Source organism: Podarcis melisellensis (assembly GCF_964234715.1).
Source record: "Podarcis melisellensis genome assembly, chromosome: 15".
NCBI lineage: Eukaryota > Metazoa > Chordata > Lepidosauria > Squamata > Lacertidae > Podarcis > Podarcis melisellensis.
In genome coordinates this window covers 32,448,499-32,558,056 of record NC_138532.1, presented here as the reverse complement: position 1 = coordinate 32,558,056, position 109,558 = coordinate 32,448,499, and the positions used below count along the sequence as shown (strand labels likewise).

General features: G+C 45.9%; 2 protein-coding genes and 1 long non-coding RNA gene across 5 annotated transcripts; 1 reads left to right on the top strand and 2 right to left on the bottom strand.

The window, feature by feature from the left end:
• Positions 1–13,203: 13,203 nt before the first annotated feature.
• LOC309358329 lies at positions 13,204–14,075 on the bottom strand. Its single transcript, XR_014163456.1, has 2 exons — positions 13,858–14,075; positions 13,204–13,573 (listed from the first exon to the last, which is right to left on the bottom strand). It is a non-coding gene; the product is annotated as an uncharacterized lncRNA (long non-coding RNA).
• Positions 14,076–15,058: 983 nt separating this feature from the next.
• Positions 15,059–106,962, bottom strand: COL26A1 (collagen type XXVI alpha 1 chain). 3 transcript variants are annotated; one of them, XM_081890545.1, is made up of 14 exons: positions 106,412–106,962; positions 87,795–87,917; positions 84,283–84,386; positions 34,347–34,408; positions 31,762–31,918; positions 30,403–30,492; positions 28,505–28,657; positions 24,951–25,043; positions 22,970–23,031; positions 22,519–22,581; positions 21,031–21,075; positions 19,666–19,750; positions 18,580–18,720; positions 15,059–17,746 (listed from the first exon to the last, which is right to left on the bottom strand). In XM_081890545.1, the coding sequence occupies exons 1-13, from the start codon at positions 106,567–106,569 to the stop codon at positions 18,587–18,589; spliced, it is 1,329 nt and encodes a 442-aa protein (XP_081746671.1). In that variant the 5' UTR covers positions 106,570–106,962; the 3' UTR covers positions 15,059–17,746; positions 18,580–18,586. The 3 variants fall into 3 exon arrangements, with proteins under 3 accessions (XP_081746671.1, XP_081746669.1, XP_081746670.1); XM_081890543.1 differs by having other exon boundaries at positions 18,580–18,744; positions 106,412–106,960; XM_081890544.1 differs by having other exon boundaries at positions 18,580–18,744; positions 84,283–84,380; positions 106,412–106,958.
• PFN4 (profilin family member 4) lies at positions 78,824–79,443 on the top strand. Its single transcript, XM_081890760.1, has one exon. The coding sequence runs from the start codon at positions 78,888–78,890 to the stop codon at positions 79,272–79,274; it is 387 nt and encodes a 128-aa protein (XP_081746886.1). The 5' UTR covers positions 78,824–78,887; the 3' UTR covers positions 79,275–79,443.
• Positions 106,963–109,558: the final 2,596 nt, after the last annotated feature.

Sequence of the window (109,558 nt, the reverse complement as noted above, 5' to 3'; positions counted from 1 at the left end):
ACAGAAATCGTGCTCGGGCGGCATGGCGGCAGCAGGAGGCCCCATTAGCTGAAGTGGTGCTTCAGGTTAAGAACAGTTTCAGGTTAAGAACAGACCTCCGGAACGAATTAAGTACTTAACCCGAGGTACCACTGTACTTCCAGGTTTTCGCCATTCGGGAGCCGATTTGTTCATCAACTAAGCCGTTTGAGAACCAAGGTTCCACTGTACTTTCAAGTTTCTTTTCTGCCATCCCTTCTCCTTCCCTGCCATATCACTATCCTTGTCTGCCCCCACCCCCAATATTTTCTCCAGGTTGGTGCCTCTGCTCAGTATTGTTTTTGCACCTAATAGCTACAGGTGAGAGGGATGGAGGAAAGACCCCAGCCATTAGTGTCTCCAGCTTCCAGCCTCCAATGGAGAGCCCACCACTTTCCACTGTCCATCAGCTGTTGCGGCCATATAGTTCTTCCCAAAGTTTAGTCAGAATCTCCCCACTTGGTCGTTTGGGCCCAACACTCTGGAGCAGTAGAAAACAAACTTGCTCCATCTTCCACATGACAACGCTTTAAGACAATTGAAGGTAGCCATTTGCACCGCACCTCTGTTCAGAGCGGAGGGGAGGTAATTGGAGGGCATCACCAGCGACTAGTCACAATGGCTTTCTTCTGCCTCCAGTTTCAGAGGACTTTGAACAGCAGTTGCAGAGAATCACAAGTCCAGAGAGTTGCACTCAAATACTCCGGAGGGCTGTTTTTAACGATGAATACAAACTACATGGGACACGGGTGGCGCTGTGGGTAAAACCTCTGTGCCTAGGACTTGTCGATCGTATGGTCGGCGGTTCAAATCCCCGCGGCGGGGTGAGCTCCCGTCTTTCGGTCCCAGCTCCTGCCCACTTAGCAGTTCGAAAGCACCTCTAAGTGCAAGTAGATAAATAGGTACCGCTTTATAGCGAGAAGGTAAACGGTGTTTCCGTGTGCTGTGCTGGTGCTGGCTCGCCAGAGCAGCTTCGTCATGCTGGCCACGTGACCCGGAAGTGTCTCCGGACAGCGCTGGCTCCCGGTCTCTTAAGTGAGATGAGCGTACAACCCTAGAGTCGGACACGACTGGCCCGTATGGGCAGGGGGGTACCTTTACCTTTTTTACAAACTACATACCCCACAAGTGTCCCAGAAAACATGGGACATCCTGTTTTTTCTCATGAGAGAATGGCGGCCATTTTGGACACCATGATCTCACGGCATTTCACACTGCAATTTCCTTTCCCCAAAAGCTTATTTCAGGGCCTCGATCTTGTGTGGGGCACCAAAATAGATGTTTTGAGGTGCCGTCCCTGAAAAAAAATGCTTTTGTGAGGGAGAATTGCATGAGATAATAGTGTCCAGAATGGCTGTCATGATTTCGCTCAAGAAACATGGGGAAATGGCGTCCCAGATTATGTCCCGGATTTTGCCGCTGATGTCTTGGAGGGTTTGAAACTGTGCAAATTTTGATAGGACTATATTCTTCTATCCAAAGTTTTTCTGTAACTGCTATACTATGTGTGTGTGTGTGTGTGTGTGTGTGTGTGTGTGTCTTTATTTCCATCAGTTAAATGATGGAGCACACAGAGACCAAGGGTGTGTGTGTGTGCATTTGGGATAGATTTAAACCTGTGCATTATATTTATGTATTGTTCCTCACAGACACACCCCATTAGAAGTTAGATAAGAGAGAAAAAGAGAAGATTATCTGAGTACCTCGAGGGCTTATATTGGGGTGTACGGAAAAGAAGAAAGCTAAAGAAACTGTTCTTCTCCGGCTGAATAAAATGCCAGGTGTAACATTTCACTAATTACGGCACTGGTTTTTTACAGCAGGGATCTTAAAAGCTTTTTTTATTTATTTTTCCAGAAAGAGAAGAGGGGGGAAATCAAAGGGGAAAGATTGACAAAAACACAGAGGAGAAGGTATAAAACAAGATTTATATCTACATAATTTCCTGTAATTGCTGATAGAAGATGTTAATATTCCTTTTGATGCTCTGTACTTAACGCCTGGGGTCTTTGGCGTAACTGCCAGGAATGGCAAGGAGTCAATGGGGATTAAATCAGAGGTTCCTTGGCGCAGTAGTAAAAAAAAAAAAAAACTTTAGGAATTGGTTGGGGGAGGAGTAAGAGGTGTTTAACTCAAAGTCAGATTATGTCCTCATGCCCCACTTCCTCCCATCACCAGAAAAACTACAAAAGCATATTGAGTAAGACAAGAATCACATTCTGAATAAGAACGTAAGAACTGCTGGATCAGGCCTGCATCCTGTTCTTACAGTGACCAGTCTCTAGAAAACCTGAGCTTTTCCCCAAAGTTTCCACATTGCATCCCCACTTCTGTCTTCGCATATCCGACACGCTGCAACCTGGCCCAATCCAACAAGCAATTCTCATGTTCTCAAACTCCCTCAGGTGAATGGGCCCATGTTAGTTAGGCCCATCAATTTCCAGGGATCTACTATGAGCAAGACTAATATTGTGTGTCTTTTCTTTTTTATATATATAAAAAATTTTATTAGTTTTTTTTTAACATACCATTTTCAACAGTAATTAAACATATTTTCACATCTTATTCAATTTTTTTTGACTTCCATCAGTCCTGTCTGATAATTTTCCAATCTAATCTCTTAGCACACCTTTCTTATTTTCCCTGTTACATATAAAACTCATAACCAATATCTCAATTCTTAATCTACTTTGTAGCACTTCATATATTCCTCCTTACAAAACTTCTTGTAGTCCTACTAGCATAATTTGTTGGTTACAATTGCTTTTCAAATAGTTCATATACTTCTGCCAATCTTCTGTAAATCTCTGGTCCCGCAGGTTTCGAATCCTTCCTGTCATTTTGTCCAGTTCTGCATAGTCCATTATTTTCGTCTGCCATTCTTCTTTTGTCGGAATTTCTTCTAATATTGTGTGTGTTTTCAGCTTGAGCGTACTGTAGCACAGTTCTGGCACCTCTCAGGTGGGCGCCATTGTGGGCCAGCACTCGCCTTGCCTGCTTCCTGCCTCTACGTACTTCCGAGAAGCCCAAAACAAACATTTTGAGTCAAAATGGAAGCTGGCCAGCGTGTGGAAGTCTACACTTTTTTTAAAAAGATCTATGACTCCACCTAGCTCCTAGCCACGATTGTTCAAGCTCCGGAGTGGGGCCAATACTCATTTTCTTCAATCCATCTCCCATATAGTGATGGCGGCCTTTAAGCTTCCCAGCCAGGTCTCTACTGTTCTACGCATGAACATTTGTGCGAGGGCCCTTCCTAGCTCCCCTAGCCACCTGCCTGGATCTAAGAGAACGAGGAAGGCAGAGGTGTGTTTATTTGACCTATACCAGAACCAGGGGCAACCCCCAAACCAGATAGGGAGGCAGCTTGCTATAGTTTTCCCTCCGCAGGCGGTGAATGCAGCTGTTGTCCAACCGAAATCTGGGCTGCCCTGAGTCGCCTGGCAACTTACTGTAACAACTTCCTGGTGAGTTCCTGCGCCTATTTTTCTTGGAAAAGAAGCACTGGCTATGACTAATATGGGAGAGGAGGGTGGATTTTGATGATGATGTGAGAGTTAACATGATAAGAGGGGCAGCAGTGGAGTAAAATGCCACTGGCAGCACCCCAAATTGTTGCTAATGTTAGACCATAGCTGTCAACCGTCCCTTATTTGGCGGGAAAGTCCCTTATCCCAGCACTGTGTCCCGCTGCTGTCCCTTATTGATGATGTTCCTTAAATTTCCCGGATTTCAAAGGAAGCAGCTCCTCTCCCTCCCTCCCTGCCGGCCAGGGAGGAGGGAGGCTCCAGCTGTGTTGCTTGGCTGCGTTGCTCACCCAATAAGGAGTCTAAGAACGACTGGGGGGTGGAGCTTGCATGCCTTGTGCTGATCAAATCGTCTGCGTTGCCTGGGGACTCACCTTTGCTCAGCGCTTCCCAGCGGAGAGGTGACAGTGGTTTTCTTTGTCAGGTTGCTGCGCTGTGGAAACCACTGCTTTTGGCTGCTGGCTGGGCTTTCTGCCTTTGGCTCGGAGGGGCTTAGAAGTTGAACATACCTGTGCTCGAAAAATCCCTTATTTTGGCTGCTTATCCCTTATTTTTGAGGCTGCTAGTCCCTTATTTTCAAATCTGTAAGTTGACAGCTATGGTGTTAGACACTGCCCCAATCTCCAAGTGGAGACTTCAGGAGTTCCAGGCACTTACCCCGGGTTTAGTTCCCTTGGGATGAAGGTCAGTGGAGACTGTAGTATATGAAGGATATATGGCTTCATTTACACATATCTACAACCTGAGCATAGGATGGAGGGGCTCACAGCATCAAATTATTATTATTATTATTATTATTATTATTATTATTATTATTAATAATAATAATAATACCCCGCCCATCTTGGTGGGCTTCCCCAGCCACTCTGGGCGGCTTCCTACCAAATATTAAAATACAGTAATACATCAAACATTAAAAGCTTCCCTAAACTCCCCAACAGATCTTGCTTCTCCATTAGTCACAGTTTGGGATCCAGCACAAAGCAAGCAGGTCTCTGTGTCTCCGGCTCCCAGGCTGCTTCCAGCTCAGCTTGCTAACACACCACAGGCTATTGCTCTCCTTTCTAGCAGCTAGGTGTGAGGGTGGAGGAAAGGCCCGCCCATGAGCGCAGGGGGCACCCTCACTTTGTTGCAACCAGGCTCGTTCTTTTGGGGTGCTGGTGAGGACACTTAAGTGGCCAGCTCAGGTTGTTGCCTTGCAAAGCAAGTCCTCTGACCTGTTCAACAACCTCCTCCTCTCTTAGATTCTAGCCCTCACTGGGTACCAGACCCTAAGAGTTAGAAGCAACTCAGGACAGCATCTAGACTGACCCACAACGATATTATAGCAGCATGAAATCACAGCACGAAGCAAACAAGCCCTCCGGGGAGCAGTGCTGTCCTGATGACTAAGCTGTGAATGCCATCCGCACAAATTGACAGCCATACAATAAAACCCAACCACAATGAACACACTATATGGTTAGAATGATTAAGTATAAATTACGCACCGAAGCTTCCAAAATGAATCAGCAGAGAGAGAGAGAGAGAGAGAGAGACGAAGACCTGCATGTGGTTAGAGATGAGGAAGAAATTCAGCTCACTTTGCTTTCAATGGTGAACTCCTTCACTTTCAACAACAACAACAATTTATTATTTATACCCCGCCCATCTGTCTGGGTTTCCCCAGCCACTCTGGGCGGCTCCCAATCGAATATTAAAAACACAATACAGCATTAAACAATAGAATTGAAACAGAGCCCACCTTTGAAATCCAGACTTTCCTGAATTTTGCAGTGCAGTTCTACAGCTGAGTAATGCGCACACTAATGATGTAAGGTGAGCACAGCAATATTGGTGAAAACAACATGCTAAATGCCATTATATCAAGGGAAATTGCCTTGCAAAAATTGCTTTGCGTCTGGCAAAATTGCATCTAGACGTGTGTATTCACACCAAAATGATGAAGGAAGACTTAAAGAAAATAATAATAATACAATACAATTGCATGTTATCCAGTGGTTCGGTTCCAAGGGATCCACATATACTCAAAAATGTGTATATTCAAACCCTTGGAACTGCCTCCCACAAGCAACCTGGGACTTCTGGAACATGGAGAGAGCTTTGTTTCCCAAGTATGACAGAGAGCTTAAAAGCTCTTTTTTGGAAGGTTTACCCATTCCCCTCACAGAGCTACAATGGAGAGGTTCAACAACCAATCCCTCTTTCCCATAGAACTCTGGTAATTGTAGCTCTGCTTGGGAGATATAGGGGCATCTTAAGAACTTTCAGCACCCTTAAGAAATGTATTCCTGTTGTGTTTTATGATTTTCCTGAGACTGTAAGTGAGCCGGAACTGGTCTGTGACCATAAGAATAAAATTCAATTCAATTCAAACATCCCAGGATTCTATGGGGGAAGCAGTTAAAAATGTTTAAAGTGGCACAGCGCAGCTTAAAATGTATGGCGCAGATGTGGCCCAAATCTTTCCTGGCATTTCTCGGTGACCTGGTGTTTCTGTAGTGAATCTTTCACTGACTTGCAGTGACACACAAATATTTAAAGTGTGTCATTATATGCAAGACCTTTCCATTCTTTCTATTCCCGAGTCAAATATTCCACGCTAACACATTCGCACCCACAACACGAGGAGGGTGGCAAGGCAAAATAATGTTCAGGCTTTTAACTCCTTTCATAATTAAGGGCCATTTTAAATCCCCGGTGTTTTTAGTAATGGCTTATTTTAGGCGTGTTGTGCCAATGAATGGTTGTGGGGATGTATTATTCACCGAGCCCATGTCTAGTAAGAAATATTTTGACGGGTTAATGACTTCTGGTGGGGAGACATTTGCGCTTTTATTAACTTTGGATACGATACCCCAAGGATACAAAGCGGCCAATTTTGTAGTTAAAAGTGTTTGGGTTTCTTTTCTTAATGGCAATTTAATTGAAGTCACAATGCGTTAAATACAATTGTGTTCATCCAGGTGCAGAAAGGAAACAGGGGGGTCTAGTTAGATGAGCAGATAGCTGCAACCAGAGCCAGTGGCAGATTTGTGGCCTGTGGTCTACACCATAGATATCTCCAAATATATGGTAGAACTAAATGTATAAGAATGTGTCACTGATTAACGTGGGCTATAAGTTGTTGTTGTTGTTGTTGTTAGGTTTACTTCTGTATCAACATATTCCTTCTCTCCTTGGCCTTGGTGCTAGCAGTTGTGGACCCTGACTTCATTGGACTAAGCCAGGCATAGGCAAACTCGGCCCTCCAGATGTTTTTTTGGGACTACAACTCCCATCATCCCTGACCACTGGTCCTGCTAGCTAGGTATGATGCGAGATGTAGTCCCAAAACATCTGGAGGGCCGAGTTTGCCTATGCCTGTACAGTGGTACCTTGGGTTACATACACTTCAGGTTACATACGCTTCAGGTTACAGACTCCGCTAACACAGAAATAGTACCTCAGGTTAAGAACTTTGCTTCAGGATGAGAACAGAAATCGTGCTCCAGCGGCGCGGCGGCAGGGGGAGGCCCCATTAGCTAAAGTGGTGCTTCAGGTTAAGAACAGTTTCAGGTTAAGAATGGACCTCCGGAACAAATTAAGTACTTAACCCGAGGTACCACTGTACTAAGCATTGGTCGGGGCATATTCCTGCCCCCTTGTGACTCAACACTAGTCTCCTACCCCTGTGGAATCTGGTGGATAAGTCTGGATCCTTTTTCAGTGAATACTTATCTGGGACCCTTTCCTATGTCTTCTAGTTGGGCAGAAGAGAAGTGCAAAAAAAACCAGTCCAGGATAGTCCAACTTCTCATACCAAGTTGTCCGCAATAGTACTTTTTTCAGATTTCTTTTTCTTTTAAGATTCGAAGTTACATTTTAACACTCAACAGTTATCATCCTTACTCTACAATACTAACAACTTCCTGCTCACCCATCCTCAATGTTTTTATGATCACAATTACCGTACATACAATCGCATCTTCAAAGCTCATCATACCCATTTTCATCCTCTTTAACGGGTTTCTTGAGATGTGCTGCTATTTTTTCTTGAACTTCAAACCCCGCTGTGGACTTTGTGCATAGGAAATGATTTCTTAAATAAATTCGAAAAAGTTTCCAGTCCTCCTTGAAAGTTTCTAAATTTGTGTCTCTTATCAGCACCATCAGTTTTGCCATCTCTGCATATTCCGTTATCTTCACCACCCCATTCTTGCTTTGAGGATATTCTTCCTTCCTTCCGCTTCTGTGCATAACTATTCCTTGCCATTGTGGTTCCACACATAAATACAGTTAAAGCTTTCTTTGGAATTTCACTGTCCAGTATCCCCAGCAGGAAGACTTATGGCTTCTTGGGTGGAAAGGGCTGCAAGAGTACTTTGACACGCAACTTGCAGGCCAAAATTTGCTGCCCCCCCCCCCAGTCCCCAGCTCTCATGCTGCCTCCCAAAGTGGGCATTGGGCTTTGGGAAGGAGCTATGAGTCTCTGGCAGTGTCCCAGAGCCCTCCCATCTCCTTCCCAAAGCTGGGAAAGAGAAAACTAGGCTTTGGGGTGGAGGATGTAGCAGTGGCGTAGCGTGGGTTGTCAGCACCCAGGGCAAGGCAAGTAATTTGCACCCCCTAACCCGTGGATTTGCGCCCCCTAACCCATGGATTTGTGCCCCCTAGCCCGTGGATTTGCGCCCCCTAACCCTAACCCCCAGATGTGGTGCCCGGTGCGGCCGGCCCCCCCTGCACCCCCCACGCTACGCCACTGGGATGTAGGGCTCTCAGACCCTGTCAGAGCCCTCATGCCTCCTTCCCAAAGCCCAGCATCTCTCCTACCTGGCATTGGGAAGGCAGCAGGGGGGCAGGGCATCAAATGTTACCAAGGGCTGCCAAAATGGCCTTGAGGGCCATGTGTTGGACTACACTGCCCCAGACCCCCCAGAAACCTGTTGCTAAGACACCTCTTATACTGAGTAACCCATAGTCAAGATGATTTGGGAGGTGTCCATCAGGGCTGGGCAATATCTGGTTTTCAACTTTGTGATACATCATCAGCTAAACATCGCAATATACTGATATATCACAGTGTCTGAATTAAGGATGGAGCTATGTAGAGACATTGGCTGGCTTCACGGTTTTCCCCACATTGTGATTTTTGCCTAGCACACATACACACACACATCATGATTTGCAATATATTGCCAGGTCAAAAATTATGAAACCAATATCATGATATGGACTTGAAACTGGCTTTGGACGATATATATCACTCAGCCCCAACACAAACCATGATTCACAATATACTGCCGAATCAAAAACTACTACACTGATATAACAAAATGGACTTCAAACCGGTTTTGGTTGTTATATTGATATATCGACCAGCCCTAGTGTCTATATCAACACGCATCCCTGAATCGCTGCCTCTTCAAATTACTAACAGTGTTATACACAGGTTTGTGTTTCATGCTATTGCTTGAGTGATAATAATTGCTTGAGTAATATGTGAAAAACTTGAGAAAACATTTCCTTTCCTTTTACTGTACAGTCGTTTTTAATTGTCATTTTCAAGAACCACCATGAAAAGCATAGAAGAGTGTCGCTCTTTAGAAGATTAACTATAGAAACACCAGAAGCCACTCCTGATTTAGGTTCCCTGCTTAATACCAGAGTGTGAAATAATTGTTTCTTTCCTTCGTCCTTTAGGCAGTAGCTGCAGTTAAAGGAGCAAAGTCAATATAATTAGAAGGCGTTGCCGTTTGGATTGAGTTGGAGCCTGCCTGGGTGGGGAGAAAGCAGCCCTGTTAAATCCAGGCACATCCATTGTTCCCGGAGATTACATCTAATGCTTCCTGTTACCACCCATCTTGAAGAAATTAGCAGGTGGGCAAGTTCAGTATTGTAGGATGAGCGGCTGCGGTGCACTTTGCCTGCTTCCCAAAGTGTGCGACACATGCCGGAAAATGGTTGCTTGCAGGAATGTGTTGTAAAGGAAGACATACCTATTGTTTCAGCAATCAGTACAAATTTGGACAAAAAATATTGAATCACACTAAAGGCAATTTGTGGGTTCCTGCTTGAGGGCAGGAAGATGAATTTTGATAAGACTGTCACAATTTCTCCCAGGAGAGGGCAGTTCTCAAGCCAAGACCTTATAGGCGAGTAGTTTGCAATTGCCTGTTCTGAACAGGGTTGCATTCAATCTGAAGGAACAATTGATATCAAATATCCTTTATTAGGCATAGCAAACCACACATTATCAAACAGACACCGTATACAAATTGTGCAAAATACAAGCTCAGCATAACAAGGTTTGTCCCAATCAGATCTTTAACTCCGGAGAAAATCAATTTGCATAAATAATACAATACAACACTACCACATCACTGATCCACTAAATCTCTTTATAATGGCCCAGTCTTTCTACATGGACAGCACTCAAAAATTCAGCCACTATTAAAGTAATTTGATCATTCCTGTCCGAAAGCAGGCCCTGAACCGTTGGTATCATAGAAATCAGCCTATTGAGTTGTAAGGCCTCTAATAATTGTCTTCTGGCATAAATGCCAAAATCACAAGAAAAGAAAATATGCTCCAAAGTATCAGGTTCGTGTTTACTACATTTGCAGAGATGCTCTGATTCTGGGAGAGCTAAATAGCTTCCTCTCACTATCATTGAGGGAAACATATTAAATCTGGCTAACATAAACAGCCTGCACAATTCATGATTCCTGAAGGAACAATTAAGTAACCTGGAGGGGTTCCTGGGACTATTTTTGTCGTATGAAGCCCAAGTGACCCCCTCTGTGGCTCAGAGTGCCCAGTACCAACTTTGGTTGGTACAACAATTACACCCTTTCCTGGATAAGATTAGCTTAGCTAGTGTGGTTTTTTTCTTCAATTATTTGTATACCTTTCATAAAGCTGACATTGCATGGAAATCACAATGGAAAACTGTAGAGAACCACTCTCCGGAGAGGTAGACAGCTGGAATCTGAGAACTTGCTTTAGCTAAAAATAATAATAATGCAGCAGAGTAATCCAAAGGGTATTGAAAAGAGATACCATATTTTTCACCCTGTAGGACACACTTTTTCCCCTCCAAAAATGAAGGGGAAATGTGTGTGCGTCCTATGGGGCGAATGCAGGCTTGCGCTGAAGCCTGGAGAACGAGAGGGGTCGGTGCCTGTTCTGGGGGCTGGGGTCGGGGGAAGCTCGGGCTTCCCCCGCCCCAGCCCCGCGCCTGGGGAAAAAATAATTTCCCCCCTTTATTTCCCCCCAAAAAGACTAGGTGCGCCTTATGGGACGGTGCGTTCTATAGGGCGAAAAATACGGTAACTTCAATTTTGTGTGGTTCCCTTTGCTCTTTTAAAGGTAAAGGGACCCCTGACCATTAGGTCCAGTCATGGCTGACTCTGGGGTTGCAGCGCTCATCTGGCTTTATTGGCCGAGGGAGCCAGCGTACAGCTTCCAGGTCATGTGGCCAGCATGACTAAGCCGCTTCTGGCAAACCAGAGCAGCACACGGAAACACCGTTTACCTTCCCACCGGAGCGGTACCTATTTATCTACTTGCACTTTGACGTGCTTTCGTACTGCTAGGTTGGCAGGAGCTGGGACAGAGCAACGGGAGCTCACCCTGTCACAGGGATTTGAACCGCTGACCTTATCAGCAATTCCTAGGCTCTGTGGTTTAACCCACAGCGCCACCCGCGTCCCTTTTTGCTATCTTATATCAATGCTATCATCCCTCCCACCCCCAATCACTCAACCCCTTACGGAGAGGTTCCGTAAGAAGGCCAGTCTGGTACAATGGTTGGGGTGTCAGACTAGAACCTGAGAGACAAGGGTTCAAATCCCCACTTGGCCATGAAGCTCACTGGGAACAACTGTCATGGATTGGCTGGATGCAGAGGAGAGGTGGGAGGCGCCAGCTGGGGAACCCCAAAGGGAACCCCCAGGGGAAGAAAGCTCAGAACCAGGGGTATGGGATGATGATGAGTGGTCAGAAGGAGAAGATGGAGAAGACTGGGAGGAGGAGGTGTCTGAAGCTGAAGAGGCAACAGGGTTTAGTGAGCAGGAAGAGTCTGTGGCAGAGAGCAGTCCAGACTCAGAGGCAGCAATAGAGAAGGGCCAAGAGGCAGAGGAGAGGCAGGCTGCTGAGGAAGCCAGCTCCCCTCCCCTCTGGTCCCCCAGAACATGCAGAGAAGTGAAAAGAGCAGAGGAGAGATTGGTTGCATGCAGATGGCAGTCTCTGGTTGCTTGGGGGGAAAACCCTGAAGAGAACTTAGGCATCTCTGGGAAGGCAGAAACCTTCAGTCCCCACAACTACCTCTTTAGAGCAAGACCTACGGAGAAGAATTGTTGTGATCACTAGGCCTGTGCTGTTTTGGTTTCTTTGAATAAGGAGTTAACTTCAGCAAACACTGTTTGCTTATTGCTGATCTACACCTGACTCTGGCTCCTGACAGCGACCTTGGGCCATTCACTGTCTCTCAGCCTACCCTACCCCACAAGGTTGTTGTGCGGATTAAATGAGGAGGGGGGAGAGCAGCATACGCCATCTTGAGCTTTTGGGGGAAGAAAGATGGGATAGAAATGCAAGGCAATAAAATAAATAAGACGTTGTGAACTAAATGTCTTTCAAATATTTACTCTCAGCAATTTCAGAATACAAATGTTGTAATGTATTTGCACACTTTGCTTTGAGTAATTAACAACCGTTGTATTCCGGTTCTGTATTTGTTTTTCTCATACTTACCTAAAACAAAAAAATACATTTGCAAAAAGAGAAGGTACCAGCAGTGCATAACAGAGAAAGCTGTGGTTCTTGGTGCAAGAATTGTAACGGAACGCCAAACACAACCCATTTGGGTTTATGAAAAGCTGAGGGGCTGTGGAGTCTGCTGTAGTTCAAGTGGGCTTGTTAGTGCCATCTAGTGGTTCCCGGGTTTTGGTTTCTGACAGCACAAAGCTGAAAATTCCCAAAGTTCAGGGAGCTTCAACGGTATCTGCCGGTGTCTGTGCTTTTCTTTCCTTCGAAAAATGTCCATTGCCGTGAGAGCCAGGCATTCTAGACCAGGGGTCAGCAACCTTTTTCAGCAGGGGGCCAGTCCACCGTCCCTCAGACTATGTAGGGGGCCGGACTATATTTTGAAAAAAATAATAATGAACGAATTCCTATGCCCCACAAATAACCCAGAGATGCATTTTAAATAAAAGCACACATGTAAAAACACCAAACAAATGAAATACCATGAAAATCCCTGAAACGAGAAGTAATCGACTAGAGATATTATTTAAACTAAATAACAAACATCAAAATGCTTACGGAAAAAAATGAGAAAAACCTAGAATTGAACAAAGCCTTAATGGGATGCCGGCTACAAACCTCGTTTCACTGAACTATTCAGTTTCCTCAGAAGGAAATAGAGAAATCATAAACCTTAAATGACCATTCTACTCACATTAAAACACGCTGATTCATGGACCGTCCGCAGGCCGGACTGAGAAGGCGCTTGGGCCGCATCCGGCCCCCAGGCCTTAGTTTGCCTACCCCTGTTCTAGACTCCCAGGTGGAAAGAGACACGTTGCTATCTTGATGATCAGAGCAGTGAGGAGCATAAAAGGGCAGTTTGGGCCAACTCATACACACCCTTGCAAAAAAGTGAACTACATCATTAGAGTCAGAGGATCTCAAACCTCTTGACAACAATGCTGGATGTGACCATGACTCTGCTGCAGAAGGAACAGCGTTAAGAACCTCCCTGCTTTTCCTCCAAGCTTCTGGGATCACGACCAGTTCTCCACAAGCCCTGCGAAGCTTGCGGCTGCCATGATGTGCTTTGCTTTTCAAAACAATTACAGGCCGAGGAAAGCAAATGAGATCAGAGCGGTGTTGTCAGAAGGCATCGAGGCAGAGGACATCTCCAAGGGGACTGAGCTTGACAGAGACTTTTTCTTCCCTCCCTTATCATCGGCTGCTGAGACATTAGCGCTCTCCCTGTTCCCATTGCCCTGGCTGAGGGTGAATCAAGTGTTGTCAGTGTCAGACCTCTTTGTTGAAAAAGGGAATTAAAAGGGAGGGAAGAGGGCAAGATTGGAGGGGTTGCAGGAGAATGGGGGAACACTGGTTTGGAAAACCATTTTTGACTCCAAGATCTACCAAGCTAAGTTCTCTTGATTTGTGGAAATATCTTCTTCCCATCTACTGAATGTCACAAGTGTCAACCAGCTGTGCATGTCTTTTTTTCTTTTTTGGCAATGTTCTCCCCTATCCCACGATAGGTCCCGTAATACCCCCAGTTAGACCAGATTCAATATGAAACATGTGGGAAAACTCTACCTGGGAAGTGGGGTTAATATCATACAATGGCTCCATTGTCAATTATACTGATGTCCAATTCAGTGAACTCAGGTTTTCATGGCACTCACTAGACTGGGAGGGGGGAAACCTCCAGACTGCAGGCCCATCTTGTCCCCCAAGTTTGGCCCACAAGGCCATTTTCCCCAAGCCATGACCCTCTGTCAATCAGCTGACACCATTGTGATGTCAGCTGATGGGTGGGGCTGAATTCTAGGTCACTTGTCAAATCTGGCCCACAGGGCGAATCCTGCTAAGGGCTAGATGATCCTTGGGATCCTTCCCAATACTGTACTACAGTTCCATGCCTTCCAACATTTCTCCAGTAAAAATAGGGACACCCTATTCCATAATGGGACTTGAGAAGAAGAACAAACCTCTCCATTCTGAAGGAAATCAGCCCTGAGTGCTCACTGGAAGGACAGATCGTGAAGCTGAGGCTCCAATACTTTGGCCACCTCATGAGAAGAGAAGACTCTCTGGAAAAGACCCTGATGCTGGGAAAGATTGAGGGCATAAAGGAGAAGGGGACAACAGAGGATGAGATGGTTGGACAGTGTTCTTGAAGCTATGAACATGAGTTTGACCAAACTACAGGAGGCAGTGGAAGACAGGAGGGCCTGGCGTGCTCTGGTCCATGGGGTCACGAAGAGTCAGACACGACTAAACAACTAAACAACAACAACAACATTTCATAATAATAATAATAATTCTAGTATTTATACCCTGCCCATTTGATTGAGTTGCCCCAGCCATTCTGGGTGGCTAGCAACATACCCTGCATATAAAAACATAATAAAACATTAAACATTTTAAAACTTCCCTATATTCCCCTGTGTCCAACCAGTCCATGACAAGGGGGAACGATCTGGGTTCAACCTCCAGTATCCGCAAGCTGGGCTTGGAACGTTCCTTGACTGCAACCCTGGAGAGCAACTGCAGGTCAGTGTTGGCAATACTAAGCTTGATGAACAATGTCCGGGATCAGTATTTATTTACTATTTCATAAAATTCATATGCCTCTTGATCGTAACAAACCTCAAAGCAGTATAGTGCTTCCTGGTTTGACTCTGTGCTAAGAAACCCCCACATTGTGTAGTTATATTTTGTGGTGCAATTTTTGGCCAAAAAGCTGGGCCTAATAGAGAAATAAAGGACAGAAGGCTCCACTGTTCGCTTACAGTATGTTTTATTTCTCAGTGCATTAAATAAGAAAGTTTTGGTATCTATGGGTTCTTTAATAGTGTCTCCAATAGTACAAAACATTTCATACGCAGTAATGAAACCCATTGCAAATTGGGAGGGTGGGAGAAGATACAATTAACAGCTGGCAGGTCTGAACAGTAATGATGCACGATCTGTAGGCAAAAGCTTTCTTTTCCCTTTAGGGGAACTATTTCCCTTTAGGGGTCAGCAAATGGAAGCCTCCAGGCTGAACCAGGTTTCAAAACTGCCCTGCCCACATCAGGTTTCCACATCTCAGACCCAAAGCGAGGTCTGCAGGAAGCTGCAACACGAACTTTTAAAAGCAGGCTGCTTTGCGATGGAGAGACCCAAGCTGGCTTCAGTGTCTGCCTGAAATCTAGCTGCCTAACCAGAGATCGCTGCTCTATAGCCTGATAAACCAATAGAGCTCATGAAACAGGGCGAAAGCTCGATGAACCTTGGTAGCTGAACATCAGCGAGACCACACAACCAGTTGCGAAGGCAAGGAGTTTATAACAAGACGAGATATTTGCGAACATTTAAAACCACACAGAGATCCGGCCTAAACCATCTTGCATAGCTCAAAACAGCTCAGAACGAGCTTTGTGGAAATTAATAGCACCTTTCCCGTTCGTTTGATTCCACAGCAAACGGCGGGTTTTGTGGACATCCCTGTAAAGACTAAAGCAGAAGGGGCAGGTGACTGTCCGCTCCGTCAAAAAGGATATTGCAGAGAGGGAAATGTTTGCGAAAATGTTGAGCAAAATGACCAAGGGGCCGGAACAACTCCCCGATATGAGGAAAGCTCACTTTATTTATGACTTTTAGTTTAGGGGGAAAGGGGAGTACGAAGTGAGGTTATAGAGATGTTTTTTAAAAATATACATGGTATGGAGAGGTATTAGTGCAGTGAAGTGTTTAGTTTGTTGAACATGGGAGAGCTGGGTTCAAATTTCCACTCACCCATGTAGTTCACTGGCTGGGACCTAGGACCAGTCACTGCCTCTCAGCCCAAACTATCTTACAGTGGGTGGGGATTATATGAGAGGGAGAACCATGTACACCATCTTGAGCTCCTGGAGAACCAGCTAGGATCTGAATGCAACAAATGTAAGTCTTAGGACAGGCATAAACATAAAGAATGGTATTGACAGCCACAAGAGATGAGATGGCCGCCATCTTGGACGGCTTTGAAAGAGGATTAAACCCTTAAAATGGCTTTACTTATCTTCTTCTTGCAAGCAAGCCTATATACGTACTTGCAGAGGCAAAGAAGAGTGTAGGAATCCCCAGTTATTACTTCTCTCCTACAAAGTGGCATGAGATGGGGGAGGATTTCTGATTTATAGCAGAGATCAGGCTTTTTAACCCCTGCCCTGGGACTTATCTTACGGGTTGGAATGCGGCTTTGAGTTCTCAGCTCAAAGAAAGGACCCGAATGTTTAAAATAACCGCATTACTAACAGGGGTAGTCAGTCTTTTAACAGGGTGTGGGTAAACTCTGGCAGAACCAGTTCCTTATTGGCCTTGCATCCTGAGAGAATGCACTTAGGATCACAGAATTGTAGCCTTGGGAGAGTCCCACAGGGTCAGTCACTCCAACTGCCTGCAATCACTTTTATTGGTTGTGGACTAGTAAATACTGTTGGTTGATAAGCCTAGCTGAAACCGATGAACCAGAATTCCCCTGGTAGGCTCTTTTCACTAGTGCATGCGTTTGTAGGTGCACTTTCTCCCAATAGATGCATTCATTTATTTTTTGTAAACACTGGTGGATGGGAGAACTGCCCTGCAGAGTATGGATACATGTGAATTTTGTAGGATGGTTGTGTTTCGCTTCTCATGCTGTGCGACGTCGATAAATTCTGTTTGCAATTTCTTCCCCATCCTGAATGGAGAGAGAAAGAACTGTGCAAGAAGGAATAGAGCAATATGTTTGGTGTGCATGAATTCTCTGGGACTGTACCCTTGCTCATATGTGAAATGAGGGATCTGGGACTCCAATCACCACCACTGCTCTCCTGGAAAAGCTGAAATGTCTCCTTCCTTTGTTTCTTCATATACTTACATGGCTGTGTTTCATTTTTTCCCCTTTCGAGTTTGCAGGAAGCCTGTTGGGCTGCCTTTCAAACAAACTTCCTGCTAGATCTGTGATGTGTTCTGAAGTCTGTCAGGTCTGTCTTGTACTAGTTCCCCGATCAAACGTTTTGGTACCTAATGAAAAACCCACCTAAAAATTAAATTGGTACAATAGCCACATCCAGCATGAATTCACAGAATCACAGCTAAATATTTGGAATATTCCAGAATGCAGGCGGATTCCACTGCAGACACAAAAGGGTACCTCGGCAAGCAGGGGTCGATGCAAAGACTTCCATGAAGGTGGAAAATTTGGGCAGCTCTTGCATCAAGAGCACCCTCTAAGAAGTGTCTTTATCACACGTGGCCTTTGGGGTTTCTGGGCATGACGGTGGTCATCCGAGATGGACACTGACACAGGGGCAGAGATAGGGCAATGTAGTAACTGTGAAGTATACATTTTAAAGATCAAAGAGAGTTCAAGGAATGCCTTCCTATTCCGACGGGTTGATCCATCCTCCTGTCCTGCAGGGACCTCTGTGCCTAAATCTCTGGAAGATCTCCAGCCCTCGCTGTTGGACCTATCAATAAAAGGGCTCATTACAGTGGGACGCCTCCCAGATGCGGAAAAAAATACACATGTTGCAATTTTGTCTGACCTCCGCCCCTGCACAATTTTATTTCCAAAGAGGAAACTTTCCTCCTTGAGATTGTTTCGTTCAGCCTGGACACCGAAATCCACCTCTGAGGACCTTCTGGCAGTTCCCTCCCTGCGAGAAGTGAAGTGACAGGGAACCAGGCACAGGGCCTTCTTGGTGGTGGCGCCTGCCCTGTAGAACTACTTGACTGGAAGCCGCCCAGAGTGGTTGGGGCAACCCAGTCAGATAGGTGGATGTCATTTGAAGTAAAATGGTGATGGAAGCTGTACTGATCCAATCAGTGCAAAGAAAGCCTTTTATGCAAAGCAGACCCACAAAATCAAGTACCCTGGAGGAAAAGGGTTTGAATAAATGGAAACTTTAAACTAGCAGGGTCCACCCTGATCCAGCAGCAGATCTCCAGGGATCCAGGACAGAGTCCTTCTCAGCCCTCACTGGAGCTGCTGGGGTTTGAGCCTGGGATGTTCTGCATATAAAACAACGGGAGTTAAGGCATGACCAACTTGTCCCCTTGATTTCAATGTGGTCAAGGCATGGCCAGCCGAAGCTCAATGAGCACATGACACAACTCAGCTCCCTTATAGCCTGGCAATGGAAACGTCGCAGTCTTTCCCCGTGGCGCCACTGAGGATTGAACCTGCGGCCTTCTGCAAGGCAAATCAGGTGCTCAGCCCCTGAGCTACAAGCCCTTCCCCAGCACAGCCTCTGCATGCAATTTGTCATTGTGGTTAGACACAATGGATCAGGGCCCTTACTGGTGTCCTATTTCCTTCGGCTCCTTTTCCCTTTGCTCTCGCTGCCGTCCAAAAGCGAGGAAAGAATCTGGTTGGAGTGATGCCGCTTGGTTTTCACGTTTGCGCGGAGAGGGGCGCCCAGGATCACGTCTTGCCCCGAGCCTGGTTCAACGGAAGACAAAGAATCTGAAAACAAAGGAAAGCCAGGGACAGGGAGAGGCAGTCAGGCCTGGGGGCCAGATGTGGCCCTCAGGATCTCTCGATGCGGCCCTGGGGATTCTCCCCGGGGCCACCCCCCTCACTGGCCCCAATCTATCCCTTCCACAGGCGCTAATGCCTGGCTGGAATGCATCTCTGAACTGTGGCAATGCCTCGATGGAGAGAGATGTGATGTGGCAGGAACTGGGAGAAAGAAACCTCTTTTGCACAGTTGCAGAAGCTTACTGTACTGAAGGTAAGCATCATAGCCTTTGCATATCATCCACTTTAACTTCTAGCCCTGCCCACCCTCTGCATGCAGTTTTCGCCACCCCCCAGCAAGGGAAATATTATTATTATTATTATTTATCATTACTATTTATCAATTACATTTCTATACTACCCTTCACCCAATGATTCGAAATGTGTTTGTATTTATTTATTTATATCCCTTCTTTTTTCCTGGCCTGGGACTCAAGACAGCTTATGCAAGTTAAAACAAGGCAGAAAGCTAAAAACATATCAAATATCATGCTTAAAAACGTGATTAAGCTGTAACAGGATTAAAACAATAGAAAAACAAATCTATGAAAATACAGATAACAAAAACAGCACAGCACTATTGAAAGAAAGCCCTTTCCTTAAAAAAACAGTCTACTACCAAAGCATGTCGGAATAAAACAGTCTTCACTTGTCGGTGGAAGAATAAGGAGGGAGCCTGTCTGGCGTCTCTAGGGAGGGAGTTGCAGAGTCTGGGAGCGGCCACCGAGAAGTCTTGCTTACTGTGATCTGTGAGCTACTCAGGGAGCCTTTTCTGATGGAAGAGCTGCATAAATATTATTCAGTCAAAGGCGCCTCTCCTCTCTCCCCATAAGGCAAAGCTGAGCAGAACATTTCCCCATCACTCACCATGGATTCCAATCATATGCTCTAAAATTAACACCCTCTCTGCTAAAATCTTCAGGGCCTCCCGAAGCTGTTGGACACCTTCGCCCTACAAAGGAGAAGAGGTCTGGGTTGCTGGAGGCAAGGCATTGGTTCATGCATTCAAGGGACACCCCTTGCTTAGGGAAATTGCAACTACCCTGCTTAGGCTTCTTCCGTCCTTACTAAAACAGCCAACTTATATCTGGACTGTACCACTGCAGACGGGGGGGGGGGGTCACGTGGTAGAATATATATAGATGGTTGATAATCTATATATCCATGCACACTAGGGAGAAGGGAAGGCTGACTTCGGTACAGGTCTCTAGAATATGTCCTTAGGACTCACTCATTCCCGTCTGCACAACTCTCAGTTAACAATGGTTAATTAACAACTAGCAGCCTGAAACCTGGCATTGCATGGAAATTGCAGTTTTGAAAGGTTCTGACTGTCACCTTGACTCAAAATGGCACTCAAATGCATCCAAGCATAGGTGAAAAGCTGTTCACCTATGGTTCAAAATTTGGTCATGATATCTTAGGTAAAGGTAAAGGGACCCCTGACCATTAGGTCCAGTGGTGGCCGACTCTGGGGTTGCGGCGCTCATCTCACTTTATTGGCCGAGGGAGCCGGCGTACAGCTTCCCCGGTCGTGTAGCCAGCATGTCTAAGCCGCTTCTGGCGAAACAGAGCAGCGCACAGAAATGCCGTTTACCTTCCCGCCAGAGCGGTACCTATTTATCTACTTGCACTTTGACGTGCTTTCAAACTGCTAGGTTGGCAGGAGCAGGGACCAAGCAACGGGAGCTCACCCCGTCGCGGGGATTCGAACCGCCGACCTTCTGATCGGCAAGTCCTAGGCTCTGTGGTTTAACCCACAGCGCCACCCACGTCCCCATGATATCTTAAGAAGCATCCAAATGCATAGAGAACAAGCAACTTTCCAAAATATACAGCAGATTATTGGGTGGTTGTTGTTTTTTAACATTGCCATTTTCAGAGAATTAGTGTTGCCTGGCCATTCTAGATTCTTATGTTTTCGGCCATTAAAACGTATCTCTTCTGGGATCTATTTTAGCTGCAAGGCACCTCGCGGGGACTTTGCAGACACAATACATGAAGGACCACAAGGCAAATCCTACGATATTAAGGAGCCTTCGTCAATGTGGTGCCCTCTGGAGGTTGGCTCCCATTGGCGACAGCCAGCAACAGCGCAGTTGCACAGCCTGATGGGAGCTGTAGTCCACAACCTCTGGAGAGCATCAGGCTGGCGAAGGCAGATCTTAAATACCTACTAGCAAGGGAAAGGGGGAGAGTGTAGCAACAATAAAGAACTGGTTGTGCTCTTACATCTGCACCTTTGTCTCCTTCGTCACCTTTTTTACCGGGTTCCCCCTAAAAAAAAAAGAACACCAGGAAAGTATGAGGAAAAGAAGCAGAAGAATCCCAGTCGCTAACTAGGGGTGTTTCAAACAATCTGTTTACTGAACATTGAGCCTGATTTGTTTGCAAGGGAACTGATGGTGTTGGCTGTTTGGCTGAGTTTTTACTTTGATTTGTTGGTGGGGAGGCTAGCAAGTTATCCCGCGCTCCCAAACCAGCTTTCATTGCAACTGGATCCCACTGGGAAATAGTGATAGTTTACATGCGTTGCCACAAGAGCCAGTGTGGTGTAGTGGTTAAGAGCGGTAGTCTTGTAATCTGGGGAACTGGGTTCGAGTCTCCGCTCCTCCACATGCAGCTGCTGGGTGACCTTGGGCTAGTCACACTTCTGTGAAGTCTCTCAGCCCCACTCACCTCACAGAGTGTTTGTTGTGGGGGAGGAAGGGAAAGGAGAGTGTTAGCCGCTTTGAGACTCCTTAAAGGGAATGAAAGGCGGGATATCAAATCCAAACAAGGGAACCCCTTGACTTTCATAGAACTTCCTTTGGAGCAAATGGTTGTGGGTGGCAGATTTTGCACAGGGATAGCTGATACTAACTTGCTCCCCCAGGAGGCAGTGATGACCAGCAACTTGGATGGACTGGATAAATTCTGAGGTGGAGGGTGGGGGATAAGGCTATCTGTGGCTACTAGCCAGGATGGCTATGCTCTGCCTCCATGGTTAGAAGATATTAGAAATATGCTGGAGATATAGTGAGGTAGAGGGTCCGTTTTATCATATGTGGTAGACTTGTAAAGGGTAAAAGAGTATTAGGAAATGATATATAATGAATTGAAAAAAATGTTTAAAAGTATCTTTCCAAAAAAACCACAGAGTCTTTTTCGTTGGGGGTAATTCAGAGGGAAATTCCCAGGTGTCAAAAAAGACTATTTTTGTATGCTACTACTGCGGCCTGTGTTTCGCTAGCTCAGAAATGGAATACGAGTGAAGTCCCAACCAAAGAAGGAGGGCAACTTCAACTAATGGAACAAGCGCAGCTTGCAGATTTAACATATAGCATAAGAGAAGAAGAAGAAGATACGTTTAAAGAAGACTGGAAAATGTTTACTTGTTATATGGGTGAAAACTGTGTGCATTTAAAAATGCTGGTAGCATAAAGTGTAAATAAGTATTGATGGTGTAACAATGGATTACTGAATGGCTTAATTTGTTTAAAATATCTGCAATCAAAGAAGGACTAGATGGGCCACTGGTCTGATCCAGCAGGGATCTTCTTAGGTTCTTATCATCCCTGATCATTGGTCATGCTGGCTGGGGCTGATGGGAATGACAACTGGGGGGCCCAAAGTACCCCACCCCTGATTTCCTTGCAGTTGCCAAGCAAGGCCACCCAAATACATGAATGAAGGAGGCACCAGGTGATTTGCCATGCATGGACTTGAAGGTGAACTCACCCTTTCTCCTCGATCTCCTTTGGAGCCTTTTGATCCGGGCTGTCCAGGAGAACCAGGCATGCCCTGCAGGGAAGAAAGAGAAGGGGGCAGCTGACGAGTGTAGGAATGCTTTGCTTCTGTACAATATCTTGTACGGTGGAACAAGACCTTGATCTGGGAGCAGGTAGAACTTCAGAAAAAACCGCCCTCTCTTGAAAGGCATCTTCTGTTTATTAGGCAGACTTGCCCCACATCTGATATCACGTGGGAAATCAACGAGGGGCAGGTGGGCATGGTTCAGCCTGGTGGGCCAAAGGAGGGGAGAGAACCATGGGCTGGAGGTTCCCAACCCATAAGACAAGACCTTGGGCCTTTGGGAATGGGGGAAGGTGTGAGTAGGGTTGAGGTAGGAGAAATAAGGCGGTTAGAAGATTGCTACCGTTTTCATCTGTGAGAGAGCTGGTTTGCCTACCTGCAGCCCAGGTGCGCCAATAGGTCCCAGGGCCCCTTTGGGACCTGAAGATCCAGGTGGCCCTAGTTGGGGGGAGAAAATAGATCATCAGCTGAGAATATTAGGAGCTAGTCTGGATTATTAGCACAAGAAAGTATAGGATATGGCCTTACTTGAACAACTGGCATTCGGATTCAGAGTCCATAGAGGCCAAAGCAAAAAAGATAAATTCTATTTTGGTATGGCATGGCTCTCCTTTTGTTCTTAAAAGACATTGGGTTATAGCCAATGCTAGTCGTACCCAGAGCAGACCCGCTGAAATCGATGGGTACAACTATCCTAGGTCTATTAATCTCAGTGAATGAAATCTACTCTGAATGGAACATACAGTGGTATCTTGAGTTACAAACACCTCGGGTTACAAACACTTCAGGTTACAGACTCCGCTAACCCAGAAGTAATAATAATAATAATTTTTTATTGATACCCCGCCCTTCCTGGTTCAAAAAACCGGGCTCAGGGTGGCTAACAACAAATTTAAAACACTTAATTGATGCAACAAAAAACAGCATAACAGTATAAAATGTGAATAACAATAAATTCAGAATTCCAAAATCAATTTAGGGGGGAAATTCATCCAATAAACATTAGATGATCACCAGGGCTAGCTGGCTAAATTAGTCCTATCTGGGCCAGCGAGGAGACCAGGGGAGAATTAGCTGTGGGATCCCACAGCGGGTAATCTTCATAAAAAGGGGAGGTGGAGGAAAGGAAGGGGAATAAAAGATCAGTAGTACCTTGGGTTAAGAATTTTACCTCAGGATGAGAACAGAAATCACGCGGTGGCAGCAGGAGGCCCCATTAGCTAAAGTGGTACCTCAGGTTAAGAACGGTTTCAGGTTAAGAACAGACCTCCGGAATGAATTAAGTTCTTAACCCGAGGTACCACTGTAGCTGGATAGAACCCAAAGCGCTCTAAGTAGAGGAGAATAGCCAATGGCCTATCTATCCCAGCACCCTGTTCTCACAGTGACCAGCTGTGAAGTCAGAACATAGCCATCATGACTAGTAGCCATTGAAGAAAGCCGGCTTCCTGGATACTTCCTGGATAATACTTTACACATGGACAGCAACACCCAGCTAACCCTCTCGCATTCATCTCTGGAGATCTGCACAACCCACCAAATTTATTTTATTTTTGCTTTGGCCTTTCCCAGCTCCAGAATTGGAAGTTTGCAACTCTGGGCGAGAGATGTCTTTTTTTTCTAACAAGGAAGCGTTTTATTTTTTTTAAGAGTGTCTTCCTGGCATGGAGCTGAAGTGCTTGGCAGAATGAGAACACTCATTTGAACATATCTACTTGTTATGCGGCATTGTTAAGGAGATGTCTCCTAATGGCTTTATCCCACTTAGGGAGTGTGTGGGTGGGGGGATTATAATTTCTTCCAGACGCCGACTATTAATTACACTTGCAGTTCATCGGGGAGAGGGTGGGGGGGACGGATGAGGACTCCTTCGAAACTCAGCTTTTAATTGTTTCGGATGAGACCCCCACAAGCATCAGGCACCCACCAGGGCAATTGAATCAGCCTCCATAATTAATGCAGCCCTCATATATCAAAGTCAGGGATGAAATGAAATGAAGTCTAAATGGATGAATGTGGTAATAAGAACGGGGGGGGGGGACGACTGGGGGCCCTCTTGTGCTCTTGACGGGAGGTCATTTCTGAGTGCCTCTCATGCAAAACCACTTAAGACTTTTTCCTTCTTCTTTAAATCAACATTTTTTTAAAAAATGGAAATGCACGCTCAAGTCTAATAGCTGGGATTCTTTGTAGAATTGTAGAGCTGGATGGAATCCCATGGAGTAATCTAGTCCAAGTTCTTACAAAGCAGGAATCTCGGCTAAAGAATCCATGGCAGTGCCTGGTTCCGTGGTTCCGGCTGCTGTCCCTGTAGTTTCCCACTCCCTGAGCCCACCTCTTCAACCAGATCTATTTACCTGGAAGTCCAACGGGCCCAGGTGCGCCACGAGGCCCAGGCAAACCAGCCAGGATGGTGTCAATCACGGTGGATGCCAGCTGTGGCTCCCCATCTGCGTTAGGGAAAATCAAGGAGAGGAAACTGCTGAAATTGAGGAGCACAGGAATTTGGTGAATGTTTCCCATCGTTTGGTGACATCGTAGTGATTTGGAGCTCGTCCCCGCTTCCACTAGCCCCATGGAGGGGTTCCAGCAGTTTTCGCCATGTCTCGTTCCTTTCCTAGGAAAAACCTGGCCTTTGGCGATAAATCGGAACAAACAGCATTCTGCAGGAAAACCCTCGAATTGCCATTTGCTCCAACTGAGCGCTAAATAGAGGCTTCCCCCCTGGGGAAAGCAGCGGAACTAACCCTTTGTTAGCTGCCTTGAGCAAGTCAGTGAAAAATTATTACACTGGTACCTTGGTTCGCAAATGCCTTGGTACTCAAACAACTTGAAACTCAAACACAGCAAACCCGGAAGTAAGTGTTCCAGTTTAGGAACTTTTTTCAGAAGCCGAACGTGCTCCGTTTTGAGTGTTACACCTACATACTTCCGTTTTGAGTGTTACGCTGAGGTTTGTCTGGTTTTGCTATTTATTTTGCATTTTTGTGGTTCTTTTGTTTTTTGTTTTTGTGACTGTGTGGAACCCAGTTCAGCTACTGATTGATTGATTGTGTGACTGCAGTACATTGTTTATTGCTTTCATTTTATGAATCAATGGTCCCGTTAGATAATAAAAATCAATGTTAAATTGCTGTTTTAGGGGTTGTTTTTAAAAGTCTGGAACAGATTAATTCATTTTGCATTACTTTCTATCGGAAAGCATGCCTTGGTTTTGGAATACTTTGGTTTTGGAACGGACTTCCGGAACGGATTAAGTTTGAGAACCAAGGTACCACTGTACAGAAGGCTAATAATAATACTAGCTGGAAAGTAATATACAAAATCAGGTCTGTTAAAACAGAGATAGATTAAAAACAGTACAGCGCTATTTAAAAGTGGGACTTAATCTAACTGCTTCAGTAATCAGCATGCATGGATGATTCCCCACCCTTTTTCTGGAAGGTCCATCATTTGGAGCCATGTGAGGCTAAGAGATCATAGTTGCAGCTTGCTCCAGAATGGAGTCTGCTTTCTTTACAACGGATGGCTGAAAAAGTGATAGGCAATTTCTGACAGCAGGAAGCTCTGGTGCATTGAAAGCATACTAGATTGTCACAATCAGGCACACCCACACCCAAAAATACCCCAAATAGGTCTGTTCTTCCCATAATTGTTTTGGAAGTGTGTGTCCGTAAGCTGGGCTCTACTTCCCTCTGCTGTTGGCAGTTTGGAATCCCATGTCATCGGTTTTTGGGTGTGCTGCATTATGCAAAGGAATCTTTTATGCATTAGGTCTCCACAGCTTGAAGAACCGGCGTTTCCAGCCAGCCTCAAGGGAAGGGAACTTGCGCAAAAGCCAATAAACAAAACTAGTCAAGCTCCGATGTTTGCAAGTGCAAAGCCAGCTTTGATACAAGGCAGTATAGATCCCTGCAGGATCTGAACCAAGGACCATCTAGTCCAGTGTTTCCGGAATTCGGGTCTCCTGCTGTTTTGGACTACAACTCCCATTATCTAGCAAGACCAGTGGTCAGGGATGATGGGAATTGTAGTCCAAAAACAGCTGGAGACCCATGTTTGGGAAACTCTGATCTAGTCCAACATCCTCTTCCCCAAAGTGGCCAAACAGATACCGTATTTTTTGCTCTATAGGATGCACCCGACCGTAGGACGCACCTTGTTTTAGAGGGAGAGAACAAGGGGGAAAAAATTCTCCCCCTCTCTGCTCAGCGCCCCTTCAGCGAAGCGGCAAGAGAAACGGAGCCCCTTCCATTTCTCCTCCTACTTCGCTGAAGGGGCGCTGTGCAGCTCTCCCTCTCTGCTGAAGCCAGGAGAATCTTGCTCTCCCGGCTTCAGCAAAAGGAAGCCAAAGCCTTCGGAGCGCAGCGCGAGTTCCTGCTGCGCTCCGGAGGCTTCAGGCGGCTATCCCTGAAACCTGGAGAGCGAGAGAGGTCGGTGAGCACCGACCCCTCTCGCTCTCCAGGCTTCAGCGAAAGCAAAGCGTAGCCTCCGGAGCACGGCGGGAGCGCTCCCTCTGCGCTTTGGAGGCTTTGCGTTGCTATCGCTGAAGCCAAGGAGCCTGCATTCGCCCCATAGGACGCACACACATTTTCCCTTAATTTTTGGAGGGGGAAAAGTGTGTCCTATAGAGCGAAAAATACGGTACTTATTGTGAAGCGCATGAGCAGGACGTGAGGACAACAGCATTTCTCCACATTGCTAGTGTTCCAGCAAGTAAAATTCAAAGATATCTCATCTCAAAGATATCTCATCCATGGCTGGAGGCAGCAACGCTTCTGAATACCACAGGAAGGGAGAGGGCTCTTGTGTTCGAATCCTGCTTGAGTGTTTGCCATGGGGTCATCTGGTTGGCCACAGTGAGAACAGGACGCTGGACCGGTCATTGGCCATTGGCCTGATCTAGCAGGCTCTTAAGTTCTGATGAGAGCAAGCTATGTAGAGGCTGCTTGGTGCGTCACACTTGCTTTATATATTTATTCTAAAAATGCACATTCCCGAATTCTCAAAAGAAACCCAAGGCAGCTAGCAAGCCCAAACATCACACACTGTTGAACTATATTGCTATCCCCGTGCCAAGTCCCAATCATATTGTCACCAAACACCAAGCTAAGAATTAGTGCCTGAGCGTGCTTTCCCCCTCTCCACAACTCCCAGGGTTGTGCCTCTTAGATTTGTGAGCCTGAGAACAGGAGACCTCGCAGGGTCTTCTCACCGATCGTTGTAAACCACTCTGAGAACCTTTCGGGGATGATCAGTTCCAGCCAGCATGACCAGTGGCCAAGCACGTTGTCCTAAAACATCTGGATGCAGCCAGATTGACCGCTGCCCAAGGATGGAGAAATATGTCAGACTCTTCCCTTCACGTTTGGTTTAAGAAGGCCTTAAAGGTAAAGGTACCCTTGACCATTAGGTCCAGTTGCGGACGACTCTGGGGTTGCAGCGCTCATCTTGCTTTATTGGCCAAGGGAGCCGGCATACAGCTTCCGGGTCATGTGGCCAGCATGACTAAGCCGCTTCTGGCGAACCAGAGCAGCACATGGAAACGCCATTTACCTTCCTGCCTGAGTGGTACCTATTTATCTACTTGCACTTTGACGTGCTTTCGAACTGCTAGGTTGGCAGGAGCAGGGACCAAGCAACAGGAGCTCACCCCGTTGCGGGGATTCGAACCGCCAACCTTCTGATCGGCAAGCCCGAGGCTCTGTGGTTTAGACCACAGCGCCACCTGCGTCCCTAAGAAGGCCTTACATATCACAATTTCAGAAAAGTTTGCTAGTGTATTTCCTAGCAATACAAAAAATTGGCATGAGCAGATTTTTATTCTGAAAGCGTGGCCCAGAGAAAAAGGTTTGAGGGCCACTGAGTGAAGCAGATGATTGGCTCCTCTTCGAAATGGAAAGAGACCTACTTTCTTTCTCAGCGTTGGGCTGCAGCGAGTACAGAACTCCTTGCTGGAAGGTTAATGGGAAGCCAGGGGATGCTGGGGGTCCCGGGGGTCCCGGAGGGCCAGGAATGCCGGTTTCACCTGGATATCCCCTGGGTCCCGGAGGTCCAAGCAGCCCTGCGAACCAGAACAAAGAGAAGTCAGGGATTACCCAGGCATTTGGAGAATGCTAGCACTCCATGCACTTGAGATAGCAAGGTCCTGTTCCGGGTGCCAAGGCGTCACCCTGGAACACGAGGAGCACTGATTGAGAGCCTCTCCCCCAGCACTAAAGCCTGGCTGTACATGCGCTGCTGTTCCATCGCCAAGTCACAGCCGCGCCACAGCTGGAACATCAAGCACCATGTGTTTACATGCAAGTTCCAGATGTTCCAGGAGGCAGTCATGGCGGATCAAGGAGCAAGAGATCCTCAGTGTGTCAGCTTTGAGCCTCGGACAGGAGTCCGAGTTGAGCTGGAGACCAGGAACAGTGACTATGAAGCCAGAAGTCAAGACCAGCCAGCCACACCATAAATTTAAAGCGCATCCAACACACATTGAAAGCACATGGTTTCTACCAAAGAATCCAGGGAAGCTGTCATTTGTTAAGGGTTCTTGGGAATGGTTGCTGTTGTTGTTGATGATGATGATTTCTACCCCACCCATTTGACTGGCTTGCCCCAGCCACTCTTGGGTGTCTTCCAACAAATTATACAAAGACACAGCAGAGCACTGCACATTAAAAGCTTCCCTAAACAGGGCTGCCTTCAGGTGTCTTCTAAGAGTTGTGTGATTCTTTATCTCCTTGACATCTGATGGGAGGGCGTTCCACAGTGTGGGCACCACTACCAAAAAGGCCCTCTTCTTGGTTCCCTGCAACTTCACTTCTTGCTGTGAGGAAACTGCCAGACGGCCATCAGAGCAGGACCTCAGTGTCTGGGCTGAACGGTGGGGGTGGAGACACACCTTCAGGTATCCAGGGCCAAGGCTGGTTAGGGCTTTAAAAGTCAGCACCTGTCAGGGGCTGGGCAGAGGAGGAGGAAAGTTGGAGACCGCCTCCCGATCCTGACCCTTCCAGGGAGGAGGAAGAGGAAGACAGTATAGACTTATAACAGTGGTTTGAGGGAGGTCAAAGCTCAGGGGCAGATGAGGGGGAAAGTTGGGAAATAATGGGAGAGGAGGAGCAGGCAGAGCCAGACCAGCAGCTGGCTGACATGTTGTCATTTGATAGCATCCCAGGCCCACCATCTCCCAGAACCTGGCAAGCCTTAAAAGTAGGAGAGCAAAGAGCTTGGAGACAGAAGGCGTCACATGTAGAGGAGGTGATGATGATGACGAATGAGGAAGCAGGAGAGAAGGGGATGGAGATTCTATAGCCTCTCTCTGTAAAGTTTGAAATAAAAAAGGACTGCAAGAAACTTTTCCTTGTCTTTATACTTTCCTGGGCAACCAGCCGGGGGCCGCTGACAGCATCCTGACAGCACCAACACTTTGAATTGTGCTCGGAAATGTACTGGGAGCCAATGTAGATCTTTCAGGACTGGTGTTATATGGTCCCAACAGCCACTCCCAGACACCAGTGTGACAGTTGTGTTCTGGATTAGTTGTAGTTTCCGAGTCACCTTGAAGGGTAGCCCCACATAGAGCGCATTGCAGTAGTCCAAGCGGGAGATAACCAGAGCATGCACCACTCTGGTGAGACAGTGCACAGGCAGGTAGGGTCTCAGCTGGCGTACCAGATGGAGCTGGTAGACAGCCACCTAGAGGTCTGTGAGGGGGAAACTACATCCCTGCCTGGAGATGCTGGGGTTTGAACCTGGGATATTCTGCTTGCAAGGAAGACACTCTACTACAGAGCTGTGGCCCTTCCTCCCGAGACTCACCTGGTGGTCCAGACGGGCCCCTCTCACCAGTCTCTCCCTTTTCACCTTTCGGGCCTTGCGGTCCTGGTTTCCCAGCTGGCCCCGGTAATCCTGAAAACATTAAGGGCACAAACAAGTTTGGCAGAAAAGACAAGAAGCCGCACCCCTTTGCAGAGATGTACGTGTAAAGCTGAAAACAAATATGTAACATGGAAGAAAGCACCTTGAGCAAGAGCAGAGTGCAATTCACTCAGGTCAACCCAAGCGGTGGGCTTGGGTGGAGAGATGAGCCAGTAGGATTCAAAATGAAAACACACACAAACATACACTGGCAGACTCCGCAAGAAAATGCCTTACAGGCCCTGTGGAAAGAGATCAGATCCTGCAGGGCCCTGGTCTCATGAGACAGAGCGTTCCACCAGGCCAGAGCCAGTGTTGAGGAGGCCCTGGCTCTGGTTGAGGCTAATCTAACTTCCTTAGGGCCCGGGACCTCTAGGGTGTTGCTTCTTATGGACCTTAAGGTCCTCCGTGGGGCACAGGTCTGAAAATGTCATCAAACACCATCAAGAATGGGAAGGGGCTCTCTCCTGTCTCTGGAGAAGGAAGGTGATCTCCAATGCTAGCCATACCAGGGACTCAGCTATACAGCTGCAAATAGAACGTTTTAAGTGTGTTTTAAGTGCATTATACAAATGTAACACCAGATGGAGCTGATGAGTTAATGGCAAATTCCATATACAGTGGTACCTTGGTTTGCATACATTTTGGATTACAAATACATCAAACTCAGAAGTATGTGTCCCGGTTTGCAACCTTTTCTTGGATTACAACCCTTTTTTTTTTTTTGATTACGAACAATTTTTTGGTGGGGGGAGGCTCCATTGGCGAAAACACGCCTCGGGTTACAACCTGTTTTGGTTTACTATATATTTTACAACTTTTACTTTAAAAAAACAATTTTCACAGTGTTTTTTCTATCTGTTTAGATTCAGCCGAAGGCTGTTTGTTGCCTTTTTAACTTCCTGGTCCGCTACTACGGTAAACAATTTACTGGACTCAATGGCCCTCTGTTGATTTATCAGAGCTTTCCCTGTGGTCTAACTTGGGCGACAACCCTATGGGAAAAATGTTAACCAATTAAATTAATTTATTGGACTAAGAGCAGCTATTGCAAAACAGCCGGGTATAAATGCTGCAAGTGAATAAATGAAATAAAGCCCTGTAATTCAGAAGTGGGATGGAACGGACTTGGGCTGCAAGTAAATAAATAAAATTACAGATAATTGCATGCAAAAGCGACACAGATCAGGCTGCAGTCTGACCGGCTCCTCCTTCGCACAGCATGATGGGCAGGGAAAGGATTCTCTGCAGTTTGCTCACCGATGGGTCCTGTGGCTTTCCTCAAGATGGTCCCTGGATTGGCCAGGGGAATGGCATCTGGCACCAAGTCGTCGTACCACGTGGGGACTGTCGTCTTTGCCATCGGCAGGTCATTTTCCGACGGCGGAGCCTGCTCTGCAGCCTCGAGCAGAAGGATCTGGATTCAAGTCATAACAATCAACCGGAGCCCCAAACAGCTTGAGAGACCAGTTTAACCGTGAAGTCATCTTACATTGCAAATGCCCACTCCAACCAATTTGACCTGCAGAACTGGGACTGTTACAGGGGCCACATGATACTCGTTCAGCCAAACCCCTCAGCTCCTCACAGCAGCCCTATCACTACTTTATTCAAACCCCTGCTGTTGTTTAAAACCACCATTGAAAAACCTGCCTTCTCTTTTTTGCTCCCGACTTCAGAAGCGGCAACTTCTGAAAAAGAAGTTGCAGGGGCCCAACGCAATGTCCTGACATCATCATCATCATCATCATATACTTATACCCCACCCATTTGGCCTGGCTTCCCCAGCCACTCTGGGCGGCTCCCCACGGAATATGAAAAATACAATAAAACATCAAACATTAAAAACTTCCCTAAATAGGGCTGCCTTCAGATGTCTTCAGATGTGGTTTATTTCCTTGACATCTGATGGGACGGTATTCCACAGGGCGGGTGCCACCACCGAGAAGGCCCTCTGCCTGGTTCCCTGTAACCTCACAGTGGGGGAACCACCAGAAGGCCCTCGGAGCTGGACCTCAGTGTCCGGGTAGAACGATGTGGGTGAAGACGCTCCTTCACGACATCATGAGGAGCCAGGCGTGGACCCGAACACAGTGGCAGCATGGCCCCAGAGGCCAGCGGCCAAGTTACCATTGGCCAGTGGTGGCTGCAGCAGCAGAATCCACCAACCACCGAAGCCAATCCACACTTGGCTCTGTGTTTGCCCTCTTCCACCCTCTGAATAATGGGGATGGCGGCCCCCTCATTAAAAAAAATAAAATTGGAAGGCCCCAAAGTGCCTTTGCTTTAGGAGTTGTTGCCTATGCAACAAGGACTGTGATGAGCCAATCCTCCAATGAGGGCTGTGTGATGACAGACTTACATTTGTATGTATATAGGAAGAAAATAATTCCTTTTTTCCCATTGGAAAAGCGGGACCGCATTATAGGAAACCGCAGCCATGCAGAAATGATGTGGGTCATTCTATCAATCCCATGCGGAATCAATCATATCTATGATTTGTGCCGTGTTATTTTGTGACGTTCCGATCATCCTGGCCTGCTTCTTCCACAGGACTGGGGGACACCAGCTCAGGTCAAATACTGGAAGGTTTGAGACAGAGTGCCTGGAAGCTGGGATTTATATCAGACATTTAATTCGCACTCCGGAGGGTTTTTGTTAAAAATGTGGGCGGGTTTCACAATAACAGGCTAGGGAATGTGGTCATGCGAGGAATCTAGTCATTAAATGGGGCCTCAAAGAGTGTGTGTGGAGCAGGGCTGTCCTCATAGCCAGATGAACGACACTCCCCATCTGCATGCAAAGCCACGGAGAAGGATGGATCGGGTGCAGGGGAGCTCAGGACGCATCTTGTCCAAAAACAGAGGAGATGCATCACAGATGCTAATTTGAAGGTACGGGTGCAAATTTAGAAAAAAAAATACTAGAACTGCCTATCTCACTAAACACAGAATCTTCAAATATCTTAGCTCACTCTGCCCAACAAGGTGATTCTGGGGATCCTACAAGCAGGACCAGAGTCCAGTAGCCTTTGCCTCGTGTTCCCCAGAAACTGGGCCTCTGGGCAGACACTGTACAGCAGGGATGGGGATTGCCTGCAGCCCTCCAGATGATGATGGACTCCCCCAATGCCCATCAGCCTCACCTGACATAGTCACCGGGGAGCGAGGATGGAAGTTGTAGTCCAACAACATCTGGAAAGCTACCAGGTTTTAGGGGAAGCTGGTCTAAAAAAATAGGAAGCCCACCCCACAGTCTCCCATTGAACAAAATCTTGCTGGTTGTATGGAGCAAGCTTTGAATGTTTAGCCTGCAAAAGAGGAGACTAAGAGGAGGTGTGATAGCCAGCTTCAGATATCTACAGAGCTGTCACATGGAAGAGAGAGCAAGCTTGTTTTATCCTTTTCCAGAGGGGAGGACATGAACCGATGGCTTCAAGTGAGAAGAAAGGAGATTCCGACTAAACATTAGAAAGAACTTTCTGACAACAAGAGCTGTTTGATAATGGAATGGAGTCCCTTGGAAGGTGGTGGACTCTCCTTCACTGGAGATTTCTAAACAGGGGTTGGATGGCCATTCTTGGGCTGTGACTCCATCATTGCAGGGGGTTGGACTAGATGACCCCTGGGGTCCCTTCCAATTCTAAGATTCTATGATTCTAGGGCATAAGAGCCCTTAGCCTATCCAACTCTTCCTTGAGAAGCTTATTGTTTTAAACTGTTTCAAATATAGTGTAATGTTGTATTTTAATATTAATGTGTTTTAATTGTAGCCCACCCTGGGACCTTGGGGTGAAGGCTAGGTAACAGATAGTAAAAGGAATAAGAATAAGAATAATACTTTACCTTGGCTTCAAGGGTGTTCAGCCTCTCAGTCATATCTGTGAGTCTCGTGCAATTCATACATTCTAAAGGGGGGGACAGGGGAAACACAGTTAAAAACAAATCAACAACATTTGGAAATATTTGCCACTATTTTCATTTTCATGTATGTATTAACATTTATTAACAAAATAAAAAATCTCCTTCCAGTAGCACCTTAGAAACCAACTAAGTTTGTTATTGGTATGAGCTTTCGTGTGCATGCACACTTCTTCAGATACTTCAGTGTGCATGCACACGAAAGCTCATACCAAGAACTAACTTAGTTGGTCGCATAGCTTGGAAATGTGGAGCAGAATTCTCTTAGTGACATTTGTTGCTAGTAGCCATTCTTGTAAATTGCAGGACCGATTGAGAGCAGCCTGCCGCCCTCCAGGTTCAATAATGGGCATCCATTATGGGACTCTCTTATGAGGAAAGCTTGCTGTGATGGGGACCTTTTCATTCATAAAAAGGCCAGTAAGAGGTGACACGAGAGAAGTCTATGAAATGATGCATGGCATGGAGAAAGTAGCTGGATAAAGCTTGTCTCCCTCTTTCAAAACGCTAGAATTCGTGGACACATCCAATGAAACTGAATTTTGGGAGATTCAGGACATAATTGAAACTATTGAACTCACTCCTCAAGAGGCAGTGATGCTCACTAACTTGGATGGCTTTAAAAGAGGATAGGACAAACCAGAGTCCTTCCTGTTCAGGATAATTCAGACTGAAATTCCCAGGTGTCCAAAAAGGTGATTTATGTATGCCACTACTGTGGTCTGTGTTCTGTTAGCCCAAAAATGGAAAACGAGCAAGGTCCCAACCAAAGAAGAATGGCAGCTTAAGTTGACAAAATATGTGCAGCTTGCAGACTTAACATATAGAACAAGAGAACAAGAAGAACATATGTTTAGAGAAGATTAGAAAACGTTTATTGAAAATATGGGAAATAACTGTGTACTGCTGAAAACGCTGGCAGCATTAAGATAAATTTGACAGTGTAAATAAGTTTTGACAAATGTAATAACGGAATACTGAATGGTATGGCTTTTGTAAAACACACAGGGATTTATGATATGTAAAATGAACCATGGAAAGAGAAGAAGGGAAGTCATCGATGTAAAAATGAGTACTTTAAATTGTAAAACAGAACATTTAATAAAAAATTATATGAAGAAAAGAAGAGAGAGGATTGGGCAAATTCATGGAGAATTCGTGATTGCAGCTGTAGAAGAAAAGGCATCTATTTGTAAAAAAAAAGTTTAGCAAATTTAACATTTTCAGGAGGGGAGGGGGGCAAAATTGGGCCAAACCTGCTAGTGAAGCTGGTGGCACTTGCTAGCAAACAGGCCAGGGAAGCGGAAGAGAAAACCATTTCCTCCCAGAAGTCCCCTAGGAATGTAATAGGAATGTACTTCTGTATCTTCTTGGGATTCCCCCAGGTATGCAACAACTTCTCATCTTTCTCGTGACAGCCCCACTTTTGTTTCCAAGCTGACACCAATTTTGTTATTCAAGGGGTTTCTAGTTGGGCTCTGGATGCTTCTCAGCCATGTGAGCAGGGATGCTAGAGGGGTTTTATTTCTGTGAACCCCAGTGACAACTTCTCTGATCTGCAGCTCCTGGGCTCACACGTGGATCATAGAATCATGGAATTGCAGAGTCGGAAGGGACCCCAAGGGTCATCTAGTTCAACCCAATGAAATGCAGGAATATTTTGCGCAACACGGGGCTCAAATTCACGACCCTGAGATTAAGCGTCTCATGCTCTTATCGACTGATAATCCTTCTGTTTTCACACTTCTCCAAATTTAGCAGTGCAGTTCTCTATCTAAGAATCATACTGGATATAAGAGTGTGTTTTTAGGACATTTTTTATGCAATTAAATTTGCGTTCAAATATGAATTTTCATGCAAAGTTGTTTTAAAAAAATCATTTGCAGACAAAGGCAGAAACAGGATGGAACGGAATTATGCATGAACAGAAATAAATACCGACTGCACAAAGTTTCATCCATCCCACAGTAAGGGCCGCTGCTTGTGGACTCACACATTTTATGAAATTAGACGCTTGGACCAAGGCAATAGCAACGATGCTATATATCAAGCCACTAGATGGCAGCATTGGCAAAGCTATGGCCATAGTGTAGGCAATCCTTCTCCACCCTGTGCTGGCTTGAGGCTGATGGGAATTGTAGTGCAAAGGGGCGGGGGTGGGGGTAGGACAACAGGTTGGAGGAGAATCTATCAGAGAAGAAAAAGAGGACGGGGTTAAGGTGAGCCTCCTACGGCAGGTTCTTCAGCAGCAATATTTTAAACGGCAGCAACAAATCGTTCTCTCTCATTAATGCCCAAACTCATGGTCATTCAATGAAAAGGAATGGAGGAAGGTTCAGCAAACCTAGAACAAAGAATTCCTTCAGGGCAGGGCATGGTTAATCTACGGAACTCCCTCCCACAGGATTGTCACTGTTGCCAGAGCATGCTGGTCAGTAACCACACTCTTCGAAGTTGAACTCTTTACAGTCATACCTCGGGTTACAGCCGCTTCAAGTTGCGTTTTTTTGGGTTACGCACCTGCCAAAACCCAAAAGTACTGGAACGGGTTATTTCCAGGTTTTGGCGATCGCGCATGTACAGAAGCGCTAAATCGCGCTTTGTACATGCGCAGAAGCGCTGCTGCGGGTTGCGAACATGCATCCTGCACGGATCACATTCGCAACCCAAGCGTCCACTGTATTAGCAAAAACACGAACACCACAGATTTGGTAGTCAGGCCTAATGAGCGGAGCAGCTTATTTCCAGTGGTCTTACTTCACGAAAATCAGTTGCCAAGACTGAAAGTCCCTTGTTTCCAGGGCTTTTCACTAGCAATCAGTCATGTAACGCAGGACCAGGAAAACCCTCCCAAACCCCCGGACTACTTGAAAATTGTTTGGTGTCTTGGCAGACCACTTAATGATTTATCTGAACGCTGCAGCCATCGTAACACACTGTGCTAGGGCTGTATGATATCAAGCTGTGTTTTTACACCAAGTTTCTTTTTACTGTAGTGTTTTATCAAGGTGTGTTTCATGCCCATCAGGACTTCAGTGAGAGGAAAACGTGAATGAACTGTAAGCTGTGGCAAACCTCCACGCAGCACCTTCTATGACTGCAAACTGAAGAAATATGGGCCAATGGAGGGTTTCTAAGGCATTGGTTTCACTCTGGAAAGTCAGGTAATTCCATATGACCCCTCAAAAAACAAAAAAACAACAACAACCCCACACGTTTAAAAACAGTTCTTCCAAAATTCTCTTCATTGCAAATTTCAGAAAGATTCTGAGAGACTCCCTGCAAGTAGAAAACCAGATCTTCAGGGAGAGAACTTCTAATCCAGTCATTTGACTGGTTTTCTACTTGCAGGGATTTAAAAAAAGGAGGCATTCCAATGTGCCTTTGATTCTTATATCTTATATCTGTGTTGCCCAGATTTCAGGACAGAGAACTTACCAGAGAGTTCCCCTTTTGTGCTTTCTTTAACAGCCTTTGCAAAAACCCCAACAGCATCCCTCAAGGAGTTCATCTAGCAATGAGAGGATCTAGCACTAACAGTTTCTTTCTGCCTACCCATTCCTTTGTGACAGCTATCACTGTTGCCATTTCCACATGGGACCCCAGAGGCCTCATTTTGCAGGAGGCCCAGCCACACAAGCTTACCATTTCAAGATAAATACAGTGGTACCTTGGTTCTCAAACTTAATCTGTTCCAGAAATCAGTCCCAAAACCAAAGTGTTCCAAAACCAAGGTGCGCTTTCCCATAGAAAGTAATGCAAAATGGATTAATCTGTTCCAGACTTTTAAAAACAACCCCTAAAACAGCAATTTAACATGAATTTTACTTTCTAACGAGACCATTGATCCATAAAACCAAAGCAATAATCAATGCACTGTACTATAAAATAAATAAGACAGTATTGCAGATGATAAAAATCAAAATTTAAATTTTTTTTGCAGTCACACAATCAATCTATCAGTAGCTGAACTGGGTTCTACACAGTCACAAAAACAAATGAACTGAAAAAGCCTCAGAAACAAAAACACAATAGCAAAAACAAAAGCGCCAAACCTAATCCGTTCCGGAAGTCCGCTTGACTTCAGAAATGTTAGAAAATCAAGGCACAGCTTCCGATTGGTGCAGGCACCCCAGAAACAATAGCCGACTGCCTCATCAGACATTCAGCTTCTGAAAAGCATTCAAAAACCGGAACACTTACTCCTGGGTTTTCGGCGTTTGAGAACCAAGGCATTTGAGTACCAAGGCGTTTGAGATCCAAGGTACCACTGTATCTTCTTTGTGGAGGCAGGTCCATCCCAAGGAGCCCAGGCCGTGAACCTCCACTTTCCTTCAGCACTGCATGCCATCTGCTGCTGTGGGACTCCTCTGGAGTAAATGGCATGTATGCACACCACAGGGGGACTTCAGTTCCTTCCAAGCCTGCTTTATCCCCTTTCCCTGCTTTTTTTCCAAGGGTGGCAAAAGGCAGGCATCCAAAGTTCCCTCTCCCCAGATGTGCCTTGCTGCCATCACAAAAGCCCCTCTTGTTGTGCGCTTTTAGGTAGCTCATCTGCCGAGCAGATGTGCGGCTCCCAGAGCTCCCAAGGCTTTCCCTTACAACAAATCTGCAGATGTTAATCGAGGTACAAAGCTGCTTCCTAAGCAACCTTTTACCTCCTCTGGAAATCCCCGGAGGTTCCTGATTAGCCTTCGCAGGAGACCTGAAATCTATTTTCAAATCTGAGCTCAGATTCTTCTCTTTTTTCTTTCTTTTTTTTAGTGTGCGCACACCGAAGCAATTTCCAGCTGCATGCATTTACCAGCTTGGGAAAAGCAAGTGTTTCACAGTCCAGAGGGAACAGAATGCTACGGCTTTGGTAATACGGGTTGGCGCTGTTATGAGAATTTAAGGCAGGGGTCAGCAAACTTTTTCAGCAGGGGGCCGGTCCACTGTCCCTCAGACCTTATGGGGGGCCGGACTATATTTTGAAGAAGAAAAAATGAACGAATTTCTATGCCCCACAAATAACCCAGAGATGCATTTTAAATAAAAGGACACATTCTACTCATGTAAAAACACGCTGATTCCAGGACCGTCCGCAGGCCGGATTTAGAAGGCATATTGACATTTTTACTTTTCTCATGTGGCCCCTGTAAGCCCTGTAAGAAGGGAACATGGCCCCCGAGCTGAAAAAGAGCAGCAAAGAGTTCTTACTCTCCCCATTGGGGACTGTGCTGTAATGTAAGCAATGTGTATTCCTCAAGGAGGACATTTCTGCAAAGATTCCTGTAAAAAAAAACAAAAAACCCTCTCCGTCCAGCTTCCTATGGCTCAGAGAAAACTACGCTTGGCAAGGAATCTAGAAAGCTGGTTGGAAAGAAGGACTTATGTTTTATACGTTTCATAAATATTTCCTTTTTTAAAAAAAGAAAAAGAAAGAGCCTTGGATTATGAGAGAATCCTGTAGGGCGAGTGCCAAAGCAGAAATATGTTTTTACATGGAAACAGAGGTTCCACCTGCTTGGGACGAGGACTTTTTAAATCCTTGATTTATATGACTTTCTGGGCCAAATACAATATATTTAGATGCAGACAATTAATGCAGGTTGATCTAATTTAACCTGAAGGATTCATGCAGAGCTGCTTCCAGGGAGTATATCTCGGGGGCGGGGAAGGATAGCAATATTTATCCGTTTATTTTTCTATCTTTCCATGTTGCTCAGGGGTAACATATTGGGCGTTATCCCCATTTTAACCTCGCAAATGACCCCACTATTCCCTCCAAGGAATTCAAGGTGGGGTACATGGCTCTGTTCCCATATCCGCTCACAGCTGCCCTGTTAGGCAGGCAGTTTATTTCTTTATTTTGCGACTGCATTTCTAGCCATCTTCCTCCTGGCTAAGGAGCTCAAGGTGGGGTGCACAATTCTCCCTCTCCTCGTTTAATCCACACAACAACCCCCAGAACTTCCAAAGGTCCCTATTTTCTGGATTTACAGGAGCTATCCTGGTTTCTGATTTGATCCCAGAATGTTCCACTTTTCCTTAGTAAAGGTAAAGGGACCCCTGACCATTAGGTCCAGTCGTGACCGACTCTGGGGTTGCGGCGCTCATCTCACTTTATTGGCTGAGGGAGCCGGCGTACAGCTTCCGGGTCATGTGGCCAGCATGACTAAGCCTCTTCTGGCAAACCAGAGCAGCTCATGGAAACGCCGTTTACCTTCCCAACAGAGCGGTACCTACTTGCACTCTGACATGCTTTCAAACTGCTAGGTTGGAAAGAGCAGGGACTGAGCAACAGGAGCTCACCCCGTTGCGGGAATTCGAACCGCCGACCTTCTGATCGGCAAGTCCTAGGCTCTGTGGTTTAACCCACAGTGCTACCCGCATCCCCTCTTTCCCTTAGGACACCCCTATTTTCATCAGATAAATGTTGGAGGGTATCTTCCCCAAGCCAAGCTTTAGAATACATCTGAAGGCAGCCCCGTATAGGAAAGGTTTTTTTAAAAAATATTAAATGGTTTATTATGTTTTTATATATGTTGGAAGTTGCCAAGATTTGCCCTGGCAATCCAGTCATATTGGTGAGGTATTATTATTATTATTATTATTATTATTATTATTAAAAAGGACGTCCCTATTTTAAATGGATAAATGTTAGAGGGTATGCAACCCTGTGAGGTGGGTTAGGGTTGAGAGTTTGTAACTGGCTCAGTCCATAGCTGTCAACGTTTCCCTTTTTAAAAAGGAAATTCCCTTATTCTGAATAGGATTCCTTGCAGGAAAAGTGAAAAGTGGACAGCTATGGTCCACTCTCACCCAGTAAGTTTCGTGGCAGAACAAAGTCTTAGCCCAATGCTCCATCCGCTAAAACTCTCCACCACAGTCGTTAATAGAGGTTTCCACTCATTATAAGGACTGAATTGATGACACCACAGTCTGTGCCTTCTTGCTTGTTTCTTGCATTTACACCCCACCCCAAGGAGCTCAAGGTGACGAACATAGTTCTCCCCCTCTTCATATAACCCCCAGAACAGCCACCTTGTGAGTTTGGGCTGAGAGGCAGTGATGGGCCTCCAAGATCACCCAGTGAGCCTCATGGCTGAGTGCGAGATTTGAACCCTGGTCTCCCAGGTCCTAGTCCAAAACAGTAACCACTGTACCACACTGGCAGCCAGAGCACCTTCTGAGTATAGATCCTTCCATTCTGAACAATGATTTGTCGAGAGATTACCCAAACATCCTGTTCCAATTTCACAACAGCTTTGTTTACTAAATCTATGGGACAATCAGCTGAAAGGTTTCAGCTCTCGGGAACTCTTGACGGGGACGGCGGTGGTTGCCAGAACCTCAAAATTGCCCCAAAATGGAAAACCTTACAGAACTTCAAACTTTCACTTTTGTATTATTTTTTTTAATGTGGAGTTTAGCATTGGCTGGGGGGGGAGGGACAACAACTTGTAAATTATGTGTTGCCAAAAGATTGGAATACCCTGAAAAATTATACGCTTTTTTGGTAGGGTTTTGTTTTATATACAACAAATGCAGACCCACAGGACTCCCTCTGTACAGCACAACATGACATTTGGCATTCCTCGTGGTCTTAAGTTCTCTACCAACCTAATATTAAGTTTTTTTCTGGATATACTGCACTGCTTTTTTGTACCTCCCTTATTTTTATTGCATCAATTTGTTTGATTCGCTGCAATGAAATATATATATATATTTAAAAACCCAAACCCTTCCCCAGCATAGATGCAGGTTCCCAAACCCAATTCCACATTTGCAACCCCTTGCTCGAGTCTGGAGGCATTTGCAAAAAAACAACAACTCCAAAACAAGTGCAAATAAATAAAGTGAAAATTCAGTTCTATGTAGCCATATAGGTTGCATCTTCAGGTCTATGAGAGGTTGGCTCCATTGGGTTCCTGCTGGGGCCCCTGGTTTGGCCAAACCTTGCTGCCTGCTGGCCTTTCTGGAGCCTCTCCTATTCCTCCTTGTTGCGGCTGCCTGTTCAACCTGCCTTCTCTGCTAGAAGCCCCTAGCAATTGGCTCCTATGTTTGGAACAAACCTGAACTTTTTTTGTAAAAGGTGAAAGATTTATACGATCTGAAGAGAAACCAGACAGAACTTTTTTTATGTACGCTACAACAGCAGCAAGAATACTCATTGCAAAGTATTGGAAGACACAAGATCTACCCACTTTGGAAGAATGGCAGATGAAGGTGATGGAATATATGGGATTGGCAGAAATGACTGGCAGAATCCGAGACCAGGGAGAAGAGTCGGTGGAAGAAGATTGGAAGAAATGTAAGGACTACCTACAGAAATATTGTAAAATTAATGAATGTTAGAATGATGTTGGATAGAAATTAAGTGGTTTCCAGCTGTAATGCTTTAAGAGAATATGAAAAAAGGGTTATAAACAGGTAAAAATTTAATGGTAAGGATTTGCTGAACCAACAATTTGAAGTGGAATACAAAAAAGGGAGGTATGAGGAGGTCTGGGAAATAAGCTAAAGGAAAATTAGCAATGGAAAATCTGTGTGTTTTTAACTATTTTTATTTTGTATTTTTGTTATTTTTTGTTTTCATTTTTATTGTAATACTTTAAAAAACCTTAATAAATATTCTATTAAAAAAAAAACCTGAACTTTTTTTGCACCCCATGGATTATCCCGTCTATTGCTGGAAACAGAATACTAGACTAGAGATTCAGTTTGATCTGGCCAGGCGGTTCTTAATGGGCTCCTCTTGCTACTAAGCACACAGACGCATAGCTGTCAACTTTTCCCTTTTTTAAAGGGAAATTCCCTTATTCCGAATAGGATTCCTCGCAAGAAAAGGGAAAAGTTGGCAGCTACGCACAGAGGTGAGATGCAACGCTAGCACAAGTGGGTTTTCTAATTTAAAAAACAAAACAAAACCAGAATATCGCCTTCCTCCGCTTTAGTCATTGGGAGTTGCCTTATAATCTTCACTCAGACAACTTATCTCTCTTTTTGCTTCTGTGCTGCTGCCAGTTCGGATCCTGCTGTCAGCCTGCATCACTCCTAGCAGGCTAACAAGCCTGCAAGACGCAGCTAGATAAGCCTTAGCCAAATCCTTGAGAAAAGATGCACAAAGATAGGAATCAAATGCCAGCCGGATGCTGCCTAATCTAATCTCCCATTGCCAAACACCTCTTCTTATCTTCTTAAATTATTATTATTATTATCTTCTTAAGTAATGCGGCTAAATCTAAGAATCTCTGAGAAATAAAACGTTGTCCGCTCGCTTCTTTGTCCGAAAGACTGATGGGCTCGTTCCACAAACCGCTGTGCCCATGATGCTTTCCTAGCTAATGCAGATCCACAGCATCAGTTGTCTATCTGCTTCTGATAAAATATTAGCTGCTTGCTATCGCCCTCCAATCTTACAGGAAGCCATGTTCAAGAAGACGTATTGTCTGCTTTCGGGGTTTGTTGTTGTTTTATTGAAACCATATGAGCACAGAGTCTCAGGTCCTGGCCTGCAGCCAAAACACATCAGCAGAAAATTACGAGAGTGTAAAATGGTGAACTGGATTAAAGAAATAAAGGAGGAGGGTGTTACCTTTAAATAGGAGGCAGAAATCTGCCTTACGCCACCAGATCATTGCTGCTTCTAGCTCAGTGTTGTCTACACCAGGCATAGGCAAACTCGGCCCTCCAGATGTTTTTGGACTAGAACTCCCATGATCCCTAGCTAACAGGACCAGTGGTCAGGGATGATGGGAATTGTAGTCTCAAAACATTTGGGGGGCCGAGGTTGAGGAAGCCTGATGTAGACGGTCCTAGATTAAATCCCTGATGTTTCCACATAGGGCTGGGTGAAATTCTTTATCTGAAGCCCTGGAAAGCCACTGCCATTGAATGTAGGCAATGGTGAGTACAATAGTACTTCGGGTTAAGTACTTAATTCGTTCCGGAGGTCCATTCTTAACCTGAAACTGTTCTTAACCTGAAGCACCACTTTAGCTAATGTGGCCTCCTGTTACCACTGCACCGCCGGAGCACGATTTCTGTTCTCATCTTGAAGCAAAGTTCTTAAACTGAAGTACTATTTCTGGGTTAGTGGAGTCTGTAACCAGAAGCGTATGTAACCCGAAGCGTATGTAACCTGAAGCGTATGTAACCCCAGGTACCACTGTACTGTATCTGCAAAAGTAGAGCCCTTAGGTTTCACATTGTCCCCAGGGGAAAGTAGCCAAGATTGCTTTCTAAAAATAAAACGAAAGACTGTCTAGGGCTTCCACAGCACAACCCGCCGTTTGCTTTAAACTTTTACGGATGCCCGAGTCCCCCACTTCCCTTCCCAGGGCCTATAATCTTTTTTACGGGCAAGCTGGAGTTACTGAAGTGCTTTGCACTTAACTATGTCATCCCGGGAGGAGCTGGTGGCTCTCGGCTCAAAGTACACACAGCCACATTCTCTCAGGAGGTGCCTGCCCTTTGCAACAAGAAAGGAAAAGGAAAGGAGGGAAGTGCACTCAGGAGGATCGCGCCGCAGACTTGGGAGCGGAGGGGCTGCCTTGACGTTGAGTGACTAAGATAAATTACAACCTTTGTGTTATTGCTCAGCCTTCAAACAGGAAACTCCAAAGTCGGTGAACCCTAGGAAAGAACAACACACGCAAGATGTGCTCTGTAATTTGCTCTGGATGCTACCCGCTCCCAAGTCCCACTCCCCTCTCCCATTGTTTTTGGAAGGACAACTGCATTTCCGCCCACGTTCAATCCAGCACTCTAATCACAGAATCACAATGTAGGATGGGACCCCCAGTGCTCATCTAGTCCAACCCCCTGCGATGATGGACTCACAGCCAAAGAATCCCTGGCATACCTAGGTTATATGTGCTTCTCAAATCCAGCTTGGTGAAAAATGCTGGAGGTGATTCTTTGTGAGCCCTGGCATCAAAGGGAGGGGGCAGCGGTTGGGCACAGTGAGGAGGTTGAGATCACAGAAGGCAAGTTAATTCGGCCGAGATTTCAATGGTTAGAAAACAATGTGAAGGCAGCCCTGTTTAGGGAAGTTTTTAATGACTGATGTTTTAACGTATTTTTAATCTTTTGTTGGAAGCTGCCCAGAGCGGCTGGGGAAACCCAGCCAGATGGGTGGGGGTATAAATATTATTATTATTATTATTATTATTATTATTATTATTATTATTATTATCCAAAGCCTCCTCATTAGTTATGTGGATGATCCCAGCTAACCAGGAACGACAAGTGAGTGCTAGGTAGCCAATAAATGAAGGTAAATTTTGTCAACAGAGAAAGAGAGAGAAAGAGGAAGGAAGGAAGGAAGGAAGGAAGGAAGGAAGGAAGGAAGGAAGGAAGGGAGAGAGAGAAATGCAAATAGACTGGCAAATGCTTCTGGAAAGCAAACAATCGTTGAAAACCTTGGGGCGGATTTTAGACACGGCTGAAAATGTTCCCAGTGAGCAGCAGGTGATTTTGTCTCAGTCGTGATCAGAACAGTGTATCAAACGATAACTGAAGATTAATAGCATGAAACAAGAACCACCAGCCCAAGTGGAGTAACATATGTGAAGTTAATCTCCTTCCTCCCTCCCACTGCCCCTCTCCCACCCGCAATGGCGGCATCTGAAAGGGGCTGCCATCTTTCTCCCCTGCCAAAATTCCCCAGAATTCCCACTGGCTAACTCTGGGAGGATGGCAATCCCTTAAGCGGAGCTAAAACGGTTACACATTTTCCTTCCACTGAACTTCCACATCTCAGCTGTGGCAGCAGAGCCATCCCCAGGAACAGTTTTCAACAGGATACTGTTTTAACTCAACTTTGCAAGATGCCCAGAAATGGTTTTCCCTGCTGGTGTCCTTGCTTGTCAAGGGCAAAATAAACTTACTGCATTTGTTGTTTTGCTAGAACATAAAGAGGTGCATCTTCAGGATTCGCTGACAGCTGAAGATGCAAGATACACCTTTGCAAGGAGGGAGTTCCACAACTTAGGAGCTTTTAAGGATGCTGGGACAACCAAGAGCCACCCCCCGGGCATATCTTAGCACCCAAGAAGGCCTGTAGGAAAGGAGGCAGTCTTTCAGGTATTTGGGCCCAAATTGCTTCAGACTTTAAACATTAACGTGAGCAACTTGGAACAGGTCTGGAAACAAACTGGCAGCCTGTGGGTGCAAGATCTCTGCTCTATATGTCTATAATCCTTGTTTCTTCATGTGTCAGTCACTGGGAGGGCAAACAGCCTGTCATGACCCCAGAGTCTAGCAGCAACCAAGATTCAGAATGAGAGACAGCAGAATCCCTAGCTATAAATCCAGATCAAGTTCAGGTGCTGAATATACAACGAATTGAAGAAAATGTTCCATTTAACATTTGTTAAAAAACCTGAAGCATTTTTATTAGGGATTGTAGGGAAAGATCTGCCAAAAAAGCTGAAAAACATCTTCATGTATGCGACAACGGCCGCGAGAGTTTTAATAGCACAAGGATGGAACACTGAAGAAACCCCAAGTAAAGAATCGTGGCAAGAAAAATTGATGGATTATGCAGAACTGGCAAAACTGACATACAAGCTACGGGACAAGGATAACTGTGACTTTAAAGATGAATGGGAACCTTTTACAAAGTATTTGAAGACACAACAAAGCGAACTGGACTCCTTGGCTGGTTTTGAATAAACATTCACAAACTTTTTATTGATAATAATCAGCTAAATAGTTTGAGGATCTATACAACTGTGTAACCTGCAGAAAACAGCATTTTTAGAGAAATCAAAGACTGGAACTGAGGGAATTTGGGGGTGCGTGGGTTCTATGGGGGGAGGGAGGAAAAATGGGGGGGAAATAAGGATGATATGTTTCTGGGTAATATGTTTTGTTTTAATTTATTTAAAAAAAGAATAACAGGAGACATACACACACACACACACACACACAAAGTTCAGGGGCTGAATTTGGGAGGTCCCTGAGCTCAAGGCTGACAGGAGCCCATAGAGCAATCTCCTATACCGCCAGGCCTGTAGGGGCAGAGCTGGGATCACCTTTATCTGTTTGGTTGTTGACACTCTCAAATAACTTTGATAGGTCAGTGAGACAGAGCTCACCTTTGCTGAAGCCATGCTGACTCAGTGTCAGCAAGGCTTGTTCTTCCCTAACACACATCTTCCTGTAAGCCTGGGGAACCCAATGCCGCCCAAGGCACCCGGTGGTACAGGGGGCATACCAGGCTATGGGACAGAAGAGGAGTGCCTGTCTTCAGGCCACAGGGTTGGGCTTTTAGGACTCTAAAGTTATCCACAAGAGGGCAGAGCCTGGGAAAGGCAATCTGCAAGCAGAGACTTTTCAAAGGCTCAGTTGGCTCTCTGCCTTCATTAGAGCAAGTTGCTCACTTGGAGCTATCCATGGTCCTGACCACTACTAGCACCCTGGATCCCCATGGGAGACAGAATCAGATCTGAACACAACGCAGCCAGTGGCAACCCCAGACGCTAATCCTGCTCAGAGTAGGCCCACCAAAATCAATGAAGCTAACCTAGTCATGTCCATCACTTCCAATAGGTCTACGCTGAGCAGGACTAGAGTTGAATGTTACCCTTTGCTTTGAAACAGTCGCCCAAATGGTGCCCCAACAAACGTCTCAGGCATCTTTTTGTGTGCACACAATGTTGAGGTTTTATAACAATCAAGCACTATATGAATGTTGTGAAATAAAAAAATAAAATAAAATAAATTCTTGCTCCTACCTACCACCGACACCTGTCAGAAGGAAGTCACTTCACCCTGCCATAGCAGGCTCAGTATTCTTTAAGTGTTTAAGTCTACTGGGCATGGCTCATTTAAAATCTGTTTGCTTTTCCGGCCAAATATAGAGGAGTTAAAAATAGGGGGGAGCACAATCTGCTATATATTATTTGAACACCACTTCAGATATCATAGCCAAATTTTACATTATGGTTTTCATCTGTGATTCGATAGATGCCATCTTGATTCAGACTGATATTTTTCAAAACTGCATTGGCTTCAACTGAATTTCTCATGGTACTTCCTGAGATCAAGGAGAAGTCCCACCCCCCCCCACCCCAAGTTTGGAAACAATTGAATACCATTTTGGATCAAGATTGTGGATTGAACCTTTCACAACTGCACTGGTTTTAAACACTACTTTCAAAAACTGATTTTGTTTTGTTTTGTTTCTTAGAATACCCAAGCAAAGCCAGGCAGCAATGAAAAACTGAACAGCTGTTTAAAATCCAGGGCATCGTTGTGCACCTTCAAGTCGATGTTTGGCATCCCCAATGAATGGGTCAGCCAGTTAATGCATTGTGCTCCTCATTCCCCACTTCTGACACCATGTAACGTTTCTGGGTCCACTAACAGGTACCAAGAATGAGGAATAGTTTATTCAGAGCATTATTCAGAGGAGACTCCAAGGCCCTCTGCTATGACAGCCTCGGTCTTTTAAATGACAGACTCGGTCTTTACAGATGGTGCCCTCTGGGTTGGTTTTTATTTTAATGAAACATTTTCCATTTCAAAATCTGGGAAAACACACACACTCCAATTGTTTTCCCAACCCACCGGACCTCAAACACACAAAATCATACTCTAGCCAGCAACTGCAAGGAATAATATTTGCCTGGTGTATCGGATTTCCAGCTGACAAACATATAGCCATGGAAGAGGAAGTAAAGATTTAATTCCCTTTTTATGCTCCCCACCGTAGAACATTATTTTAAGCAGATGTTTATGACTTGGGCCATGAACTAGACCTTATGAACCATCTGGGTGTATCTGTTTTGTCTCAGTGAATGCCCCCTCTCCCCCTCCCGCACTCATGTTGTATCCCAACACATTTGAAGTATATGGTACGTATAACAATGGAACAATAACCATTCGACCTCTCATCATCCACTGTAAGGTGTCCCGTGTTTTAGGGATAGACAGATCAGGTCAGAGGCAGTGTGGTTTAGTGGTTAGAGTGTCAAACTACGACCTGGGAAACCAAGGTTCAAATCCCCAGTCAGCCACAAAACTCATTGGGTGACCTTAGGGGGCCTGTCACTGCCTCGCAGCCTAACCTACCTCAATGGGTTGTTGTAGGGATTAGGGAGAGAACCACTAACGTCACCTTGAGCTCCTTTGTAGGAAAAGGTGGTCTATAAATAGAAGGAATGAATGAATGAATATTTCCGATCTGTGTTTTTCCAATGTGCCATTCTGCCTCGTTTCCCCATAAATCTGGGATGATGCATTTTTATCACAAAGCACCCTCCCAAAACTCTAACCACTACACCCCGCTGCCTCTCTCAAACCCATATTTCCCCATCCCTCTCCTCCACTTCTATGAATCCTCTCTGCTGTACTTCCACTTCTTCCAATCCCATTTCCCAATTCCACCCCCTAACTAAAAATAGGTAAAGGTAAAGGGACTCCTGGCCATTAGGTCCAGTGGTGGCCGACTCTGGGGTTGCGGCGCTCATCTTGCTTTATTGGCCAAGGGAGCTGGCGTACAGCTTCCGGGTCATGTGGCCAGCATGACTAAGCCGCTTCTGGAGAACCAGAGCAGCGCACGGAAACGCCATTTACCTTCCCACTGGAGTGGTACCTATTTATCTACTTGCACTTTGATGTGCTTTCGAACTGCTAGGTTGGCAGGAGCAGGGACTGAGCAATGGGAGCTCACCCCATCGCAGGGATTCGAACTGCTGACCATCTGATCAGCAAGTCCTAGGCTCTGTGGTTTAACCCACAGCGCCACCTGCGTCCCTAAAATACCCCCCTATTATACCTGTGGATTCCTGTAGAATGCATTCAGTGCATTCTAAGAGTAGATGTACAATGGCCTCAAGCACACTTGAAAAATACATTTTCTTGTCCTTGAGTACAGATAAATTTCTTCACCTCTGGGAAGAGGAAGTGGGAGGCAGAGGTGGCCCTTTGCAGGATGCAGGCAAACAGAATTCTGCATGCAGGCTGTAAACAAGGCTGTGCATGCTCCCATCCTGATATTTTGCACCCCTGATAGCATGTTCAAGGCATAACCGTTCTACATATTTCAAGGAATCCAGCTAGACATCCATCTCTCATGACAGCAGATACAGTGGTACCTCGGGTTACATATGCTTCAGGTTATATACGTTTCAGGTTATAGACTCCGCTAACCCAGAAATGGTGCTTCAGGTTAAGAACTTTGCTTCAGGATGAGAACAGAAACCGTGCTCCGGCGGTGCATCAGGAGCTGGAGGCCCCATTAGCTAAAGTGGTGCTTCAGGTTAAGAACGGTTTCAGGTTAAGTACGGACCTCTGGAACGAATTAAGTACTTAACCCGAGGTACCACTGTACATGTTTCTCAAAGTCATGAGAAATGCGGCAAAACCCAAGAATCCATGGGTGTCAGCTGAGATGTTTTTGGACTTATGTCATGGTTGGCGGGTGAGCTGGGCGATGACCAAATGTTGAGGGCAGCAAAGCCGGGGGGGGGGCCGTTATGGCTAAGGTTACCTGCGGTTACTGTGGAAATCTCGACCAAGTTTCCATTGTGGATGCAGACAACCTTGTAGGACTGCGGATAGAGATAGGATAGCCTGTCCAGTTCAGTCTCTCTCAGAGAGAAGCAACCAAAATGATTGAGGGAATGGCACAACTTCCCTCTGAGGAAAAGTTGCAGTGTTTGTGGAGTTTATCAGCTTAGAGACAATGTGATAGAAATTGATAAAATTACCATATTTTTCGCTCCAAAAGATGCACCAGACCATAAGGCGCACTTAGTTTTGGGAGGAGGAAAACAAGAAAAAAATATTCTGAATCACAGAAGCCAGAACAGCAAGAGAGATCTGGCTTCTGGGATACCGTGTGGCTGTTCTGGCTTCTGGGATAACCGCACCAAGCCTCTTCAGGGCAGTGAAATGAAGGCTCCCCCTGCCCGAAGAGGCTGTGCACGGCTAAGGCAGAAGCCAGGACAGCGTGTCACTGAAGGAGCGCTGCGCAGTTCTCCCTCTCTGCGCAGCACCTCTCCTTCACAGGAGAGGTGCTGCACAGAGAGGGAGAAGGCGAAGCACCCCTTCAGTGAAGCTGGAGGAGGTGCTATGTACTGAAGTTCTCACCCTGGGCCAGCAGGGGGATATAGTAGATAGTTATGCAAATAAAGGATTGAAAGTGACGTTCAGTGATTGGATAGTTTGTATGCAAATGAAGGATCGAAAGTGACGTTCAGTGATTGGAAAATGGCAACAGTTACATTGTTCTGGAACTCTATATAAGCAGGCTGACTGAGCTCCTCAGTTCAGTTCTGTTCCAGCTTACAAATAAAGAGCTGCTTTGGAAGAATCACTGTGTCGTCTGATATGTTCGCCCACAACTTAACCCTTCTGTTCCTCCTCTGGCTTTGCATGACAGGCGCGTCGCTGAAGGGGCTGTGATGGGAACCAATATGATGCTAGTAGAACTTGTGTCCCTCCAATGAAGCTGAATGTTGGAAGGTTCGGGATAAAGGAGCTTCTTCACACAGTGCATAGTTAAAACTATGGGCACCGACGTGGAGGGGAGAGGGCTCCTTGCGCTTGAATCCTGCTGTTGGTTTCCCTCAGGCATCTGCTTGGCCATTGTGAGAACAGGATGCTGGGCAAGATCGGCCATTGGCCTGATCCAACAGGCTTTCCCTGTGTTATTATGCTCTTAAAAGATGTCGGGTTGTACCACCAGGTTCTGAAGCAGTGTCTTCTAAGGCTCCCTTCCAGATTTAGAGATGGGAGTTCATGCTCTTGGCTAATTGGGCATCTCTTGGCCCACCCAGGACTTTAATGAACTTGTTCCTTTGCTATCTGCCCAGGGCTGAAAAAAAGCAAAGGAGTCGATCGACCCCCAGCAGGCCATAAAAAATATGTAGTGAATTGATTTTGGCATGGTGGTTCCCATGGTGCGCTGGCTTGGAGCAGAACCTCTCCTACATGCAACACACCAAATCTCGACACACACGGAATGCCAACAAACATTTCCAAGTCTGACCGCCGAACAAGGAAACATAACATGGAAATTACAGAAGAGCAAATTCTAAACAGACCTCTGGGAGCTCGCTCCAGTTTCCATCCCAAAAGCAATACATGTGAGAAGCACTTAGTAGCATATTATCCCAATGCAAAGAGCTTGATTCAGCAAATTGTTGTAATGATGGCAATGGTTTCTGGGGGTCATCGGAGAGGGAATCAGATGCTATTTTGAAACCAATGGCTTCTTTTCTTAAAAAATAAATAAAATAGAGTTAAAAAATAAAAGGTTCTTTTCTCTATTTTTGGTCAGGTGCCTCTTCTCATTTGATTATTCAGTGCAATTGCATCTTAGAATCATAGAGTTGGAAGCATAGCTGTCAACTTTTCCATTTTTTAAGGGAAATTCCCTTATTCCGAATAGGATTCCTCGCAAGAAAAGGGGAAAGTTGACAGCTATGGTTGGAAGGGACCTCAAGGGTCATCTAGTCAAACACCCTGCAATGCAGGGATATTTGCACTTCTTCACGTGCAATTTTCCAATGTGTGTGCACATTAGGAGGAAGTGTATAGAAGAATGCATTTGTTCACGAAAATAATGTACATTAATGCACAACATGGAGGAAGCTTGCTTGAAAAATGTGTCTATCAGGCAACACTGCATGCAAAAAGAAGGTGTATATTCAGAGAAATGGAGACTAAAATGCTGGGGAATTTTCTCCGTGGACCTTAAAAAAACAAAACAAAACTGCAAACTGATACGGAAATCAGCTCGAGACTGGAAAAATGAGAAACCCAAATTGACAGATTTGTCTATCCCCAGGTGCAGATGTATCCTTGCACACAGCTGGGATGGCCATTCGAAAGTGACGTCCCTTCCCGAAGCAGCTGGGATTGGAAAGTTATGGCTTCTTCCTTCTGAACCAGACAGAGGTCAAAGATTCCTCTCAAACACGCTGAGTCAACGTCAAGCGTGAACCCGGGGTTGATATACTGTCCAGACATCTGGGGTGATCTGCCGTCCGCATTCTCTTGTCTTGAAAGCATTAAGGAAAGGGGGAAAACAACAAGACCATAACCCTCCTCCCTGGTCCGACTTGCACAAAGTCTGCATTCATTTCAGACACCTGGATCCAGGGCTCCGCATTCTGGAGACATGTCAAGAGCGCTCCAGAGGGGGGTGTGGGGTGGGAAGCAAGGGGATGGGAGGGAACCATCAGGAAGAGGCAGCTGGATATTCTCTAAGTGCATTCAGTCTTTTGCTCCAGGATTTTGTGAAGCAGGGCCTGCCCAAGATATTATGCCGCCTGAGGCGAAAGAGAAGACCCTTATTCCATGCTCTGAAGCTGACCGTACTAGTCACAATGCACATTTTTTGTTTTGTTTGCAAAGAGCTACATATGCTCCTCTGGGTGTGATTCTTCTCCCCCGAATGCAATTAGGCTGATGTTTGCTTGGACTGTTTCATAGGAGCCAACTCCCAGGGGCCGAGGAGTCTTCAGACCCCCCCCCCAATAAAATATTTGAGGGACCCCCCACAAAGATGACGGGTATTACCATTCAAATGGTGTGCATGCACCATGCCACGTGATCGGTTATGGAGGTCGGGGCTTACCTGGCTAACTTTGGGGGAGTCTGGCCCCCTCAAAATTTTATTGGGGGCCCAGAAAGGACCTCAGGCCCTAGGAGTTGCCTCCTATGCAGGCAACACAGCCATGGCTTGTTCTTTGCTACATAACACACAGTTCTCTCTCCTTAGCAATCTGGTTCATCTTGACTTCTCTGCATAGAACGCCATGCCAAACGGCAGAGAAACCACTTTTCATTTACCCAAAGCAGAGAGAATCAGATCCAGATGAGAGCATGAACACAGGCCAGCCAGGCTTCCATAAGTCCCACACTCCTTCCAGCATATCCCAATAAAAGAGCTTTGATTTAGGGAGGAGGAAAGGCCCTCCAAACTGCCGGATCCAGCATTCGTCTCCTTTCTGTAAAATATTGTTTGCTGAGGTCCGTCACAGCAGAGAGCTGAAAAGCCAACCCTCGTTAAATCAAGACTGCTAAACAATTCAGAGGCCGTGAGATGTAAACCTCAAAGTGGACAGAAGAAACAGACACTGGTGGAAGAGAGTTATTTGAAGCGTAGTGAGGAATGGTCGTGGTTCTAGGTCTAGTTGGTTGGCATTCATTAACCCATGGGAGGGATTCCCCAAGAATGGTGCAAAAATAAAGGACCTGAAGATTTATGGGAAGGAGCTACTGCTCAGTGGCAGAGTTCATGCTTAGAATCACAGAACTGTAGAGTTGGAAGGGACCCTGAGGGTCATCTAGTCCAACCACCTCCAATGCAGGCATCTCAACCAAAGCATCCATGGCAGATGGCCATCCAACCTCTGCTTAAAAACCTCCAAGGAAGGAGAGTCCACCACCTCCCAAGGGAGGCTGTTCCACTGTCAGGACTGCAATACCTGAAGGACAGCCTCTCCCCACATGAACTGACCTGAACCCTGCAATCATCATGTGAGGCCCTTCGTCATGTGACTCCTCCTTGAGAACAGGCCTTTTCTGCGTTGGCTCCCCGCTTGTGGAATGCTCTCTCCAGGGAGACTCGCCTGGCGCCTTCCCTGCACATCTTTAGGCACCAGGCAAAAACAGTCCTCTTCTCCCAGGCTTTTGGCTCATTAAATCACCAATGACCTTTCAAAACTGCAGCCAGGGGGTTGTTTTTGTTTGTTATTTTGGTGTGTATTTTTGTGCCTTTACATTGTAAACCTTCCTGTGATCTTTAGATGAAGGGCGCTCTCGAAATTTTAAAAATAATCACAATAAATAATAAAGCACGCAGGCAAGAGTTGAGGACAGGAGACCTCTCCCCTCCTGTGGTTTCCGGCGACTGTGGGGGCAGAGCAAAACCCCTGGCAAATGGGGGAGCGGGTGGAACAGCCACATCAGATAGTTTGAGAAACACTGAGTGCAGCCAATAATGAGCTAGGTGGACTAATGGTCTAACTCAGGCCATTTTCCTATGTCCCTGGGTTGAATTGCATTGCTCTGAGGGTGCTGGAAAAAGTTATACATTTGTGTTATTAAGAGCATGCCTGTTCTCTGGCTAGTGGCCAGAATGCCTTCTTCCACCTCTTTAAACAAAACAACAACAATGAAAGCTCTGAACCATTAGTGAAAGAGTAACCTCACACACACACACAACCTCGCCCCACACATCATTTTCTAATGTGGTTTTCAGCTTTTAGGTTTCCTTGTTATGCATAGCAGGATTTGGAATTTAGGGGTGGGGGGTGTTAAAAATATCCCCTGCCAAGAACATGTGCTTGCAATATGTTTGCAACGTTTCAACAGCAAAAATAAAAATACAAACAGGCCGAAAAAGGACATGAGATCCATGGGTGCCCTCAGCCAGCGTGCTTGACCCACCTCAAGCATGAAGCATGGAGGAAGCATTACGTCAAATGGTACCTGGGCCAAAAGTTCCATGTGCAACCACTTTGGTGAATGATGCCCATAAAAGAGCAAGAAATGTCACATGAAAATTTCTTGTCACCTTTCTCCTTTACTGCTCTCAAGAACCACTCCCCCACTCCATGACACAGCTACTGCATAAAATACTCAGCTTTCTTTCTTTTTATAGTCAGTTGATCAGTCGTACCTGTTTAAGTTGTCCAATTACATCTGCGTACGTTGGCAATTCAGCAATGCTATTTAACCCGGGGGGCAGGGGAGAATTCTTAACACATGCAGATGTCACTGCAGCTAAAACAGTGGTACCTTGGTTCTCGAACGTAATCCGTTCCGGAAGGCCGTTTGACTTCCAAAAATGTTCGAAAACCAAAGAACGGCTTCCGATTGGCTGCAGGAACTCAATCGAAAGCCATGGAAGCCGCGTTGGACATCGAGTTCCAAAGAACGTTCAAAAACCAGAACACTTACTTCCAGGTTTTCGGCATTCGGGAGCCAAAACGTACGAGTACCAAGGCGTTCGAGAACGAAGCTACGACTGTACTTCCAATGATGTGACCCTTTGTGGGAGTGAAGGGGGAACATCTCTTCTAAGACATGAATATAACTTCTAAGAAGGTGCAGATCATTTATGGTCTTGTAATTCTTTTTTTTTTAAGTATTTTTTATCGATTTTCAGATAAGTTAGCAAAGGATTTAAAAAGCAGAAAAGAAAGGGAAACCTCAGAAATTGAGAAAAAATATCAAAGATAATAGATAGAATGGACATCTGAAACACATCAAACTTTTTCATAGCTTGTGTTAAAGCTTATTAGCAGAGAAGTTAGCATTGATATCAGGGGAGATAGCAGGTGCCCCCGCCCCCCCCCAAAAGGTGAGAAAATGTTTCTGGAAGGGCAGGTCTTTGAGAAATTTTGGCTCGGTTATATATCTTCCTATACACATAAAAACACAAGTCTGTCATCACGCAGTCCACATTTGAACGTTTGTAGTGCTACATAACAATCCTGGATTTTAATGATGTCAGAAAGCAGCTCTTAACAACAGCAAAGATTTGAACGAAGCAGGGATGAGCTGTACAGATATGGGGGCTTGACAGAGCTGTGAGGATATGAGGGGCTTGACAGAGCTGCGAGGGGATGAGGGGGTGGGTGAGTTGTAAAGGGTTGGCAAGATAGGGGAAGGGTTGGGAGGGGGTGGGGTTGGCCAGCTGTGCAAGCAGGGGTGGCAGCCCCTCGTATATATAATCAGATTTATTGAAAATAATTCCTCATTAAAAACCTAACCAACGAATGAACTGAACACTGCAGCCCCAGTTCTGTGGGTGGATCTGAGTAGCTCAGCAACACATGTCAAAGCTCAGGACCTGTTCACCTCGAGAAGAACAGGTCCACTGTCTACCCACCCAAAGCTATGGAGTGTCAGGAGCATGGAACAAAACGCCCTTTCCTCACACCTCTCCCACATCAGCAGAGCCATGGAACAGATACAACTTTGCTGATGTTTTTATTATTCTGGTTTGGCGATAAATTCATGAGCTGCCAGAGAGGATCAGAAGGGGAAACACCCCATGAATCAGCCAGGGTGTAGCTAAAGGGGAAGTGGGCTCCCTTCCTTGGCCACCGAGTTGACGCAGGATCAGCATCTCGTTTCCAATGATCTCTGGCCAAGCTGACACTTCAGATTGCACAAGGCTGCCTTTGTCCTTGCAGGTGCAGGAAGCGAGGGTGAGAGGAACAGTTCCCAAGCAAAGGACATGAAGGCTGGTCGTTTGCAGGTGAGTTAGGATGGAGCCACATAGAATCGCCACGGTCACACCTGGAAGGTGATCTGCCCACTCTAGGTTCTGCAGTACAGGATGTGATCAATGGTGCGATGTTTCAGAGCAGCGGCCGATTGAAGGCCCATTAATATTTCTGCAGCAGGGTCTCAAAGGGCTTCCTGTCTCCAGAGTCCTGGAGTTGCCCCATGAGCATGAAAATGGAAGCATCACTGCCAACTCTATAGGGCTACAGTGTCTCCAGCCCCCACAATGTCTGTTGGGATGGGGCTGAACCACCCAATATTGAGGGGGCCGAGGAGACCAAACACGGAGCCAGATGGTCGGCCTCCTTCAACCAATGCTGTTCTCACGATGGAGTGAGCAGGACTGTCTGGAGCAGCCTTTCTCAACCTGTGGGTCCCCAGATGTTGCTTCCAGTGAGCACTCAGGGCTGATTTCCTTAAGAATGGATAGGTTTGATCTTCTTGCAGTCCATGGGACTCTCAAGAGTCTCCTCCAGCACCAGAATTCAAAAGCATCAATTCTTCGGCAATGAGCCTTCTTTATCGTCCAGCTCTCACTGGACAGATCCTGAAGCTGAGGCTCCAATACTTTGGCCACCTCATGAGAAGAGAAGACTCCCTGGAAAAGACCCTGGTGTTGGGAAAGATGGAGGGCACAAGGAGAAGGGGACGACAGAGGACGAGATGGTTGGCCAGTGTTCTCAAAGCTACCAGTTTGACCAAACTGCGGGAGGCAGTGGAAGACAGGAGTGCCTGGCGTGCTCTGGTCCATGAGGTCACAAAGAGTCGGAGACGACTAAACAACTAAACAACAACACAACTCCCATCACCCCTAGCTAGCAAGGCCAGAGCTCAGGGATGATGGGAGTTGTAGTCCAACAACATCTGGGGACCCACAGGTTGAGAGCCACTGGTCTGGAGGGTCCCGGGGGCATTTCACTGTTGGGGTCCCACAAGGTCATCTGGAGTAGCAGCAAAAGGACTTAACAGCCAAGCCGTTGCGCTGTCTCCCAATGGGTCGCCGTCTCTGCTGCGCTTCCCAGCCCAGCCTCCAGGGCAGGGTGAGTAGGGACTATGTGTCCCATCATGTCTTCACACCCTTCACCAAACTCACTTCCTCTGCAGGGCCAGCGAGCCAGGAGCTGAGCTCAACGCCATGCCATGCCATGCCATGCGGTGGGGAATGGCCTCCTCTCGCTATCAATCTCCCAATGCCACAGTCACGCACACGTTGTGCATCGTCAGAAGCGGGTGTCGCACATCAAGCATGTAACAGTGCGCAACAGCATGCACATGCACACACACACACACCAATGTAGCTACTGAGAAGGTCTTCTCATCCTTTGTGCTGATTGGCGCCAAGCAGAGTATAAGGATGTGAATCAGCCACTGATGATTGGCTTCCAGGGTCTCTCTGAAGAAGGCACACGGGAAGAACATCTGTTTCTTCCAAAGCTAAGCAATTAAATGTGCTTGTGGGAGGGGGGGTTATTGGTTTGCTTTGCTTTTTCTTTTATTACGTATTTTGTACTTTCATTTTGTATTTTTTTTTCTGTTATGAACTGCCCTGGGATCTTCAGCTGAAGGGCAGTGTAATAATAATAATAATAATAATAATAATAATAATAATAATAATGGCAATAAACAATTTGGGAGCACTGAAAACACAAGAAGCTTCTGTTTCAAGAGAATGGCATGCAACACGTGGAGATCTGCCTTCATTGTTGAAATGCATTCCGAATTATTATCATTGTCATTATTATTGTATAATTATTTCATTTATTTATTTTGTAACATTTATACACTACTCGGTTGCAAAACAAAACAAAACAACCCTCAAAGTGGTTTACAAAAAAGATAAAAGAGTAAAATTACCACTAAGAGAAATAATCTAAGCCTTTCAAAAAGCTGAATTAACAAAAGACTAAAAACAGATTAAAACTTGCGTCAGCTTTCTAAACATCTGGGTTTTAAACAAGTGCCGGAAAGACCGCAGTGAAGGCACCTGCCTACTATCCATCGGCAGGGAGTTCCAAAGGATATGTGCTGCCACACCAAAAAGTCACTTTCTTGCAAACACGGAATGGATATTAGGTGGCACCTGTAAGAGTGCAAATTATAAAATTGTTGTCTAATCAAGGAAGGTGGTATAATCTTAGGGGATGCAGGGTGGCTGTGATTATCATGAAGTCTTATGGACTTTAGCATGACACTACAGCATTCTTGACAAATGGCACACCTAGTCCTTCCTTAAACACCTCCAGCAAGGGTGAGGCAGCAGGCAGTCCGACTCACAAACAGATCAGAAATTTCTCCTAACTTTGGCTGGGAAAGAGGGAGAAAAAGATGGCAACCCTGTCTGAGCCTGGTTGTGTTGTTGTTGTTGTTTAGTCGTTTAGTCGTGTCCGACTCTTCATGACCCCATGGACCAGAGCACACCAGACACTTCAGTCTTCCACTGCCTCCCGCAGTTTGGTCAAACTCATGTTCGTAGCTTCCAGAACACTGTCCAACCATCTCGTCCTCTGTCGTCCCCTTCTCCTTGTGCCCTCCATCTTTCCCAACATCAGGGTCTTTTCCAGGGAGTCTTCTCATGAGGTGGTATTGGAGTCTCAGCTTCAGGATCTGTCCTTCCAGTGAACACTCAGGGCTGATTTTCTTCAGAATGGAGAGGTTTGATCTTCTTGCAGTCCATGGGACTCTCAAGAGCCTGGTTGTAGGATGAGTAAATTCCCTGTTTGTATCCAAGTGAAATATGTCCCTGCCCACCATTTTATTTGCCATTTGACGGAGGGCAAATTGCCCTGTCCTGCAAACTGAGGATCATCCTGACATATTTCCACAGCTGCTGCTGCGTTTCTGATATCACAGGGAGCCAAGAGAGTTGCTTTGGAAGCGAGGAAAGGGGTCGCAATTGCCTGTGTCCTGAGTCACGCAGCAGTTGCTATGGCACTGCAAGTATTTTTCTGTTTTCCTATGACTATTTAATCTACCGTTAGTAACGATGATTAAACCACACATTGAATTACTCCCAGGGAGGGCTTAAATTACCAAAGAGGCTTTCTGGAGAACTTAACGAAGCTTTACACTATAAAAAGGCTAGAGGAAGAAAGAGAGAGAGCGCAGAATTTGCATTTTAAGGAACAGGCCTGTTGCCCATTCTGAATGCAATTCTAGGCTTCAAATACCTGAAGGGCTGCAAAAATGGAAGAGGGAGCAAGCTTGCTTTCTGCTGCTCCAGCGGGGAGGACTCGAACCAATGGATTCAAACTATTAAAAAAGGAGATTCTGGCTAAACATCGGGAAGAACTTTCTGACAGGAAGAGCTGTTCAACAGCAGAACGGACTCCCTCAGAAGGTGGTGGACTCTCCTTCCATGGAGGTTTCCAAGCAAAGGTTGGATGGTGTAAGAAGGTCCAGGGCTGCTCAGACCACAACCGTCCCCTTGGCCTTGCGGATGTGGTCTAAAGGAAAGCAGAGCAATACGTTTGGCACCAGCTTGGTTGAATAAGTTGCCGGAAGGAGCCATACAAAGCGCCTTCCAACCGTCTTAGGGACTCTACTCCGGATTTGTACAGTGGGACCTCGGGTTACAGATGCTCAGGTTACCGAGGCTTCAGAATCCGCTAACCCAAAAATAGTACCTCAGGTTAAGAACTTTGCTTCAGGATGAGAACAGAAATCACACGGCAGCAGCAGGAGGCCCCATTAGCTAATGTGGTACCTCAGGTTAGGAACAGTTTTAGGTTAAGAATGGACCTCTGGAACGAATTAAGTTCTTAACCCGAGGTAACACTGCATAGGGTTTACTCCTTAGCCTTTTCTTCTCTTGAAGATATCCTGCAAGACAGCAGAGCTTTAGGACTGGAGTTTTCCTTCTCCTGTATTGTTGTGTTGTGTTGTGTTGTGTGGTGTTGTGTTGTGTTGTGTTGTGTTGTACTGTACTGTACTGTATTGTATTGTATTGTACTGGATTGGATTGGATTATTTATAAATTAATTCTATTAACTGTTAACTACTTCTTTGGCCTGTTTTTCTGCTGCTGTGTAATATGACAAAGACTATAATACTTGGAACCATCAAGACTATTAGTTTCTGCAGGTGGGGAGCAGTTGCCTATTTGCTGTTGTCTTTTAAATTTTCAAGGGTGGAATTAAGTTACTGTAAAGAAAACATGGAAGGGAAGAGGGTGGCGCTGTGGGTTAAACCACAGAGCCTGGAACTTGCCGATCAGAAGGTCAGCGGTTCGAATCCCCACGACGGGGTGAGCTCCCGTTGCTCGGTCCCAGCTCTTGCCAACCTAGCAGTTCGAAAGCACATCAAAGTGCAAGTAGATAAATAGGTACCGCTCTGGCGGGAAGGTAAACAGCATTTCCGTGCGCTGCTCTGGTTCGCCAGAAGCGGCTTAGTCATGCTGGCCACATGACCCAGAAACTGTACGCCGGCTCCCTCGGCCAATAAAGCGAGATGAGTGCTGCAACCCCAGAGTCGGTCACGACTGGACCTTTACCTTTACCTAAAGAAAGTGTACCTGTTGCTTTTACTGAAGAAGCGCGTTCCTCTATGTGAATAGGTTTCTTTTTTAGTACAGAAAATAAAAATAAATATAAATAGTTTGAAATTTAAAAAAGGCATGCAGTTCCATAGTTTGGGTGCTGCTGCACTAAAAGGTGGTTGTTGTAGCTGCACAAAAGCAGAATAGGCTTTATTGCTGTAACAGAAGCACAGAGGTCCTGTAGAAAGACATTGTTGTGCTCAATATCTAACAAGCCATCCATTTTAATCAAAAAGGAAGGATAGCAATTGCCAGCTACCTTTCACTTTCTGCCCCCGCCAACCTATTTTTACCACCGCGCAGTCAAATGGAAATAAAAGGTATTATTCGAATTTCACTCTCCGCTGCGTTTTGGCACCAGCACCAGCTGCCAATAGGTTACATACCAAAAAGCTAAACATTAATGTTTAAGCCAATTAACTCAACCCCATCACAAGGTGCCTGGGCATATAGACAGTCATAGGGTCCATGAGCACAGCTAATGATGTCTGATGGAAGAGCAAAGCCAGTGGGGAAGTTATAGCTTGCCGGATAGAGAATGTGCCCCACATGCAAAAAATAATAATAAATAAATAAATAAGGTCCTAGGCTCAATCCTTAGCAACTCCAGTTGGATTGCAGCCTGAGAGACCTTGGAGAGCAGCCACTGGTCAGAGGCAAAGGCGTGAGACCATCACCTTCCTTTTCCCAATACTATGGCCAGCCCTGTGGCTGCAGACTGTCTTGCCATAGTGGTGCATGCTCTGGTTATCTCCCGCTTGGATTACTGCAATACGCTCTACCTTTGAAGGTGACTCGGAAACTACAACTAATCCAGAACGCAGCAGCTAGACTGGTGACTTGGAGTGGCTGCTGAGACCATATAACACCGGTCCTGAAAGACCTACATTGGCTCCCAGTATGTTTTCCACCACAATTCAAAGTGCTGGTGCTAACTTTTAAAGCCCTAAAATGGCCTCGGCCCAGTATACCTGAAAAAGCATCTCCACCCCTATCGTTCTGCCTGGACACTGAGGTCCAGCTCCGAGGGCCTTCTGGTGGTTCCCTTACTGCAACAACTAATGTTACAGGGAACAAGGGCCTTCCTGTTAGTGGCACCCACCCTGTGGAATGCCCTCCAATCAGTTGCCAAGGAAATAAACCACTATCTGACTTTTAGAAGACATCTGAAGGCAGCCCTGTTTAGGGAAGTTTTTAATGTTTGATGGGCGGGGTCCAAATTATATTATTTATTATTATTATTATTATTATTATTATTAGGAAAGCACCACATTGGGGAAGTCTGGCAGTCTGGCAGGGGACTGGAGGAACTGCCCATTGACAACTCTGGGGAGGAATACGTTGTGTTGGGGTACTGGGGAAGGAGGGTGTTACAGCAGAGGAGCCAAATCTTGAGGTGGGTACACTGCGCCAGATCCTCCTTGTGTCACCCAGAGGTGCTGCATCCACTTTCCCACATATTTTTTTGTGCCAGCTTCACCTCAAATCTTGGTACTCCCTGCCACAGCCTGCCCCAGCCCATCCTCTCAAATTCACATCGAAAGAATCCTGGACAGGTGGCCTCCTAAAAACCTCCAACGCAAGAGTCTTCTGAGGCAGCCTGTTCCATCATCGAGCGGCTGCTAACTGCCTGAAAGTTCTCCCTAAGGTTCAGTCAAAATCTCCTTTATTGTCATTTGAATCAGCTCAGGTGGTTACAGCATGGTGCTGATAAGGCCAAGGCTTGATCCCTGTATGGGTGCATAGCTCCTGCATGGTAGATGATCCATGGGGTCCTGCCAGGGAACTGCCATTGGAGCCAGAGGGAGAGGGAGGGCTCCAGAGGGGTTCCGGAGAGCATCCCGGGAGGGAGAGAAGCAGCCCATCTTCTGGGGAAGGAATTCAGCGTAGCACCAATGGAGAAGGGGGGCAGATGGGGGAATCGGCGAGGTGGCTCCATGACTCCTCGCCGGAGACCAGTGGGGAGAGCACGGGTCCTCCGCTGCCCACACCCTCCCTGCGCAGAAGGCTTCCGCGCAGGGAGAGTAGGCAGCGACTAGGCGTCAAAGAGCTTCTTTGCTGGAAGAAGTTCAAGAAACGCCCACTGACGGATTCTGCCAGCGATTGAGACAGCCACGGGTGAGTGGCTGTCCGGACAGAAAGGGTTCACCCAGGTAACCCAGCCAGGTGTGGCGTCGATTTACACACGAGCAACCCCTAGAACCATTACAGGTCCCTTCTGACTCTATGATTCTATCAATCCATTGGTTCAGGTTCTGCAATCTGGAGCAGCTGAGAAGCTTCCTTGCTCCATCTTCCATGCGGCAGACCTTCAGATATTTGAAGCTGGTTCTCATTCCACCTCTCATTCTTCTCTTCTCTAGGTTGAACATACCCAGCTCCCTCAACTGTTCCTTAGAAAGCTTGGTTTCCACGCCCCTGATCATTATGGCTGTCCCTGAACATATTTTTATTTTATTGTCAGAAACGACCATCAAGCACCACCTGCCCAAGAAGTCAAGGTAAATAGAAACCACAATCAATTCCTCACGAAACAATAAACAAGAAATTAAACCACCCTGTGATCTAATTACGCTACTCAGCCTCCCATTTTATATACAGGCTCCCCTCCGCAAAAGGAAACATTTCCATTTCTACAGAAGAACTGGTGCCAGAGCCTTTAACCGAGGTTGTGCGTACACTGTTTATCTTTTGACATGACACCTTCAATTCAATTAAGCTCAGAGATTAACTCACTTCTAAACTATTAAGCCAAGTAACAAACTGGTGCCAGGGCAATGCGTCACACCAGTCTCCTAGTTCTGAGTCTTTAAATCCTTTTAATTGCCGAGCAAAGTTTTGCACACTCAATGGCAGATGATGGGAAACAAATTTGGCATGCGTGGCAAAGGTCTTCTGTCTGAGGTTCAAACTATACATTACACAGAACGGTGTGATTCATTCTTCTGTTTGCTTTCTAGCTACATTACACACACACACACACACACACCAGACACAGGCAGGCAGCATCTGAGTAAATGAGCAGACAGAGGCCAGCAGGGCTGGGTGAAGGGGCAGCTTTGCCATTCTAACCAACAATCCCCCCCCCCACTTGCCTTGCACATAGGAAGTTTGGATTGCATCCTAAAATTATTTCTGAGGGGCCATCAAAGCCCACTGCCAGCCAGTGTAAGCAGTACTGAACTGGGTGGGCCAACTGTATGACATTTTGTAAGGCAGTTTCCTATGTTCCTATGTCTTCTTATCTTAACATGAGGTTGCTAGGGTTTCCCCTCACCTTTTTAATGTTTTAAAAATGCTACCTCTTAAGGGGGGGAAAGATGGCTGCTCCTGATCTGAACGGGGGGGGGGTGTTTTTACATTGCACCCCTAATCCCCATAAAACGATGGAGAAAGCATGAGCACTGTGTGTGTGTGTATGTGCGCGCGTGCGTTTAGGAAAGTGGTTTGTCTGTCCATCTGTTCTCTATGCATTTGGATGACTCTTGGGATATCATCGCCTAATTTGGCATGACAGTGCCTGAGATGGAAGAAAAGGGTTTCTTCTATGTTTTCAGACCATCAGACGCCATTTGGAATCAAGATGGCGGACCAAAGAGTTCAGAACTGTACTGATTTTAATACTGCACTTGTTTCTTAGATTTCCCAAGCAACCCTTCTCTCTCTCTCGTATGCAGACACATATGTCTTCATAGTTAACTTAGCAACAAAAAGTCTCTGTGGCTTCTTTAGTTGGCAAATTCTCCAAAACGCTGGCCAGATGAACACGCACTGATTGAGCAGAAGCCTTTTATGTCAGGGATATAGCGCCGTTATCTGCCTCAACTAAAAAAAACCAACCCAACAACTAAAAAACCCAGTATATCCTTCTTTCAGACAGGGCCTGTTCGCCAGAGACATCTGAACACAAGGAAAAAATAAATATAACATTATGTCAAACCTAATAATTCACTAGTCTGGGTTTATCCAGCATAACTGAGTCAGCAGTTTATTTGATTAGGGCTATTCCCAGATGTCTAACATCATAGTAACCGTTAGCAACCAGTTCACGGACTCCATTGAGAGATCAAATGTAAAAAGCTTTTCGGGTTGTCGGCTGAAGTTGCGACTTTAAAGAGGAGGAACAGAGGGAATGGGTGGGGTTGAGGCTTTAAACTCTTATTAACAAATAAAAAGCCGCAAAATAGGGTGGAGGGGGTTGCTTAACATCCAACCCTGTTTTCCCATCAGTTCTTTTCTTCCTGCCTGCCCCTCAGTACTCCCCAATGGCTTGAACCCACACCCAGCAGGTGGAGAAGGAAGAGTAACAGCGTGAGGTAAATTAAGTTGCATTATGCAGCTCCCTTCAAGATGAAAAGGCAGGGGAAGCAAAAGGAATAAAGGTTGTACAAATCGGGAGGAAGAGGCGAGACGGCTATAAATCTGTCAGATGTTTCTAGAACAGAATCGATAAACTGTTGGGCCCCTTTACATGATACATTTATATTTTTTTCTTTAAAACGGGGAGAGGGAGGTAGACAGTGTAGTACCTTCCAGATGTTGTTGAACTATTTATTTATTAAATTCACATCCTACCTTGTTTCTCCAAGGAGTTCAAGATGGGTATACATCATGGGTAAGCAAACTAAGACCCGGGGGCCGGATCCAGCCCAATTGCCTTCAAATCTGGCCTGTGGATGGTCCGGGAATCAGCGTGTTTTTACATGAGTAGAATGTGTCCTTTTACCGGTATTTAAAATGCATCTCTGGGTTATTTGTGGGCCTGCCTGGTGTTTTTACATGAGTAGAATGTGTGCTTTTATTTAAAATGCATCTCTGGGTTATTTGTGGAGGATAGGAATTCGTTCATTCCCCCCCCCCCTTCAAAATATAGTCCGGCTCCCCACAAGTTCTGAGGGACAGTGGACCAGCCCCCTGCTGAAAAAGTTTGCTGACCCCTGGAATACATGGTTGTCCCTCTCCTCACTGACTTCCCATCACAACCCTGTGAGGTAGGTTAAACTGAGAAGCAGCAACTGGCTCAGGGTCACACAAAGTGAGCTTCATGGCTTGGTGGGGATGCGAACCCCGGTCTCCCAAGTTCTAGTCCAACACTCTAACCACTACACCACACTGGCTGTCTCCCTCCATGCGTGGCAGCCATCATGGGCAATGGTCAGGACCGATGACAGAATGGCAGGCAGGCAGGCAGGCAAGCGAGCAAGCAGCGCGGGTGGCAGGCAGCCCAGGCAAGATGTTTAACGATGGAGAGGAGGTGCTATAGAAAGCAGTTTGTCAAAGTGCTCTCCAAAGCTCCTCCCAACCTCCTTTAAAAGGGGAACAAGCTTGGAGACAACTGTGAAAGGATAGGCAAGGGCATGGGGCAGCTGTAAAGGGTGGGGAGGGTCTGGTCAGATGTAAAGAGAGGAGCAGTTAGCTAGGTGTGAAGGACAGGGAGCCACCAAAGAAGTTGTCAGGTAGGCAGGTTTGGTACATGGAGTGAATGTGGGGTGTAATCCACTGGGAGCAGTCAAATACAACATTCCTTGTTTTCCTAGAGGGGACATGCAAGGGAATGTTTGATTCCAGCCAGTCGAAACTTCCTGTTCCTCCTGGTCTGGAACATCCTTCCTTGCATGTGACTAGTAGGTGGGCATGACCTTTCCAGACCTGGTAAAAGGACAAGGCATGCTGCCACTCTTCTCTTCTCCATCTTCTTTTCGTCCTGCAGACTTCCTGGAATGAACTGCTGGTTGCCAGCCAAGCGGTCCCTGAGGTCATCTCCCTTATAGGGTAAACCTGTTAGTAACTTTAAGCCTAAAAGCCTGCCTTCAGGGATCACACTGCACTCTGCTTGATTGTGAGTAAACTTTCTTTTTATTACTTATGACTAAGACTGTGGTGTCTTTATTCTTTTAGGGGGGATTCAAGGGGTCTTACCAGGAAAATATTAGAACATATTTCAATCTGGACAAGCCAGGTTGAATTGCATATTGTATTAAGAAACTCACATGGGTTGGCAACTAATTTTCTGCTGTGTAAAGGGGAATGCACTCTGCTAAGTAAAGGAACTTTCTAGTGCAAGTTAGGAAGGATATGAATAAACAATATATCCTCTCCTGCCACCCTGAACATTCCCACAGTGAACAGGGGTGGCAGCCCTTAGTACAGTGGTACCTCGGGTTACATACGCTTCAGGTTACAGACTCCGCTAACCCAGAAATAGTACCTCAGGTTAAGAACTTTGCTTCAGGATGAGAACAGAAATCGTGCAGCGGCGGCGCAACGGCAGCAGGAGGCCCCATTAGCTGGGGTGGTGCTTCAGGTTAAGAACAGTTTCAGGTTAAGAACAGACCTCTGGAACGAATTAAGTACTTAACCTGAGGTACCACTGTACTGCTGTTTGTAAGACGTGACATGAAGGTTGGCAACATTGACCCTTCCCATGTGGGAATCCCTTACAGACGACCGCAGTGCCTGGAGACAGACAGTCAATCTGTGCATTCACAGCAGTGACCCGAGGAGAAATGACTGCTGGAAGAAGCACAACAGGACACCTTCATCTGCTCAGCTGCAGCAAAACATGTCTCTCCCAATTCGGTCTCTACAGTCACTGCAGGCGCTGCAACCATCCAACAGTTTGACCTCAACCCCAAAGGCATACTCCTCCATTGTCTCCCAAGGCGGACAGATGCCAATGGCATCTCTAGATGGCATACCTGTTCCTTCAGAGGAGTCCAACACAGTCCACATATGTTATAATTGCTCTTATTATAAGTGTTCAGGTGGATGTCCTCAATGGGCTAGACCCAGAGAAACTAGCAGGTATTTCCAGATTTATTTGACATCTCTTGAAATCGGGATACACCACTGAACTAGGTGTGGGCTGTCTAAGCTATTGGTGATATGTGTTGTTGACTCAGGGAACATCGTCTGACTCTCAGTTATGAAACGAAGTGTTGAAGCAACAGTGCTGGTTAAATGACAGGTACAAATTCATATTTCTCCTCTTATGCATCTAACTTTGGGATGCCTTATGTCCTCTGCCGCAACTGGGGATGGGCAGAATTGGATTTGGTTTGCATTTGAAGGGAACTCTAAAAACCTGCGGCTTCCAAAAACATAGGAAAACCGAATCACAGCCATCCTTTAAAGGTTATAGTCTGAATTCTGTGGTATGTTTTTCCAACCGAACAATGTTTGCAGAAATGCATATATTATGGGGAAAGCTTGCATATAAATGAATACATTAGAGAAAATAACATACACAACTGTGTTATGTTAGGAGATACTGCTTGAGGAAAGTATGTACATTCCTCAAAACTGCATACAAAAATGTGTTTATTAGGATAAATTCAATGCTGGAGAATTTCCATGAGGATTTTTTTAATGCAAAATGGTTGCAGAAATGTGGAGACCTGAACTTAAGACTGGAAAAAGGAGAAATGGAGAGGATTAAATTGACCAATCCTTCCATCCCCACTCTCCATCTGACTTCATTTCCCCAACTTTGGCAACCTCCCCCAACATAATGCCCAGTCCATTTGGGCATTATGGACTACAATGCCCATCAGCCACTGCTTGCATAGCCGTGGATGATGGGAGTTGTAGTCCAGAACATATGGGGGGTACAATGTTGTGGAAGGCTGTCCTAGAAGCAGAATCAATATGGGGTGAGGAGTGAAGTTGGAGGGAGTTGAATATACAGAATTCTTGTCTGTAACAGCAATGCAGTTGTTTTAGATTAACGTATAAATAGACATTAGTGTAATACATCTGTTGTTAATCCACGTCTTGGTGGAAGAAGGATGCCAACACTTCATTTATTAGACCCGTCGATCCTATAACATCCTTCCCTGTGTTCCTTTTGTCTTTTTCTCAGAGAGTATAATAGGTTCCAGGATGTCTTTTATTTCACTATATAGACCGTGTTTCCTCCTGTCGAACAAGAGCAAGACATAATGGATTCCAGGATGTAATTTATGCGGGTTTTTTGGAATCGGACACTATCCCATTAATTCTGAAACTTTCTGACAGTGAGCTGATTCTCTTGCGCTACCCTTACTTGTTAGCTGTTAAGCACCAGGGAGGTTGCGAGGGGAAAATTAGGAGAGGGAGAAGCAATCAAGTCTAAGATTGTAGTCCAAGGCATTTTGCCTGCCTGTCACCCATTTCAGTCTTCCTGGGAAAGGATGGTTAGGAAAACCACTTCCCCTCCTAAGCAGCAAAATCTTAAGAAGAGCTCTAATATGGCCCCATCTGCACTATAGATTTAAAGCACACCACGTTAAGCAATCGTGGCTTCTCCTAATCCTGGGAACTATGATTTGTAAAGGGTGTTGAGAGTTGTTGGGAGACCCCTATTTCCCTCACTGAGCCATGATGGCTATGCTCTGCCTCCACCGTCAGAGACAGTATATCTCTGAATGCCAGTTGCTAGGAACCATAAGTGTCAATCAGACAAAGAAAGTTAGAAAGCAAAATGTGGAGGCAAAATTCTAAAGCTTATTAGGCAGCTATGATGGGAAACAGGATGCTAGGGTGATGGACCTTTGCTCAGACTTAGGAACCATCTGCATTATACATTTAAAGCAGTGTCATGCCCCTTTAACCAGTCATGGCGTCCCTCAAAGAATCCTGAAACATGTAGGTGTTGAGAATTGGTAGGAAATCCATTCCCCTCACAAAGCTATAATTCTCAGAGTTCCCTGGGAAGAGAAATTGGTTGTTAAACCACTCTGGGAATTTTAGAATTTTAGTTTTTAGAAAGTAGACCTCATAGAGAGTGTATATAGATATATAAAACTCAAATTAAATCTCAGTGTGAGTGAGTCTACACATCTTTAGTACACATAAATGCAAATGTGTGTGCATGAACACAAGGTACACAGCTTGCCAATTTTGTGTGCGTTTACTGTATATATTGCAGCTGGTGAGACATATTTTGCACTGAAATAAAATGTTAGAGTGGGCAAGTCAACATATATTTAGTGTGAAAATGCAGGTACTTGAACCCTAAGGCGCCACAACTGCTGATCTATCATCTATCTATCTATCTATCTATCTATCTATCTATCTATCATCTATCTATCGATCTATTATCTATCTACCAACACTTCAGCTGGGGAGATATATATATATATATATATATATATATATATATATATATATATATATATAATCAGTTGATAAACTATTTCAGGGCAGCCATGCTTTTCTAAAATACTCTCATTTACATGTCCAAAGAGGTTGCCACAGAGATAAATGGGTGGGCCTTTTCCCACCTTACCTGGTTGGCTGGAGGATGGAGACCAACAGGCCAAGAAGGGGTGAGTATTGCTGGATGCTAGAAGCTGGAGACACAGAGACATGGCTTGCTCTGTGCTGAAACCAAGAGCTGTGGTTTGCGGCTTCCCTGGAAACCCAACGGGGAAGCAAGATCTGTTGGGGTGTTAAAGCTGTGAGCACCTCTATCTTATACTGATGTTGTATATATGAGTAAACAAAACCATGTATCATAACGACACCATAGTCTCCATTTTTTTTTATTTCAAGGAAACCAAACGCTGGGAAAGTGCAGGAGACTGGGGTGCCCTTCTGGCGTCTAAACTGATAGGCTACAGGGCAAAACTTGTAGCTTTCCCGCACTGGAGAAGTGCCTCAACTCTTTTCAATTCAGTTGCCTCATTCTATGCCTTCTCCCAACAACTTTTGGGGATGGGACATACACAGCAAATTGGCAGAATCCCCTGTGCAGAGCATTCCAAGGCAAATAGTCCATCTGTACTCACCAAGTGCCCTTCAGACTCTATGACAGAGTTAACGAATCAGGCTTTAGAACAGGGGTCAACAAACTTTTTCTGCAGGGGACCGGTCCATTGTCCCTCAGACCTTGTGGACCAACTCTCCTCTCCCTTCTCCACAGCACAGGACGAGCCCCAGTGGCTGCTTACCTGTGCCTTGAGAGCGGCTGGGACTGGTGGCAGCGGCGGGATGATGAGCGTCGTGAAAGGGCTGGCTCCAGAGAGGGGCTGCTTAAAATGGTGCTCAGCCAACTGTGGCTCAACAAAGCCCAGCCCCCTTCCTCCTCTAGGCAGGGCAGGGAGAAGCCAGGAGGAGGGAGGGAGGGAGGGAGGGAGGAGGCGCCGACGCGGTGTGTGTCAGGGAGGGAGAGGGGGGAAATGGCGCAGCCCAAACCATCAGAATCCCCACGCCAATCCACGCAGCGATTTTCGGACTGTCTGCGGGCTGGATCCAGAAGGCAATTGGGCTGGATCCGGCCCCCGGGCCTTAGTTTGCCGACCCATGCTTTAAAAACAACCAGCGCTTACTTTGCATCTGGAAACAGAAGCATTAGTCCCTAAAGCACAAAAGCTCTAAAAATAAAAATAAAAACACAGAGGGAAAAGGTATTAAATTCCTTCTTGGGGGCCACTGGTCCATCCTGCAATGCAATCTCCTTCCCACACTCCTTTCCTCAGAGTTCTCCTAGAAGGATACCAGCAGATAGCTAAAAATGTGATGTAGGAAACTGGAGGATGAACTGTGCTGGTAGAACTGACTAGGTCCCTTTTGCAGCAAGTGCATTTAAGATGGTAGTAATAATAATAATACTGTAATTGTAATAGTAATAATACCCAAATAAGAGTGCCAATAAAAGCTGGAGAGGCTGCAAGAGTGATGTTGTTGCTTGGGGATCTAAATTGTTTAGGGCAGTATTTCTCAAGGTGGGTGGTACCATCCCTGAAGCGGGGGGGGGGGGCAGCAGGAAGACACTGGATCTGAAAATGAAGATCAGACTTTGGAAAGCTGGTATCACTGGATCGAGTTCACAGATTTTGTTGAAATAATTAAACTAAATATATGTGCAATTGTTATCATTTTGGATTTTATTGTGTTGCTATCTTACTTAGTGGATTATGCAGTGGGTGATGTTTTTATAGGGTAGGGAGGGCACTGGGGGGTGAGTTTATGAAACCAAAGGGGCAGTGCCCCACCCCAAAGGGAAGTGCTGGTAGAGGACTGTTTTCTGAAGTAAAGCAACAGGGAACCAGGCAGAGGGCCTTCTCGGTGGTGGCACCCGCCCTGTGGAACACCCTCCCATCAGATGTCAAAGAGATAAATAACTATCTGACATTTAGAAGACACCTGAAGGCAGCCCTGTTTAGGGAAGTTTTTAATGTGTGACATTTTAATGTCTTTTTAATCTTTGTTGGAAGCCGCCCAGAGTGGCTGGGGAGACCCAGCCAGATGGGCAGGGTACAAATAAATTATTATTATTATTATTATTATTATTATTATTATTATTAGGCCACTTCCTTCCGGCTTATAGAAGATTCAGCCCACCTTCATATACACAGGTGTCTCATGCCCCCACCCCACCCCAAAACTCTGTACTAACAGGAAATGAGACAGGGTTATTTCGGCAGGGAGGAGGAAAAAAAACAGAGGAAGAACTCTCCAATTTCACAAAGTCAACCCTCATTGTCATACCAAGAGGCAGCTGAGAATTCTCCCAGTCCAAAGGCACGGTACGGCGTTCGAGAGACGACACACAAGAGAAACACAAAAATATCTCGTTAACTTTTTTTTTTTTACAATTCTAACCACTGAACAAGCTACTCCCCCCCTTCTCTCTCAATAATTTATACCTGAATGGCTCGTCTAGACATGACATCATTTTAAGGTATGCCTGGTGTTCTGTGGTCCGTTTACAATAACCAGGATGTATAATTGCCTTCGTTCAGGTCAGCAAAAGGGGCGATTAGTGGGCTGGGAAGCAGAGGGGGGCAGTGGCGGTGGTGGAGGAGCAGAGGAGGAATATCACAAAGGCCTTTCTCTCCGCAGCTGTTCTGGAGAGCGGTTTTTATAGCCTGTTGTTTTCTGCCAAGGAGACGGAGCCCTAACAATGCTCAAGACTCCACACTGAACCTCTATCCCTTGCAGGGAAGCAAAAGGGAGAGTGCGGGAGAACGACACATACCGCAGATAATCTCCGATTTGCAAATGGTTTCGGTGTGAACAGTTCCTATTAAAGCCATGAAGGGAAACCAGCTGTGGATGGCGGCCAGGATCTACTTGCATGGGTGAAGGCTGAAAGGCAAGACCCTTGATTCCTTTGCAAAACAGTTTGTGGAGCTGCTGCGGGACTTGAGCAAAAGGCTCCCTCTATTAAATGGACAACCCTCTTATAAAGGACAACTGCTATAAAAGTTCAATCACATCTCGTGCGTGGGGTTGGTTCCAAGGATTCCACATACAGTCGTACCTTGGTTTTTGAAGAGCCTAGTTCTCGAACATTTTGGCTCCTGAACGATTGAACCCCGGAAGTGACTGTTCCAGTTTTCGAATGTGTTTTGGAAGCCAAACGCCCAGCAGGGCTTCCACAGCTTCCGATTGGCTGCAGGAGCTTCCTGCAGCCAATCAGAGGCTGCGCTTTGGTTTCCGAACGTTTTGGAAGTTGAACGGACTTCTGGAACAGATTCTGTTCAACTCCCAAGGTACGACTGTATACACAAAAATGCATTTGCTCAGTGCTATTTTTCTAGAAAAAGAGGTGCCAGAACTCACTTTCAACGCCTCCCTTGTTATCTTTTAATTGCAATGATGCCCACCTGAGAGGTGCCAGAACTGAGTTCCAGCGAGTTCTGGCTGGGGGGATATACTGGGGGGATATACCTTGGATATACTCAAAACTCTTGGAGTCACCTCTCCACAAACATCTCAAGGCTTCTGGAGGCGGAATGCAGAGGTTTTCTTGCCCCACCTCCCCACCCTCAGCAAGGGAAAGAGCTTAAAGACTCTTTTTCTCCTGTACATTCCCAGCACGAAAAAAAAAATCTTTTGAACTCTTTGCCTTACTTGCAATTAACTTGCAGGATTTCAACCAGTGGCCTCCAAACTCATATGGTTGAAATCGTGCAAGCGAAATGCATGTACGATGCACCCATACTGTATCTAATTTGTGCCCACTGCTACCTTTGAAGGATTTCAAACTTTTAAAAATTGAGTCATACCAGCTGATAGCCTTCCAGGTTCAGTTCCTAACCTCAGAGGGTTTGCAGAAGTTAAATCTCAGGCGAAAACTACGTGCTACAGGAAACATGTGTGCATGCGTGAGATGTTCATGCATGATTATGCAGGCCATTTTTATTTTGAAGGAAAAACAGCTGGCCAGGCTCTATATCAGCCTTCCAATCAAGAGCAGGGTCCAGCGTTGGGTTTCCTGCCAAAAAATCACCCCCCGCTGCCCCCAAAGGCACAGTAGAAAGCATATTTAGGGGTCAAATAGCAGTTGGGAGGTGGGCAGGAAATCAGGGGCCCACACAGCTGCATTTCATTCAAAATAAGAGTAGTTAGGTGGCTTTAAAAGTGGGGGGGGGGAGTTAATATAATGTACTGCTTGCTCCTCAACGTATGATGGGAGCGAGGACACGTTCTCCTTAGTAAAGCACATGACTGTAAGCCAGAGGTGGGAAGATCTGTAGCTCTCCTCCAGATGTTGACGGACTCCAAATCCCATCGGCTCCAGCCAGCATGGCCAATGGTTTCCTGTCCCTGTAAGCTAATCCCAAGAAACCTGCAGTTAAGATAGAGTTTAATCTTCCCTTTCAGCCCTTCCTCACCAGGTGAACCAGATGATTTTAAGATCATGTAGCTGCTGGATGATGCAGGTAAGTATATCAGCCATAGGGTAGCATCATCTGTGTTTGCTGCAAAAAGGTAGGATAAGCCTTTCTGAACTGTGCAAGTGCTAAAAGTTAGGGTAGCTTGAATGTTTTAAATCCTGTTGCTTTGAATTCACTTAAGGGACGTGGGTGGCGCAAGGGACATGGGTGGGTTAAACCACAGAGCCTAGGACTTGCCAATCAGAAGGTCGGCGGTTTGAATCCCCATGACGGGGTGAGCTCCCGTTGCTCGGTCCCTGCTCCTGCCAACCTAGCAGTTCGAAAGCACGTCAAAGTGCAAGTAGATAAATAGGTAAATTCTGGCGGGAAGGTAAATGGCGTTTCTGTGCGCTGCTCTGGTTCTCCAGAAGTGGCTTAGTCATGCTGGCCACATGACCCGGAAGCTGTACGCCAGCTCCCTCGGCCAATAAAGCGAGATGAGCGCCGCAACCCCAGAGTCGGCCATGACTGGACCTAATGGTCAGGGGTCCCTTTACATTTACCTTTTTATTCCCAACTTATTGGTTTGATGATCCTTTAGCTCCCCCCTTGTTTGTTTGTTTGTTTGTTTGTTTACACATTAGTGTTTTGCACTTATATCGTAATGCCCTTCAGCCATCATCATCATCATTATCATTTATTTATAGCCCACCCATCTGGCTGGGTTTCCCCAGCCACTCTGGGAAGCTCCCAACAAAAAATTAAAAACACACTAAAACATCAAACATTAAAAACTTCCCTAAACGGGGCTGCCTTCAGGTATCTTCTAAAAGTCAGATAGTTGTTAGATGGTAGATCTTGAACAAGGCCTGTATAATTTCTGACACTGTCTGCCTTTTTAAACATATACCACCTAAGGTGTCTTACTCCTCCATCCCCATTCTTCCAGTGGCACATTTTGATATTTGAATACCTGAAAAGCCACCTCTTTCCTTCCCTACAGACTCTTTTGGGTGCTGAAATTGGCAGAATTGGCCCTCAGAGGCTGGGGGGGGCACAGACAGGGCCTTACCTGTGGTTGCCCCTAGGTTGTGCAGCTCCCTCTCCACAGAGGTATGCCTGGCACCTTCATTGCACAGCTTCTGGAAAATGCTGAAGACTCACCCCTTTACCTCAGTTTCTGGCACATGCAGTGCAAATCTATAGGAACCATCTTATTTTGATAATTTTAAATTGTTTTAAGCTGCTTTTAACATTGCACTTTAATGTTGTAACACACCCTGGGACCTTAGGGTAGAGGATGGGAAACAAACAAACATTTCCCACTGCCATTAACTTACAAGAACAAATACTTCCTACTGCAACTAACTTACATATCCGTACCATATGTTTAAAACAGATGGCTCTCCCCACCCCAATAATCCTGTGCACTGTAGTTTTCTAAGGGTGCTGGGAATTGTAGTTTTGTGTGGAATAAACTACATTGTCCAGTATTCTTTTGTGGGGAGGGCAGCATTCTGCTTTAAATGTATGATGTGCATATAACAAAAGTAAATTTAGCCTGGAGTAGGGACACCTGGATAAACCTATGAGATGCTGCCGTTTCTTAAGATTTCACCCCCATAAAACGCTGCTTCTTTTTTCTTCCTACAGTCCCTGCCCCACCCCCACACCAATCTCTTGGTAGTCCCAAGCAGAGAGCAATTGTGTGCTTTTGGCTAAAAACACAGCATTTGAGAAACCAGATCTTGCTCCAATATAAAGGGGAAACTCCTGGATCATTTTTGGAAGTTGTACAGACAAAGGAAGCCCATCTCTTGGGGAGCTGGATTACCAAATGCATTCAGGGCCTCTTGCAGAAATAAATCTGGTGTTGTTCAGCTCAGTCTTCCCAAGCGGACTGCTCTTTGTGGGTTTGAGGAGGGGAGGGGGAATGCCAGGGGGTAGCCTGGAGATGTAAATGGTTTTATTTAAGAGCAAAACGCAGAGAATGGTCCATTTGATAGACGATGCCTTTAAGAACCAGTAAAAGGAAACATTCAAAGAAATTATAGTAAAGCTATAGGAGATTTTTGAAGTGGCTTTTTCAGATGTATTGCTTTCTTTAAGGTACAGGCATTTTCTTTGCCTCGAAATCAAATGGGTTCTTCAGGTTTTTTGAAACATCGCAAAACCAGCAAGGCCTATTTGACCAGCAATGATCCAAGTCCATTTCAAACTAATGAAACAAACCAACACCAACAGCCTAACTCAGTATAAAGCAGCTACCTCTGTTCCTATCTATGATGTGATGGACTGAGCTTCTATTCAAATCCGCCATTCTTTTTCTAAATTTGCATTAACACATTAAAATATGAAAATCACATGCAAATCTGTGTCTTCGACACAAAGGGTTGATAGTTGTTTTCATTGTTTATTATCAATTTTAATTTTTGTTGTTTATAATGAGGTAAACTGCCCTGGGACTTTTAGTGAAAAGCAGGTCATATATACGCTAAACAAGATAAATAAAGATAAGCGGCTACCCTAACTTTAGCACCGCTTCCCCTACACCTGAGAAAACTCCCTCCCCTCCCAATTGTACACAGAAATACTGAATTTCTGAAGGCATTCTGAGAGCCCTTTTGCCTAAATGGTGGGATTTAAATGCCTTAAAGAAACAAACAAAGGGGGAACAAGGAAAAAAAATGAGGTAAACCTCCTTGGAATTCCTGCCAAATGCACATTCTCAGCTTGTCATTACTGACGTTCAACAAATGAAAAAGAAAGGAAATGAATGAATGTGAGAATCGGCATGGTCAGCAAGGGGTTACTTGATCCCAGACCAGAACCAGCTCCCTTTCCCATATAGCTTGCACCCTTTGACTTGTATCTCTGTGGTGTTATTTTTTAAATAAGGCTTTCTGAAAAGAAACGAGAGCTGAAAAATTCAGAGAGAAGGCCTAGTTCATTTCAGGAGCCAGGAGTCTCATCTCACCTCCTTTGGTGGGGAACCAAACAAACTACAATTCCCAGAATGCTTTGGGAGAAGCCACGGCAGTTGAAGCTGTTTGGTGTAACCAAGGAAGCAGACAAATCCTTCACAGCAGAGAGACGAAAATGAACCAGACACAAAGTATGCTGATAGACGGCCTCACTCAGACCAAGCATGTTGCCAACGCCGCTCTCATCAGAATAGTGGACGGCAACATCCTGGCAACGACTCCGGGATTCAACATCCAAAGCCAAGCCCTGGTCTTCCTCCAAGCCTTTTTTAAGGAGCTGCTCCAAGTCAGAAGGGACGGGCTTTACTTCAAAGACCGCTACTACAAGTGTGTCAGAGCAGACGACCACTCCATCTACCTCAAAGGGAAAGACAACGGGGTGATTTTAGCCAAAACTGGGACCTTCATCGTGGTCGGCACTTACGCCCAAGGCATGTACCCCAGCGTGTGTGTGGAAGCCGTGGAGAAGCTGGCAGACTACTTCAGAGCAAAGGGAAACTGAAAAGGCTGTGGAGATGGAGCCATTTTACTCGGAGACCCAGCCCAGCCCAGCAAGAGAACGGATCGCTATCGGCAAGAGAGGGCAGCTGTTGCAAGGACCACAAATCCTTTTCACAAGCATCTACTTGTGGGGTTGGAGGGGAGAAAAATTAAATGCACGCAAAGTAAAACCTTGGTGCTTGATTGATATACGTCTATAGTTTCAGGTTCTCCCTGACCTGAAGCCTTGATTGGCTGCAATTCCTGGCTGGGGATGTTGTGGCCCTAGTGGCGTAGCGTGGGTTGTCAGCACCCGGGGCAAGGCAAGTAATTTGCACCCCCTAACCCGTGGATTTGTGCCCCCTAACCCATGGATTTGCGCCCCCTAACCCTAACCCCCAGATGTTGCGCATGGTGCGGCCGGCCCCCCCTGCACCCCCCACGCTACGCCACTGTGTGGCCCTCTCTGCCTAGCCCTCAGGACTTTCCACGCTCCAGGCCATGCCTTCACCCCAGGACACAACCACCACCAGCCCTGCTCCCGACCCTCTCTCAAGTGTTGGGATAGCGGTTCTTGCTTTCCTGGGTGGAGGGGTGTAGACAGTGTTAGAAATTCCCCAGGTGCCAGGCACATTTTGTGACTGGCGCGAGTCCAGTTGTGACCACATGGAGCTCTCTGAATGTGCTGGCGACTGACAACTGGATGGCCTCCAGCTTTCTCAAGTAGGTAAGCAAAAGAGCTTATTTACTGCATTTAGATCCAACCTTTTTCTCCAAGGAGTACATGGTTCACTCCTCGGTTAAATCCTACAATGACCCTGTGAGGTAGGTTAGGAGGCTGTGAGTGATTCCAAGGTCACCCAGTGAGCTTCCTGACTGAGTGGGGATTTGAACCCTGATCTCCAAGGTCATAGTCCGACACTCTAACCACTACACCACACTTCCTAGAGTCCTTCTGCTATGGGGCAGCTCTATAAATTCAGTAGGTAAATAAATATGGGGAAAGCAAAATGTTACTTGGAGAAGGATCTGAACTATTTCCCTTGAAGCCTGAATGTGATTTATTCTGGGTTGTTTAATTTGATGTTTTAATGTGTTGTAAACTGCTTTGAGATTTTTCCCCCTTTAAAAGATAAAGAGGTATAGAAATGAAAATCATCACCATCAATTTCATCGGGTGGGGGGGGGAAGAATGGCACCTAGACATTCCCATCGTGGCAACCATAACCCAGGTTTAGGGTAGCATTTGATGATTAGCATATATATCCGAGTTTCTGACACTGGTGTGGGCACAGAAATTTGGGGTAGACTGGAAGGTGTACTACAGAACAAAGGTAAGAGTCATCATATCCTTTGCTCCACCAATCTTTATCTCTGGGCCCACCCACTTTTGACTCTGAGCATGTCCACCACTGGCACGTGAACCCCAAAAGATTCCCCATAAGGGATTGTGGCCCTCGGGGCTAAATATTTACCCCTCTGTTCTAGAACATTCTGTGTAAGAGATTGCTGCAATGGCAAGGTATATATAATTTGATTCAGTTCTCCTTTAAAAGCAAGCTGATCTAATTTATACTTACTGTTATTTATTATTTCTACAATTTATATACCGCTTATATTTTTTTTAAAAAAACCAAACTCTAAGCGGATTACAAAACAGATCGAAACATCAAAATAAAAAGTAATAATGATGGAAGTCCGTCAATGATGATGATGGGCTTGGTGCTTGTGGCAACAATGACTGGGACAAATCTGTAGTTTTTTAAGGGTTCTATCTTATGTCATAAATAGGTCATCTAGCGATCATCTCTCTGGAAAAGAAACATTTCACCACTCCTTTCTTGTACCCATATGGCTTATTTCTCCAAAATGTACACCTGTGCATGTGTATGGTGTTTTAAAAAAGAGATACAGTGGTACCTCGGGTTACATGCGCTTCAGGTTACAGACTCCGCTAACCCAGAAATAGTGCTTCAGGTTAAGAACTTTGCTTCAGGATGAGAAAAGAAATCATGCTCCGGCGGCACAGCGGCAGCAGGAGGCCCCATTAGCTAAAGTGGTGCTTCAGGTTAAGAACAGTTTCAGGTTAAGAACAGACCTCCGGAACGAATTAAGTACTTAATCTGAGGTACCACTGTAGATGAAATTCAGAACTTATCGGAAGTTAGGGGAAACACAACTCAGTCAGCTGGATTCAATCAGCTGGCACGATGCTCTGATGGGTCCAGGAGCCCACCTGTCACCCCAGGCGCTAACAGTTCCCCTACAAAAAAAAATTCATTGCATGCCACTGCCTACAACCCTAGAAAGCTGCTGCCAGCCAGCCAGTGCTAACAATACTGAGATGGAAAGCTCAGTGGTCTGTCTTGGTCTAAGGATGATTCCTATGCTCCTAAATCAGAATGCATTACACAACCATAAGGACACAAGACACTTTTTTTAAAACAATGTGAGTCGTAGGAACAGAGTTTCTACACTGCCACAGAATCACAGCATGCAAACTGCCCTTCCCGTTATGAGCCAGGCGGAGGGGGTAGTTTTGTTTCCCGGATTTGCACCATTCCATCTGAAGAAAAGAAAACTTTTCTTCGTCTGATATTAGCAAAAGTAAAACAAGGTTGTCATTTTCTGGCTGCCCTCAAATTGGCGCCAAGTTTCCCGGGTTGGTGGGGGGGGACATTTGCCTCCCCGGAGAGGGTCCCTGGGCTTTGAACTTTGAAGCGTATGAGAGGAGGGGAAAGAGGCTAGTTGGAGGTGCCAGCATCATCTTGGATTGAAATCAATCAGACTGATGCATGATTGCAATAACTAGCCCACATCACCTCTGCGCTGCCCCTTTCCATATGGTCTTTATATCAGGATTCCGCAGGCTGGGTGGCTCATTTCCTGCTGCAGCTAAAAAAATCCCCCTCGCTCCAAAAAGTGAGAAAGAAAACAAAGCAAAGTGAGACTGATCGTCCAGCAGAACTGTTTGACTAAAGTCCCTCCAAAGCTGAAGCAACAGCTCCGATTAAGTTCTTTGTTATCTTATCAACTTAGCTAGATGCAGAGAGAAGCCCAAACAAGGCAGGAATTAACTTAAGACTCACTCCAAATGTCAGGGAATCTGACATGTTCCATCACTTGGGGTTTACCTGAGACTTCTTTGGGCCTAGGGAGACATAGGAATAAAACCAGAAAGCACTGGAGGCCTCAGAACAGAAGCATACCCTCCAACATTTCTCCTCTCCAATGAAAACGGGGACAACCGATTCTATTAGTATTAGTATTAGTATTATTAGTACAGTGGACACTCGGGTTGTGAACGTGATCCATGCAGGATGCATGTTCGCAACCCGCAGTGTTTGCAACCCACAGCGGTACGTCTACGCATGCGGGGGTTGCGATTCAGTGCCTTCTGCACATGTGTGACCGCCAAAACCTGGAACTAACCTGTTCCGGTACTTCCGGGTTTCGACGGGTCTGTAACCCAAAAAAAACAACCTGAAGCATCTGTAATCCGAGGTATGACTGTATTAGTATTAGTATCACCCTGCCCATCTGCCTGGGTTGCCCCAGTCTTTCTGGGCTACTTCCAACATATATAAAAACATAACAAAACATTACACATTAAAAAAACTTCCCTGTACAGGCCTGCTTTCAGATGTCTTCTAAAGGTTGTGGAGTTACTTACATCCTTGGCTCAGGGGTCGCATAACTACATACGCTCCAACATTTCTCTGATGGAAATGGGGACGTTCTAAGCACATTCCAGGATCAAATCAGAAACCAGTACAGCTTCTGTAATTCTGGGACTGTCCCCAGAAAATAGGAACACTTGGAAGTTTGCAGTAGCCAGACCCAAATTAGTGATTTAATCACTGCTTGGGGCCTGCACAAGACATTCTGCTGCCCGGGATGAAGATGGTGTCCCCACCAGAGAGCGGCTGCACTGGCAACTGAATCTTGCAGCAACTCTGGTGATGGCATAGAGCCCTCTGCTGCACCTGAGAGTTGCAGCCCAGCTTAGGGAGTTCAGGGCCAACCTTTGATGTTGGACCATATCAGGTGAGCAAGTGTTCAAAGTTCAAGGACACATTCTAGCCAAGGAAGGTGTGAAGCAGGGCCTGGTGAGGGTGGCCTGGGAAAGGGCCTTCTCTGTGGCAGCCCCTCAGTTGTGAAACTCCCATGCCACCTTCCTTATACAGCTTCTGGCAAAGAGACGCCTCTTCGCCCTACCCTTTCAACGCTTGAGGTGTGTATTCGCCCTATTTCTCTAATTGAAAGACGTTTTAAACTGTTTTTAATATTTAGTTGCATGGTTGTGCTTTAATGTCGTAACCTGCCCTGGAACCCAATAATAAATCATAAATAATTCCACTCAGAACATATCAGAAGCATTACATCTCGTGCAGGGAAGCCTGCGGTTCGGATGCGAGGATCCCAGAGGGTGCTTCCCGGGGAGCACAAACGGTCTCCAAATTCCCCACATAAACACAGCCGTGGTGCATATCAAATGACAGGCAGCCCGTGAAGAAGGCAAGCCGTTTTCTTCCAAAAGATAAAATCTAAAAGCGAAGATTTAAAGCCCGCAATATTGCACAGCGGAGTTTAGCTAGCTGCCAGCAAGACTTCCTCGCAGGCTGGAGACCTTCCTCGTCGGCTGCCTGGTTAAGAGTTAAAATTCCTCAGATAATTCTAATTTAAACAATCTGTAGCCATCAGCACTAAGGAGGTGCCCGCCAGCTGGTGATGGTTAAGTGGTTCTTTTTTTTTTTCTCTTCCAGAAACCTGAACCTATTAGCAAAGGGTCAAGACGTTCTGTTATACTCCGTAGCAAGTTTCAACAATGGTTGAAACCCTCTCGTAGAATGCAAGAGTCTTCCAGGGATGGGGAGAGAGAGAAGATTTCATTTCAAGAGAAGGTTGGGAAAGGAACTCCCACAGATCTGTATTTCCATATTTGAACAGTGCAACTGGAAGATCCTGCAAACTCAGGGTATGGGGGGACGGGAAGGAAGCTCTACACACTTTCATTCACAGATGCTTACCTTCCTCACAGTTCCTTCCCGTGAAGCCAGGACAGCATCGCCATTCCAGGGCAGTCAGTGTTCTGTAGGAGATCTTGTACATGGGTCTGATGAGAGTCCTGTAACTAACACAAGCAAGAGGTCACGCAGACGGCTCTGCCCCAAACCTGCCAACCTTGCAAATATCAAAAGCTGCACGTTTGCAAGTAAGCTCAGGTATGCTTTAATGCAAGGCTGACACAGCACAAAACACAAAACACTCACCCACACTTCCCACTGGTCCTAGGCCTAGGAAGCATGGGTCCATGCAGTTTCCTACTTGTCCTGCTCCTTTCCCAGGGAAAATCCACTCTTTAGTGCTAAATAAGAGCAGAAGCTTCCCAGGCTTTGGGGAGGAGGGTCAGGCTTCAATACTCTTAATATTGTTCAGAGTATTATTACTTAATAATACTCTGAACATTTAGTGGACAGTCTAATCCACCGACTGCACACCACTGCTGTTTATTCTGACAGACTGTGTGCTAAAAAACAGTTTTTCCCAAGGGGAAAGTGGAAGTTTGGGACAAGAGGAAGTGTGGATGAACTCTAACAAGGGTGCAGACTCCCAGGTAAGCGAGTACAGGTGCAGCCTCACTGCAGTTTCATGGGAACATAAGACCCTCCTACTGTACAAGGCCATGCTTTCTCCCTCTTCCATGTGACAGCCCTCTAGATATTTGAAGAGGGCTATCCTATCGCCTCTCAGTCTTCTCTCCTCTAAGCTAAACCTGCCTAATTCCCTCAACTGTCAACACACATAAATGGACTCAAAAGCGCCCCAGATGAGCCTGTCAACTTTCTGCCGGCACAATCGAGAAAGGAGACTTGCAAGTTGGATCCCAGTCTACAAGGCAATTGTGTACTCAAATGGCTTCTTTGCAAAACTGATATGCATTGCAGGGCAAATGCTTTAAACACACAGGAGGAAGACATTTCCTGTGTACTCCATATGGGTCCCAGGATGCTATAAGCCATATCTCTACCCCTCCCCAATCCCCCCCCCAAAAAAATATTGTCCTGAAAGTGTACTTGTTTCTGAAGAATTAGCCTTTGGTGCCAAATGTGGAATCTGATGTTCTGCATTTGGAATCGTTGCATGCTTGAAATCCTCTTAAAACAAACAACTCTCCCCGCCCCCAAAAAAGTGAAGTTCAAACATTCCAGCCGTGACTATTTACCAGTGACAGTTTTGATTTCTTGGTCCCTGGTGATTCCTTGCCCTTACCTTTGCCTTGTTAAAATGCCTTGTTAAAATCAGTATGAGTTGCTAGATGCTAACCTATAGCTATCTGGTTAGCCTCTATGAGAACTGGAAAATGGATTTTAGCTGTGATTCCTGCATTGCAAAGGGTTGTACTAGGTGACCCTTTGGGTCTCTTCCAATTCTATGATTCTGCTTTTTAACATGTTGGGAGGGCAGACAGAAAAGAACACTGCCCCCCCTCACAGAAAAAGAAGAAATCATAATCTGATCCAAGCTTGCACATACCACCCCCAACAACCACCATGGCACACCTTGGTAAAAGCTGGAGGCTGATCCTGATACTAGCTTGCCTAATACCCTCTTAAAGCCATCTAAACCCGTCATCCCCGCATTGTGTGGCCAGTGAAATTTGCAGAGTTAATTATCTGTTGCCTGAAAAAGCACTTCCTTCTGTCAGTCCAGTAAACCGATTGCCAAACAGTTCCACTGGGTGAAACAGAGTTTATCCTTTATCCTTCCCTTTAAGTCGTCTTCTGTTTCATGACAAAAAAGCCCCAAGTGTTTCATCCTCCCTTTATCAGAAAGATGGATCAGTTCCTTAATATATATTTTTTTAAAAAAATCATAGACTCATGAGAGTTTGAAGTGGCCTCAAAAGTCATCTAGCCTAAGCCCGCCCACTTCCGATACAGCCTATTCAGGATCGTGCACCGTCCTTAAAAGCTCTTCCAAATGCCCAGCTGAAATGCCCTTCCTTGCAATTTGGACTCTGGAGCAAAAGAAAGAAAATTTGCTCCATCGTCTATTTGACAGCCCCTCAGGATATTTAAAGGTGGCCATTGTGTGGCCTCTTGATCATTTCCTCTGCTTGGCCCATTGTGTTTGCCCTGCCTGCACCTTCTCCTTTTTAACTCTGTGTCATTCTTTCCTTGCCTGCTGCCTCCAGATGTTTTGGATGCCTATTCCCACCATCCCTGAATCTCAATCTTTAGCTGCAATCCCTGCATTGCAGGGCATTAAGACTAGATGACCCCTGAGGTCCTTCCCAACTCTACAGTTCTGTGATTCTATGATGCGGCATGTACACTCAACATGCCATGTCGGGCCTGCTTTCTTATCCACTTCCACAGCAGTAAACTGCGGCATTCATTCCCACAGGATGGGGCGAGGACCCACCTACCATTTTGAATGGCTTTAAAAGATCAGACAAATCTGTGCCTGTCAGTGGGTACCGTCAGGGCTGGAGTCAGACACTGGTCAGAATGAAAGACGTGGGGCTCCGTTGTCAGTGCAGTTAACTCTGTATTCTGCCGGGTTTCATAAATGGAGAGAGCGCTGCTACTTGTGGGCTTCCAGTGTGAGAATGGCCTGTGGTCTGAACTAAAGGTAAAGGTACCCCTGACAGTTAGGTCCAGTCGTGGACGACTCTGGGGTTGCGGCACTCATCTCGCTTTACTGGCCGAGGGAGCCAGCGTTTGTCCACAAACAGCTTCCGGGTCATGTGGCCAGCATGACTAAGCTGCTTCTGGCGAACCAGAGCAGTGCACGGAAACACCGTTTACCTTCCTGCCAGAGTGGTACCTATTTATCTACTTGCACTTCGTACTTTCAAATTGCTAGGTTGGCAGGAGCAGGGACTGAGCAATGGGAGCTCACCCTGTCATGGGGATTCGAAGCGCTGACCTTCTGATTGGCAAGCCCTAGGCTGTGTGGTTTAGACCTGAACTAGCAGGCCTGAACTAGCAGGTATTTTTATACACTCTTAACTTCTTCACTCCCTTCAGAACCACTTTTTTATTATTACTACTATAATTAATTTATTAATTGCCTTCCAAACCACCATCTCAAGGCAATTTCCGTATAAGTTGATCAAAAATAGGGAGGGCGGGGTCAACCAATACATTGAAAACAAAAACTAAAACCTTAACAAGTGGACACTTGTAGTAAAGATGCCTTTATCCAGTTGGGAAAGACCGTCAAAACAACAAAGTCTCCAACTGTTTCCAGAAAGTGCAGCTAGGGAGCGACTATCATATCTTGACAGGGATGCGATTCCACAGGACAGGGGCAGCCACCCTGAAGGCCCTGCTCTGAGCTCTTGTAGAGAGGGCTTCTGAGATCTTTGCAGGAGAAACTCTCCCACAGACTGGAGTGATCTGGTGGGCGTACAAGGCAGTCTCTCAACTACTTGGGTCCTTCTCTGTGACGGCGAGCAGCCTGCCCCTACAACCCTGAGCAGAAAATCCAGCATTCCAACCAAGCCAGGAGAAGTTATTCAGACAGCGGTTACCTCACTAAGTTGGCACAAGGTCCCGGCCACCGGCAGCTTTGATAAACCCTCTGGATCACAGTCTCCGAGCCATTCTGCACCTGGCAGGAAACAGTCCGTGTGACCGTGTGTTGACACCAGTGCCTGCAGAGAGGAACAGAAGGCAAACTCGATGTCATTAAGGCCAAATCGCTGACTGCTGCAAATCAAGAAGGTGGGACAACAAGAACAGAACAGAGGGGGACTAGATATTATTAAAAATTCCAGTACTGGCTGGTCGACTAGGGCTGCTGCTGGAACAGAGCCCTCCCAAGGAGTCCAGCGCAGAGGCCATAGCTAAGCCACAGCCATCCCCACACTGCCAGAACGCATGGATCCTGAAATAGTTTGGGCCCCTTTAAGAGCAGAGGCTCCGCCCATTAGGGAGGAGCTAGATGCTCAAAAGAAGCTGGAGGTCCAATTTAAGGCTCTGCCTAAGTTTTCTGGTTGTTAGAACGACATTCAAGCCTGCCTTGTCTCACTGCCAGTGTAGGTTCCCCTTGGGGCTGTCCAAGGTGCTACCTTACCATGCTTTTCACTGCAAGAAGTGAGGTTATGGGGAAGCAAGCAGAGGGCATTCTCTCTCTCTCTTTCTCTCTCTGCAATGCTTTTTATTAGTTTCATAATACTACTACTAATAATAATTTATTATTTATACCCCGCCCATCTGGCTGGGTCCCCCCAGCCACTCTGGGCGGCTTCCAACAAAACACCAAAATACAATAACCTATTAAACATTAAAAGCTTCCCTAAACAGGGCTGCCTTTAGATGTCTTCTAAAAGTCTGGTAGTTATTTTTCTCTTTGACATCTGGTGGGAGGGCGTTCCACAGGGCGGGTGCCACTACTGAGAAGGTCCTCTGCCGGGTTCCCTGTAACTTGGCTTCTCACAGTGAAGGAACCACCAGAAGGCCCTCGGCGCTGGACCTCAGTGTCCGGGCAGAACGATGGAGGTGGAGATGCTCCTTCAGGTATACTGGGCCTTTGAGGCCGTTTAGGGCTTTAAAGGTCAGCACCAACTCTTTGAATTGTGCTCGGAAACGTACTGGTCGCCAGGGCAGGTCTTTCAAGACCGGTGTTATATGGTCTTGGGGGCCGCTCCCAGTCACCAGTCTAACTGCCGCATTAGATATTACAAGTATTCCATTCATCTTCAAAACAACACAAGGTACACAAAATACAAAAAAAAAAAAAGATCATGAAGAAACACCCATAGTTTATGGTTCAACACCATATGTCTCCAGGATTTTACATCATGATTAGATAGTCTTCTACTTTTTAAAGGTGACTTCCATCTACCTCACTGTGGGTCTTTTTTCCCCTTTTTCCAGGCAGAGGGCCTTCTCAGTAGTGGCACCCACCCTGTGGAATGCCCTCCCATCAAAGAGATAAATTACACAACCTTCTGTAGACACCTGAAGGCAGCCCTGTATCAGGAAGTTTTTAATGTATGGTGTTTTACTGGGTTCTGTTGGGAGCCACTCAGAGTGGCTGGGGCAACCCAGTCAGATGGGTCAGGTACAAATAATAAAATTATTATTGTTGCTGCTGTTGTTATTAAAGGTGTCATATGTTCTCATCCTGAAGGCCCCCTCAGCAATCTGACTGCCACATTCTGCACCAGCTGGAGTTTCTGAACCAGGTCAAAGGGCAGCCCCACAAAGACTGCATTTGGGAAACAAGCTTGTTTCAGCTCTCCCTGGAGATAGGATGAGCATCCAAATAAATATAATGTTGGCCAGCCCTGCATCAGATGCTAGAGAATGCACAGAGCTACTGGGAGGAAACCACAGAACCGACGTCTAGCACTACCTCTACTGAGAGGGTAGCTATCATTTTTGTGCCAATGAACCTGGAGGAAAGGAAACAAGGTGGAACGTCATCTAAGCAGAATTAAACCCCATGAAAAGATTTACCGCTGGAGGGGACGGCACTCAAGCATTGTTTACATTGCCCAATGCACTTCAAAGCCTGCATCCCAGGATAAAGGATTTCCTAGCAATAAAGGAAGCCACCTAATTAAAAAGCTCTTCTCAGTCTGTCAAATGCACCCTCTAATCTTTATGGGAGTAAAATGGCTTTGACCAGACAGAGCTGTAATTTTAAGACTAAGAGAGAGGCTTTTTTTTTTCACAACAACAACTTTCAAGTAAATAATGGAGTCGGCTGAATTTTCACAAAGCACATGGAAGAAGCGTCCTTTATGTTAGATTTTTGTGTGCCCCAGTTGTTCCTGTGTGATTCTGAGAGTCCTATCTAGGCACACTCGCAAACCTGGAGGCTTCCGGTCAGACCTGGAGTTCAGGCAACCCTAATCAATGTCCAGGAATCCAAGGAGCCATGGATATGGAAGTTCCCATGACTCTCAGGGTCTGTGCATGATACCATGGTTCCCTACCTACCTATGGCCTGATTTTTGCATCCTGGTAAGTAAAAGAGCGGGATTTCACAGTGGAGTCTCAACGTGCAGCCCATCCAATTTTGGACCTGTATTGTTTTTCAATATCTGGAGTGTGCTTGGCATACCTTCTTGGGGTTCTTTAAACCAGACAGCCTTACAGATAGAAAAACCCTTCACAGAGAGAACTTGTCCTTTGCATAGTAGGACAAAACTCACAGTCGTACTATCAGGAGCGGTGTAGACTTAACGCATTATAAGCAAGTATTCTTCATGCACTCGTGATTCTGGCATACCCGACAAAACAACAACAGAGAGACTGCCACTGGGTAGAGAAAATGAGACTGTTTAATTCAGCTAAGAGCTACTCAAATCTTTGTTGTGTCACCTCACCTCAAAAAGGATATTGAAGAGTTCAAAAAGGTTGAGAAAAGAGCAGCTCAAATGATAAAGGGAATGAAGTGACAGTCCTATGAGGAAAGATTGCAGGTGTCGACGACTTCTTAGTTTAGAGAAAAGACAAGAAAGAGATGACATGATAAAAGTTTATAAAATGATGTATGGCATGGAGAAAGTGGATAGAGAAAATGTTTCTCCTTCTCTAATAACACCAGGACTGTGCTGGGCCCGGGGGTAACCCGTGAAACATGGTCCAGGTCCAGTCCAGAATCCGAAGGTTCCACTGGGAGTCAGTCCGACAGGGCCAAGGCAGGACACAAGGCAGGAAACCAGGCAAGGATAGGTACAGGATCTCAGGTAGGATCTAGCATACAGCAATGTTGTTCCCTGGGGTGGGGTCCCACAGCCTTTTATCTTTGTCGGAGTAGTGTCCAGTCCTGATCCCCCAGTGACTCACCTCCCTGTTTCGCCTGAAGGCAAGCACTCCTTCTGTGAGTACTCAGGTCTCTCCTTCTCTCAGACCTTAGTCTCTGCAGCTCAGGAGAAGTCGGTGGGTTACTAGACCCAGGGGCCGCTTCAGCCTCCCCTGACCCAACCTGTAGTGGAGCAGGTGTAAGAGGTAGCCAAGCTGAAGGCCACAAGGTAATCCCCACATCTGGAGCCAGGGCAGGCTCAGGACCCTAATTTGGCCCAACTGGCGTTTGTTGCAGGGGAACCTGTGCAGACAGGGACTCTTCAGGATCAGGCCCCAGACTTGGTTCAGATGATGCCTGAGGCGGACCGCGTCTCCTCTGGTTCCGAGCCCGAGCCCAAGTCCCAGGTCATCACAAGGACTTGTGGACATCCAAAGAAGTTAGAATGATTCGGGACAAGTTAAAAAAAAGGGACTTCTTCATGCAGCACATAGTTAAACTATGGAACTCCCTCCCACAGGAGACAGGGATGGTCACCAACTTGAATGGTTTTAAAAGCCAGATTAGACAGATTCATGCGAGGATAAGGCTACTGGCGGCTCTTAGCCCTGACGGCTATGCTCTAACCTCCACGGTTGGAGGAAATAATGCTTCTGAATACCAGCAGCTGGAAACCACAGGAGGCCAGAGAGTGCTCTTTAGCTTGAATCCTGCTTGCATGTTTCCCACAGGCATCTGTGAGAACAGAATGGCGGACGATATGGACCATTGGCCTGACCTAGCAGGCTCTTCCTATGTTCTCATACAGTGGTACCTCAGGTTACATACACTTCAGGTTACATACGTTCAGGTTACATATGCTTCAGGTTACAGACTCCACTAACCCAGAAATAGTGCTTCAGGTTAAGAACTTTGCTTCAGGATGAGAACAGAAATCGTGCTCCGGAGGTGCGGCGGCAGCAGGAGGCCCCATTAGCTAAAGTGGTGCTTCAGGTTAAGAACAGTTTCAGGTTAAGAATGCAGCTCTGGAACGAATTAAGTACTTAACCTGAGGTACCACTGTAATGGACTTCGGGTCAAGATGATGCAGCTATACATCTGAATAATCCCGCTGACAGCCCATCCGAAAGATACCTAGTTGTAAGGGAAGGGAGAAGGGTTCGAGTTCTCAGTGGCAGCTAGCTTTCTGTATGCAAGGAATCTTTTTTTTTCTGGAGTGGGAGGAATGGTGCAGTTCACAACCACATGAGCTACACAGTCTGAAGTGGTACAGGCAAGATACTGGTTGACGTCTGTGAGTTGGGGGGGGGCGGGAATTCTCCTTTCCTTTAAACCAATATCTTAAAACAGCCCCACTGATGTGCAAAAGCGTTCCAAAGCCCTAAGACGAAACGGTAATGAAAAGACCTCCATCTTAGGTTTTAGAGATTATAGATGCCCCCCACCCCGTCAACTCTATTACATACAGATGTACTGGTGCAAGAAAGTTAGGAACGCAGCTGGCCCCAGCCCAGGATAGCAACAGATACGCTGAGCAAAATGTAACAGCTCAGATTTCAACTCCCCAACTGCACAAGCCTGCTGTGTCTTTCAAAACTATGTCCATCAGCAACTGATTTAACAAAAGCTTTACAAAAAAATGCCTTACAGGGTTCACTCTCTGCTCAGTGTTTATATTTATGGACTGGGCTACTTTAGTATAAGTGGGAGGGCTGCCAGGGTTTTTTTTGGGGGGGTCTCAGTACCGTGCCCCCCTGGGGGTTCTCTGCTTCACCTGGGCCACTGCAGGAGCAGGGGAAGGAATACAGTCCAGTTCACATTTAAAGGCGAATCTGCCTCATTTACTTTTCCAGAAACAATTCACAAACCAAAGCATGGCCAAAATTCACCCCTTTTCCAAATTTTACAGTCCAGTTCTCCGATCAAGCAATGTGCACTGAAATGCTTACACTAGGGTATAGCGTTATTACAATTAAATGCATTGTTATTGCTGTTTTTATTGTTAAATCATGTGGTAAATCACTGGTAGAGAGCATTTGTGTGATAAGCAGACCTATGAGCCACTTCCTGCAAAAGGAAAAGTCCCAAAGCAATTCAGAACAAGAGTGATATACTGTTATAGGGATGGTGGGAGGTCGTCTGGATGATATCTTGTGTCCCTTCCAAACCTGTGACCCTGTAACAGAGGATAGGATCTACAAGAGGAAGCTAGTGAATCAGTCAGACCAATTCCTTTGTTAAGTAATGGCCTTAGCTGGCCAGTTAAAGGTATGGAGTGATGGGGATGGGGGACAGCATACCACAAGCAGGGGGCCACCACCGAAAAGGCCTCTTCTCATATTGCCACCCTCCAGACCTCCCGTGGAGGGGGCACACAGAGATTCTGGGCCTCAGTTGCAGAGCGCGTTGGGTCCAGAATTGGGTCTGTAAACGGTACAATGAGAATAGGTCTGTTCCATCAAGCAGATGGAGTGATAGGGATGCAGGACTACTCCATCCAAGCAAGGTAAAGATCCTTGAAATAAATGGAAAGATCAATAATATCAGGATCTGTTGCTCAAAGAAACACAGTTCTGTGCATGGCTGGAATGGATCTCAGAGCTGTGGGCTGCCTTTAAAGCTTTTGTTATCATCTCAAACAACTGCACCGAATTATCTCCTTGTTTTCCTAAGGAGGAAAGGTCTCTGTGCGATATTTAATGGAGATCAGCTCTGAGGGCACAGAAAATAGTGGGAGTGTTTTGATAAGGAGAGGGTCTCCCCCCCCAACCACACCCAAGCTTCTCCATAGTGTTTCATTCCAGAGAGATCTCATTTCTCTTCAAGAGGGGAGAGGAATTTCAATAAAAACTCAAAGGTCATTGCTTCTGAGAGGGGAAAGGGGGCTGGCTGAATTCAACAAAGACGTTTTGAACTTTTGCTTTAAAAATGCAGGGGGGGATGGGAATATGGAGCTAGTGGTGGGATCACAGATTGTGCAGCTCAACAGGCTTGTACTACACCCAGCTTAATATCCTTGGTCCTTTAAATGCAAGAAAGTTAAGTACAGCAGTCTTTTCGCCCTTTCTTAAATTGTGGCAGTAGTTGGGTGTGCAGATAGATAGGAGGATACAGATTGGTGTAAAAGATGACAGCTCTTGCAGTGATATTGCACTTGAACTATCTTGCTGGACGAAAAATCTGTGCAAACCACACACACCCACCCAGCAGTGGTTCTCTCTTCTTTTTTTTAAAAGTAACTTTTTATTGTTTTCCTTACATATTCTTTTCCAACAAATTGTAATAACACCATACATTCCCTTTGACTCTGCCGAGTCGTGACCCCCCTCCCTCCCCACAACTGGTATATTTCCCCAGCAGTGGTTCTCAGTGAGTGGTACTGCCTCCTGGGAATGGTGGGATTACCTAGGTGGCGCTGGAGGTATAAGTGACTATCAGACTTTGAAAAACTGGCTGTGCTTCTTTTATCTAGGGGTACTCCCATTTTCCTACTCATATTGAAATACTGCCAGAAGAAGAAGAGGAGGAGGAGGAGGAGGAGGAGGAGAGTAGTAGTAGTTTGGATTTGATATCCCGCTTTATCACTACCCTAAGGAGTCTCAAAGCGGCTAACAATCTCCTTTCCCTTCCTCCCCCACAACAAACACCCTGTGAGGTGAGTGAGGCTGAGAGACTTCAGAGAAGTGTGACTAGCCCAAGGTCACCCAGCAGCTGCATGTAGAGGAGCGGAGACGCGAACCCGGTTCACCAGGTTACGAGTCCACCGCTCTTAACCACTACACCACGCTGGCCAAACTGAGATTCACAACATGTTTAGGGGTATGCGTGCCCCTGCGTCTCCCCAGAAAAAAAAGCATTGAAAACTGGTATCACCGGATCACATTCATTGATTTTGTTGAATTAATTCAAACAAATTGAATCGGACTTTATATAAATGTGCAATTAATTGTTCCTGTTCTGAATTTTATTACTCTCTTCCTTAAAATGGGTGGTGCAAATCGCTTCCTGGATAATGCTTTTCATAGGATAGGGTAGATATTGCTAGAGAATGCACAGACATTGGAGATGGGTTTATGGAACCAAAGGAGCAGTGGCCCAGAAAAGTTTGGGGACCACTGCTTTAAATAAACAAACAAACCATCTAAGCCAGTGGCTATTGCTATCCTGCTGAAACAACCAAGAGAGCCCTTTATTCTTTTAAAATCCCTGGTCACAAGGCATGACCACACTCCCCTTCACACTCACCACAAGGTAACAAAGAGGAATAAGGCCGAATGGAAAAGCATGCCACACACTAGCACAACACACTGGAATGAACCCACAAACACACATACAGACAGGCATCATAGGAAGAAGAACCCTTGCCAAAAAGCAGCGGTTCTTGCCAAAGTGAGGAGGGAGGGATGGCAGGCCCCACAATTGTTTCTCGCAATATCCGAGACACACCAGGGAATGCAGCACTTGTGCTAAAAGCAAGTGTTTTATTTCAGACATCGAGTGCTAGTGAAGGTGTGCGTGAGTGTATGGGAGAAGTTACAGCCTCTCAAAAAGGCCCTAGAGCTGGAGAAAGGTAATAATAATAAAGAAAAGATATTAGAGCTGGGAAAAGGGGCAGAAAGAGGCAATCAAAAATATCAGGTGGGCAGGGGGAGTGGATACCTGTTTTAGTTTAGGAAGAAAAATCTTCCAAATTTGTTTAGTCCAAAAAAATAATAATCGGGCATTGTGGAGAAGAGGGATATTTTCGCCTTCCCTTTCCAAACACTAAGCCAGGCATAGCCAGGGTGGATGCCCCCAGATATCGCTGAAGTGGAGGCAGCAAAGCTTCTGAATACCAGTTGCTGGAAACCTCAGGAGCTTAAATGATGCTTATGGGTTTCCTCCAGGCATTTGGTTGGCTAATGTGAGAACAGGATGCTGGACTTGTGGATTCCAACTCCCATCATGCTTGAATGCTGGTCGTGTTGGCAGAGGATGGCTGGAGCTGGGAGACCAACAACATCTGGGAGGGGGGTACAATATTGCCTATCTGTCTCCAAGAACTTGGGATCACGCACTTAAATCCATTAAAAGTAGATTTAAGAGAGGCAAGGGGAAAGCTCTGGGAGTTCTTTTTACTACCCAGACTAGATGTGGTGTAGTGGTTAGAGTGTCCGACTCAGAGTGGGGAGACCCAGTTTGAAATCCTTGCTCAGCCATGAAACACACCCTGTGACGTTGCAGCCAATCACAATTTATCAGATGGAAATACCTCACAGGGTTGTTGCAAGCCCCGTATTCCCAGGCGGTCTCCCATCCAAGTACTAACCAAGCGTGACTCTGCTTAGCTTCCGAGATCTGACAAGAGCAGGAGCATTCAGAACAGTATGGCCGTAGACACCTGTGACGAGCATGAAATAGGGCCGGAGAGGAAAGCCATTCAGAAACAATTCTGCCTCCGGTCCAACACCAGAGAAAGACTGTCACCATTGTGGCTAATAGTAGCCATTGGGAAACCTTGCCCTCCATAAATTTACCCAATCCTCTTTCAAAGCCATCCAAACTGATGGCCATTGCCGCTTCCTGTGGGAGGGAGTTCCATAGTTTAGTTATACGCTGCGTGAAGAAGTACTTTCATTTCTCTGTCCTGAATCTTCCAACATTCAGCTTCATGAGACGTCCACGTGTTCTTAGTATTATGAGGAAGAAAGAGAAACTTTTATCTGCCCACTTCCTCCGTGCCATGCAAAATTGGATAAGCTTCTATCATATCACTTCTTACCGTACTCACTAAGCTAAAAAGCCCCCAAATCTGCAACTTTTCCTCCAGGGGGAGTGGCTCCGTCCCCTTGACAATTTTGGTTGCCCTTTTCTGAAACTTTTTCCAATTCTTCAATACCCTTTTTGAGGTGAGTTCATTGTTAGGAAGGTGGGACAGAAATCAAACAAGCAGATAATACTGGCTTTCAAAGAGGATTAGACATGTTTGTGGGAGAGGACAGATCTATCAAGCCAGCACCAGTAGTGAAATGAAACCTCCATAGTCTGAGACACTGTACCTCTGAATACTGTTTGCTGCATAGCAACAGCAGGGGAGCACCAAAATCATCCCCCAGGTTTCTTGTGGAGGGAAACCTCTTTCCCATTCCCTGCAGTCCTGACAAAAATCAGGGTCTCCTAGCAGCTGTTTATAGTTGTAAAGGAAAAAAAGAGGAGATACAGCACTTTCTGAAGGAGACTGTGATTTTACCAGGAACGGACTGCAAAACATAAGAGGTGTTTGGATCAAATACGATGAGACTTTTTGTTAAAGTGCTATTTTATATTCCTGGTTCTCTATTTGGTGAAGACCCTGCCATCTGGCTCTGATGCCTGCTTAGCTGGGAGTAAGCACCACCAAACTCTAAGCAAGGACTTCTAAGCAGGAATGTATAGGATTCCACAGTGATTTCTGTTTTTCAGGACATTTTATACTGAACCAGGAAACAGCATTCCTTCACAGTGCCCAGGAGTTCCCAACTGCTAAAGCTGGACGGATTCAGAAGCCAAGTTCGTTTGTATGCTGCCCTTCCGATAATTTGCTTTTTGGCTCAGTGTGAGCAACTGATCCATTTAACTTGGCTCACGGTCCGGTTGAAAGTGTGTTTCCATGCAGCTCTTTTTTGTAAAAAAAAATAATAAATGAATCCCAGGGTGTCGCAGGGAAGGTGCTGTATTTCTTCAAACAGTTGCTCCCCTCGCTTTTTCTTCTTGGCCTGGCTTACTCAAAAGCTGTCCAGCCCACATTTCTGCACTATGTAATAAATGCATTTTTTAAAGAAAAAGAAAGAAAGGTTTGCTCAGAGCTTACGGGCAATCAAGAGCAGCTTATCTCTGTAAATGTGAAGTGAGAGGCACTGGCTTGTGTAAAAGCAAGTTCCCATCCTGTATTTCTTCATGCTGCTGAGTTATGAGGTGATTTGGTTCACAAGTTCATGGCATCTCTGAGGTTAAGCGCTTGGGTTAAAACCGCATCTGCCTATTCTGCTCTGCTTCTCCCATCTACTGAGTCCCGCTCAGGACAAACTTCTTAAAACAAAAACTCCCAGTTAACAGAATAAAAGGCCTACACCAGGGGTGCCATTGGGGGGGAGGAGCTAAAGATCCCCCAACAAAATTCAAGGAGAGGGCCAGGCCTCCTCCATATTCTGTGGCCTGCGGCAAGCCGCCCCGCAGGTGTGCCAGGCCTTGCCGGGCCTACCCGTAGCTGTGGCAGGCCCTGCCAGACCTCCTCCTAATGCATGACATCAAATGTGTGTGCCGTGCGCATGACACCACACGTGCACGCTGCCCACCCCCCAAAAAAGTTGGACAGAACCCAGTGACTGTAGCCCAAATCTTATGCTCTCCTTAAGCCTCAGCTACACATAGGTCTCTGCAATATGGAGATGGCAATACTAGTCTACCTTGAACAGCGTTTGTAAAAATGGAAACAAAGCTGTACTTGAAAAGAGTTCTGGATGCTCAAAAGCATTATCTAAAGGCTATGTTTTCACCATCTTTGGCCACGGCTGTATTACTAATGGGGCATTTAATACTGAATGCATTGTTTGTTTGGTGCATTTACATCTCACATTTCCTCCAAGAAGCTTAAAGCAATGTACATGGTTCTCCCTCTTCCCATTTTGTCATCACAACAACCCTATGAGGTGTTGTATGCTGGGATGAGAGACAGCGGTGGGTCCAAGGCACCAAGTGAGCTGCATAATTTAAGGGGAACTAGAACCCTGGTTTCTCAGGTCTTAGTCCAACACCTCAACCATTACACCACACTGGATCGCTTTATATTTTTTTAAAATATACTTTAGTTTTAATTTACTGTAATTTACTTTTAATAGAGAATGTTGTGTGTCTGCAGTTAGGGTTGCCAAACCAGCAGGGCTGAGCTGAAATATCCAGCATCGCCTGGCCCCCTCCAGGTGGCAGGGGGAGGGCTTGACTCTCCAGGTGAGCAAGAATGCCTTTAATTAATTCACATTTTAATGAAGGAGACTATACGTGCAGCTTGCAAGCTTCAGCCCGGCAGAAGCTGGCCGCAGACTTTTGCACAGGCTCCTTAGAAGGTCTGCTTTCCTCTGCTCCCTCCTCCCAATTAACCCCCATCTCCAAGGCTCAGTGGTGGGAGGGGGAAGAATCACAGGGGCCACCCCTGTGGCATCAACAGGGCTCATCCCTAAATCTCAGGTTTGGGCCCTGAAATCTGAGGGTCTGGTATGTTCCTGACCTGACAACCCCAGAGGCTGAAACACTTCTTGCTGGAAACCATGGGAAAGTAGAGGGCTCTCCCACTTGTGGGTTGGCCACTTGGAGAACAGGACACGGGGCTAAAATGGGCCTGATCCAGCAGGGCCCATCTTCCATACCCTCCAGCATTTCTCTGATGAAAATAGGGGCATCCTAAGGGAAAGCAGGACATTCCGGGATCAATTCAGAAACTGGGGCAGCTTCTGTAAATCCGGGACTGTCCCCTGAAAATAGGGATACTTGGAGGGTTTGCATTTTGTAGTGTTTTCCTATTACGTTAATGACTTGAGAGGGATGCAGGAAAATCAGCAGAGATTGGCAGAACCCTGACACGACAAATTCCCAGGATAAAGCCGCCCAGGAGGCCGAGCCACTGCTTCCCATCAGGTCCGCGCGGCCACCGCGCCCGTTCAGACAGAGCCGCCCCCCAAAGCGGCAGCTCCTAATGTTTCCCTCGCTGCCCCCGCCCCGACCTCCCTCTCCATCTCCTGACATGCTCAGCTTGACCCACTAACTCGAGCCAACTGTGGAAAGGTCAAATGCAAAGACTGACTCCCAGAAGGGAGAAACCACATCAAGGAACTGGGAAGGAAAGGAGGGAAGGCGGGGAGGGGGGGAGAAAAGAAAAGAAACAGCAGGTCTCTCCCCCAGGCCCACCACCCCGCAAGCCTTCAAGTCTGGCAGGCGCAGATGGGGGGGGAAGGAAACGAGGCGAGCTTTACGTTTATTTATTCTGGAGCCAGACCTGAACAGGAGCCAAGCCGTCCCGTGCCAGCATATAATAAGAGCTCTGAATTGGGTAGGTGGGTCTCTCACACACAGACACATGCTAACTTTTTGTCAAAAAGTATCATGTTTCTAGACCTTTTGGTTATGAGATTTCTGGCAGGGACCATTTCCCCCCCGGGATAGTCAAGTGGTTTTCTTCCTTTTTTATTTTTAGGGGAGTTCTTAGGAAAAACCCTATTCTCCTCATAGGGTTCCAATTCCCAGAATTCCCTGTGAAGAGGGATTGACTGCTTAAACCGCTCCAGGAATGATAGCTTTGGGAGGGGAATAGGGGGTCTCTGCGCAACTCTCAGCACCCTCGACAAACGACAGCTCCCAGAATTCTTTGGGGGAAGCCATGACTGTTTAAAGTGGGTGGAAGAGTGATGTAAACGTGTGGTTCTGATGTGGACAATGGCACAAAACCCTTGGCATGCGCTCGCCAGCTTCTCCCTTCCCTCCGGTGATACAGGCCACATTTGCATTTAAAGGTGGAAGATTCGTACGTTTGTACAATCAGTCTGTACTTTCGATTCTCGTCTTTTCCTCCCAACGTGGGTCAGCCCTAGGACTGATTTCTACGGGGCTTCCTCAGCTCCAGGTCATTGACAACTTTAGGCTGGTTCATTTAGGCTGGGGAACTTAGATCTCTTCGGAAGTATGGGGTCCAGATTCACAGCTGTTCTCCGAAATGTTGGTACTGTAATGCTTGTTCTGGAAATTAGAGGTGCTCCCTCTACTGGAAGAAATGATATTCCAGGCTTGTGACTTCCACTACAGCGACGTCCACATTTTCCACCTTGGAGAAACTCTTTGCAGATCACATCCAGGCCGCTGACAATACCCAGCACCCTCGAATGCACCTCACAAAGGCCCATCAGTATTTAAAACTGCCCACCCTCCAGCAGATGGCTATAACCCACCATTTTAAAATTTCCATAATGCCTTGGGACAATGGCACACTGGGAAACATAGAAAGAAATATTTGAGTGAGTGACTGAGTAATCAATCATATATAATTGTGGAGTTGGAAGGGACCCAAATGTGTGACTAGTATATAAATCTGTATAAATATAATACTTATAAATATATAAGTTACAGTCTCCGTCAATGTGTTGCCCTTCAGCTGTTTTGGACTACAACTCCCATCAGTCCCAAAATACCTGGAGGGCACCAGCTTGGCAAAGGCTGCCCTAACAGATTGAAAGTCACTGATCTAAAGGAAAGAACCTGTATGCAGAACTGTTATCGGTGGGTCTGGCTGATTGATTCCCTGTGTTTTAAAACAGAAGCTGCCCCCATGCTTGGCACTAATAGGCCAGGAACAATGACATTACTAACCTCCTCTGTCCCTCCTAGCTGAGAGTTTTAAAGTTCATTTTTTTACATTTTTATTCTCCTTTAAAAAGGAGGTGGTGGCACAAATGTATTTCATATCAATTTATATATACAGTGGTACCTCGGGTTAAGTACTTAATTCGTTCCGGGGGTCCGTTCTTAACCTGAAACTGTTCTTAACCTGAAGCACCACTTTAGCTAATGGGGCCTCCTGCTGCCGCCACGTTGCCAAAGCACTATTTCTGTTCTTACCCTGAAGCAAAGTTCTTAACCTGAAGCACTATTTCTGGGTTAGCGGAGTCTGTAACCTGAAGCGTATGTAACCTGAAGCGTCTGTAACCCGAGGTACCACTGTGTATGTTTATTAAATTAATGACCCTGTGCATTAGGGCATGTTATTTTAGTGGGTGAAATTTCATTTTTGCAAATTTCTTTGGTGAGGGGTCTTAATAATTTGTTTTTTGGGTGTGAGGATTTCAAAAATGCTATTATTTTTTGTGAATGGACAACAGTTAGCTTGGGACAACATTTAGCTTGGTAAGACTACATTTCATGAAGATGCACATAGACTGCTTTTGGAAAACAAAAAAATTTTACCTGCTGAAAATGTCAGGTAATGCTAAATAATAATAATAAACAATAAAAATAATATTAATATATAACTGTAAGTACTTGGCAATCATTTTTAATGATTTCTATGTAATTTTATAGACGTTTTACTTACCAAGGAAAACTATAACCAAAATATCTTTTGAATTCCTAAGTCATGTTACAACTTCTTAGCACCCCTCATTTTTGGAAGCTGCAAGCTCAAAAACTCAACATACCCTACTGTGTGTATCAACTTTTATTGGTCTGTTGCCTTAATCATAAAATCATAGAATCATAGATTTGGAATGGACCCCAATGGTCATCTAGTCCAACCCCCTGCAATGCAGGAATCACAGCTAAAGAATTCCTGACAGATGAACATTCAACAAACTCTGCTTAAAAACCTACAGTGAAGGAGAACCCACCACCTTCCGAGGGAGTCTGTTCTGCCATTGAGAGCCAGTGTGGTGTAGTGGTTAAGAGCGGTGGACTCCTAATCTGGTGAACCGGGTTCGCTTCCCCGCTCCTCCACTTGCAGCTGCTGGGTGACCTTGGGCAAGTCACACTTCTCTGAAGTCTCTCAGCCCCACTCACCTCACAGAGTGTTTGTTGTGGGGGAGGAAGGGAAAGGAGAATGTCAGCCGCTTTGAGACTCCTCATGGTAGTGATAAAGTGGGATATCAAATCCAAACTCTTCTTCTTCTCTTCTTCTTAGCATCAGAAAATTCTTCATAATGTTTAGTCAGAATATCCTTGTAACCTGAATTCAGTGGTTCAGGCATATTTGTTAAAAAACAACTCAACAACTTTTGGGTTTCCCTTTAAAAAGCTGAACAATTTTGTGGTCTTCCTTTAAAAAGTTCAACAACTTTTGGGGTGTCCTGGTTTTTACTTTTTTGAAATTTGGCAATCCTATCTCATATAACCTATCAGTCTTCTTTTCCCCAGGCTAAACATACCTGGCTCCCTCAATCATCCTTCATAAGGTGTCATGGAGCACCTGGATGCAGAGGGGGGGCAGCTGGGGAACCCCCAAGGGAACTGGTGGTGGGACAACAATGAGTGGTCAGAGGGAGAAGAAGGAGCAGAGTGGGGGGGGGGGTGTCAGAAGGCCAAGAATAGCCTGTGGCCAAGAGTTTCTTCACCCATTTTAAGGACTTGGAAGGAGAAACTTGCCTGCAGAACACAGTGGCCTACTGGGTATATATAAGGCACTTGGCTAGCAGTTCTTGATGTAGCTTGGAAGTCAAAAGATACTGATACAGTATTTGTAAACGGATAATGTAATTATTAGTTTTTCTGCCTGCTGCCACTACCCCGAACAACCAGTTACAGTATATCCAAATAAAAAACATATCCCTCATCTTCATCCTCAGAAACCACCATGCCAAATTTGGGGGCGGTCTATTCAGAGGTGTCCAAGCCAGCACAATTTGGTGCCCCATCTTGATTCAAAATGGCCTCCAATGGTTTCCAAATGTAGAGAAAGAATCACGTGATCTTGGGGACCATCGTGCCAAATTGGGCAACCATACCTTCAGAGGTGTCCAAATCAGTGCTGTTTGAAATGGTTCAGTAAGCCATTTTGATTCAGAATGGCCCCCATTGGTAACCAAACATAGATGAAAACCAGTTCCTCCAACTCAGGAAATGCCACACCAAAATAGACACCACAAAGTGTTCAAATGCATAGCGAACAAACACGTGGATAACTATTATTTTATTTATTTGTTTGTTTGTTTGTTTGTTTGTTTGTTTATACCCCACCCATCTGGCTGGGTTTCCCCAGCTACTCTGGGCAGCTCCCAACAGAATATTAAAAACACGATAAAACATCAAACATTAAAAACCTCCTTTAACAGAACTGCCTTCAGATGTCTTCTAAAAGTCAGATAGTTGTTTATTTCCTTAACATCTGATGGGAGGGCATTGCATAGGGCAGGCGCCACTACCGAGAAGGCCCTCTGCCTGGTTCCCTGTAACCTCACTTCTTGCAGTGAGGGAACCACCAGAAGGCCCTCAGAGCTGGACCTCAGTGTCCGGGCAGAACGATGGGGGTGGAGACGCTCCTTCAGGTATACTGGACCGAGACAATGCACAGACAAAGCATATGTCTGCAACCAGCAAGATTCCATCCTGCTCAGTTTGACTGTGCACATGTGTTTCCCTGCTGGGAACAGGAATCCACAGCCAAAGTACAGTGCAGGGTTGTTTGAAAGTCCTCTTGGCACCTGACCAGGAATAATCTGGGGCTGTCTCGACCCCACTTGGTCAGAGCCTGGATCCACTTGACCCATTTTGTTTTGGGAATCAGGCTTGGGGTGAATCCAGTGCACAACACATTTGCTGCCATATCTGCTTAAAATCAAAATGGCTTAAAATCAACCTGCTCCTCTGTCTCAGGAAATGTCACGCCAAACTGAGTGGCAGTATCTTCAGAGGTGTCCCAAACCGCACAGGTTGGAACAGTTTCGTCCACCATATTGATCTAACACGGCACCCGATGATTTCCAAACATAGGACAAAACCCACTCCTCTATCTATTTTCAGAAACCTCCTGACCAGCACAATTTGGAATGGTATGGTCCACCATCTTGATTCAAAATGGTGCCCAATGAAATCCAAAGTTAAGACAAAAACTGGCTCCCCCATCTCGAGCACTGTTGGGCCAAGTTTGAGGGTGATATTTCAAGAGGCCTTGGACTGCACAGAGAGCAGATGAGCAGACAGACCACTTTCCAAAATGGGGATAGGGATGGAGGAGAAACTTGACCCATCTCAAGATTTCAAGGAGAATCTATTTAATCTGCCATTTCCAAAAGGTTATGCGAACCAAAACCCAGCCATCCTCCAAAATTCATGCTTCTCCAGTCAAACATGTATATACCATGAAACAGTGTGCACAAAAATACTGTACAGTGGTACCTCGGGTTAAGTACTTAATTTGTTCTGGAGGTCCATTCTTAACCTGAAACGGTTCTTAACCTGAAGCACCACTTTAGCTAATGGGGCCTCCTGCTGCCGCCGTGCCTCTGGAGCACGATTTCTGTCCTCATCCTGAAGCAAGGTTCTTAACCTGAGGTAATATTTCTGGGTTAGCGGAGTCTGTAACCTTAAGTGTATGTAACCTGAAGCGTATGTAACCCGAGGTACCACTGTACATGCATTTGTGTAAATAACATTTTAAAATCCATTGGATTCCTGCATTGCAGGGGGTTGGACTAGATGTCCCTTGAGGTCCCTTCCAACTCTACAGTGCTATGATTCTGTGATTATATAAGGGGAAATTGTTCTGTGAAAATACTCACATTTTAGGCAAAATTGTATCTGAAAATGTGTGTGTTGGGAGAAATTAATACTAACACACTGATGAATTCTTTATGAGGACTTCAAAAATAATAATCACAGACTGATGCAGAAATGGAAAGGACTTGAATTAAGGACTGGAAAACAGAGAAACTGAGATAATCAAAAATAGACATAGCCACCCATCCCTAATAAATAATGACCAGACCCTTAAAACATGGCTTCATTCACACTTTTTACAGCACAAAAATAACTCCACCTCTACTGCTCTCAGCCAATCAAAGGTCACCTGCTCCTATAAAAACCCCGCCCATTCTCCTTTGTCACTCCCTGTGCCTGGAACTCCCCACTATTTCCTCCAGGAATTGAAATGAATGAGTGGAGGGGGTCAAATGATCATGTAGGTAAGACCTGGACGCCTTTGCTCTTGACAAAGATGGACACTGGTGGTGGTTCAATACAGAGACTCACAAAGCAACAACAGCATCCCCATCCCGGATTGAGCAGTTTAGGAGCAAAGCCTTCTTTATGATCTATTTGAATTGAGGATAAGATTCACAACACAACCACCTTCAGGTTTATTGAGAGACAGTGTGGTATAGTGGTTAGAGTGCCAGCCAGACTAAGAACCCTGGGAGGGGAGAATTCATATCCTGCTTTTTCTCAAAGTAAGAAACTCATTGGATGAACTTAGGCCAATCAGTGCCTCTCAGTCCAGTCTACCTCAAAGGGTTGTTGCAAGAATTAAAATGGAGAGAACCGCTGGATAATTAACAACAATACAGCTCAGTTTATCTACTGCAGGCTTGTCCAACTGACTATATACATGGGGGGTTTTTTGCAATAGTTTTTATTCTCATGGTTTTGCTAGTTTTCAAAACAACACCACCCCCAGGCTGTCTCCTCATCACCAAAAGAAAAGCCACCATGAAAGTTAATGCAATCTTATATATATAGTATATGTCTGCTCAGAGGTAAGTCGCACTTCAATGGAGTTCTGGAGCTTACTCCTCGGTAAAGTAGAATAGCAGCCTCCCATCCCCAGCGGTGCTCCTGAACTTCGCCTTTCCTCGCTCCTACAGACCACCCTGGGATTTGCTGGGAAGGGAAGCTTGAGTCACTCACCGGCGATTGGCAAAGCCATTGCCCGACGGCCCTCCGGAACTCGGCTCCGGGTAGTTGTGCTGCAAGGCCGACGCTGGGAACTGGTAGAGGAATCCCGTCCCGAGGGTACATCCCCAAAAGGAGAAGCAGAAGCAGCACCAAAAGAACGCCAGCGGCATTTTGGGAAGGGCCGCTCGGCTTGGAGAAGCGCTTTGGACGGCTGCAACCTGGGCGCGCAAAAGTGGCCAGGGGGTCTCCCAAAACCGAGCCACTCAGAGGCGCATCGTCTCCAGGCTGCGGAGGGCCCCGCGCGGGAACTGGGCTGAGAGAGAAAGAGACCAGAGACAGGAGAGGGATTTGCCGTCGGGGGCTCTTGGTTGTTTGGGGGAGCAGCCGGAGAAGAGACGGAGGCTTCCCAGTGGCCAAAGCGCGAGCTCCGTGCGCCCTGGGCGCACAAGCAGCCTGCGGGTGCGCTTTCAAACCAGAGCGAGGTTGCTTCGCAGCGGCTCTCTCCGAAAGGGGCGGGAGGTGGGGACGTGAGTGGGGGGGCTTCGGATTAACCCTTCAAGGGCGTCGTCGTCGCGGCTGCTCCAACAGCAGCTGTCTTGGAACAAGCCAGGAGTGGCGAGGCGGCACAGCAGCTCCGGGAAACTTTGGAATGAACCTTGCCTGAAGGCGCAAGTCAAGTCTCTTGCTCCTTTAGGGGGAGGGTGGCCTTTCCCCCTCTCTCCTGTATGTAAATGCTGTTCTTCTGCCACTCAGTAACCTCAAAGTAGCTGACAGTCAATCATTAATAATATGTCCCCCAAGTGCAAAACAGATCCGTTAATGTAGTGCCTTGAAAATTGCACATATTTTGAGATGTCCACAAGGAGCAGAACCTCTAAGTGCTTTTTATATGATTTGGCATTTGTTGATTACATATACAGTGGAAGCATCATTTTCATCACATGCATGCCTGGCAAATCTGGAAGTACACCTGATTATCAAATAACACACACATTCCTTGTTGATGTGTAGAAAACTTTTATTCTCACTTTTCCCCTTTCACAACTTGGACTTTGTTACTTAACCCATATGGAACTGGACTTTGCTTGTGTCTTTTGGGGTTTTGTTTTTCATATTTTCATTTTCATCTGTTGCTACAATTGTTCTCTCTGTTTTATGTGCCTTATAAAATGGAATACAAAATCTTTACAAAAAGCAACAAAGTTACGTTGCAGGGGGTTGGACTAGATGGCCTTCAGGGTCCCTTCCAACTCTACGATTCTATGATTAACTTCCATAATAAAACAGCAACCAAAATTTAGAAGAAAAGAATTGAAGCAGGGGATCATTAAGCAATACATCTAAAAGCAAGGAGCCTTGTGGCACCTTAAAGCAGAGCTTTCCAAACTTTTCCTGTTGGTGACACACTTTTTAGACCTGCATCATTTCGCAACACAGTAATTCAGTTTTACTAGCAAACTATAAGTTAAACTAACCCCTTTCCAGCCCTGGGTTGAGTGCAGGGAGCATTCACATGACACACCTACACACTGCAGCCGACACACTGACATGTCGCAACACACAGTTTGGAAAGCTCTGCCTTCAAGACTAACCAGTTCCTGATGGCCTTCCTTCAAGGGCCGGCCCACCCATGAAGCAGGGTGAAGCAGACACCTCAGGTGGCAGAAGCCCCCGAGATGGCCCTCCCATCCACACCACTAGCAGAGAAGCGACATTGGCACCCACTTTCTGCAAGATCTCGCGAGATTTCATGGAGTGCATGAGAACTTGTGAGATTTCAGTGACGTCTTGTTGAAATCTCACCAGAATTTGGCATCGATGCCAGTGCTGCTTCTCCACCAATGGTGGAGGTGGCACAGCAGGTAGTGCCTGTGGAGGCAGGCGGCACAGCAGGGATGCTGGTGGAGGGTGGCAGTGCTGGTGATGGAGATAGTAGGGAGGGTGGCATGGCAGAGCATGGCAGCACTTCCCATTTCATCTCACATGGCAGAACAGGAATTGCCACCACTGGTGATGGCAAAAGCTTTCATGGACTCAAGCCCACTTTTTCACAGACATTTTTTGTTTGTGAAATTTTTGTTTGGCAGGTACAGAAAGGAGTAAAACATAAGGTCAATGGTCCCAGTGACCGTTGTGGGGTTGAATCCACAAAAGCTTATAAATGTGATTGTCTTTAAGGTGCTTGCCACTTTTGGTGACAGAATTCTGGACAGCACAGAACAGACTGGAGCAAGTAACTGGTGAACTCGTGGATTCTCACGCTTTTGAGATAACCTCACTAAAGCTTTCTCCTAGTAATGTACCAGAACTTATAGATGTAACAAACACATAGACCTCTGTTTCTAATTAATAGGGAGATTCATTATACCTCTGATATAAGCTCTGACATGAATTTGGTGATAATTGTTTTCTCATTTCACTAAATCTCGGTGCTGACAGAAATCAAAGCTCTGCTTCATGTATTCCACTGACATCCTCTGAAGGAGAATGTAAATTGCAACACACCCATTTATCAAGGGTGTTAATGGAATATAAAAGAGATAAAGGGGCAGGGAGAGTAGTATAGGTGAAAGGAAAATGCAAGCATAGCCATCTAGACCAGTGTTTCCCAACCTTTTTTGGGCAAAGGCACACTTGTTTCATGAAAAAAATCTCGAGGCACACCACCATTAGAAAATGTTTAAAAAATTAACTCTGTGCCTATATTGACTATATATAAAGTAACTCTCTTTAATAGGCATCAAATAAACACAAAGAAAGTACCCTATTTTTCGCCCCATAGGACGCAGTTTTCCCCTCCAAAAATAAAGGGGAAATGTGTGTGCGTCCTATGGGGCGAATGCAGGCTTTCTCTGAAGCCTGGAGAGCAAGAGGCATCGGTGCGTACCGACCCCTCTCGCTCTCCAGGCTTCAGGAAGCTGTCCGCAAGCCTTGCGCGCCCGGCAGGAGCTCCCGCCCAGCGCGCAAGGCTTGGGGCGGCAGCCTGTTGCCCGAAGCACAGGGAGCCCTCCGGAGGGCTCCCCGTGCTTCGGGCGAGTGTCTGCAAGCCTTGCACGCCCGGCAGGAGCTCCCGCCAGGCGCGCAAGGCTTGGGGCGGCAGCCTGTTGCCCGAAGCACAGGGAGCCCTCCGGAGGGCTCCCCGTGCTTCGGGCGAGTGTC

Excerpts from the sequence above, each read along its gene's own strand:
- COL26A1 (XM_081890543.1), bottom strand. The coding sequence starts at position 106,569 with ATGCCGCTGGCGTTCTTTTGGTGCTGCTTCTGCTTCTCCTTTTGGGGA. Across the intron at positions 34,409-84,282 it reads GGGAAGGAACTGTGAGGAAG|AATGTATGAATTGCACGAGA; the intron begins GTAAGCATCTGT and ends CCCCCCCTTTAG. Across the intron at positions 30,493-31,761 it reads GAAAGCCACAGGACCCATCG|GATTACCGGGGCCAGCTGGG; the intron begins GTGAGCAAACTG and ends TAATGTTTTCAG.
- PFN4 (XM_081890760.1), top strand. The coding sequence starts at position 78,888 with ATGAACCAGACACAAAGTATGCTGATAGACGGCCTCACTCAGACCAAG.